A 124,315-nucleotide genomic window follows, 5' to 3' on the forward strand; every position below is an offset into this window, starting at 1 on the left:
CCTGTTACTTTATTTGGCACTTACTATAGTATTTTTTATTGAACTTCTTGAGATGGGAAAACGTGTTTTTTTATGAAGTTGAACATGCACTCTTTTTGACAGAATGTTAAAAAGTTTTTGTTGACCAAGACACGCATCTCAAAGAGCACCAAATTGGTGGAACAACCTGTTTATTATGAGACGCTGTGACCACTGGCTAAGACCACAAAGGTGAAACTATGACGACCATGCAATGTTTAGGGCTGGAATCAATCCGAATCGCAGAAGTATCGTGGAAGATCCGAGTTATAGCTCGACTGAAATTTAAAGGCAATGTTCCGCGTTCACGGAGACTGCATTCGCGGTAAACGGCATATGTCGGCTCAATTGGATATTACTTTTACATTTTAACGTAGATCTTCTGTGATACTTCAGCGATACAGATTGAATCCAGCCCCTTAAACAAGTATGGTGTACTGAAAAAAATTAAGGTTATCTTCAGTTCCTTAAGGTTCCTTGGAGAACTCTTGCCCGGTTAAAGAACCTTTGAGATAAGTGTGGGGTTCTTGACATGGCGTCTACGGTTCTCCAGAATTCTAAAAGTTTTTTGAAATGTATGAAGCCTGCAGATGTGTCCCTTTCATAGCACACAGCAAATTGGCCAGTGTTAAAGGTGCAATATGCAGAAATCGCTCCGCCATTTCCTGGTTGCTAAAATTCTAATAGTTTGCCTAATTTCAGTATATGTGACAAAACAAGCAATATATATAGAGAGAGAGAGAATCAGTGTCCCATCTAAACCATTGTGAGACATCTTTTCAATAAACCAAAATATTGTATTTTCTGCTTTTTGAAGATGGCCAGCATCCCGAAGTCGCCTCTTCACTGTTGATGTTGAGACTGGTGTTTTGCAGGTACTATTTAATGAAGCTGCCAGTTGAGGACTTGTGAGGCATCTGTTTCTCAAACAAGACACTCTAATGTACTTGTCCTCTTGCTCTGTTGTGCACCGGGGCCTCCCACTCCTCTTTCTATTTTGGTTAGAGACAGTTTGCACTGTTCTGTGAAGGGAGTAGTGCACTGTGTTGTACGAGATCTTCAGTTTCTTGGTAATTTCTCTCATGGAATAGCCTTCATTTTACAGAACAAGAATAGACTGACGAGTATAAGAAAAAAGTTATTTGTTTCTGGCCTTTTTGAGCCTGTAATCGAAACCACAAATGCTGATGCTCCAGATACTCAACTAGTCTAAAGAAGGCCAGTTTTATTGCTTCTTTAATCAGGACAACAGTTTTCAGCTGTGCTAACATAATTTCAAAAGGGTTTTCTAATGATGAATTAGCCTTTTAAAATGATAATCTTGGATTAGCTAACACAACGTGCCATTGGAACACAGGAGTGATGGTTGCTGATAATGGGCCTCTGTATGCCTATGTAGATATTCCATAAAAAAATCTGCCGTTTCCAGCTACAATAGTCATTTACAACATTAACAAGGTCTACACTGTATTTCTGATCAATTTGATGTTATTTTAATGGGCAAAATATGTGCTTTTCTTTCAAAACCAAGGACATTTCTAAGTGACCCCAAACTTTTGAACAGTAGTGTACATTGACTGATTAATTCATTTTATGTTACTCAAGTATAAATAACATACATTTTTCTAAACTATTCCAGTTTGTTACTTGGACTTATTGCACCCGTTGCTGAAATGGTTGTTCCACTTTAGATGCTTAAGATAGTCTCATATCTTAGTCTTCCCAACCATGACATTCATTCTGAATGCGGGTTGTGAGTGAATAAAAATTGTAAATGTTGGATATCATCACTCTGGCTGGATTCCAATAGGAATTACACATCACTTTTCAAGTCAGCATAATGTGACTTCCAAAGTGATGTGACCTGTAAACTACAGAATGAGTTTCTGGCCACTGTTTTAGGGTAAAACTAGGCCCTCAAAAGAAGGCATTATGAAATATGTATTGCATTGTCTTAAATAATTAGCAAGAACAGTCATGGGTGGTACTGGTAACTCAATTCACTTGAATGGCACCCTGGGAAATATGCAAATAAGGCTTAAAACCCTACAGCAGGGCTATTCAATTCTGGTCCTCGAGGGCCGAAAATGTTCTGGTTTTGGATTTTTGTATGGTTCTTCCAAGACCTATCCCATTTATGGTTCTTCAGACCCTAAAATTATTCCCCTATGGCATTGCTCTCAAGAACCTTATTTGGTTCCAACTTGCACCTTTATTTTTAAGAGTGTACATGTAAACAACGTAATCACCAGCTAACTAATCTAATTAATTAATTTAAGAAACAGGAATGGTAGGGTATTGTTTTGCAGACATGGAGAATACATTATTTACGTATGTTTTTGGCTGACCCACTAAATATAGGTGGCTAAATGTAAGTAGATATTGATTTAATTAGCAAGCTAATGCAAAGGAAGTTGTATGATTTGCTTTTGGTGGTTTTATGTGTTTTATCCATTTACAGAGCTGTGCCACTAGACCGAAAAGGACCTCTCCATTTACAGTGCTACACTGCTTACAAGTTCCATAAGGTTGACACAGAACTCACAAACAATTACTCACCCAGAACCAGGGCAGATGACTGGGGCATATCTTCATGGTTGTGTTGAGCTCAGTTTCCCCATTGCTCCCGCCTGGGTGCTGTGTTTACTGTGTGCACCTCACATGCACTGCCTTTCGAGCTGCTAGGTGTGTCCGATGCAGCAAGTTTCAAGTTTCAACGTTTTATTGTTACATGCACAGGATACAGTAGGTTTAAAACAGTACAGTGAACTGCTTACTTGCTAGCTAAGCTTGCTAATCTGATTAGCCACATATGTACTATTTTGTGTAGGAGTTTGTTTTATGGAGGGTTGTTTTTGAATTCATTTAAAAGGGAAAAACAACCCAAGGGCAGCACATCTTATACAGCCTGCGTGACACCGGTGATGAGGGAAACGGTCTGTTGTCTCATGGTCAAATGGACAGCAGTCAGGTGAGCTCCTTGTGACTGGTTTGGATAAGGCATTCGTGGCCATTCTTCAGACATCTGAAGACAGCAACCCTGTACACTTCCGAGAGATTTTTAACAAACAAATGTGGTCATAGTTGTTTTGGTTCACTTCAGGCTATGTAATAGCAGTGTAATCTATGTCGAACTGTTTAAAAATTAAAAATAAACATTTTACTTCACTTTTACTTTAAGGTTTGTCTCCCCTTCTTCCCAATGCCAGATAAATAATCTCGGGCCAGTGTATTCTTGAGAAACAACTGTGTTGTTTCTGACACAAGGGTGTGAGTGTGACAGGCATCAAGCTGTTCCTGTCATATTAAACATTCAGCTTTGTGGCTGAAAGGGCATTTGAGTCAGATTTAGTTATCAGCTCAATAAATCCTCCCACTGTTGAGCCAGGGGTGCTGAGTCTGAATCGCACTACGGGTTTAAGGGTATAAAACTATGGTAGACTCAGGAGTCTGCTCTGAGCTCCATGTTGCAACACCTTACACTGGGATAGGTTATGGAAGAGTAGGCAACAATAACTTCATTAATTGAAATGTTTGTAAGAGGGCTGGTGGTTTATTTCAGCAGCTTATTCCAACAATGTTGTTACTAGAGCAATTTCATTGTTTCTATAGAGGTATAAGAGCCATGTGTTACCAAAGACTCTGTTCAAGATCTGGGATCTTGCACTCAAATATGCTCTGATTCTGAATCTCTGTCTGAATCTATCTCACCAGAGTCCCAGCAGCAGCAACACTAGTTTCTTAGTTACTGTCACCAGCTAATCTTGCGTTGCCAGACTTCATAGGATTGTTGAGATTCGCCACTACGAGAGACTCCTCTTGATGGACAGGCTGGACACATAGCTGCTGGTGTGCAGGAAATGTAAATAGCACTGCTGCTAACCTCCGGCACATAATGCACCCCCAGCAGGTGGCCTAAGGTCACAGAAGAAGAGCGGAATGTAGGTAAAAGAGTCATGCCAGACAATGCAAAGCAGGTGACGATACACCATGAAATATTGATGTAAATCTTCAGGCCACGGTGAGGGTTTGGCAGTCGGCTCGATACAGGTAGATCCAAATCTTTATAAAGGTGGTATTTACCTCTGCTTCCCACAACTAGACTAACTGGTATCGCCAACCTAGCATAGCTGGAGGTCCATACAGAAATGGTTTGTTGAGATCGGTACGGAGGAACATGACTGGCCTGCACAGTCCTGATCTCAACCCCATCGAACGCCGCCTGCGAGCCAGGGCTAACCGCCCAACATCAGTGCCCGACCTCACCAATGCTCTTGAGGCTGAATGAAAGCAAGCCCCCTCAGCATCTAGTTAATTCTAAAATTGATTAAGTTGTTTTCCTCATCAATCTACACACAATACCCCATAATGACAAAACCAAAACAGATTTTTTTAAATGTTTGCTAATTTTGTTGAATGACCTTTGGGAGCAATTACAGCCTCGAGTGTTCTTGGGTATGACGCTACAAGCTTGTCACGCCAGTATTTGGGGAATTTCTCCCCTTCTTCTCTGCAGATCCTCTCAAGCTCTGTCAGGTTGGATGGAGAGTGTTGCTGCACAGCTATTTTCAGGTCTCTCCAGAGATGTTCAATCTGGTTCAAGTCCGGGCTCTGGCTGGGCCACTCAAGGACATTCAGAGACTTGTCCCGAAGCCACCCCTGTGTTGTCTTGGCTGTGTGCTTAGGGTCATTGTCCTGTTGGAAGGTGAACCTTCACCCCAGTCTGAGGTCCTGAGCGCTCTGGAGCAGGTTTACATCAAGAATCTCTCTGTACTTTGATCCGTTCATACTTGCCTCGATCCTGACTTGTTTCTCAGTCCCTACTGCTAAAAAACATCCCCACAGCATAATGATGCCACCACCATGCTTCACCGTAGGGATGGTGCCAGGTTTCCTCCAGACGTGACGCTTGGCATTCAGGCCAAATAGTTAAATCTTGGTTTCATCAGACCAGAGAATCTTGTTTCTCATGGTCTGAGGGTCTTTAGGTTTCTTTTGGCAAACTCCAAGCGGCCTGTCATGTGTATTTTATTGAGGAGTGGCTTCCGCCTGGCCACTCTACCATAAAGGCCTGATTGGTAGAGTTCTGCAGAGATGGTTGTCCTTCTGGAAGGTTCTCCCATCTCCACAGGGGAACTCTAGAGCTCTGTCAGAGTGACCATCAGGTTCTTGGTCACCTCCCTAACCAAGGCCCTTCTCCCCCGATTGCTCAGTTTGGCCGGGCAGCCAGCTCTAGGAAGAGTCTTGGTGGTTCCAAAATTCTTCCATTTAAGAATGATGAAGGCCACTGTGTTCTTGGGGACCTTCAATGCTGCAGAAACATTTTGGTACCCTTCCCCAGATTTGTGCCTCAACACAATCTTGTCTCGGAGCTCTACGGACAATTCCTTCGACCTCATGGCTTGGTTTTTGCTCTGACATGCACTGTCAACTGTGGGACCTTATATAGACAGGTATGTGCATTTCCAAGTCATGTCCAATCAATTAAATTAACCACAGGTGGACTCCAATCAAGTTGTAGAAACATCTCAAGGATGATCAATGGAAACAGGATGCACCTGAGCTCAATTTCAAGTCTAATTGCAAAGGGTCTGAATACTTATGTAAATAAGGTATTAATGTTTTTTATTTTGAATACATTTGCAAAAATGTCTAAAAAACTGTTTTCGCTTTGTCATTATAGGGTATAGGGATTGCTGAGGATTTCTTTTTATTAAATCAATTTTAGAATGCAATGTAACGAAATGTGGAAAAATCCAAGGGGTCTGAATACTTTCCGAATGCATTGCATGCCTTCTGGAGCAATCCTTAACACAAGAGGCTCCCAAACAACAGCATATTCTTTCTATTACAGTCCATCAGGGATCCAATTACTGTAGAATGAGAAAACAAATATTGTTCCAGTTTTTCTTTGAATAAAAAGGGAATCAGGCCATCTGCAGGAAAATAAAATTACCCCACCACAATTCCAGGCAACTGTAAATGTTGTACTGTATTTCACCAGGCAATACAACACATTTTACCGGGTATTCATCCAAAATGGGAGGGAGTCCACAGTAGACACGTTTTCTGGCCTAAAAAGTAGCATCACAAGACCCATCCTGTCTGCTTTTCTGATTCGAAAATGAGTGCATGTGCACATGCACGTTAAAACTCCCTAGAGTCCATTGACACAACGTGTGTCAATCTAAGTAACATAATATTATTCTTTTTTTGCATTGGATGTGTCTCAATCAGTAGAGGCTGGTGGGAGGAGGACGGGCTCATTGTAATGGCTGGAATGGAATAAATGCAACAGTATCAAACACATCAAACATATGGAAACCACGTTTGACTCCGTTCCATTTATTCCATCCCAGCCATTACAATGAGCCTGTCTTCCTATAGCTCCTCCCACCAGCCTCCACTGGTCTCAATCCACTGCATCCACTGATGTTGGACTTCCGCATCTGCGGTGAAAGGTGGCAGAGCTAGAGCAATGTTTGTCAGACCATGAGACATCCCGAAAATCTAAATTCTCACGAAAACATCTGTAGCATCAGAACGGTTTGACCTACAAACTATTAGCCAGCAGCATACCACCCTGCATCCCACTGCTGGCTTCTGAAGGTAAGCAGGGTTGGTCCTGGTTGGTCCCTGGATGGGAGACCAGATGCTGCTGTAGGTGGTGTTGGAGGGCCAGATTTAGATACTCTTTCCTCTGGTCAAAAAAAGAATATCCCAATTCCCCAGGGCAGTGATTGGGTACATTGCCCTGTGTAGGGTGCTCCCTTTTGGATGGGATGTTAAATGGGTGTTCTGACTCTCTGTGGTCACTAAAGATCCCATTGCACTTATTGTAAGGGTGTTAACCCTGGTGTCTTGGCTAAATTCCAAATCTGGCCTGAATACCATCATGGCCACGTAATCATCCCCAGTTTCCAATTGGGTCATTCATTCCCCCTCCTCTCCCCTGTAACTATTCCCCAGGTTATTGCTTTAAATGAGAATGTGTTGTCAGTCAACTTACCTGGTAAAATAAGTCTCTATGACCCCCACAAGTGTCAGGGGACTCATCTGAAGTCAGTATCGTCTGGGCTACAAACTAATGTGACACCACTGTGGAAAGGGGAACACTCTGTTTTGCTCTACAAGCCCCACAAGTGTCTCAGAACTCATCTGAAGGTAACTGGTACCTGTTTAAAAAAATTAATAAAAGTTTGAAGTTTTGTAGTTTTGTGCTGACCCCAAAAATAGGTAAACATTTGTAAAAAATAAAATAAATAAAAATATTTGAGCTTTCTTATATCTCTAGATATGGGACAAACACTTCAAAACCTTGTTTTTTATTATGTATTGTTTAACTGTCTTTTTGGCCATTTATGAATGTTTTGTTCAATGCGTTTTTCTGGGCTATAGTAGAAGGCCGAATTCAATATTATATATATATATTTTTTTTTATATATACCTAAAGGGGTCCTAAAATTCAAAATCAAATAGCTAAATGATCCATACTATGACCATCTTAAAATAACTTCATACGTCAGATTAGATAATAACTCCATACGTCAGACATATGAACTAACAGGTTATAGAGCAAACTGTAACCGAGACACTGGGAATCGGAAAGCAGGTGTTAAATTTAATAGTACAAGAAACATGGAACGAAACAAAACAAGAGTAGCTTCTGGACATGAAACACATAACCAATACTGCCTTGGGAACGGAACTAAGGGAGTGACAGATATTGGGGAGGTAATCAGTGACGCGATGGAGTCCAGGTGTGCCTCATATTGAGGCGCAGGTGCGCTAAACGATGTTGCCAGGGCCAGCGGTTAGTAAACCGGCGATGTCCAATGCCGAAGAGGGGGGAGCGGGAGTAGACGTGACACAAACGCAAGTATTTCATTTTTTGAGGATTGGTTTCCCTGGTGATTTTACCCACGCATCGCTACTGGACTGAGCTCCGTACTTCCACTCTCTGTCGCCCACCCTGGAATCCTTCTCTACACTAACACCTGAACAACCTGTGCTCGCCTAATGTCAGAGAAAAGGTATTATGCCCCCACACTTTCCTACCCACTGTGACACAGCTGAACAAAAACATATGTCAACCCCGCCAGACAAACCATGTCAAGAGACATTTCGCCACTGATCCCAAAGGGGGAAATTTAGTATTTTTGTTTCGCCAAAAAACTCCCTTTGAAATTAAGCCACTTTTGACCATTCTCTCTTTCTCATTTCTTATGTTGAGCTCCAATTGCTCCTTAGGGAAAATCATTTGTACCTTTAAAACAACATCAGATCTTAAACATTATATCCACAATCAGAAACAATGATGAAGCACAGTAATAACACATTAATCTGTTGTATAAATAAACAATATCTGACATTGTATTCCCATTTGAACGTTGCTGTGTTGAGTATACCGAACACCTTCCTAATATTGAGTTTCACCCTCCCGTCAGAACAGCCTCAATTTGTGGAGGCACGGACTCTACAAGGTGTCGAAAGCATTCCACAGGCCCGTGTTGACTCCAATGCTTCTCACAGTTGTCAAGTTGGCTGGATGTCCTTTGGGTGGAGGACCATTCTTGATACACACAGGAAACTGAGCGTGAAAAACCCAGAAGGTTTGCAGTTCTTGACACAAACCGATGTGCCTGGTACCTACTGCCATACCCTGTTCAAAGGCACTTAAATATTTAGTCTTGCCCATTCACCCCCTGAATGGCACACATACACAATCCATGTCTCTGTCTCAAGGCTTAAAAATCCTTATTTAACCTGCCTTCTCCCCTTCATTGACACTGATTTGAAGTGGATTTAACAAGTGACATCAATAAGGGATCATAGATTTCACCTGGTCAGTGAATGTCATGGAAAGATACTAGCAATCGGGCAGTTAATGTGAGCATGTGCTCCGACGCCATGGTTGTGGCTTAGTGCATGTGCCAGGAAACTAGGATACTGACTCGACATGATTCACTTTTACAAAAAAGGAAACACTACCCTCAAGGCTGCAAATCACTTTTTGTAAGAGCATGCATGAGCAGCACATTCGTTCTATTATGCACATTCCGAATAAAAAGAAAGTGAGTATTTATGTCTGGTATTAATTTCGCAAGATAAGGAGGGAACCCTTCAAGCTGAGCTGCTCCATACCTGCATATTTCTCCACCAAAATTCCTTAATCAGAGAAAGGGGAAGAATGAGGCTGATAAGTTGAAGTGCCATAAATCATGCTGTATAAATAGTAACTCTCAGATCCACACTGCATAGCCACTGCTCATACCAGCGGCTTGATTATTTGGGTCAGTGGAGTTCTTGACATTTTTTAAAAAGGGGAACGCCCTCCTTCTTAAGCAGATGTCTTGGTCCTGCTGTTGCTGCAAGGAAGGTTACAAATGTGAACAAGCAGCATTTAGGTTTGGGTCGAGGAGCAGATTCGCCAGAGCAGTTCAGATTTTTCACTGACTTCATCTTGTCATTTGCCAAAAGTGGCTATGATGATGAAGGGTGGGAGTTGACCTAAGGTGGAGTATTGACACAGGTGGACTGGAAATCATTGCTCGTTATCGCTAAGAATAAGTCAGCACTTGTTGCAAAAGGTTGGAATGGAGTAGAATTGCAACATAAAATGTAATTGTTTACTAAAGGTTTTCATACATAATAAACATGGAGATTCATACATGATGCAACAATTAGCTACTGTATACTGGATGTAACATTCTCTTCTTTGAAACTACAATATCCGTAACATCAATTGATGACACCTTGTCCCCAATGGTGCAACTAACTCCACTGTTTATTCAGTAGTGGGAGGGCCTATTCTGGCTGGACATTAAAAAGCGGAGTGTTCCCTATCTGCTTTAGAACAGTGTGATTTATTTTATTTTTTCTCTCCCTGTGGCCCCAGGGGGATGTATGCATTCTCCTGCCTCTCTCAAGCCATTGCTCCCTGTTAATGAGCCATCCACATGCCAATGACACACCTGTCAGCCCTAATCAACTGGTTTGCATGGAACCCTGTATCTGCCTTGTCTCCTCTGTCCTAGACCCTGAACCCACCTCCCTGGTGCACCACCCACCTCACTTCAATCAAACAGCTGTAGAACCCCATACTTTGTAACAGGCCACCTTGGTATATAGATGTATCCTGAATGTGTGTGTCCAGAATGATGCAGCCAGGCCATGTTTGGTCCTGGACCTGTTTGCGACCTCATGCATCCTTTTTAGTTTGTGTTGTGGGGAAATTACGAGTATCTTATTATAATAAACATATTTTAGTATGAATGATTTTGATTATTGCGAGGTCACAGCTTTCCAAAACAGTTGACCTCAGGTCTTTATGGTTACACAATTCCACCTACAGTTGGCCTAATAAATGACTGTGGTGTTATTAATAAAGTCAAAACCTCCTCAGACTAGATCCAGAAATGTGTCAATTCATTTCCAAGGTTCATCATCCACAAGGCCTCAATATTACAAATGGTTAAGGTTTCGTGCACTGAATGTGAGTACCATGTATGAGCACTTTATAAATTCAATAACATATTGTTACTATTGCCATTGCATGAAGGCCTTTTAATAAGGTGTTATTGTGGCACATACAAACATCTACCTATCAAGCTCTCTCTCTCTCATGCATCTTACTGTATATTTACAGTTAATTGTACTGTTCTTTTATAGTATTACATTCATCTAGACAGGTTCTGCTAACAAGTTGAATTGTTAATGTCAGACAAACATGTATTATTACTTTGTAACAGTGAAGATGCCTGATTTTCACTTAAGTGTGAATAACATTGGCATACACTACTAGAGCTTCTCTGCGCATGTCCGTTCTTAGCCAGGGTCTCTTCTTTACTAGTAGTTCAAAGTCTCACGTTTAGCGACTACTACCAACTGAGCCGTGTGGCTCAGTTGGTAGAGCATGGTGTTTGCAACGCCAGGGTTGTGGGTTCGTTTCCCACAGGGGACCAGTTCAGAAAAGAAAATGTATGAAATGTATGCATTCACTACTGTAAGTCGCTCTGGATAAGAGCGTCTGCTAAATGACTAAAATGTAAATGTAAAAAATGCATTTCACCGAATCAGATAATTATTTTTCCAGATATGTAGATCATTGGTGATTTTAGCATGTAAATCTTTGTGGGGCATAAAAAAACATTACATTCATTTCACTATAACAGTGGCAAACGGTGCCCACAAATTGTTAGGGCCTACATAAAACTGTCCCAACAGCAGAGCATTATTTTCAGCACCATGGAGTGAATCCTTACCACTGCTACACCTGGCAGTCAGCGGAGAATTGTCTGGCAGCGAAATGGTTCATTCAGCCAGCTCATTTACTGCCTTTTAAAAAATATAGCTGATATGGCTGACTTGCTTAAACAAATGTGGTTTCTACTGACAATTGAGATGTACAAACTATACCATAAGGGGATGACGAGTGGATAAGAGGCAATCCGTAATTTCGATTAAGACATTAATCGGACGAATGTAGTCAATATAACTATTTGTTGAGCACTTTTGAAATGTACAGCGACAGAATTCAGAACATTGGTCATTCTTACAATATTGTCCCTGTACACCAAGTCAGAACCGTTGTCACGCCCTGACCTGAGAGAGACGGTTTGTTTATCTGTGGTTAGGTCAGGGTGTGGGGTGGGCATTCTATGGTGTCTATTTCTGTGTGTTGAGCCGAGTATGGTTCCTAATCAGAGGCAGCTGTCTATCGTTGTCTCTGATTAGGAATAATGCTTAGGCAGCCTTTCCCCACCTGTAGTTGTTGGGATCTTATTTTTGTACTGCTTGTTATAGCCTGCAAGACATGACGGTCATTTGTTTATGATTTTGTTTAAGTGTTCTGATTTATAAGAAATAGTAAGATGAACACTTACCACGCTGCATCTTGGTCTACTCCTTTGGACGGTCGTTACAGAAGATCCCACCACCAAAGGACCAAGCAGCGTGGGCAGGATGACTGGACATATGAGGACATCCTGGATGGCAACGGATCCTGGACGTGGGAGGAGATCCAGGCCGGAAGGGATCGCCTCCCATGGGAACAGGAGGAAGCAGCGAGGGAGGTACAGCGACGAGATCGACAGGCAAGGCAACAACGGAGGCCCGACAGGCAGCACCCAAAACATTTTTTGGAGGGGAACACGGGTAGATTGGCTAAGGTGGTTTTAAGACCTGAGCCAACTCCCCGTGCTTATCGTGGGGAGCGAGTGACTGAACAAGCACCATGGTATGCGGTGATGCGCACTGTGTCGCCCATGCGCACTCACAGCCCGGTGCGCTCGGCACAAGCTCTTCACCGTTGCCGTGCTAGAGTTGGCCGTCAGCCAGGAAGAAGTGCGCCGGCTCAGCGTATCTGGTCTCCAGTGCGTCTCTTCGGCCCAGGCTATCCTGCGCCTGCTCTACGCATGGTACCCCCCGTTCACCAGCGCAGCACAGTTCATCCTGTACCAGCGCTCCGCCCTTGCTGGGCGAAAATAACCATCCAGCCAGGACGGGGTGTGCCAGCCCTAAGCTCCAGACCTCCAGTGCGCCTCCATAGCCCAGTACGTCCTGTGCCTGCTCCTCGCACTCTCCCTCCAGTGCGCCTCCAGAGCCCAGTACGTCCTGTGCCTGCTCCGCGCACTCTCCCTCCAGTGCGCCACCATAGCCCAGTGCGTCCTGTGCCTGCTTCTCGCACTCTTCCTCCAGTACGCCTCCATAGCCCGATACGGCCAGTGCCTGCTTTGAGCACTCAGTCCTCAGTGTGTCTCCCCAGTCCGGTGAGACCTGGTCCAGCTCCACGAATAAAGCCTCCAGTGATAATCTATGGTCCGAAGCCTGTAGAGATGATCCATGGCACGAAGCCTCTAGTGATGATCCATGGCCCGGAGCCTGTAGGGATAATCCAGACGGTTTGTTTCACTATGCGGTTAGGTCAGGGTGTGGGGTGGGCATTCTATGGTGTCTATTTCTGTGTTGAGCCGAGTATGGTTCCTAATTAGAGGCAGCTGTCTATCGTTGTCTCTGATTAGGAATCATACTTAGGCATCCTTTCCCCACCTGTAGTTGTGGGATCTTATTTTTGTACTGCTTGTTAAAGCCTGCAAGACGTGACGGTCATTTGTTTATCATTTTGTTTAAGTGTTCTGATTTATAATAAATAGTAAGATGAACACTTACCATACTGCACCTTGGTCTACTCCTTTGGACGGTCGTTACAACCGTAGGATAAATAAAGGGGGTATATAAGGACACAACGAAAGCGCTTACAATATTTGATGATTACATTTCTCTAAAACAGGTTAAAGGCTACATGTGCACCACCAAGTCAGAACAGTAGGCTAAGCTATGAGGGGAAAAGGGACCAAATTATTAGGGTGGCGCACATGGGCTACAACAGCTTACTACACGACATACACTTAGTATTACTTCCTTAGCTACAGTATACATATCTCCCTGGCATATTACAACATTTATGCAGCAGCATTCAATACATTTTTGGAGTCAACTTGTTGTGCTGTGCTCACTTGAACAAGGTGGTGCAGCGGTCTTTCTTGTGGGAAAATTTCATCGTCCAACTTTGAAATCAAAGTCTGGCATTCTCCGGATTTATGGTGCTTTCAAGACAACTGGGAACTCTGGGGAAAAAAGAACGTTGAATCATGACGTCCGGAGCTCTAGAAAGAGGCCCGAGTTCCCGACTTGGAATTCCAAGTTGGATGACCATTCAGAATGTATTTTCAGTCAGAGCTAGTCATGCTGGATTGACAGCATGGTCAATGTATTGAATATTTTCTGGCCCATGGTGTTGCATGTGAATGTTTATCCTTTTAAGCTTGAAAAAGAGACCCTTCAACAGACTTGGACCACACACCCACTCCACTGAATAGCAAGCTAGTGATTGCTTGCAGTTAGCCACTGATTCCTTCTAAACCACCCACTGCCTGTCACCAAGGGTGTACCCCAAGGCTCGATCCTAGGCCCCACGCTCTTATCAATTTACATCAACAACATAGCTCAGGTAGTAGGAAGCTCTTTCATCCATTTATATGCAGATGATAGTCTTATACTCAGCTGGCCCCTCCCCAGATTTTGTGTTAAACGCTCTGCAACAAAGCTTTCTTAGTGTAGAACAAGCTTTCTCTACTCTTAAGTCCCCGCAGCCAGAAAATGTTCATTCAGAATGCTCATTCAGCCAGCAGAAACTTTCAACCGGTTCTCCCCATTTAAGCAACGGGTCGGAGTCAGAGGCCGAGCTTTCTCTGGTCTCTCCTCCTCCCGTTATGGGGTCAGAGATGCCTAAGCCTCCCACCATTAGCTCTGACAAATTGAAAAGCCTTGTCATTAGCAACTCCATTACCCATAGTATTAGACTTAAAACAAATCATCCAGCGATCATACACTGTTTACCAGGGGGCAGGGCTACCGACATTAAGGCTAATCTGAAGATGGTGCTGGCTAAAGCTAAAACTGGCGAGTGTAGAGAGTATAGCTCCTCCTCTCTCTCCACTGGCTTCCAGTTGAAGCTCGCATCCGCTACAAGACCATGGTGATTGCCTACGGAGCTGTGAAGGGAACGGCACCTCCATACCTTCAGGCTCTGATCAGACCCTACACCCAAACAAGGGCACTGCGTTCATCCACCTCTGGCCTGCTGGCCCCCCTACCTCTGAGGAAGCACAGTTCCCGCTCAGCCCAGTCAAAACTGTTCGCTGCTCTGGCACCCCAATTGTGGAACAAGCTCCCTCACGACGCCAGGACAGCGGAGTCAATCACCACCTTCCGGAGACACCTGAAACCCCACCTCTTTAAGGAATACCTAGGATAGGATAAAGTAATCTTTCTAACCCCCCCCCCCCCTTAAAATATTTAGATGCACTATTTTAAAGTGGTTGTTCCACTGGATATCATAAGATGAATGCACCAATTTGTAAGTCGCTCTGGATAAGAGCGTCTGCTAAATTACTTAAATGTAAATGTATAGGGATATTGTTATCCACGTCGGCACTAACGATGTTAGGATGAAACAGTCAGAGGTCACCAAGCGCAATATAGCTTCAGCGTGTAAATCATCTAGAAAGATGTGTCGGCATCGAGTAATTGTCTCTGGCCCCCTCCCAGTTAGGGGGAGTGATGAGCTCTACAGCAGAGTCACAACTCAATCGCTGGTTGAAAACTGTTTTCTGCCCATCCCAAAAGATAGAATTTGTAGATAATTGGCCCTCTTTCTGGGACTCACCCACAAACAGGACCAAGCCTGGCCTGCTGAGGAGTGACGGACTCCATCCTAGCTGGAGGGGTGCTCTCATCTTATCCACGAACATAGACAAGGCTCAAACTCCTCTAGCTCCACAATGAGATGGGGTGCAGGCCAGGCAGCAGGCTGTTAGCCAGCCTGCCAGCTTAGTGGAATCTGCCACTAGCACAGTCAGTGTAGTCAGCTCAGCTATCCCCACTGAGACCGTGTCTGTGCCTCGATCTAGGTTGGGCAAAACTAAACATGGCGGTGTCCGCCTTAGCAATCTCACTGGAATAAAGACCTCCATTCCTGTCATTACTGAAAGAGATTGTGATATCTCACATCTCAAAATAGGGCTACTTAATGTTAGATCCCTCACTTCCAAGGCAGTTATAATCAATGAACTAATCACTGATCATAATCTTGATGTGATTGGCCTGACTGAAACATGGCTAAAGCCTGATGAATTTACTGTGTTAAATGTGGCCTCTCCTCCTGGTTACACTAGTGACCATATCCCCACGCATCCCGAAAAGGCGGAGGTGTTGCTAACATTCACGATAGCAAATTTCAATTTACAAAAAAAACCCGATGCGTTTTCGTCTTTTGAGCTTCTAGTCATGAAATCTATGCAGCCTACTCAATCACTTTTTATAGCTACTGTTTACAGGCCTCCTGGGCCATACACAGCGCTCCTCAGTGAGTTCCCTGATTTCCTATTGGAACTTGTGGTCATGGCAGATAATATAACATTTTTTGGTGACTTTAATATTCACATGGAAAAGTCCACAGACTCACTCCAAAAGGCTTTCGGAGCCATCATCGACTCAGTGGTTTTGTCCAACATGTCTCCGGACCTACTCACTGCCACAGTCATACTCTGGACCTAGTTTTGTTCCGTGGAATAAATGTTGTGGATCTTAATGTTTTTCCTCATAATCCTGGACTATCGGACCACTATTTTATTACGTTTGCAATTGCAAAAAATAATCTGCTTAGACCCCAACCAAGGATCATCAAAAGCTGTGCTATAAATTCTCGGATAACCCAAAGATTCCTAGATGCCCTTCCAGACTACCACCACCTACCTAAGGACGTTGGAGTACAGAAATCAGTTAACCACCTAACTGAGGAACTAAATTTAACCTTGAGTAATACTCTAGATGCAGTTGCACCCCTAAAAACAATCCCCCTAAGCTCATTTTGTCCTGAGTCTGCACAACACTGCCAGGACCTAGGATCAAGGGAGACACTGAAGTTTTTTAATATTATATCTCTTGACACATTGATGAAAATAACCATGGCCTCTAAACCTTCAAGCTGCATACTGGACCCTATTCCAACTAAACTACTGAAAGAACTGCTTCCTGTGCTTGGCCCTCTATGTTGAACATAAAAAATTGCTCTCTATCCACCGGATGTGTACCAAACTCACTAAAAGTGGCAGTAATAAAGCCTCTCTTGAAAAAGCCGAACCTTGACCCAGATAAATTTAAAGAACTATCGGCCTATATGGAATCTCCTCTTCCTCTCCAAAAAATTTGAAAAAGTTGTCACCACTTTCCTGAAGACAAACAATGTATACAAAACGCTTCAGTCTGGTTTTAGACCCCATCACAGCACTGAGACTGCACTTGTGAAGGTGGTAAATTACCTTTTAATGACGTCAGACCGAGGCTTTGCATCAGTCCTCGTGCTCCTAGACCATAGTGCTGCTTTTGATACCATCGATCACCACATTCTTTTGGAGAGGTTGGAAACCCAAATTGGTCTACACGGACAAGTTCTGGCCTGGTTTACATCTTATCTGTGGAAAGATATCAGTTTGTCTCTGTGGATGGTTTGTCCTCTGACAAATCAACTGTATATTTCGGTGTTCCTCAAGGCTCCATTTTAGGACCACTATTGTTTTCACTATATATTTTACTTCTTGGTGATGTCATTTGAAAACATAATGTTAACTTTCACTGCTATGCGGACGGCACACAGCTGTACACAGCTGTGTTTTAGACATAAGGAAATGGATGGTTGCAAATGTTCTACAATTAAACTCAGACAAAACAGAGATGCTTGTTCTAGGTCCCAAGAAACAAAGAGATCTTCTGTTGAATCTGACAATTAATCTTGATGGTTGTACAGTCGTCTCAAATAACACTGTGAGAACCTCGGCGTTACTCTGGACCCTGATCTCTCTTTTGACGAACATATCAAGACTGTGTCAAGGACAGCTTTTTCCCCATCTACGTTACATTGCAAAAATCAGAAACGTTCTGTCCAAACATGATGCAGAAAAATGTATCCATGCTTTTCTCTCTCTCTCTCTCTCCTCTCTCCTCTCTGGACCTCTCTCTGGACCTGAGCCCTAGGACCATGCCTCAGGACTACCTGGCCTGATGACTCCTTGCTGTTCCCAGTCCACCTGGTCGTGCTGCTGCTCCAGTTTCAACTGTTCTGCCTGCGGCTATGGAACCCTGACCTGTTCAACGGACGTGCTACCTGTCCCAGACCTGTTGTTTTCAACTCTCTAGAGACAGCAGGGGTGGTAGAGATACTCTGAATGATTGGCTATGAAAAGCCAACTGACATTTACTCCTGCGGTGCTGACCTGTTGCACCCTCGACATCCACTGTGATTATGATTATTTGACCTTGCTGGTCATCTATGAACATTTGAACATCTTGTCCATGTTCTGTTATAATCTCCACCTGGCACAGCCAGAAGAGGACTGGCCACCCCTCATAGCCTGGTTCCTCTCTAGGTTTCTTCCTAGGTTCTGGCCTTTCTAGGGAGTTTTTCCTAGCCACCGTACTTCTACACCTGCATTGCTTGCTGTTTGGGGTTTTAGGCTGGGTTTCTGTACAGCACTTTGAGATATCAGCTGATGTAAGAAGGGCTTTATAAATACATTTGATTTGATTTGATGAGGTTGTAATTAACAAGAACATTTCCCAGGACATAGACATATCTGATATTTGCAGAAAGCTTAAATTCTTGTTCATCTAACTGCACTGTCCAATTTACAGTAGCTATTACAGTGAAAGAATACCATGCTATTGTTTGAGGAGAGTGCACAGTTTTGGACTTGAAAAGTTATTAATAAACAAATTAGGCACACTTGGGCAGTCTTGATACAAAATTTTGAACGGAAATGCAATGGTTCATTGGATCAGTGTAAAACTTTGCACATACACTGCTGCCATCTAGTGGCCAAAATATAAATTGTACCTGTGCTGGAATACTACATTATGGCCTTTCTCTTGCATTTCAAAGATAATGGTAAAAATACAACATAAATATTGTTTTTTTCTTTGTATTATCTTTGACCATATCTGTGTTATATTCTCCAACAATAATTTCACATTTCCACAAACTTCAAAGTGTTTCCTTTCAAATGGTATCAAGAATTTGCATATCCTTGCTTCAGGTCCCGAGCTACAGGCAGTTAGATTTGGGTATGTCATTTTAGGCGAAAATTGAAAAAAAGGGGTGGATCCTTATATGAACTGTAACTCAGTAAAATCATTAATGTTGCATTGATATTTTTGTTCAGTATAGTTTGGCTTTAATTCCAGTTTGTCTACAAATTAATAATTGATGTGATGGATTCACGTCTCCATCTCAACCAAAAACTTAAGTTAAAGAATAGGAATAAAACAAATGAAACTTTATTTAAAGTGCATTTATTTTATATTTGATTTAGTCATATTCTTTAACTTAGATCTTTGGTTGAGACGGTGACGTGGCACATAATGGAACTATCCAAGCAGATGAGAAATCTCCTTCAAATGTTGACATTTTTGGTTGCTTTGACAACCAAACACAATTCAATATCACTTTTGAAATAACATACATTTAGCCAATGAACTTGTTGACAAGTTAACAAATGATATGTTGGATTCACATCTCCAACTCAACCCAAAATAAAAGTTAAAGAATGGGATCAAGCCAGTGGCTCAGATGGAACTATCCAAGCAGTAGATACATCTATTTTAAATGTTGATACTTGGTTGTGTTGTCAACCAAACAGAATTCAATATTACTTTTGTAATAGCCTAAAGTTATCTTACAAACTAATGTAACCATCAACCTTAAAATGAGTAACACATCCATAGCCACATTTTCTTATGTAATCATGTAAAGCATGCACGTTCAAGATGGCTTGCATAGGTCGTCGCAGGTCTGTGGAGATCTTCATAATTCCTGTAATAATCTGCGTAACATCTCGAACGGCATTGATCACCTGCATCATGTCTTTTTAATGTAATCTAAGCTGCAATCCAGGTAATTTGGTTAAGCTATTAGACAAAGCACAGTGATAACACATTCATCTGTTGTATAAATAAACGAAATATCTGACATTGAATTTGTATTGTATTCCCATTTTAACTTTTAGATGCTTAAAGGCATAGTGATAACACATTGGAAATTCAACTACCTTTTAGCTGTCTTTTTGAGTGTGTGAATATAGGTTGTAATGTCATTGATTAATGTCTCAACCAAATATTACCCAATTTTCCACGTTGAAATTACATGGTGTGCCCAGTAGTGGAACTTCAACTGTGGGTAATCACCTCACTATCCAGCCTACTGTGCGTATTGACATTGCAATATTAATGTTCAATACACATAGTAAGTTGACTGCTAAGCTAATGTGGCTCATTTCACAGTGGTTTCAGAGTCCTGAAATAATAGTTAGATGCTAATATTTGTCTAAACTCTACATAGTTGTTCTGTGGGTATCACTATATAGGCAGATACTCCATTTCATGGATCCACAATCCATAGATAAGGCCGTACAGTAAAATATGAATCTCAATACACACAATGGGCTGACTGGGGAGGTGATTTCCCATAGTCAATGTCCCTCAATAAGAGCTACAACGCGAATATTTGTGTAAACTCTTCACAGTTGTGTTCTGTGGGTGTCACTGAGTAGACTGATACCCCATTGCATGGATCCACAAACCATAGGTAAGGCTGTACAGTAAAATATAAGTATGCCCCCAATGCAATTCTGAAGTCTTATACATTCACAGTGTGATTTAAACAGATTTCTACTTTTTTAATCAAATGAACAAATTATTGCTTTTTGTTGAATTTATATAATATTCCAACCTTGTTTAGCATTATTTAGTCAAAATATGGCGTGATTCCACCATTTGTATCCGCTTGCACCACGTTCGATGAAGGACCTTTTATTTTGAAGGCGAACCGCAAGCGCCACTATTGTGACTAATCCTTATTGTGGCTTGCTTCACATAGGTCCCTTCGCCCCATGTACATTTTATACGGACTGTGTTGCGCCATTGAAATGATTCATGTTAGTCACAGTTTGCCGTGCTTTTGAAGTTTACACAATTGTGCCGAACTTAACTGTCTCTATATAACGTTGTTAGTTTGTGTTTAGAATAGCAAGCTTCACATACTGCAGCGTCACCTGGAGCGCGCCGTCTACCAAGTTTCTTTGCGTTGAAGTTGAGTGGCACGCGCTCCGTTTGGCTATAGCTAGCTAGGACTATTTTCGTACTCATTGGCTAGCAATGTGTTGTCATTCGTAAGTAACATCATATCTTAACTCAATCATGCCTTATAATAACTAGTCATTATTGACAAACGTTAACAAAGTCAACGCTTTGAAAGGTAGTAGCTAGCTACCATTGGTTATAGCTAGCGAAATTAGCTAACGTTGCATGGAAGAGTTTGGCGTAACTTGATAGAGGCAACGTTACAAGTAATCGAATACACTTTAAACGTGTTTTTCTATTTGCAAGTTAGCTTGTTTACTTGATACGTTATTTCTACATTGGCTTGAGCGGCCAGCCGACGTGTGCAGCCGTGTTTTTGACAGCTTTTTAGAGTATAACGGTAGTCCTGTCTGTCTTTAGAGGGGCGTTTACCGTGAAGTGTCAAACTAGCCGCCCTCGTTTTGCTAATGTGCAGCACCAGCTAATGTTTTAATCTGTAACTACTGTAACGTTAACGGTAGCTCGCCAGCTAGCTTGGATATTATGTAATGTCAATGATTATTCTACTGTACTGCATCATAGAATGCCGGTTATGTCAATTCTGCTGTCCATTTAGAATTTATAGCTAACGAATTCATGTTCGTTTTTGCTTACTGCCTGAGTTCAGTAGATAGCTATTTTTTGCTAGCAAACTCGACTGCATCCTGTTTTTTAACGTTTGACAGCCCCAGATATAAACTGTAGCTAACTACGTCACGTGAGCAAGGGAATAACAGCGCACGAGCTAGCTAGCTACATCAATACTTTTTCAACGGGGAATGCAGCAAGCCATTCAGCGTTGCACGAGGAATATTTCTTGTGAAGACGGACTAGAAGCCATAGAGCTCAGAATTCCAGCAAATTCGAACTGAATGGATATGATCTAGTTTGGAAAACTCCCATTTCTGATTAAGGTAACATGTCGTCGATTGTGTAATTTGATTGCATCTTGTTTGTTGTATTTGACAGCTGTCTTGCATGATCTAGCTAGTTACATCTGTTACAGCCATACATCCCGTAACGTTACCTCATAACGTTAGTAGATATTTTATTGTGTAATGATTCAGCAATAAGGTAGTGTGACCCCTGTGCTCTATTCTTTAGTTCGACGCCCTTCTTGCCAGTGTAAATATTTGGCGACTCAGTAGAGCATTATATCGCCATCTCGATCCCATTGGTGATTTTTATTAGCAACACTAAGCATACAAGCTTCATGTACATACTTTAGTTTATATGATGTGATAATCACTTTCTCCTGTTTTAACTTGATGCAATTCCCAGTCGCAGCCAACAGGTTGCACCACTGCGACCCTTCATATTTAGCTAGCGAGAACAGGGTTCTTCAACCTTTTCTTTGCCAGGGACAGCCCCCACCCACACACACACACACACACACACACACACACATAATTGTTCACATCTTGTCTTATCGTCAGGTGAATGATAATGGTAAGGAGAAGTAATCAACATTTTAAAATTAATAGATTTGGTAGATGGATTTCACGCATAATTGGAGCAAGTGTAAACGCTTACCTTTCTAGCTAATAGGCTGTTAACTCCAAACACATTTTTTTTGCTAAGAGCAGCTGTTTAGTTGGTTAGCCATGTGTTGGCGAAAATTAATATTCAAGTCAAGAAAGATTGTCTCAGTCAGTGGCACTTGCTGCACTGGTAGACTATTATCGTGTGCGTTTTCAAAGCCTATGTTAGGTACTCCAGTGAATGTAATTGGCTCAGTATTAGGAGTTGAGAAATAAAGTTGTCGTCATTAGCAGGGTTGGGTAGGTTACTTTCTAAATGTAATCAGTAACGTAACTTTTGGATTAGCCAAACTCAAACGTAATCTTGTAGATGACTTTCCCCTTAAGAGACATTCGAAGACAACAATGTATGTTGCAGGATAAATCAATGTTAAAGTTTACATAGCTGGCCATATGGATGTTATGTTTTACTTAATGGGTTGGTTATGTTGGCTTCTAACCCGTTGCGTTCTACTACATATAATAATATGATTCAATGAGACTTTGGTTTTTAATGTAAAGATGTATCAGAATTCCAGTCATTCCAATAAATGTTATACCCTTTGATCTTCAAGAATAGGACTTGGAAATATGGAAGTATAGATTAGCCAAATTGTTTTACCTGAGCATGACCCCAAAACTAAGGACTTATTAGCAAGTCATACTTTGTTGTTTATTTGTTGTCATGGAGGACTGATTGGGCTCATTGATTCGAGTTGAAAAATAAATGCTGCGCTCATGGAATGCGCTCATGGAATGGCATGCTTTGAGCACTACTGAAAAGTGCATTTCCTATACGCCTATTGTTTACCTTTTTGTTGGTGACACTGATATCTTGATAATATGCAGCTGCTTTAAAGGGTAAATCCACAGGTGAAATAATAACAAAATGGTCGCCTCCGCCTCTTGGTAAAAATCTGAGGGATGGGCCTGGAGAAATGTAACCACTCTCAGATTAATAGACAGAGCTATGGATGCAAGGACTGATCCTCCATGATATACAAATAGTTGTTTTAACCATGTTATGAGGCTATACAGTGTTTGTTTACATTTACAATGTTTACAAACATTGGTGTGAAACAAGCTGATAGCCTTCCCCGTAGCTCAGTTGGTAGAGCATGGTGTTTGCAACGCCAGGGTTGTGGGTTCGATTCCCACGGGGGGCCAAGTACGAAGAAGAAAAAAAATTTATGAAATGAAAATGAAATATATGCATTCACTACTGTAAGTCGCTCTGGATAAGAGCGTCTGCTAAATGACTAAAATGTAAAAAAATGTAAATGTAAATATTTTGGGTTCTCATGGAGTGTGACAGTTGAACTAAGCTCATGAGGCATTTATAAGTTATATTCTTCAAGAATCAATGGATATATATTTTCTCTCGCTCTCTCTTGAGATCCTTCAAAGTAGCCACCCTTTGCCTTAATGACAGCTTTGCACACTCTTGGCATTCTCTCAACCAGATTCATGAAGTAGTCACCTGTAATGCATTTCAATTAACAGGTGTGCCTTGTTAGTTTGTGGAATTTCTTTCTTAATTTGTTTGAGTCAATCAGTTGTGTTGTGACAAGATAGCCCTATTTGGTAAAAGACCAAGTCCATATTATGGCAAGAACAGCTCAAATAAGCATAGAGAAATGACAGTCCATCATTACTTTAAGACATGAAGGTCTGTCAATGCGGAAAATGTCAGTAACTTTTAAAATTTCTTCAAGTGCGGTCCCTAAAATCATCAAGTGCTATGATGAAACTGGCTCTCATGAGGACCGCCACAGGAATGGAAGACCCAGGGTTACCTCTTTTGCAGAGGATAAGTACATTAGAGTTACCAGCCTCAAATATCGCAGACTAAATAAATGCTTCAGAGTTAAAGTAACAGACACATCTCAACATCAACTGTTCATTGGAGACTGTGTGAATCAGGCCTTCATGGTCGAATTGCTGCAAAGAAACCACTATTAAAGGACACCAATAAGAAGAGACTTGCTTGGGCCAAGAAACATGAGCAATGGACATTAGACCTGTGGAAATTTTTCCTTTGGTCTTGTGACCAAATTTGAGATTTTAGGTTCCAACCGCTGTGTCTTTGTGAGACGTGGTGCTGGTGATCTCTGCATGTTTATTTCCCATCTTAGAGCACGGAGGAGAAGGTGTTATGGTGTGGGGGTGCTTTTTTGGTGACACTGTCAGTGATTTATTTAGAATTCAAGGTACACTTAACCAGCATGGCTACCACAGCATTCTGCAGCGATAAGTGGAAAGAACAGGACTACTTCGTAATTTCTCAAAAGAAAAACATCAACCAATTTCTAAAAACTGTTGACATCTAGTGGAAGCCATAGGAACTGCAACCATAATCCTATTAAAAAGGGCTTCCCATAGAAAACTAATGGTAAACAGATTGACCTCAAATACGTTCCCTGGATGGATTGTGCTCGGGTTTTCGCCTGCCAAATCAGTTCTGTTATACACAGACATTATTCAGTTTTAGAAACTTCAGTGTTTTCTATCCAAATATGCATATCCTAGCTTCTGGGCCTGAGTAGCAGGCAGTTTACTTTGGGCACGCTTTTCATCCGGACGTCAAAATACTGCCCCCTAGCCTTAAGAAGTTTTAATAACCTCACAAAATGAAAAGTAATATGACATTGGTCAGCAGGGACCTAAAGAATATTGTCAACATTCCTATATTAGCAGCATTGTAACAATATTAACGTTTTTGGATGGTAGATTTGGCAGCAGGTCTTCTGTAGACAAAATGACATTCCTTTACCAATACTGAAGAGTAAAGGGGAGATTCCCCTCCTGCCTATGTTATGACAGATTGTTAAGGTGTCAGAACATTATCAAAATGATTTTTTTGGGCAGAAATGCCTTCTTGAACATGTGAACTTTCATGTGCCTTAACATACTTCTATGCCATCTGTAAATACGAATAAAATTGTGCAATTACGAGCCTTGTTGGTTAAGCCACATAAAAAGACCGCAACCTTCCCACTAGCCATGATTGGCTGAGATAATGAGTGGGCTGGACATGCAGAGGGAGGAGTTCGGATTGGTCTGCCATATAGAAGGCTTTTGTCTATTTGAGTTGGTCAGTCTGTTGGTTATCCTGTCGAACGTGGCTTTAAAAAAAAATAAAAAAAATTAAAATGTAGCTGCATAAATGTTGCACTCCACTTTCTGGAGGATCGAGTTTTGAAATCAGTGGAATTAGAGTATGATAGCTAAAGAGCTGGGACAACACCTGCTTCAGGATTATGTCTTCAAACTAAGGGCATTTGTGTCATGGATCTGTGACAGGGAGACGTGTCCAATATGCATGATTATGTATACAGGTAAGATGGTCTAGCTAGCTACATTTTCAGATATTACACATTTCTAATTTGGACAGTGGTTTTATTTCAAGCTAAAGTGTACATTAGCTAGCGTTAGCTGGCTGGCTCGTTAGCTAACGTGATGTGTGTGTGTGTGTGATCTTACATGTTGTTTACCTAGCGATGTTCATTGTTTACCTAGGTAGCTAGCTACATGGCTTAAGCTAAAGTGTACAACACCAGTTGAATGTGTCAGTAAACGTTGGCTAAAAAGCATAATGTTGCCAGCAGAGCTGGTTAGGCTGTTTTCATGTTATCCAGAGGTAAATCAATCATCGACCATAGCGTCAAGTGTGTGTGTGTGTGTGTGTGCGCGTGCTCTGAAAGCAAGGAGATAGATGGGTGGGGCTAAAGCTTAAGAGGGTGTGAACGATGCTGAATGCGTGTCGACAACGAGATTTCTCACCGAACACTAAAATGCCATTTAGCAACTTTCAAAGCAGAATTACTTTCCCATTGTTCCTCAAATGCAGTGTATGTTATACCATTTTGTAGCTCTGAGTCTCTACTTTTTATCCAATTTTAAAAAATAAACTTTTTTTTTTGCTATGTAAGACCGAATCCAGGTGGTGAAATTCTTACAGCCTTATTCGAAAACGGATAAAATGATTATCTTATCAATCTACACGCAATACCCCATAGTGACAAAAAACACATCTTATTTACATAAGTATTCAGACTTTTTGCAATGAGACTAGAAATTGAGCTCGGGTGCATCCTGTTTCCGTTGATCATCCTGAATGTTTCTACAACTTGATTGGAGTCCACCTGTGGTAAATTAAATTGATTGGACAGGATTTTGCAACCATAGCATCTGTGACAGAGGGAGAAGCCTCCATCCATGTATACAAATAAGAAAATGAACACAATTTCCTTTAGGGAAAATCATTTGGGATCAGCAGTACGTTCTGCAAACAGACAAATCAGATCCATTTTAGTGGTCGAGCTAGCTACATTTTCAGATATTACACTTCTAATTTTGTCAGTCATTTTCATTTCAAGTTAGTGTACTGTTAGCTGGCTGGCTTGCTAGCTAACGTTACGTGTATGATCTGTGTGGTAATATTATTTGTATCTCGGAGCCATTTGCTTTGCTAGTTATTGCCTAGTGTGAGATAGCTAACATTGAACCTGGTTGGTTAGCTACCTGCAGATTCATGCAGGGTAGTAACGTCATCAGTTGTGATTATGGTTCATATCATATAAACAGCCTAACCAGCTCTGCTAGGGTGAGTAAAATGGTCGGAGTTAACGTCAAGAGGTTCAGCTAGCAAAAGTTAGCCGGTTAGTTTGGGTGTTTGACTGCTGGATCAACCCTTTTGAGATGGGTGGGGCTAAAGCTTAAGAGTGTGTGAATGATGCTGAATTGGTGTAGACAAAGAAGAACTCTCCAATAGGCGTACCAAAACATTAAAAGGAGATGGTTGTCCTTCTGGCAGGTTCTCCCATCTCCACAGAGGAACTCTGGAGCTCTGTCAAAGTGACCATCGGGTTCTTGGTTACCTCCCTGACCAAGGCCCTTCTCCACCAATTGCTCAGTTTTGCCGGGCGGCCAGCTCTAGGAAGAGTCTTGGTTGTTCCAAACTTCCTCCATTTAAGAATAATGGAGGCCACTGTGCTCTTGGGGACCTTCAATGCTGCAGAAATGTTTTGGTACCCTTCCCAAGATCTGTGCCTCAACACAATCCTATCTTGGAGCTTGACGGAGAATTCCTTCGAACTCATGACTTGGTTTTTGCTCTTACATGCGCTGTCAACTGTGGGACCTTATCTAGACAGGTGTGTGCCTTTCCAAATCATGTCCAATCAATTGAACTTGCCACAGGTGGACTCCAATCAGGTTGTAGAAACATCTCAAGGATGATCAAAGGAAACAGGATGCACCTGAGCTCAATTTCGAGTCTCATAGCAAAGGGTCTGAATACTTATGTAAATAAAATATTTTTTGGAAGAAAGAAAATTATGGCATAGATGGAGGGAACAAAACTAATTGTTAATTTTAGAATAAAGCTGGAATGTAATAACTTTCCAGAAGCACTGTATATGGATGGGGATAAATTGAAATGTTTCTTATAGAAGAAATATGAAATGCATAAGCATGGTAGCAATTGAAAGGGAACAGTTTGGAGATTATGGGAAATCGTTAGACCAAAGTTGTGGACCCAACAATTGACAAAACTAAATCCAAACATTACACTTGATTTTATGTACATTTTACATTTAATATACACTGCTCAAAAAAATAAAGGGAACACTTAAACAACACAATGTAACTCCAAGTCAATCACACTTCTGTGAAATCAAACTGTCCACTTAGGAAGCAACACTGATTGACAATAAATTTCACATGCTGTTGTGAAAATGGAATAGACAACAGGTGGAAATTATAGGCAATTAGCAAGACACCCCCAATAAAGGAGTGGTTCTGCAGGTGGGGACCACAGACCACTTCTCAGTTCCTATGCTTCCTGGCTGATGTTTTGGTCACTTTTGAATGCTGGCGGTGCTTTCACTCTAGTGGTAGCATGAGACGGAGTCTACAACCCACAGAAGTGGCTCAGGTAGTGCAGCTCATCCAGGCTGGCACATCAATGCGAGCTGTGGCAAGAAAGTTTGCTGTGTCTGTCAGCGTAGTGTCCAGAGCATGGAGGCGCTACCAGGAGACAGGCCAGTACATCAGGAGACGTGGAGGAGGCCGTAGGAGGGCAACAACCCAGCAGCAGGACCGCTACCTCCGCCTTTGTGCAAGGAGGAGCAGGAGGAGCACTGCCAGAGCCCTGCAAAATGACCTCCAGCAGGCCACAAACGTGCATGTGTCTGCTCAAACGGTCAGAAACAGACTCCATGAGGGTGGTATGAGGGCCCGACGTCCACAGGTGGGGGTTGTGCTTACAGCCCAACACCGTGCAGGACGTTTGGCATTTGCCAGAGAACACCAAGATTGGCAAATTCGCCACTGGCGCCCTGTGCTCTTCACAGATGAAAGCAGGTTCACACTGAGCACGTGACAGAGTCTGGAGACGCCGTGTAGAACGTTCTGCTGCCTGCAACATCCTCCAGCATGACCGGTTTGGCGGTGGGTCAGTCATGGTGTGGGGTGGCATTTCTTTGGGGGGCCGCACAGCCCTCCATGTGCTCGCCAGAGGTAGCCTGACTGCCATTAGGTACCGAGATGAGATCCTCAGACCCCTTGTGAGACCATATGCTGGTGCGGTTGGCCCTGGGTTCCTCCTAATGCAAGACAATGCTAGACCTCATGTGGCTGGAGTGTGTCAGCAGTTCCTGCAAGAGGAAGGCATTGATGCTATGGACTGGGCCACCCGTTCCCCAGACCTGAATCCAATTAAGCACATCTGGGACATCATGTCTCGCTCCATCCACCAACGCCACGTTGCACCACAGACTGTCCAGGAGTTGGCGGATGCTTTAGTCCAGGTCTGAGAGGAGATCCCTCAGGAGACCATCCACCACCTCATCAGGAGCATGCCCAGGCGTTGTAGGGAGGTCATACAGGCACGTGGAGGCCACACACACACTACTGAGCCTCATTTTGACTTGTTTTAAGGGCATTACATGAAAGTTGGATCAGCCTGTAGTGTGGTTTTCCACTTTAATTTTGAGTGTGACTCCAAATCCAGACCTCCATGGGTTGATAAATTGGATTTCCATTGATTATTTTTGTGTGATTTTGTCAGCACATTCAACTATGTAAAGAAAAAAGTATTTAATAAGATTATTTCTTTCATTCAGATCTAGGATGTGTTGTTTAAGTGTTCCCTTTATTTTTTTGAGCAGTATACTGTTGGCCACATTTGTTAACGAAATCTGAAAATAGGCTGGATACATTCAGTAAGCATATTCCTGGAAATGTGGGGTAGGACAAAAAAAAATGCAAGGGTTTGAGTGAGAGGACTAACTGGTGTCTTCAAGTGACCACACACCTCTCCAACGTGTGCACAGTTCCTAAGTAATTTCAATGCACATTTATGACTCAAATAATAGTCTTTTTTTTTTTTTAAGCTCTCCTAGCTGTGCCGTTGAGGAACTTGGAGCAAGCACATTTGTAGTTTTGTTTGTTACACAACCCTGCATCCCCGCTATCACACAACTACAGTTGTTCTTTACCATTCTGAAAACGGCCCATTTTTTTTTTTAATAAAAAACAATAATAATTTTAATCGCAATCTAATAAATAGACGATCCCATCAGCTTTCTATAGGTTACTATTTATTTCTCAGCTTTCCTAATATTAAGCACATTGCTTATCTTTACAACAGGAGTATAGCCTACCTGGCTGGTATGAAAATAAGCTTATCGCCTACTACCATGTGTGCATTGCTGTGCTTATAATGTGAAGAAATAGCGTAATAGTTTATCAACATTTTAAGCTAAATGTTATGGTCTTGCGTCAGCCACATTGCATAAAGGTTTTTTGATGCTAGTGGTTGTATTAATTTGGGATCTATCGCTCCCCACAACTGTCCTAGATGGCTTTGTTCAATTGAATTCTTCATAATCTAAAATAATGCCACGGAATTAAAGTAATGCCACGGAAACTTCTTGATGCTTGCAGTGTTCATGTTCAGAACGGCTGTCAGTCAAAACCCATACAGCGCTGTGAAGCGCAGAGCCTCCGCTTTGAAATCATCTATAGCAAGTTACTTACAGCCACTGTGTTCCAATGTATGCCCTTATCAGTGCCCAAATCTGCCATTTTCAATCCGTATACAGTTATGAGTGTAAAGGGTTAATTTCTTCTATATACGGTATTCTGGGGGTTATCAGCCGTCGGCAGGTTGATCTTCAAGGCATTTCTAGTCAATCACCAAACATTTTTGTAGAAAGCCAACAATAAATCCTTGCACGCCTATCTTATTTTATTCATCTTGCGCTGTATGTGGTAGGTGCACTTGATTCAGAAGTCCTGCGTGCCGGGTAGGCGAGTGTTCCCATTTTGAACCACAGCAAAGTTAGTGTGAGATTTCGTCATTTTTAAAACCGAGACCACAGACGCAGTCAAAGAACACAGCAAAGGGTTGCTGTTTTTGAGTGAGTTCGTTCCGTTTTTATTCAGCACTTTTACAAAACATAAAATGTGCCCCCTACTTCCACTCGCACTACAACCAGCACTGCAGCTGCAATGAATTAGTAGCGAAGTGTAATGTTCCCTCTAAGCTGCGAGCTTGCCTTGGGCTACTGTGCAGAATAAGTATCAGCCTGCGCAGAGAAGCACGGGATTAAACGTCACTCAACTTTCAAGACTTTTCCCCTTTAGTTACCACTATCAACGTTTCACTCTTCTGTGGGCTTTTTGTTCCTATGGGAATTATTTTTTTAATTTTTTTTTATTTCAGCTCATGAAATATGGGACCAACGCTTTGCATCTTTCATTTTATATTTTTGTTCAGTGTATACAGTGGTGTAAAGTACTGAAGTAAAAATACTTTAAAGTCGTCCTTAAGTTGTTTTTGGTTGGTATCTGTACTTTACTATTTATATTATTGTCAACTTTTACATCACAACATCCCAAAATAATGTACTTTTTACTTCATACATTTTCCCTGACACCCAAAAGTACTTGTTACTTTTTAAATGCTTAGCAGGACAGAAAATAATCAAATTCGCACACTTATCAAGAGAATATCCCTAAAGCCTCTGATCTGGTGGACTCACTCTGAGTGTTGGCGTGTGCCCCTTTGCAAGCTGCAAAAAAATAAGGAATTTTTCATGATTCGTACCTTTTTTTACTTTTGATACTTAAGTATATTAAAAACCAAATACTTTTACTAAAGTACTATTTTACTGGGTGACTTTTACTTGAGTAATTTTCTATTAAGGTATTATCTTTTACTTTGTCTCAAGTATGACAATTCGGTGCTTTTTCCACAACTGAGTGTATATCGTATGTTATGGAAGTGTACAGACAACTTTTTGCGATTTCGCTTGTTTTGTTTTTCCTATATTAATTTAGCATGCTAGCTGTAAACTCTTCCAGTCATTCTGCTAATGCTAGTTAGCAATGGCTCGCAAAAATACATTCAACTTCCTTCAAACTGCACGCAGAGACACAAATTGTATTCATGAGTTCATCTGACACTGGGATAGTAGAAAAGGGTCATAAATGTCGCACTATCCCTTTATGATCCGTGTCGAGTTAGTGTATATTTGTAGCAAACAGAGCGAGCAGTGGCACGAATGTGATCCACGAGCATACAGCCACCACTTGCTCCTTATCGCCCTCCCTACAGTGTAGTGGCGGCTATCAGTTATATTTCAGATGGTGTCAACGTAATTATATTTGCATGCATTTTAGAGTAGTATGTATTTTTTGGAAAGTCAGAGCCTTCCAGCAAAGAGCTCCCTAACCCCACCGTTTGCCACCACTGCTGAAAAAAATCCTAAAGGATACTCTGACTTGAGCTGTGTTCAAATACTCATACTAACTGCACCAACAGTACTATTTGTGACATAAATTGAGTATATAGTATGCTTATTAGTCATATTATGGATATAGTCAGTATGCCAAAAGTCCCCGGATGTCGTACTACATTCGCCAAAGTATACAAGCAGTGGACACTATTTCCATGCTTTTAGGGCCCATAATGCAATTCTAAAGAAAATGGGCTTGGCTTCACATCGTTTTCAGATTTGAAGAAAATGTCGGAAAATACGCAGCCGAAATTTAACGAGAGCGGATACAAATTAATTTTGTGTGAAACCCCACCAGCAAGACTCGTTGCTCATTATGCAGTATGGTGGTCATGGATGAACATGAACAAAGGGTCCAATCGCTCATATCCTTTTAGAAATGGCAAAGCTTTCGATATACTGATGCAGATCTTTAGATGTTGTACATATTAAATTGTGTAATTCCAAACTTTGTCCGCAATGTTATATTCCGTTTTGTGGGACTTAAGTGATATTTTTCCGTGCGCGAGCATGCGCGTGCTTTCTTTTTCCCCATTGTGGTGATACGAGAAACAAAAAAGCATGCTCATGCTTGCATACGTAAAAATATCGCTTGAGTCTATCAAAATGGACATAAATTATTTAAGGTTATGTAAATGTAAACACTGTCAAGTTTCTATTATAGGCTACACCTCTGATTTCTGGATTGAAGGTATTTTTTTCTAGTTTATTGGTGGTCATGACATATAGCTACAACATTGGAATATTATTTACGCTGCTGTCATATTGTCAGTCATGTAGAAGCCAGGAGAGATGTGATCATATGCTTTAAAGATCAAATATGTGTGTTGAAATGATTGCATTGTATAGAAACATTGTAAATAAGAGTACACATTTTTTAAATTCAGACAATTGTTTTTACCTATAACTCTGGTGTGCATTTTAATTATCAGTCTCTGTTGCTTTATTGAATTACAAGCACTTTCTAAATCATTGCTTTAATCCCTGTGTGTCAAGCAGGATCAAGAAATGGATAACCAGGACAAGAGCTTAGAGAGAGGTGAAGAGGGAAGCTTCTCGGTTAACGCAGGCAGTTCCAAGTCCACCACATTAACTTCCGTGATGCATTTGCCTGGCTCCACACCCCAGCCTCCAGCCAGCGACTCCTCTAACGGACTGAATGTCACTAAGATTCAGGGTGAGCTCTCCACAGCAGGGACAGCCTCCATTGGACTCCCTATAGAGGAGGCTGAAGTAAAGTTAATGGACAAGGCCCTGAGAATGCAGAACGCACAGAAACAGCAGCAGAATCATCAGCAGCTGTTTGAGAACTTTGCTCTGTTGGAGGAGAGCATTTCAGATTTGAATCGATCCAACACCCCAGGGAGCTCCGTACTTGCATGTTCTAATTACCTTTTCCCTCTGAAAACGGAAGACTTTTCACCAATGGATAAGGACAGGCTTGACATGGGGACAGTCAGCTTTGGACAGTCACTGAAGGACTTGGATGTCAACGAGAGGCTCCTTGGTGACAATACACTGGACATTCTGCGGGATTTGGACTTGCCTGGCTCTCTGTCTGACCTGAATGAGTTTTACCTGGCTGACGAGGCCGCTTTCCTTTCCTCCCTGTCAGTGGATGATGCCCTGCTCGGTGACGGCAACATGGAAACCAAGCCCATAGTCAGTAGCAGTGGGGGAAACTGTAAAAATGTGAATGGCGCAGATCAGCAGCAACTGGGCCCAGGGATCTCCATGCCTGTCATCAAGACAGAGAAGGATGCTGACACCTCCTTCATCCAGCTTTACACCCCAGGGGTAATCAAGCAGGAGAACGAGCGCCAGAGCTACTGTCAGATATCCAGCCTGGACATACCTGGTACCCACAGCTCGGTGGGCTCCATGAGTGGGCCGAGTTACCACTACGGCGCAAACACATCGACGGCAGTCAGCGTACAACAGGATCAGAAGCCTGTCTTTGGCCTGTATCCGCCGCTGCCCTCAGTCAGTGACAGCTGGAACAGAGGCCAGGAATTTGGGGATGGATCAGGGATGTCAACTCCATCCAGCTCATCTTTTCCTGTCAGCTTCAGCAGGTAAGTCACTTATTACACGTGGTTTAATGTACTGTGTGCACTTTTGAATGATTTAACATTGAATGATTTTAGGAATATAGTTTAGGAATATAGTTAGGTTTTTATTTGAACATTCCTGAATCTGAAACATCCTTGCTTTGTTGTTGCTTTGTGTATTTTAAAATGGAAGCACTGTGAATGTGTATGGGTGAACATGTTACATAAAAAAATTATCTGAATTGATCTGGTTCACGTCAACCTCTCAATTTGTTGCAGTTGCCCAAATGCACTCATTTGTCAATATGAGTCAGAGTAGACGGGGCGCGTTGTCAGCTGGGGGAGGCCATGTTTCCAGATCTGCTTCGGTGTGCTGCCTTGACTCATCAAACCTCCTTCATTTCAAACACATGGTCCCCTCTGAGTTCTCCTTGCTCCCAAAAGACGCATACAAATTCCTCAGGAGTTTGACGCTTTCTTCCTTCGCTATCCTTACTGTGGATCAGGAGCAATAATACTAGGGAGAGGAAGGATGTGACAGTACATCACTGCAAATTTGTGGGTTGATTGACTGTATGTGTAGGCTTACAGCAGCAGATGCTAGAATTAACGGAGTAATCTGTCATTAAGCCCTTGAGCAAACAAGTTTCTGTGTTTGCTCCAGCAGCTGCTCATTCAGAGATTAAAATGGACACACTACCATAGTTTTGATGTTTATCCCCATACATCTCTCTCTCTCATCCAAGGTCACATTGAGGGCTCATTGTACTTTCTCAGCAAAGTTCTTTGGCATCCACCACATCTGAGTGACATGCAGTTGAAGTTGGAAGTTTATGTACACTTTAGCCAAATACATTCAAACTCAGTTTTTCACAATTCCTGACATTTTAATCCTAGTAAAGATTCCCTGTGTTAGTTCAGTTAGGATCACCACTTTTTATTTAAAAATGTGAAATGTCAGGATAATAGTAGAGGATGATTTTTCCCCCCAGCTTTTATTTCTTTCATCACATTCCCAGTGGGTCAGAAGTTTACATACACTCAATTAGTATTTGGTAGCATTGCTTTTATATTGTTTACTTGGGTCAAATGTTTTGGGTAGTCTTCCACAAGCTTCCCACAATAAGCTGGGTGAATTCTGGCCCATTCCTCCTGACAGAGCTGGTGTAACCGAGTCAGGTTGGTAGGCCTCCTTGCTCACACATGCTTTTTCAGCCATCATGCAAAGGCCTACTGTTAATTTAAGATTGCATTTCAGCCTATAGTCAGTAAATCCATGTACAACTCAAAAGGCTCTATTGTTTGCAAAATGTAGTTGAAATACTGCATTGTTCGCCTGATCCCCACTTAAAATACAAAAGGCTTGAATAATGAAAGTCATGCCTGGATTCAAAAAATTTCCACTCAGATCACTGCAAAGTTGTAGTCCACCACCATAGTTTTGGAGTTGTCTCCTCTCAGTGCAGCATTTCAGATATTCTACACAGTACATTAAAAACTTACAGTTGAAGTCGGAAGTTTACATACACTTAGGTTGGAGTCATTAAAACTTGATTTTAACCACTCCACAGATTTCTTGTTAACAAACTATAGTTTTGGCAAGTCGGTTAGGGTTATTGTTCATTTGGAAGACCCATTTGTGACCAAGCTTTAACTTCCTGTCTGATGTCTTGATGTTGCTTCAATATATCCACATCGTTCTCCTTCCTTATGGTGACATCTATTTTGTGGGAAGCTTGTGGAAGGCTACCCAAAACTTTGACCCAATTTAAAGGCAATGCTACCAAATACTAATTGAGTGTATGTATACTTCTGACCCACTGGGAATGTGATGAAAGAATATATATATATAGTAGTTGGTGAAATTGTTAGGAATTGTTCGAGTACTTGTTAGATTTTACTGCACGGTTGGAACTAGAAGCACAAGCATTTCGCTACACTCGCATTAACATCTGCTAACTATGTGTTTGTGACCAATAAAATGTGATTTTGATTTGGCTAAGGTGTATGTACATTTCTGACTTCAACAAATATATATATATATTTTTCCTTCTTTCAACTATCTATGCGCTCTCCTTCTCTCACTTTTTTCCTTCTCTTGTGGACTTCAGTGCACAACACATCAGATGTCTGTGACCAGGCGAAAAACATTTCCAAGCCAAACCTTCATATCATGACCCTACATCATTGTCACGTCATAGTTCTCATAGCTCTTGCTGGACTAACGTGTTAGTAGACCCGCTACAATAATGCATTAGTCAGAAAGCAGTTTAGCAGTTACACCGGCGGTCCTGGTGGTAATAAATTAATAAAACTCTCTTGGAAGAGTTTCAGTGTTAGCTAGTCAAAGCCAGCTAGTTAACATAGCCTCCCACTCTGTTTGAGTAGGTTAGGCTAGCAAGCTGCATTTGCTAGCTGCATTTGCTAGCTAAGTTAAAAATAATTCAACCAAATATATCAACCTCTCTCTTGCTTCCCCTTAATTTTGGAAGAAATTAATTTGTTAAACTGTTCAACTATTCTCTTTCTCTCGGAGTCAACTACTTAAGGGGCAGCAAGTAGCCTAGTGGTTAGAGCGTTGGACCAGTAACCAGAAGGTTGCTGGTTCGAATCCTCGAGCTGACAAGGTCAAAATCTGTCGTTCTGCCCCTGAACAAGGCAGTTAACCCCTGTTCCTAGGCCGTCATTGTAAGTAAGAATTTGTTCTTAACTGACTTGCCTAGTTAAATCAAGTTTTTTATATATATATATATATATACCTGCTCAAAAAAAATAAAGGGAACACTTAAACAACACAATGTAACTCCAAGTCAATCACACTTCTGTGAAATCAAACTGTCCATTTAGGAAGCAACACTGATTGACAATAAATGTCACATGCTGTTGTGCTAATGTAATAGACAGCAGGTGGAAATTATAGGCAATTAGCAAGACACCCCCAATAAAGGAGTGGTTCTGCAGGTGGGGACCACAGACCACTTCTCAGTTCCTATGCTTCCTGGCTGATGTTTTGGTCACTTTTGAATGCTGGCGGTGCTTTTACTCTAGTGGTAGCATGAGACGGAGTCTACAACCCACACAAGTGGCTCAGGTAGTGCAGCTCATCCAGGATGGCACATCAATGCGAGCTGTGGCAAGAAGGTTTGCTGTGTCTGTCAGCGTAGTGTCCAGAGCATGGAGGCGCTACCAGGAGACAGGCCAGTACATCAGGAGATGTGGAGGAGGCCGTAGGAGGGCAACAACCCAGCAGCAGGACAGCTACCTCCGCCTTTGTGCAAGGAGGAGCAGGAGAAGCACTGCCAGAGCCCTGCAACATGACCTCCAGCAGGCCACAAATGTGCATGTGTCTGCTCAAACGGTCAGAAAAAGACTCCATGAGGGTGGTATGAGGGCCCGACGTCCACAGGTGGGGGTTGTGCTTACAGCCCAACACCGTGCAGGACGTTTTGCATTTGCCAGAGAACACCAAGATTGGCAAATTCACCACTGGCGCCCTGTGCTCTTCACAGATGAAAGCAGGTTCACAGTGAGCACGTGACAGACATGACAGAGTCTGGAGACGCCGTGGAGAATGTTCTGCTGCCTGCAACATCCTCCAGCATGACCGGTTTGGCGACGGGTCAGTCATGGTGTGGGGTGGCATTTCTTTGGGGGGCCGCACAGCCCTCCATGTGCTAGCCAGAGGTAGCATGACTGCCATTAGGTACCGAGATGAGATCTTCAGACCCCTTGTGAGACCATATGCTGGTGCGGTTGGCCCTGGGTTCCTCCTAATGCAAGACAATGCTAGACCACATGTGGCTGGAGTGTGTCAGCAGTTCCTGCAAGAGGAAGGCATTGATGCTATGGAGTGGGCCGCCCGTTCCCCAGACCTGAATCCAATTGAGCACATCTGGGACATCATGTCTCGCTCCATCCACCAACGCCATGTTGCACCACAGAATGTCCAGGAGTTGGCGGATGCTTTAGTCCAGGTCTGGGAGGAGATCCCTCAGGAGACCATCCGCCACCTCATCAGGAGCATGCCCAGGCGTTGTAGGGAGGTCATACAGTCACGTGGAGGCCACACACACTACTGAGCCTCATTTTGACTTGTTTTAAGGACATTACATCAAAGTTGGATCAGCCTGTAGTGTGGTTTTCCACTTTAATTTTGAGTGTGACTCCAAACCCAGACTTCCATGGGTTGATAAATTGGATTTCCATTGATTATTTTTGTGTGATTTTGTTGTCAGCACATTCAACTATGTAAAGAAAAATGTATTTAATAAGATTATTTCTTTCATTCAGATCTAGGATGTGTTGTTTAAGTGTTCCCTTTATTTTTTTGAGCAGTCTATATATATATATATATATATAAAACCACATTTTATGCAGTGCTAGCTAGCTGTAGCTTATGCTTTCAGTTCTAGATTCATTCTCTGATCCTTTGATTGGGTGGACATGCGGCAAGAGATTGGTTGTAGGATGTTCTTCGCAAGTTGTCATAATTACTGTGTAAGTGTATGGAAGGGGGTGAGAACCATGAGCGTCCTAGGTTTTGTATTGAAGTCAGTATACCAAGAGGAGGACCGACGCTAGCTGTTCTCCAGCTACACCATGGCGCTACCCTACAGAGTGCTGCTGAGGCTATTGTAGGCCATTGCAAAACAGTGTGTTTTACTCAATTATTTGGTGACTTTAGTGTGGTTTTATCAACAAAAAAAATGCACTTTTGATTTTTATGAAATTCACTGAGAATGAATTTTGACAGTAATACACTGCTGAATAGAGTACAAGGAATAACTTAACTATGCCATACTTTTTCTCAAGCATTGTGCGTTTGTATTTATATCGAGTCACTTATTTTGTCAGACTGCCTCTTTTGCTCTTGGTCTAGGGGTTAGAACAGCGGAGGGTAAGATCGTAGGCTACTTACCGACCATGCTGTTTCTTTTTTAGCCTGTGTCACAGGGATGGCTTGTTTACTGTAGTGTCTGCTGTCGGTTAACATATGTAATGGAACCACACGATTAGCCCACACTGAACATTGCTTTTGTATGTTTTGGAAAACGATGAATAAAAAAATATTGTTTTAAGTCAAAAGATGAAGTGTCAGTCAGGACTACACAAAAGCCATATGTTCCCTATGTTGTTCCAGACGTGGGAAAGTATGACACACCTGATCTGAATATAGGATTAGGTTGATTTGTTGGTTGAGCCCTTTTATAAGCGTTTCTTATCAGATGTGTTTTTGGAATACAAATCGACTGCTTTGTTTGGCCTGAACAAACATTTCTAACTGCTTTAACTAGTTCATTAAGTGTACATTTTGATGTAAGGTTATCTTGAAAGCGATAGAATAGGCTTAGTAAATGACAGAATTGCACGTGGAATAATGTAAAAATGCTATAGATCAGGGGTCTTCAACCTTTTCTTGCCCAGGGACCCCCTCCCAGGCAAACCGGAGACCTAGGGACCCCCATCATACATTAGGAAAAACAAATGTATCACGTCTTGGCATCAGGTGAATGATAATGGCAAGGAGACGTAATCTTTTTTTGTTGTTGAAATAAATAGATTTGTAAGTTTTTATATTGACCTCCCCAAATTATATTTGGAATAGGAAGTGTAAACTCTCAACAGTCTATTAGCTAGAAGGGTAACTCCAAACACATTTTTGCTAAGAGCAGCTGTTTAGCTTGTTAACCTCTTACATCTAGATGTTCCGCTAGCCGAACACCGCTCCAATATCCAATGATAGGGCGTGGCGCAAATTAAAAAGTCCTCAAAAATCCCAAAACTTCAATTTTTCAAACATATAACTATTTTACACCATTTTAAAGACAAGACTCTCCTTTATCTAACCACATTGTCCGATTTTCAAAAAGGCTTTACAACGAAAGCAAAACACTAGATTATGTCAGGAGAGTACCCAGCCAGAAATAATCACACACCCATTTTTCAAGCTAGCATATATGTCACAAAAAACAAAACCACAGCTAAATGCAGCACTAACCTTTGATCTTCATCAGATGACACTCCTAGGACATTATGTTATACAATACATGCATGTTTTGTTCAATCAAGTTCATATTTATATCAAAAAACTGCTTTTTACATTAGCATGTGATGTTCAGAACTAGCATACCCACCGAAAACTTCCGGTGAATTTACTAAATTACTCACGATAAACGTTCACAAAAAACATAATTATTTTAAGAATTATAGATACAGAACTCATTTATGCAATCGCTATATCCGATTTTAAAATAGCTTTTCGGTGAAAGCACATTTTGCAATATTCTGAATAGATAGCCCGGCCATCCTGGCTAGCTAATTTGACACCCACCAAGTTTGGTACTCACCAAACTCAGATTTACTATAACAAAAATTGGATTACCTTTGCTGTTCTTCGTCAGAATGCACTCCCAGGACTTCTAGTTTACACCCAATGTTGTTTTGGTTCCAAATAATCCATAGTTATATCCAAATAGCGGCGTTTTGTTCTTGTGTTCAAGACACTATCCGAAGGGTGACGCGCCGGCGCGTATCGTGACAAAAAATGTCAAAATATTCCATTACCGTACTTCGAAGCATGTCAAACGCTGTTTAAAATCAATTTTTATGCGTTTTTTTTCTCATAAAATAGCGATAATATTCCGACCGGGAGACGTCGTTTTCGTTCAAAGACTGAAAATGTAAAATGGACTCTTCACGTGCAGGTGCGCACCCGTTTCATTGTTCTCAGATCGACCACTATCCAAAGGCGCTACTGTTTTTCAGCCCGGGACTGCAGAGTCATCATTCCTCGTTCTGGCGCCTTCTGAGAGCCTATGGGAGTCTTAGAAAATGTCACATTACAGCAGAGATCCTCTGTATTCGATAAAGATGCTACAGAAGGCCAAGAAATGGTCAGAGAGGGCACTTCTTGTTTAGAATCTTCTCAGGTTTTGGCCTGCCATATGAGTTCTGTTATACTCACAGACACCATTCAAACAGTTTTAGAAACTTTAAGGTGTTTTCTATCCAAATCAAACTATTATATGCATATTCTAGTTTCTGGGCAGGAGTAGTAACCAGATTAAATCGGGTACGTTTTTTTATCCGTCCGTGAAAATACTGCCCCCCTATCCTAAACAGGTTAAACAAATTTTAGCCATGTGTTGGCAAAGATGTATGTCCATGTCAAGAAACATTGCCGCTGGCAAGCTATCAACAGAAAAATCGACACAGCCGTTCTTCAAAATTCTGTGCAAATTCTGCCGCTTATTTACTGTGAACACTGAGGCTGTACCCGCTTTAAGTTAGTTTTAACAATGGTCAAGTAGGCTGCTGTGGATAGTTGATCATAATGTGAGCCTACTAGAGTGTCCGACCCATCAAAACAATGGAGAAAATTACATGTTTTTTTACCCCTTTTTCGCCCCAATTTCGTGGTATCCAATTGTCCCATCGCTGCGACTCCCGTACGGACTCGGGAGAGGCGACGGTCGAGAGCCGTGCGTCCTCCGAAACACAACACAGCCAAGCCGCACTGCTTCTTGACACAATGCCCTGCTTAAGCCAACCGCACCAATGTGTCGGAGGAAACACCATACACCTGGCGACCGTGCCTTAGACCACTGCGCCATACGGGAGGACCATCCCGTAACATTTATGCTGTTCTATCGTTCAGCCTACAGTAGCAGACAATGTGTGGCGTTCAATGTAGGACTACATTCCATGAGACTTTAAAAAAAACAAAACATGCAAGGCTTGACATTAACCTGTTTATCCACTTGTCTGAAAAAGGTGACTGAAAATGTTTGATGCAGGAAACCACTTTACAAAATAAAATGCATCATTATTCCCATACCATTATCAGGCAAATGATGCTACCCTTTGCCCATTGGCGCCTTAGCTTATTCAAGCCTGTCTCAAAATACAACACTACCCATTTTAAGACAAAAAAAGCTCTTTACCTGACTCTTCAAATATGTCTAGAAATGCACACATTTTGTGCTCTTGTTGGAAGCAATCACTCCCCCATTGTTGACTACAAATGATCTACAACTGGGCTAATAATTCACTAGCGAGCAAAGGACATGAACAATTTTACACTAAACAAAAATATAAACACAACATGTAAAGTGTTGGTCCCATGTTTCATGAGCTGAAATAAAAGATCCCAGAAATGTTCCATATGCACAAAAAGTTTATTTCTCTCAAATATAGTGTACAAATTTGTTTACATCCCTGTTAGTGAGCATTTCTCCTTTGCCAAAATAAACTATCCACCTGACAGGTGTGGCATATCAATAAACGTATTAAACAGCACGATCATTGCACAGGTGCACCTTGTGCTGGGGACAAAAGGCCACTCTACAATGCCACAGATGTCTCAAGTTGAGGGAGTGTGCAATTGGTATGCTGACTGCAGGAATGTCCACCAGAGCTGTTACCTGAGAGTTGAATGTTCATTTATCTACCATAAGCCGCCTCCAACGTTGTTTTTGAGAATTTGGCAGCACGTCCAACCGGCCTCACAACTGCAGACCACATGTATGGCGTCGTGTGGGTAAGTGGTTTGCTGATTTCAACATTGTGAACAGAGTGGGCAGGCATAAGCTACGGACAACGAACACAATATGCATTTTGTCGATGGCAATTTGAATGCACAGAAATAATATGACAAGATCCTAAGGCCCATTGTGAGGCCTGTTTTTTTAAAATTTTTTTAAGGTATCTGACTAACAGATGCATATCTGTAATCCCAGTCATGTGAATTCATTTATTTCAATTGACTGATTTCCTCATATGAACTATAAGTCAGTAAAATCTTTGAAATTGTTGCCTTTTTATTTTTTTGTTCAGTATAGAAATGTGCACACGTCGTTACAAGTAGCTCTCTTTTTTGATCTTAAAACGAGCGCATCTACTCACCACCGCTCATGCTGTAAAAACAGACCAGTTCAAAGTGACGGGCACAGATCCATATATGGCAATTGTCTATTTGCATGTAGGCCTACTGCAGCTCTGATTGGTCATGGTGCTCCGGTCTGTGTAGATTACGGGCCTGAGTTGTGCCTGTCAGGGAAATAAAATACTACTTTGTGTTCTGCCTACAACAAAATCGTCACTTTCTGCACTGGTAGCCTATTTGTGGGCTTTTTAAAGGCTTTGTCAGATATTCCAGTGAGTGAAATTGGCTCCAATGAGTAATTTGCTCAATATCAGGAGTTGAGAAATTGTATTCTCTTTTTTACTGTAGGTATGTAATTCAAAATTGGTTTATTCTGTTGCTAACGATATTCATAAAAATATTGAAATACAGTACCTTAGGGTCTGCAGATCCCCGATTGAATACCCCTGTTGTAGATGGTTGTGGAAAGGCACAAAATTAAGATAAAGGGAAATGTAATGTCATCTTTTTAAAATGGCATCAGACAAATTTAGACACAATCTTAGTGTCTCTACTAGCTGAAAAGTATTGTGCAGCCATCAACATACTTATGTGGTAAAGAGTTTTTAATTTAACTATCTGCATATAAATTAGGCTACGTTGTCCTCGTTCTCTGCTAATTTTGGATGGCATCAAGCTCTGGCTTTGCCAGCTGGGCGTAGTTTGTGCCTTTTTGAAACCAGTATGCATTTTAATGTCATCATTAGACCGTAACATGCTGGGAAAAATAATTAACTTTGTGAACAGCCCGTTTTATCAGTACCAGGGCATAAAATACAGCTTTTGGTCCACCAGCCACTGTAGCAGTAGATCATTATTTATTATTTTATCTACCAGCCACAGATTTTTTTTTTACCAGCCAAAATATTTTGGGGCTGCTAAAATTACACCAACAAAAATAAACAGATGTGCATGCTTTGTAATGTTTCTAAAACAAGAAATGTATTACTAGTAAGAAGTAATGTGGTATATTGTTTATTTTAACCAAAATGTCACCTGTCCCCTTTTCTGCTGTTTACCTCTGTGCCACTTTACAGTCCCTGCATGGTTATATCAAACAAATTTTCTCTTATGGATCTTCAGCGGTCAGGTCAGTAGCATGTGAATGTAGTTGTCTTTTGGCCGATTCCATGAGCATCTGATCCAGTAATGTTCCAATATAAATAAGGGCTTCTTTACGTTGCACTACATTGATAACACAAACTAGGTCCAGGAGAAATACTTGTGTAGTTTAAAGAGACAGATCTAGATTCAAATCTCTCTTTATGCGATGTCTACACCCCACCTTAGTGGTACAATGTAAAGACAACAGCTGTCCCACACAACCTTAATACCAGTAGACAGCATTTTTTCACATAGTGTAATCAATGTGTAGTAACTATCACTCGTATTTCATACGTCACAATGATTCATCGATACGTATGCTATGATGCTGGTAAAGTTGTCTCGCGTACCTACAGTGCTGTTCATAAAATAAAAAAAACTAGCTAGCTAGCTCATGGATGCAAACAATGTTCTTCTCCAAAAACATAGCAAAACATCTTTCAGTAGCTATCGATAGCTAGGTGTAATCTAAAATAACCCTAATTTATAAGACAGTAGTTATTTAATTAATGGTGGTCGGACCCATCTATGTGAAGCTAGCCACAATAAGGATTAGCCACAATAGTGGACTTTGCGGTTAGCCTTCAAAATAAAAGTATGTCATTGACAATGATGCAAATGAATACAAATAGTATAATTATGCCATAATTGAATAGATCATGCTAAACGAGGTTGGAATGTTATATAAAATCAACAAAATACAATCATTTGTTAATTTGACAATCTGTAGAAGTCACACTAGATGTATTATACTTTAGAATTGCATTGTGGGCATACTTATTTCACTGTATAGCCTTTACCCCATTTCATTGATCCACAATCCATAGGTATCAGTCTACTCAGTGACACCCAGAGAACATTAGTGTCGTAGCTCTTATTGCGTGACTCTGAAACAACTGAATTGAACCACATTTATTGTCAACCTATGTGTATTGAACACTATTCCAGAGCGAAAAACAATACTATGTGGATGTTTTGGAGTCTGATAACTCTGAGGAGTACGTTTGGCAAAAATATCTTGGGTATTGAGTAGACTGATACCCCATTTCATTGATCCCCAATCCTTAAGTAAAGCTGTACAGTGCAATATGAATGTCAATACACACAATAGGCTGTGATTTCACAGTCACAGTCCCCGATTTTAATATTTGCATAAACTCTTCACAGTTGTGTTCTGTGGGTGTCACCGATTTAGACTGATACCTCATTTCATTGCTTCACATTCCAACCTTGTTAAACATTATCTAGTCTAAATATGGCATGACTCCACCAATTTGTAACCTTCTGCATCACTTTCAAAGAGGCACTTTTATTTGGAAGGCAAACTACAAATTTTACTATTGTGCCTAATCTTTATTGTGGCTAGCTTCACAACATATAACCCGGTCCGGTCGAGCGTCACTAGCCAGATGAAGCTAGCTGGCTTCTTATCACATTAGCTTTGGGCAACAGGGTTAAGTAGCTGGCTAGCTATTTATTTTCATGACCTGAGGTTCAATTTCAATAGGTGAACGAGTGGCTATCTAGCTAATACTTACTGACAAGGATTCCTAAATCATTGCTAAGAATAATGAAAATGACTGCAGTTTCAACTGGTCATTGTTTTCAGGCTGGTTGTATTTGTGCTAGCTAGGTACCAAGCTAAAGCTAGCTACCCCAGAAGTTTTGGTCTAACAAATGCCTTATTAACAGCGCGGTAGTGTAAACACACAGTTCGTGGCCGGTGTTTGCTTGTTTGTAGACTTTTTTTTGTACAGCTTTGAGAGTTCAACTGATAGTTGTGGTGGCGCTTGGCTTGCACGTGCAAATTCAGAATAAACAAGATTATATAATAGAACTGTTATTTGACGTGTCAAATTAAAAGCTTATTTAACGCATCAAATAGTGTTATTTGACCTATCTTTTTTGACATGCAATGACCCAAACGGCGTTCCATATTGAGACGCCTGCTCAACGTAACTGCCGACACAGGCTGTGAACAAGCGATTCGGTGGCATTCTCTTATGTCATCACCATGCATGATGCTATGTACCATGACTGCTACCTCGATGCAGACAAACAGGGTTTGCGTGAAATGTTACACACACAGCTGGACAAGATGGACACAGTGACGATGCGCACCAAGGAAGAGAGGCCACAGACAGACAGAGCTGAAACTTCACTTCTTGACATGTATGATGAAATCCTGGTTGAAATGAAATGACTGAACAAATGAACGACGAAACAGCACAGTAAGTAAGTGAAAGAAATACATTTCGATTTTTTTTACTGGTAATGGGTACATACGTAAATGCCAACAATAACTTTCTGGTGTGTGTGTAACCTTTATTTTATTGGGCATGTCAGTTAAGAACAAATTCTTATTTACACTCACGGCCAAATCCGGATGACGCTGGGCCAATTGTGCACCGCCCTATGGGACTCCGAATTACGTCCGGATGTGATACAGCCTGGATTCGAAAAGGGACTGTAGTGACGCCTTTTGCACTGAGATGCAGTGCCTTAGATCGCTGTGTGTGTGAACTATTTAACTGTACTAGAATGCTTAAAAGGCCACTAAAATTGTAAATATCGGTAACTTTTTTAAATGAATTGTTTTGGCAAGGAGCATATCGGATATCGGTATCGGCCAAAAATGTCACATTGGTGCATCAATAGTATTTACGGTATGCTAATAGCTGCGCTCACACATTAAGCAGAAATGTGGCTTTGGTCACACCACATTCAAGGCTAGTGTAAACAGAAAAGTTGAGGGCTCTCACTAAACATATTTTGCTAATATAAATCCACCCTAACACACTCTCTGCATGTCATTCTTTTACTTTCCCTCCTGTGAATTCTGAGTTTTGTTGAACCTTGATTCAGACTGGAAAGCAAGTTAGTGGAATTTCCTTCCAGTAGCACTCTATTATTGCGCTCAGAACAGAAGAGGGCAAAGTTGAAGGACTAGTGCAGGGGATGGCACATGTAAAAAAAGATGGTAAATCACCAAGAATTCAGTCAAATTATTATAATTCTGGAAATCTGTTTTTAGAGTATTCCTACAAATAGACGTTATTGTGTGTCAATGTAATCAGTGTATGAAATTACTTTTTGTGTCAATTTGCTGGGTACACGTTATTATAATTATGCTCCGGCCCCCCAACCATCCCCTCGGATGAAAATCGGCCCATGGCTGACTAGTGCATGTCTGTGTGACTGCCTGGCTGTCCTCCCCTTGACCCAGATTCCACCATCTGCAGTTTGTCTCACTGTGAATATTTGGTTGATCTAGAAGGAATGCTCTGCTCAACTCCTTGGCCCCATTTGATTGCATAGTGTGTTACTCCCGGGTGAAGAAGGGTCAAACTGCCAGGGTCGGGGATAGTTTTCCTTTATGGTTCTTGCAGAAATTGTAACAGAATTAGCATCTGCTGTATTTTTCTCACCCATTTACACACACTACCTCATAATGACAGTGAAAACATGTTTTTAGACATTTTTGCTACTTTATTGGAAATTAAAGATATTTAAGTTAAATAAGTATTCACACCCCTGAGTCAATACATGTTAGCATCACCTTTGGCAGTCTTTCTGGTAAGTCTTAAGAGCTTTCCACACCTGGATTGTGCATCATTTGCACATTATTCTTAAATGATTTAAGCTCTGTCAAGTTGGTTGTTGATAAAGTCAAACTGTAGCTAGTTCACTCAGGATTTTTTTTTCTTGGTAAGCAACTCGTGTATATTTGGCCTTGTTTTAGGTTATTGTCCAGCTGAAAGGTGAATTTGTCTCCCAGTGTCTGTTGGAAAGCAGACTGAACCAGGTTTTTCTCTAGCATTTTGCCTGTGCTTAACTCTATTCTGTTTATTTTTATCTTAAAAAAAACTCCATATTCCTTGCCGATAACTAACAGACCCATAACATGATGCAGCCACCATGCTTGAAAATATGAAGTGGTACTCCGTGACATGTTGTTGGATTTGCCCCAAAGATAACACTTTGTATTCAGGATATGAAGTTAACTTCTTTCCCAATTTTTTTTGCAGTTTTACTTTAGTGCCTTACAGGATACATGTTTGAAAAGAATCCTGTACAGAATATTTTAATTCTGTCATTTAGGTTAGTATTGTGGATTAACTGCGGTGTTGTTGCTCCATTCTCAGTTTTCTCCTATAACAGCTAGGGATGCACGATATATTGGTGAACATATGGGAATCGGACGATATTAGCTAAAAATGCCAACATCAGTATAGGCCCGACGTCTGTCTAGTTTAACGCCGATGTGCAAAACCGATGTCAAAGCTACTGTGCGTACCTATATAACATAGGTACATGACGCAATGTACAATTTTGCCCTACACGTGCAACACAGCATTCCTAACCTATCCCACAATGTCTGCTGTGTGAATCGAGCAGTCAACAAGTTGAGCAGTTATTTGAAAGAGTAAGAAAATTTCAGCTAGACAACTCAAAAGCGAAATCCATTAACCTCTTACATCTAGACGTTCCGCTAGCGGAACACCTGCTCCAATATCCAATGATAGGCGTGGCGCGAATTACAAATTCCTCAAAAAAACGAAAACTTCAATTTTTCAAACATATGACTATTTCACAGCATTTTAAAGACAAGACTCTCCTTTATCTAACCACACTGTCCGATTTCAAAAAGGCTTTACAGCGAAAGCAAAACATTAGATTATGTCAGCAGAGTACCAAGCCAGAAATAATCAGACACCCATTTTTCAAGCTAGCATATAATGTCACAAAAACCCAGAAGACAGCTAAATGCAGCACTAACCTTTTGATGATCTTCATCAGATGACACACCTAGGACATTATGTTATACAATACATGCATGTTTTGTTCAATCAAGTTCATATTTATATCAAAAAACAGCTTTTTACATTAGCATGTGACGTTCAGAACTAGCATACCCCCCGCAAACTTCCGGGGAATTTACTAACAATTTACTAAATTACTCACGATAAACGTTCACAAAAAGCATAACAATTATTTTAAGAATTATAGATACAGAACTCCTCTATGCACTAGATATGTCCGATTTTAAAATAGCTTTTTGGTGAAAGCACATTTTGCAATATTCTAAGTACATAGCCCAGCCATCACGGGCTAGCTATTTAGACACCCGGCAAGTTTAGCACTCACCAATATCAGATTTACTATTACAAAAGTTTGATTACCTTTTGTTGTCTTCGTCAGAATGCACTCCCAGGACTGCTACTTCAATAACAAATGTTGGTTTGGTCCAAAATAATCCATCGTTATATCCGAATAGCGGCGTTTTGTTCGTGCGTCCCAGACACTATCCGAAATGGTAAATCAGGGTCGCGCGCATGGCGCATTTCGTGACAAAAAAAATCTAAATATTCCATTACCGTACTTCGAAGCATGTCAACCGCTGTTTAAAATCCATTTTTATGCCATTTTTCTCGTAAAAAAGCGATAATATTCCGACCGGGAATGTCCATTTAGCTAAACAGAGGAAAGAAAACACAGCTTTCGGTCGACGCGGGCACGAGCCTGAGTCTCACAGTACTGTAACCAGCCACTACCCAAACGCGCTACTTTGTTTCAGCCAGAGCCTGCAAAGCCACGATTCAGTATTTTGCCGCCTTCTGAGAGCCTATGGCAGCCGTAGGAAGTGTCACGGGACAGCTAAGATCCTCACTCTTCAATAAACAGAGACAAGAAGAACGACACCTTGTCAGACAGGCCACTTCCTGCATGAAATCTTCTCAGGTTTTTGCCTGCCATATGAGTTCTGTTATACTCACAGACACCATTCAAACAGTTTTAGAAACTTTGGAGTGTTTTCTATCCAAAGCCAATAATTATATGCATATTCTAGTTACTGGGCAGGAGTAGTAACCAGATTAAATCGGGTACGTTTTTTATCCAGCCGTGAAAATACTGCCCCCTAGCCATAACAGGTTAAAGCCAAGATAATGGAATTCATTGCCCTTGACAATCAACCGTTCGCTGTCGTGGGTGATGTTGGCTTTCGCCGACTGGTCGAGCATCGGTACACACTACCAAGTGCGCTATTTTTCAGCTGTTGCCCTACCGGAGTTACACAGTAATGGCGTCACTGCTATTAGCTCCACGACATGCATACTATGGAACACCGTTTCGGTCTTTGCGTGTCAAAAAAGATACAGTAGCACGGTCAAAGCTGTACAAAAAACTCTGCGAACACCTGCCACGAACGATGTGTTTACAATACTGCGTTGGTAATAAAGCATTATTTGTTTGACTGCAACTTCTGGGGTAGCTACAGTGGTTCCTCCTTTAAAAGTTGCGAGCTTACACCGCGGGACTTAGAGGTACCCAGTGTCACGGCTTCATTGCTCCATACCACCACAAGGGGGAGTTAGAGCACTTATGCATTTGGGTACCAACGTTTTTATATGACCAATCATATCAAGTGGTTCCAATGACAAATTTGATGCGGGCCACCGGTCCCTGGTGACGTCAGCAAAGATGGCTGGCAAAACATTACGGGGAAGCAAATGTATGTAGTCATAAAAAGTCGAGCAAAACATGTACAGTTCAGAGGAAAATGTTTGTTAATGTAGAGACAAACAATTGTGAGAATTTTGTCAAAGTTAATTTATGAAAATCGCTGTTTAGCAAGATTTTTTTTTTTCAGCCATATCCAACACTAGGTGTATTAAACTCATTAATTGTAGCGAGCAGGTTTTGAACCCTCAACATTCTAGTCCAGCATGCTATCGACTGTGCCCAAATGTATTAATTGGGGTTGGGGTGGATTGTGGCTAAAAGCACTCTCAATTGTAATCTTTTAATGTGGAAAGGTGAAAAATAATTATTATTCATTTTTTTTCACAAGCATCGCAGGATGGGCTATTAGCTGAACAATACACTGTTCAACCTTTACTAAAGAATTGTCTTAGCTGAGCTGGGTGTGAACCCCTCCCCAACTTGAGCTAGGTGTGACCCCCCCCCAACTTGCAACAAATCATTTTCAGAACTATCTAGAAAAAGCAGTGGAGGTGTGCAATAGGTTTCTAAGAAGAGGATATTCTCCACAATGTGTGGATGAAGCTCTTAATTTGGCATTGAGGGAAAACACGAGATGAACTGCTACAAAAGAGACCCGCTAAAGAACACTAATGTTCACAACTACATATACTTTGAACTCACGAAAAGTGGGAGATGCGGTCAAACACTGGCATGTTTTATTTACGTGATAAATTGGTCCATGGCAACTGCCAGCCACAAAAGAAAATCAGCCAGAATGTTTTGGGATTTTCACCCTCCAGGCATTATTTCCTAAAGGTCTTAATGATGAAATGCCTGTGTTATGTTGTAAATTTGAACATTAATTATGCCCTTATTTCAGATTACTCTGACGTTTTTCTTACACTCTACCCAATGATTTATGAAAACTTTCTTGGTTGGTCGATGTCCTCATTGTGGTTTTACAGACGTGTTTACGTTTTATGAACACACTTTATTTGAATATTTATGAAATGCATATTGTTATATTTGCTAGCACTTATTTGTTTTTCCTTCGCTTCCAACCCCTTTTGATGCGTGGAACAAATGTGGGTGAGGCTAGGTCTACATAATGGTGCTAATTTAAAAATCTCACAAAAGCTCTGACGAAGGCCGTGAGGCCGATACGTAAGCATATTAACCTTTCTGGCGCAGGCGTTCCGCTAGCGACCCACCTCGACAACATCCGGTGAAATTGCAGAGCGCGAAATTCAAATTACAGAAATAGAAATATTTAACATTCATGAAAATACAGGTGTCATATATCAAAATAAAGCTTAACTTCTTGTTAATCCAGCCACTGTGTCAGATTTCAAAAAGGCTTTATGGCGAAAGCACACCATGCGATTATCTGAGGACAGCGCCCCGCATACAAAAGCATGAAAAACATTTTTCAACCAGGCAGGTACGCCACGAAAGTCAGAAATAGCGATATAATAAATGCCTTACCTTTGAAGATCATCTTCTGTTGGCACTCCAAAAGGTCCCAGCTACATCACAAATGGTCCTTTTGTTCGATAAATTCCTTCTTTATATCCCCCCAAAACTCAGTTTAGCTGGCGCGCTTCATTCAATAATCCACCGGTTTCCTTCCTTCAAAATGCATACAAAATGAATCCCAAACGTTACCAATAAACTTCTCCAAACAAGTCAACGTTTATAATCAAACCTCGGGTACCCTAATACGTAAATAAACAATACAATTTAAGACAGAGAATCGTTATTGTCTTTACCAGAGATAAACAACAAAGACGCGCTCTCATCCATGCGCATGAAAACACTACAGCCAAAATGGGAGCCACTTAGAAAAACTACAAATCCTAGCTCATTTTTCCAAAAACAAGCCTGAAACTCTAAAGACTGACATCTAGTTGAAGCCCTAGGAACTGCAATCTGGGAGGGTTTTGCTGAACATTCTTTTTTTGCTATGGTTTGTCTTCGGGGTTTCGCCTGCCATATCAGTTCTGTTATACTCACAGACATTATTTTAACAGTTTTAGAAACTTTAGTGTTCTATCCAAATCGACCAATTATATGCATATCCTAAATGGGCCTGAGTAACAGGCAGTTTACTTTGGAAACGCTTTATATCCGGACGTCAAAATACTGCCCCCTAGCCCAAAAAGGTTAAAGATCAGTGATACGATCAAGAGCAGTGTGCGGGTTCCTTCTTTTTCCTCATCTTATCCGGCTGTTGCCATGCACCTGCAAAAAAGATGGCTCAGATGTGCGAGTGCCTTTTTGAATTTGACTTTACAAACAATAAGAGGGCTTAATTGGAGTCTATTTCTAATGAACCCAAACCTATATAAAATAACTTGGCCTACCTCAGCCAGTTATGAGGCTTAACAGCCTAATAGATGTAGGTTTTTATTATTAGGCCTACTTACAATTGCAACTGGTCCAAAATGTAGCATCCTACATAAAACAATAATTTAAAGAAAAAAAAGTCTGCACGTTCAAACTAAAACAATATCTAAAAAGAAAGCGCACATTAGTAATTCCCAAACTCTAAAAGTAATTGGATAGGTAGATACTAATTATGTATGACATTGTGGTTATAATAAAGAATGTAGCCCGTCGTGCAAATTATTCCTATTAGCAGGACAATAGACTTTTTATAGCCTGGCTACTGTTGTGAAAATCCCTCAACTTGCAATGTATTCAATGCTTAAGTACTCTAAAGTTTTACTCTAAACTCAAAACAGCATTTCATCAACATCTTTATGCTTTCGTTAATCTTCTTGATCTTCCTTTTTTTCTGTAGAAGTTTTGAGCAAATTGGTCAAGGGTCAACGCTTGATTCGTCTGTGAAGATGACGTTATTGAATATCTCGCCAGCTTTGATCCATGCCTGGGCCTGCAGGACGCAAAGTTATTTGTTTGTCAGACGATTCATTGGGTCAAAACTACAGAACAGTACAAAACAAGCGCGAATACACATGGTTAATGTTCTGAGAATTAAAAAAAAAGAGTGTGTGTGTGTATATATATATATATATATATATATATATATATATATATATATATATATATATATATATATATATATATATTTACCGAGCCGTGATGCCCGCAGATTGCCTTTGCCGATCGCTCATCTTCATTCATCAGTGAGTCAATGGCTTGAATAGTCATTGACTCACTCACGCGTTGAAAAGGAATGAGATGGCGTCACAATCCATGCCAGGCACACCTGTGAGCTCTGGAATTCTACCTCCGACAGGGAGAGTCAACATACAGTATGTGGCGGGTTCGTCAGGTTTTCGGTTCACCCTGACATTTCCATTCCTCTTCTGACAACATAACTTGACCAACTGCTCACCAGGCACAGCAAGATCCGCCCGGACCGTTATGCTGTTCTGCTATTCCAAGGATGTGTAACCGAAGAGAGATACCAGGAGTGGGCACAGAATACATAGCCTTCCCGCTGTGACCATCTATTTCAGCACCGTTTCGCTCTTCTCTGAGACGAGCGTGGAGAAATGAAAATGTTCAAATATTCCATGATATTCTTAAGATATGGGTTGACTGAATATAAGCAAGTGATGTCTGCTAAATAATCGAGTTAGTTTCTCCAGAAATAAATAATTTGAAATAACTGGCTTTATTTACAAATTAGTGAGAATGTCTCACCCAATGTTCAAGAATTGCCATTTTCTCGCTCACTCAAGGTTAAATGAAAACGAAATCTCCAAAATGACATTACGTTTTAAACACAGCGATTATTATTAATTAATTTAGAATGATATAAAAGCCCCTTAGGATCTGTGAGAATATCTGAGAATATCTAACGGAAAATGCCCCTTAGATATTAATAGAGTCCTCTGAATGTAATTATTGGTGGAGAGTCACATCATTCTAAATAATATTTTCAGATATACTGTTAAAGATGGTGTAGGTCTTATTTAAAGAACATACTGAAGTTTGAAGCAAAAGCCTACAACTTTTTTAGCACTGTTTCGTGCTGCTCGGAGACAAGCACGACACAGGGATTCTTTAGCTAAATAGCCCAGTACTATTTAGCTAAAGAATCCCTGTGTCGTGCTTGTCTCAATGTACTGCCAGACATGATGTTGTACAGCGCCATATTTTCCGTTCCATCCTAACAGAAACCCGGAGGGTTTTTCATGGAATAGAAACACCATAATATTAATTAAGCAAGTACCAGTCAAAAGTTTGGACACACCTACTCATTCAAGGATTTTTCTATATTTTTACTACTTTCTACATTGTAGAATAATAGTGATGACATCACAACTGTAGCAGGTGTAGCCCATCATGCAAATGTTTCCTATTAGCAGGACGATAGACTTTTTATAACCAGGCTACTGTTGTGAAAATCCCCCAACCTGCAATGAATTCGATGCTTAAGTACTCTAAAGTGTTAATTTCTAATTCAAAACAGCAATACAGTATTTCTTCAACATCTTTATGCTTTCGTTAATAAAATAACAAGAAAAAAAGACATTCAAATGCGGATGTATAAGTTAAATATAATTAGAAAATTAGGGTGCATAAATGTTATGCTCCTAGTGTAACCTTTATTTAACTAGACAAGTCAGTTATGAACAAATTCTTATTTACAAGGACAGCCTACTCCTTCCTCGTAAATATCCCTGTACTGTACTGCCGACCGCCAGTCAAAAGTTTTGACACCTACTCATTCCAGGATTTTTCTATTTTTGTACTATTTTCTACATTGTAGAATAATAGTGAAGACATCAAAACTATGAAATTACATATGGAATCAGTTAAGAACAAATTCCTATTTACAAGGACAGCCTACTCCTTCCTCCTCAATGGGGATTTGAACCCCGGACTCCCGCGTGCCCCTGCATTCTGTGGTACAGACATGGCCTGCTCTCCCTTATGTAAGGAATTAGGCACTTTCCCATGTTTACTACAGTATGTATTATAAACTGCACAGTAGACTAATTAACGAAATGTGTTTATAAAATAATGATAAAATGCAGTTGTACAGCGCCATATTTTACATTCCATCCTAACGGAAACCCTTTCATTTTTTGTTTCTCTGAATAGAAACACCATAATATTAATCAAATTGATTAAGCCAAATTTCTTAATCAATCCCGTGTGTGTGTGTGTGTGTGTGTGTGTTATTACAAAGTAATTGGTTATGCCGATACGGAATACTATCAAATGCTTCTCAAAGATGCCATCTGGTGGTCAAACTAGCAATAACTTGCAGTAACATAAAAAATGGCAGAGAATTAAATGATGTGCCACAGAATGCTGCGACAGCAAGGTGTGCCGCAGTATGACGCAACTTTTAAAGGAGGAACCACTGTAGCTAGCTGTAGCTTGGTACCTAGCTAGCACCAATACAACCAGCCTGAAAACAATGACCAATAGAAACTGCAGTCATTTTCATTCGCCTTAGCAATGGTTTAGGAATCCTTGTAAGTATTGTTGTTTGCTTATTGAAATTGATCTTCAGTTCATGAAAATAAATGGCTAGCCAGTTACTTAACCCTGTTTCCCAAAGCTAACGTTAAAGCAGCCAGCTAGCTTTATCTGGCTAGTGAAGCTCGACCGGACAGGGTTATGTGTTGTGAAGCTAGCCACAATGAGGATTAGGCACAATAGTGGAATTTGCTGTTTTCCTTCAAAAGAATAGTGTCATTGACAGTGATGCAAATGAATACAAATAGTAGAATAATGCCATACTTTTATTTTGAAGGCTGACCGCAAAGTCCACTATTGTGGCTAATCCTTATTGTGCCTAGCTTCACATAGATGGGTCTGACCACCATTAATTAAATAACTGTCTTATACGTTAGGGTTATTTTAGATGACACCTAGCTATATAGTTAGTTTGCTAGCTAATGATACCTACTGAAACAGATGTCATTTTGCTATGTTTTTGGGGAAGAACATTTGTTTGCATCCATGAGCTAGCTTTTTTTAAATGACCAGCACTGTAGGTGCGTGAGAGAACTTTACCAGCATCATAGCATACGTATCGATGAATCATTGTGACATTTGAAATAGGAGTGATGGTGTAATCAATGAACACGTTAAATTATTATGACGTGCAGTCATATTCAGGTCCTGATTGGTCAACAAGCTTATTTGACATGCCAAATAGTGTTATTTCTTTTGACACTCAAAGCCCTAAACGGCGTTCCATAGAAATCCTGGTTGAGAATGAAACGACTGAACAAATTAACAATGAAACAGCAAGTAAGTAAAAAAAGAAAAAAAGTTTTGATTATGTTTTACTGGTAATGGGGACATGCATCAATGCCAACAAAATAACTTCTTTGTGTGTGTGTAACCTTTTATTTAACTAGGCAAGTCAGTTAACAACAACATTCTTATTTGCAATAACGGCCTACCCCGGCCAAACCCGGACGACAGTGGGCCAATTGTGCGCCGCCCTATGGGACTCCCAATCATGTCCGGATTTGATAGAGCCTGGATTCGAACCAGCGACTGTAGTGATGCCTCTTTCACTGAGATGCAGTGCCTTAGACCGCTGTGTGTGTGTGTGTGTGTGTGTGTGTGTGTGTGAACTATTTAGCTGTACTAGAATGCTTAAGGCTGCAAACATTTTAAATATCGGTTATCGGTATTGTTTTTTTGGCTAGGAACATATTGGATATTGGTATCGGCCAAAAGTGTCATATCGGTGCATCACTACATTTAAACCTTTTTTTGGGTAGGTAAAAAACTACCTTCATACTTTCATTAATTTACCGGTTACCTTCAGACGAATCCCAGTAGATTGTAGCCCAAACGATTTGGATGCTATGAAACAGAAGGTGCCACATTGACAGTATCGATTTGACGAGTCTACTGACACGTGGGGGCCATATACCAAAACGGGATTTCACATGGTCTGACCAACACCGCTCTAGTTTTGCCACCTTTTCAGTGCAGATGCGGAAGTGCGACACTGGCGGATGCGGTGTGTATATTTTTAATGTATGGATTTTGATGGGGATTTTATGTAACTAGGATTGACGCACCTGTGCATCAATCGACTCTAGGGGGTTAAAAAGATGGAGAACAAGCTGTAAGATTAAAAATGGTTGTATTTCGATGAAGGTACAGCTGACTAACGCAACCTACAGTAGCAATAAAAATAGATACAGTACCAGTAAAGTTTAGACAGCTACTCATTCAAGGGTTTTTCTTTATTTTTACTCTTTTCTACATTGTCGAATAGTAGTGAAGACATCAAAACTATGACACGATACAAATGGAATCATGTAGTAACCAAAAAAGTGTTCAACAAATCAAAATATATTATGTTCTTCAAAGTAGCCACAATTTGCCATGATGACAGCTTTTGCACAATCTTGGCATTCTCTCAACCAGGTTCACCTGGAATTCTTTTCCAACAGTCTTGAAGTAGTTCCCACATATGCTGAGCACTTGTTGGCTGCTTTTCCTTCACTCTGCGGTCCAACTCATCCCAAACCATCTCAATTTGGTTGAGGTTGGGTGATTGTGGATGTCAGGTCACTGACAGTGTCACCAGCAGAACACCATCACACCACCACCTCCATGATTCATGGTGGGAACCATGCATGTGGAGATCATCCGTTCACCTACTCTGTGTCTCTCAGACACGGCAGTTGAACCAAAAATCTGAAATTTGGACTCATCAGCTCAGAGGACAGATTTATACCGGTCTGTGTTTCTTGGCACAAGCAAGTCTCCTTCTTATTGGTGTCCTTTAGTAATGGTTTCTTTGCAGCAGTTCGACCATGAAGGCCTGATTCACACAGTCTCCTCTGAACAGTTGATGTTGAGATGTCTGTTACTTTAACTCTGTGAAGTATTTATTTGGGCTGCAATTTCTGAGGCTGGTAACGGTAATGATCGTATCCTCTGCAGCAGAGGTTACTCTGGGTCTTCCTTTCCAGTGGCGGTCCTCATGAGAGCCAGTTTCATCATATCGATTCATGGTTTTTGCGACTGCACTTGATTAACTGACCTTCATATCTTAAAATGATGGACTGTCATTTCTCTTTGCTTATTTGAGCTGTTCTTGCCATAATATGGACTTAGCCCTATTTGGTAAAAGACCATCTTCTGTATATCCCCCTACCTTGTCACATTTTAAAAAAAATGTTTAAATAAAAATGTTCATCACAACTGATTGGCTCAAACGCATTAACCTGTTATGGCTAGGGGGCAGTATTTTCACGGCCGGATAAAAAACGTACCCGATTTAATCTGATTATTACTCCTGCCCAGAAACTAGAATATGCATATAATTATTAGCTTTGGATAGAAAACACTCCAAAGTTTCTAAAACTGTTTGAATGGTGTCTGTGAGTATAACAGAACTCATTTGGCAGGCCAAAAGCTGAGAAGATTCTGTACAGGAAGTACCCGGTCTGACCATTTCTTGGCCTTCTTGATTATCTCTATACAATACAGGGGATCTCTGCTGTTACGTGACACTTCCTACGGCTCCCATGGGCTCTCAGAAGGCGGCAAAAAGCTGAATGATATCGAGGCAGCCCCTGGCTGAAAAACATTAACGCGTTTGGATAGTGGCCGGTCACAGTACTATGAGACTCAGGCTCGTGCACGAGGGGATCCCATGCTTTTATTTTCTCTCTCTTTGTACGTAAACACGCTTTCCCGGTCGGAATATTATCGCTTTTTTACGAGAAAAATGGCATAAAAATTGATTTTAAACAGCGGTTGACATGCTTCGAAGTACGGTAATGGAATATTTAGACATTTTTGGTCACGAAATGCGTCGTGCGCGTGACCCTTATTTACACTTCGGATAGTGTCTTGAACGCACGAACAAAACGCCGCTATTTGGATATAACTATGGATTATTTTGAACCAAACCAACATTTGTTATTGAAGTAGCAGTCCTGGGAGTGCATTCTGACGAAGAACACCAAAGGTAATCAAACTTTTGTAATAGTAAATCGGAGTTTGGTCAGGGCTAAACTTGGTGGGTGTCTAAATAGCTAGCCGTGATGGCTGGGCTATCTACTCAGAATATTGCAAAATGTGCTTTCACCGAAAAGCTATTTTAAAATCGGACACCTCGATTGCACAAAGGAGTTCTGTATCTATAATTCTTAAAATAATTTATGTTTTTTGTGAACGTTTATCGTGAGTAATTTAGTAAATTCACCGGAAGTGTTCGGTGGGAATGCTAGTTCTGAACGTCACATGCTAATGTAAAAAGCTGGTTTTTAATATAAATATGAACTTGATTGAACAAAACATGCATGTATTGTATAACATAATGTCCTAGGCGTGTCATCTGATGAAGATCATCAAAGGTTAGTGCTGCATTTAGCTGTGGTTTTGTTTTTTGTGACATTATATGCTAGCTTGAAAAATGGGTGTCTGATTATTTCTGGCTGGGTACTCTGCTGACATAATCTAATGTTTTGCTTTCGCTGTAAAGCCTTTTTCAAATCGGACAGTGTGGTTAGATTAACGAGAGTCTTGTCTTTAAAATGCTGTAAAATAGTCATATGTTTGAAAAATGGAAGTTTTTGTATTTTTAAGGAATTTGTAATTCGCGCCACGCCTATCATTTGATATTGGAGCAGGTGTTCCGCTAGCGGAACGTCTAGATGTAAGAGGTTTTAAGGAAAGAAATTCCACAAATGTAACTTTTAACAAATTACACCTGTTAATTGCAATGCATTCCAGGTGACTACCTCATGAAGCTGGTTGAGAGAATGCCAAGAGTGCAAAGCTGTCGAGGCAAAGGGTGGCTACTTTGAAGAATCTCAAATATGAGATATATTTTGATTTAACTTTTTTAGTGTTACTACATGACTCCATATGTGTTATTTCATAGTTTTGATGTCTTTACTATTATTATAGTAAAAATAAAGAAAAACCCTTGAATGAGTAGTTGTCCCAACTTTTGACTGGTTCTGTATGTATTGATGTATTGTCCAAAAATAATATTTGATTTGTAATTGAGCCCCCCAGGTCACCCAGTGCTCCCGTTCACCTTTTTGATCTGGCAATTCCCGATTTTACAAATTAAACACTGACCTCAACTTATTCTAAAGCTGTTGTAGTATACCCATATGATTTTAACTTAATGCTCTAAAGAGCTAACCTAACATATTTTTACTGTCTAAAGTTTGGCAATTTGTTGTGTATCTATACTTGGATACAATAACTGTTAGACCTACGCTTTATAAAACAGCATTGACAGTAATCTGATAAATAATACCAGTTATCATTTACATTACGACAAGGAATGTAACTGTTAGGCCTATTATGATGTGTTAACTGTATCTGAAACGGCTAAATGTGTTGTTGACTTGGGCCAGGTGGCGAAACACGAGGTTTGAGTTGTGACCTGGAGGTTTTGAGTGATCTGTTTGTGCCTCTGCATTTGTTTTGGGATTTGCTTTCTTGCTGCTGGGCATGGCATCAAGGCAGCAATACCTTATTCAAAGTGTTCCATTCTCACGCTACAGGGCTCAGGATGGCGGACTGGCTCCTTTATGTCTCTGTCAAGCGCCCCTATGTCGCTCTTGTAATCATTAATATTCAGCCTCCCACCAAAAATGGTGAACTATGGTTTTTATTCTGTATTGATTATACTGTATAATAATGGAGTAATTCTTGACAAACACTACAGCTACATTTCAGCAAGGTCTTCGTTCACACGTGATTGGCAGGGTTGATTTGTTGTCACACCCCCTCGCCGATTGTATTTTTATCAGCCGTTACTGAACCTGTCTGACACAATGATTAACAGAGCTCTTACTGTATTCTCTCTCTCTCGCTCCTTCTCTTTGACTGGTTTGAAGGTTTAAACGGTGTACTCTCTCGCGTTCAATCTTCACGCTCTGTCCTTTCTGTATGGGGTTAATACTTACAGACATTGGAAATTCCTACACTGACCTCCAAGATGTTTTGCAATTAAAGTTGCACTTGTTTTGTACACAAATATATTAGCTGCCAATTAGCAATTAGTGAACAGCATGTCTCTCTACAATTTGTAAGTCGCTCTGGATAAGAGCGTCTGCTATTTGACTTAAATGTAAATGTACACATAATTAAGCAGGTAAAGGGTTTAGGATTACGACCGAAATATGCTATTTCAAAGTAGGCCTAGTAGGTCGTTTTTCCATGAATGTTACATGCTATTTTATGTCCATCAGACGTTCCTCCAGCATAGATCTGTCTAATTAATATCACTGGAAATGTTTACCGCCCTCTAAAACGAAGCGATTGAACTGCTTCAATGTTTTACATTGGTTGATTCACATGAGTTTTTTTTACTATAAATTAGTTACTGTCTGATCATAATTGAAATGAACAGCAAATTGCTCCCTCAGATTAAAATAGAATTGGCATCAATTTGGAATAAGGCTGTATGATTTAAAAAAAAAAAAAATTATTCCTCTGACCTCTTGAACTTTCATGTATGGCAGAGTCCTACAGTATGTCTGTCAACTATCACCCAGTTGCATAGCTAGGATACCAGAACCACAATACTCAGTTAGCACAGTACCTTTGCCTAAGAGGTTTAAAGACCTAGGTCTACATAAAATCAATTTTAGGTAGACGCAGTAGTAATTCAAGCTACTCAAATTACCATAGACTTCTGATTTTATCAAATGTTCTGCTACCTTTTGTAAGAAAGACAATGGAAGTGTCTAGTTTATTAACGGCTGCATATCTCAAAAACATGCTTGGCAGGTTCTGTGGTTTCAGGTTGTAAATCTATCACGAGTTAGTTTTACCCTAAGGATGAACACATCCCTCTATTGCTGATTTAGGCCTGTACTGGCTACGTACTGTACCTCATTCTGTGTTTGTTGGACAGCCAAAAGCGCATAGATCTGTGTCAAGCTGCACTGACAAACAAATTCAGAAAGTCAGTCATGTTATACACCGTATTGGAAGCCATGCCTTTATCTCACACAGGTGTAGAAAGCACAAAGCATTGGCTTAAAAGGAGCCAATTACAATGTTGTGAATTTTTGGGGGCTTTCAGAAGGAAGTTTTGATTGTCCAATGATCGGCGCAATTCTCACACCTGCCGAATGTCATCACACTTAGACTCGAACAGTTTTCAGTTTTTTGTATTTTTTTAAGCACACGTCAACAGTTGGCCTACTCGTGGTTGTAATCTGTTGGAGTGCTGCCCAGTGCCTTTCTAAACCACTCTTGGTGGCGAGACTCAACAGAACAGGCCTCTAAGCCGTGTCAGACTGGTTACCTTGATCCCCTAAACAGGTCACCCCAGGGAACCTCACACCATTCTCACCTCCTGGCATTCAAGTAGCTTGTTGATTGAGTTGTTTCATCACTTTCTCTACCTTGGTGGATATTTAACCCCCTTTGCACCCCCCCATGTGGCAAATTTTTAAACCCTTCTGTGAAGGACTCAGGGAGGATACACTTGTACTTTCTTAGCCCAAAGGACGCTATCAAGCAGGGGAAGACTGTCTTCTTTTTGCCTACTAACGAATTGACACAGTCCTCGACCACTTATCGGTTTCCGTGTCACTGAGGATAGAGGACAGTCTTCTGCCCAAACAAGAGAACCCCCTTGTCTTCATAACAGGAAAATATATATGGTTGAGTTTGGTATCATTTAAAAGCTTACAAACAGGGTTGTCAAACAATTTTTATTTATTTATAAAAACGTATTACTTACGTTTATGCTGTAGTTTAGACCCTATTTTACATAATCTGAGGTGTTTGTTATACCTTCCATCGGTTGAGACACCGCATTCTCATGAATACAGGGTAAGTGGCATGTTTATGCTGATTTAATGTACTAAAATGGGAATAAAATGTAAATTTCATCTTTCAAATGCACAAAGATGGTTGGCGGTCCACACCAGAGAATGTTGACTTGAATGGGAGTATTGTTTTAAGTACTACTGTCAATCTTCCATAAGAAACCTATTGAAATCATATACTGAACAAAACAAAAATATAAGCATAACATGTAAAGTGTTGGTCCCATGTTTCATGAGCTGAAATAAAAGAACCACAAATGTTTCCATGGCACAAAAAATTTATCTCTCAAATGATGTGCACCCTTTTGTTTACATCCCTGTTTGTGAACATTTCTCCTTTGTCAAGATACTCCATCCACCTGACAGGTGTGGCATATCAAGAAACTGATTAAACAGCATGATCATTGTGCTGGGGACAGTAAAAGGCAACTAAAATGTGCAGTTGTCACCCAACACAATGCCGCAGACGTTTCGAGGGAGTGTGCAATTGGCATGTTGACTGCAGGAATGTTCAACAGAGCTGTTGCCAGAGAATTTAATGTTAATATTTCTACCATTTATGATTCTCTGGTCTGATGAAACCTAGATTGAACTCTTTGGCCTTAATGCCAAGCATCACGTCTGGAGGAAACCAGGCACCATCCCTACGGTGAAGCATGGTGGTGGCAGCAGCATCATGCTGTGGGGATGATTTTTGGCGGCAAGGAATGGGAGACTAGTCAGGATCGAGCGAAAGATGAACGGAGCAAAGTACAGAGCGATCCTTGATGAATACCTGCTCCAGAGCGCTCAAGACCTCAGACTAGGGCGATGGTTCACCTTCCAACAGGACAACGACCCTAAGCACACTGCCAAGACAACACAGGAGTGGCTTCGGCACAAGTCTCTGAATGTCCTTGAGTGGCCTAGCCAGAGCCCGGACTTTAAGCCGATCGAACATCTCGGCAGTGACGCTCCCCATTCAACCTGACAGAGCTTGAGAAGAATGGGAGAAACTCCCAAGCTTGTAATGTCATACTCAAGACTCCAGGCTTTAATCGCTGCCAAAGGTGCTTCTACTCAGTACTTTGTTAACGGTCTGAGTACATTTAATATTGAAGTTATATATTTTTTTTATACATTTGCAAAAATCTCAACCTGTTTTTGCTTTGTCATTGTGTGTAGATTGATGAGGGGGAAAAAATGACTTAATCCATATAAGAATAAGTCTGCAATGAAACAAAATGTGGAAAAAGTAAAGTGGTCAGAATACTTTCCGAATTCAATGTACCTACATTTATTTTTTTTATCATTTCAAAATGGTCTGAGAGGAATGACATTGGCAGGGCATTTCAAGAATAGCCCATATACAGTGATAATGTATTGGCCCTGTAGCCTACTTCACAAACCTCATTGCTACAAAACTGTTTTTATAATTCGTTAATGTTACGTTTTTTAAAGTTATGTTTAAAGAAAATGCGTTAGATCACGGCATGCATTATGAATTGACTCAGAAAAGATTGGTGCCCACTGCCACAATAGGTTATATACCCAGTGCATATTGGTCCTATACATTTCTCAAATGGCTGGTAAATAAAACTTTTTCCAGTCAAATTGTCCGGCTCCACATGTTCTTAACGGAAACTGTGTGTGTAAATTATTTGTATGTCTATGGTGTACACTGAGTGAGTGCACAAAACATTACCTGCTCTTTCCATGGCAGACTGACCAGCTGTGATCCCTTGTTAAATCCACCCCAATCGGTGTAGATAAAGGTGTTTTTAAGCTTTGCTGGTGATGATAGTGTGGGGTGTGTTTTCATTGCACATATTGGGCCCCTTGATAAAAGTGGAGCAATGGTTGAATGCCACAGGATATCTGAAAATGATTGCCAGTCAGGTGCATCCCTTCATGGCAACAGTGTATCCATCTGCGAATTGATTATTTTCCCCCCAGCAGAATATTGCCCCATGCCGCATACTAGGATTGTCCAGGAATTGTTCCACAAATCAAATGTATTTATATAGCCCTTCTTACATCAGCTGATATCTCAAAGTACTGTACAGAAACCCAGCCTAAAACCCCAAACAGCAGGCACTGCAGGTGTAGAAGCACGGTGGCTAGGAAAAACTCCCTGGAAAGGCCAAAACCTAGGAAGAAACCTAGACAAGAACCAGGCTATGAGGGGTGGCCAGTCCTCTTCTGGCTGTGCCGGGTGGAGATTATAACAGCACATGGCCTAGATGTTCAAATGTTCATAAATGACCAGCATTGTCAAATAATAATAATCCTAGTAGTTGTCGAGGGTGCAACAAGTCAGTAACACAAGAGTAAGTGTCAGTTGGCTTTTTCATAGCCGATCTTTGAGAGTATCTCTACCGCTCCTGCGGTCTCTAGAGAGTTGAAAACGGCAGGTCTGGGACAGGTAGCACGTCCGGTGAATAGGTCAGGGTTCGAGCAGGTCTGGGACAACAGGTCTGGGACAGGTAGCACGTCCGGTGAACAGGTCAGGGTTCCATAGCTGCAGGCAGAACAGTTGGAACTGGAGCAGCAGCACGGCCAGGTGAACTGGGGACAGCAAGGAGTCATCAAGCCAGGTAGTCCTGAGGCATGGTCCTAGGGCTCAGGTCCTCTGAGAGAGAAAGAAAGAAAGAGAGCCAATTAGAGAGCATATTTAAATTCACACAGGACACCGGAAAGGACAAGAGAAATACTCCAGATGTGACAGACTGACCCTAGCCCCCCGACACAAACTACTGCAGCATAAATACTGGAGGCTGAGACAGGAGGGGTCAGGAGACCCTGTGGCCCCATCCGATGAAACCCCCGGACAGGGCCAAACAGGTAGGATATAACCCCACCCACTTTGCCAAAGCACAGCCTCCACACCACTGGAGGGATATCTCCAACATACCATTCCGGGACAAGGCCGAGTATAGCCCACAAAGATCTCCGCCACGGCACAGCCCAAGGGGGGGCACCAACCCAGACAGGAAGACCACGTCAGTGACTCAACCCACTCAAGTGAAGCACCCCTCCCAGGGACAGCATGGAAGAACACCAGTAAGCCAGTGACTCAGCAACCGTAATGGGGTAGAGGCAGAGAATCCCAGTGGAAAGAGGGGAAACCGGCCAGGCAGAGACAGCAAGGGCGGTTCGTTGCTCCAGCCTTTCCGTTCACCTTCACACCCCTGGGCCAGACTACACTTAATCATAGGACCTACTGAAGAGATGTGTCTTCAGTAAAGACGTAAAGGTTGAGACTGAGTCTGCGTCTCTCACATGGGTAGGCAGACTATTCCATAAAAATGGAGCTCTATAGGAGAAAGCCCTGCCTCCAGCTGTTTGCTTAGAAATTCTAGGAACAATTAGGAGGCCCGCGTCTTGTGACCGTAGCGTACGTGTAGGTATGTACGGCAGGACCAAATCGGAAACATGGGTAGGAGCAAGCTCATGTAATGCTTTGTAGGTTAGCAGTAAAACCTTGAAATCAGCCCTTGCCTTAACAGGAAGCCAGTGTAGGGAGGCTAGCACTGGAGTAATATGATCACATTTTTTGGTTCTAGTCAGGATTCTAGCAGCCATATTTAGCACTAACTGAAGTTTATTTAGTGCCTTATCCGGGTAGCCGGAAAGTAGAGCATTGCAGTAGTCCAACCTAGAAGTAACAAAGGCATGGATTAATTTTTCTGCGTCATTTTTGGACAGAAAGTTTCTGATTTTTTGCAATGTTACGTAGATGGAAAAAAGCTGTCCTTGAAACAGTCTTGATATGTTCTTCAAAAGAGAGATCAGGGTCCAACAGAAGATCGCTTTGTTTCTTGGGACCTAGAACAAGTATCTCTGTTTTGTCCGAGTTTAAGAGTAGAAAGTTTGCAGCCATCCACTTCCTTATGTCTGAGACACAGGCTTCTAGTGAGGGCAGTTTTGGGGCTTCACCATGTTTCATTGAAATGTACAGCTGTGTGTCATCCGCATAGCAGTGAAATTTAACATGATGTTTTCGAATGACATCCCCAAGAGGTAAAATATATAGTGAAAACAATAGTGGTCCTAAAACGGAACCTTGAGGAACACCGAAATTTACAGTTGATTTGTCAGAGGACAAACCATTCACAGAGACAAACTGATATCTTTCCGACAGATAAGACCTAAACCAGACCAGAACTTGTCCATGTAGGCCAATTTGGGTTTCCAATCTCTCCAAAAGAATGTGGTGATCGATGGTATCAAAAGCAGCACTAAGATCTAGGAGCACGAGGACAGACGCAGAACCTCGGTCTGACGTCATTAAAAGGTAATTTACCACCTTCACAAGTGCAGTCTCAGTGCTATGATGGGGTCTAAAACCAGACTGAAGCGTTTTGTGTACATTGTTTGTCTTCAGGAAGGCAGTGAGTTGCTGCGCAACAGCCTTTTCTAAAATGTTTGAGAGGAATGGAAGATTCGATATAGGCCAATTAGTTTTTTTTATAATTTCTGGGTCAAGATTTGGCTTTTTCAAGAGAGGCTTTATTACTGCCACTTTTAGTGAGTTTGGTACACATCCGGTGGATAGAGAGCCGTTTATTATGTTCAACATAGGAGGGCCAAGCACAGAAAGCAGCTCTTTCAGTAGTTTAGTTGGAATAGGGTCCAGTATGCAGCTTGAAGGTTTGAAAAAAATGTATGCTCAGTTTCTGTCGCGTGCGGGTATTGCTAGCAGCATTTTAGCCAGACTGTTATACTAGCTGTCTAGTCTGTTTTTATAAATGTGCAATGAAATTCAGATTCAGTGTTTTAATAGTCACATGTACAGGGTTGCAGGTGTGATTGCAAGGTACAATGAAAATCTTAGGTGCCAAAGCTCCACCGTGTAGGACTAGGTGAAATAAAATAATGAAAATGGTAAAAAACACAATGTAAATGGAAATAGCACTATATACACAATTGCAACAGTGATGAATAAATAATGTTCATTGGGGTGGAGGCAGAGTGAAGACTATTTTGGGGGTATGGGGTAATGACCATAAGGGGAGCAGCATGACCATTTGAAGTGACCAAGTGAAATGGAAACAATAAAAATTCAAAATAAGCACAAAATAATATCCATAGTAACAACTGCAACAGTGATTTAACCTCTATGGGCTAGGTGGGACCCACCTACTCAACAGCCAGTGTAATTCCGTGGCGCGATATTCAAATACCTCAAAAATGCAAAAACGTCAATTTTTCAAACATATGACTATTTTACACCATTTTAAAGACAAGACTCTCGTTAATCTAACCACACTGTCCGATTTCAAAAAGGCTTTACAACGAAAGCAAAACATTAGATTATGTCAGCAGAGTACCCAGCCAGAAATAATCAGACACCCATTTTTCAAGCTAGCATATAATGTCACATAAACCCAAACCACAGCTAAATGCAGCACTAACCTTTGATGATCTTCATCAGATGACAACCCTAGGACATTATGTTATACAATACATGCATGTTTTGTTCAATCAAGTTCATATTTATATCAAAAACCAGCTTTTTACATTAGCATGTGACTAGCATTCCCACCGAACACTGCCGGTGAATTTACTAAATTACTCACGATAAACGTTCACAAAAAACAGAACAATTATTTTAAGAATTATAGATACAGAACTCTATGCACTCGATATGTCCGATTTTAAAATAGCTTTTCGGTGAAAGCACATTTTGCAATATTCTCAGTAGATAGCCCGGCATAACAGGGCTAGCTATTTAGACACCCAGCAAGTTTAGCACTCACCAAAGTCAGATTTACTATAAGAAAAATGTTATTACCTTTGCTGTTCTTCGTCAGAATGCACTCCCAGGACTTCTACTTCAATAACAAATGTTGGTTTGGTCCCAAATAATCCATTGTTATATCCAAACAGCGGCATTTTGTTCGTGCGTTCAAGACACTATCCGAAAGGGTAAATAAGGGTGACGAGCATGGCGCATTTCGTGACAAATGTCTAAATATTCCATTACCGTACTTCGAAGCATGTCAACCGCTGTTTAAAATCAATTTTTATGCCATTTTTCTCGTAAAAAAGCGATAATATTCCGACCGGGAATCTGCGTTTAGGTAAAAAGAGGAAAGAAAATAAAGCACGGGGTCGACTCGTGCACGCGCCTAAGCCCATTGTCCTCTGATCGGCCACTTGCCAAACGCGATAATGTGTTTCAGACAGAGGCTGCCTCGATAACATTCAGCTTTTTCCCGGGCTCTGAGAGCCTATGGGAGCCGTAGGAAGTGTCACGTTACAGCAAAGATCCTCAGTCTTCAATAAAAAGTGCCAAGATGAACAACAACTTGTCAGACAGGCCACTTCCTGTTCAGAATCTTCTCAGGTTTTTGCCTGCCATATGAGTTCTGTTATACTCACAGGCACCATTCAAACAGTTTTAGAAACTTTAGGGTGTTTTCTATCCAAAGCCAATAATTATATGCATATTCTAGTTACTGGGCAGGAGTAGTAACCAGATTAAATCGGGTACGTTTTTTTATCCGGCCGTGTCAATACTGCCCCCTAGCCCTAACAGGTTAATGTCATTTGGGGGAAGTAGTGGGGGTGAATGTCCATAGGGGGAGCAGGTATCTGACTAGTGGTGGCTATTCAGCAGCCTTCTGGTTTTGGGGTAGAAGCTATTGGCCAGTCTTCCACTTTTTGCCATGATGCTCCTGTACTGCCTGCATCTGAGTGATTTGAAGCCTGAAGAACAGGGCGTGACTTGGGTCCCTGAAGATCTTGCGACAATGGTGTTGTAAGTGTCTTGTTGGGCAGGCAGTGTGTGTGCATCCAATGGTGCATTGTAACAGTGTGAGGGCCCTCAGGGACAGGCAGATTATTTCAGCATTCTGAGGTTGAAGAGTCCCTGTCGTTACCGCCTTCTCCGCGATGTCCGTGTGGTTACACAATTAAAGCTTCTCTGAGATGTGTACGCCTGTCCAGCCTGGTTCCTCAAGACCACAATCGGCTGCTTTGATGGAGAGGTTGTTTACCTGGCACCACGCCGTCAGAGTGCCTACCTTCTCCCTGTACGCTGTCTCGTCGTTGTTGGTAATCCGGCTTACTACTGTTGTCATCAGCGAACAAGTTGGAACTGTGTGAGGCCATGCAGTCGTGGGTATACAGGGAATACAGGAGGGGACTGAGGACACACCCTTGTGGAGCCCTGTGTTGTGAATCAGTGTCTAGGTGGTAATGTTGCCTACCTTCACCACCTGGGGGCGGTACGTCAGGAAGTCGAGGACCCAGTTGCATCGGTAGGAGTTCAGACCCAGGGCCGTGAGCTTTGTAATGCTCTTATATGGCACTATGGTATTGAAGGCCGAACTGTAGTCGATGAACAACATCCTCAAATATGCATTCCTTTTGTCCAGTTGGCAAGGGGCAGTGTGCAGTGCAACTGTTTCGTCCGTGGATCTGTCAGGGCGGCAAGCGAATTGGAGAGGGTCAAGTGTGTCCGGGAGGTAGGAGGTGACATGGATCTTTGACTAGCCTCTCGAAGCACTACTGGTCGGTATTCGTTCAGTTACTTTCCACTTCTTGGGCACAGGAATGATATACTATTATATAAGGAATTGGCAACTCTCTCATTCTGAGAAATGCAATTTCAACATCTAGGCAAAGTGGACAGGCTAGCATGCATCTCCAAAAAGTTGGGGAAGGACTGTTCAACCTTGTTAGCTGGCAAATAGATCCAAGTTGGCTCGATTTTAAATATAAAGATTAACTGGATACTCACTAGCACGTGGGCTTGTGCTTGAGACATGGGCTTGGGCTGTTCCCAGAGAATTTAATGGTAATTTCTCTACGATAAGCCGCCTCCAACGTTGTTTTAGAGAATTTAGCAGTATGTCTAACCGGCCTCACAACCGCAGACCACGTGTAACCCTGCCAGCACAGGACCTCCACATCTGGCTTTTTCACTTGTGAGATCGAAACTGTGGGTTTGCACAACCAAAGAATTTCTGCACAGTCTTAGTATATCTCATCTGCGTGCTCATCGTCCTTACCAGGGTCTTGACCTGACTGCAGTTCAGCTTCGTAACCGACTTCAGTGGGCAAATACTCACATTTGTTGGCCACTGGCACGCTGGAGAAGTGTGTTCTTCTCGGATGAATCCTGGTTTCAACTGTACCCGGTCAGATGGCAGACAGCGTATATGGTGTTGTGTGGGCGAGCAGTTTGGCTGATATCATTGTGAACAGAGTGCCCCATGGTGGCGGTGGGGCTATGTATAGTCAGGCATAAGCTAGGGACAATGAACACCATTGCATTTTATCTATGGCAATTTAAATGCATTTGTAAATTAATTCGCTTTAGTTGACATGTTGTGGTTTATTCATTGTTTAATTATTTAATTATTTTTTCATTTTTATAATTGAAATGCTTAATTGTATTTAGACATGGATGACTTTTAGCTTATGCTGTGTGATGCCATGCACAAATGAAATAAATTATTGAGTTGATATACTGTATATTGAAGTAGGCCATTATGCCAATAAGTAATTTGTTAAGATGGCTACAGTAAACAGGACGCTTAGAGCTGTAGGCTTATGTCATTTCAATAATGCAACTCCCCAACGGGCTCGGGAGAGGCGAAGGTCGAGTCATGCGTCCTCCGAAAAATGACCCGCCAAATCTCGCTTCTTAACACCCGCCTGCTTAACATGGAAGCCAGCTGCACCAATGTGGCGGAGGAAACACCATTCAACTGATAACCAAAGTCAGCCTGCAGGTGCCTGGCCCACCACAAGGAGTCGCTAGAGCGCGCTGAGCCGAGTAAAGCTCCCCTGGCCAAACCCTCCCCTAACCCGAACAATTGTGCGCCGCCCTATGGGACTCCTGGTCACGGCCGGTTGTGACACACTTAATTTCAACTAAAACCATGAACCCACCTGTTCCTGACTTTTCCTAAATGTGTGTATTTTACACTCTAGCATTAGGCCTACATTGAAATAAATATAAAAGATGAAAGTTCGGTGTATTTCATCTTCAAAGCAACATGGTCTGCTGCACCATATGCATATTAACAGTAGAATAGCCTGGACTCAAGGAGTAGCCTACCAATAGCCGCTAGTCTAATAAATTGTAAAAAATAAACAAACAAATCCATTTGTATTTTGTTTAAGGAGGACAAGACAATTTATTTAAAAAGAACAGAATATCATGTTTTAAGATTTATCTGTGCTATAGTAGCTGAGGCTATGGTTGCGCCATGTCAATGAAAGGAATTTGTTAATTTAGCACACATCACATGCTTATATTCCCAGTCCTTTACAATATGAATATGATGGAATATAACAGAATACAATAGAAAGGATATTTTCCCCAACTGGGTGTTTGCTGCTTGTCATCAGTAGGCATGGAGCTGCAGTTATTCTAGGAAAACATTTATATTTTGAAAGACGGACCATCTCTAAAACATTTTCTGTTTGGCAAAACTAGGTTAATTAAAAACCTTGGAATATGCATGGACCTCTGTAGCATTATTTGGGAAAAGTAAGCAAGCTCCAACATGCTTCATAAAGACGCCCTCAAAGATGCCCTCTGGTGGTCGAACTAGCGTTAATGGCTAACAGTAAAATACTATGACGTCATGCACTCTAACGTGCCATACCATTCCGCAGCATCTTGCAAGCTGTGCTGCAGTATGACGCAACTTTTTAAATGAGGACCCACAGTAGCTCATCCTATACTAAACAAAAATATAAACGTTACATGCAACAATTTCAGTTCATTTAAGGAAATCGGTCAATTGAAATTAATTTGTTAGGCCCTAATCTATTGATTTCACGTGACTGAGCAGGGGCGCAGCCATGGCTCGGCCTGGGACGACATAGGCCCACCCATGGGGGAGCCAGGCCCAGCGAATCAGAATGAGTTTTTCCCCACAAAAGGGTTTTATTACAGACAGTAATACTCCTCAGCACACCCCTCAGACGATCCTGCAGGTGAAGAAGCCGGATGTGGAGGTCCTGGGCTGGCGTGGTTACACGTTATTGTGAAGCCAATTGGACATACTGACATTCTCTAAAATGACATTGGAGGTGGCTTATGGTAGAGAAATTGACATTCAATTCTCTGGCAACAGTTCTGGTGGACATTCCTGCAGTATGCATGCCAATTGCACGGCCCTCAACTTGTCCCCAGCACAAGGGGAACCTGTGTAATGATCATGCTGTTTAATCAGCTTCTTGATATGCCACACCTGGTAGCCTAGTGGTTAGAGCATTGGGCCAGTAACCGAAAAGTTGCTGGATCAAATCCCAGAGCTGACAAGGTAAAAATCTGTTGTTCTGCCCCTGAACAATGCAGTTAACCCAGTGTTCTCCGGTAAGCCGTCATTGTAAATAAGAATTTGTTCTTAACTGACTTGCCGAGTTGTTAAATAAAAAATATAAATCTTTTGATGAAGTTAAAATGCTCACTAACAGGGATTTAAACAAATTTGTGCACAACATTTGAGATTCAAGCTTTTTGTGTGTATTTCTGGGATCTTTTATTTCAGCTTATGGAACATGGGACCAACACTTTACATGTTACATTTATATATTTTTGTGTGTGTGTGTGTATATATACATAAGTATTCAGACCCTTTACTCGGTTCTTTGTTGAAGCACCTTTGGCAGTGATTACAGCCTCGAGTCTTCTTGGATATGACGATACAAGCTTGGCCCATTGTTCTCAGCATATCCTCTCAAGCTTTGCCAGGTTGGATGGGACATGTCGCTGCACAGCTATTTTCAGATCTCTCTAGAGATGTTCGATCGGGTTCAAGTCCGGGCTCTAGCTGGTCTCCACTCAAGGACATTCAGAGACTTGTCCCGATGCCACTCCTGTGTCTTGGCTGTGTGCTTAGGGTCGTTGTCCTGTTGGAAGGTGAACCTTCGCCCCAGTCTGAGGTCCTGAGCAGGTTTTCATCAAGGACCTCTCTGTACTTTGCTCCGTTCATCTTTCCCTTGACCCTGACTAATGTCCCAGTCACTGCCACTGGAAAACATCCCCACAGCATGATCCATTTGGCATTCAGGCCAAAGTGTTCAATATTTTTTGTTTCTTGTTTCTCATGGTCTGAGTCCTTTAGGTCTCTTTTGGCAAACTCCAAGTGGTCTGTCATGTGCCTTTTACTAAGTAGTGGCTTCCGTCTGGCCATTCTACCATAATGGCCTGATTGGTGGAATGCTGCAGAGATGGGAGATCATTCCAGAAGGACTACCATCTCCACAGAGGAACTCTAGAGCGCTGTCAGATTTACCATCGGGTTCTTGGTCACCTCCCTGACCAAGGCCCTTCTCCCCTGATTGCTCAGTTTGGCCGGGCGGCCAGCTCTAGGTAGAGTCTTGGTGGTTCCGAACTTCTTCCATTATAGAATGATAGAGGCCACTGTTTTTGGGGACTTTCAATGCTGCAGCTATTTTTTGGGACTCTTCCCCAGATCTGTGCCTGGACAAAATCCTGTCTCGGAGCTCTATGGACAATTCCTTCGACCTCATGGCATGGTTTTTGCTCTGACATGCGGTAGATTGGGGTATTTTGCGTAGATTGATGAGGAGAAAAAATGTGTGTAATCCATTTTAGAATAAGGCTGTAACGTAACAAAATGTGGAAAAAGGGAAGGGGTCTAAATATTTTCCCACTGTATATTGTCCGAAATGTCTATTAAGGCTGACCCAATTCAGTCGACTGGTCGATTGTTTGGTCGGTAGGCTGTTGGTCGACCCAAGAATTATTTTTGTCAGGCAGTTGCCCCAAAATGTATTGTCACATCTTGATTGACGCCAGTCTCATTAGATTAATCCATTGCGGGGGTCACTGGGGTGGCATACCAGTAGTACATTTACCGTTAATTCCCATAATTTCGAATCTATAATGTTTATTTGGTTATCGTAATTTCTGTTAATGCATTAAATATTATTATTATTATTATTACTACAGTCATTTACAGTTCTCATTGTTGGAGTGGGCACATTGTTTGCAGAGTGCACAACATAGGCTACGCTTGTGTTTTTGGCTTATACCATTCCATTTACGAGTTAATTTATTCATTGTGTTTTGTTTGGAGTGCTGCTGTGAATGTTGAGTAAGGACACCTCACAGGCTTATAAATGTGCTCATTTGGGGATCTGGTAGTATTTTTGATTGTCTTAACTCACCACCACTAATGAGGTTCTGAAAGTATTTTTTTCTTCACCTCAAACAGGAAGTAAACAAAGTCTGGTTTTACATCCACAGAGGTTGACAATAGGTTGACAATAGTTCCTCAATGTAGCCTAGCTCTTCCTCTTTCAATAACCACTTGGCGTGAAAGGGAGAAAAACAATGTCATGCTCTGATCTGGTGGAAACATCATAAAATATGCCTACCTGATTACTTCTTATCCCTTGCCCAAATAGCAGACAGCTATGTCAGTCCGGGGGTCACTGATGCAGGAAACTCTGAGGATCCAGGATACTTTATACAATGTTGCAAGTCTGTTAGTACAAGCTTTGTGCTAGAACAAGTTGATAGTTGATACAATATTTAGAGTTCCTTGCAGGCAGGCCACACGTAGCAATTGTGATTTACTTTTTTCAGGTTATTTTCTACCTGCAGGCTGAAATATTTTTATTTGTTGGCTTTGTAGGCTATTTTTTACATAGTTTGCAATGGCAATAGAAGTTACATTTAGATTTGTGTAATTTACTGCTAATCAGTGTATGCAACAAACTTTGCTTTGATCTGTATTGTGTTCGCCCTTATTTATTTTTTGTAATTTTAGCAGACACTCTACTCCAGAGCGATTTACACTAGTGAGTGCATACATTATCGTACTGCTTCCCTGTGGGAATTGAACCCACAACCCTAATGTTGCGCAATGCTCTACCAACTGAGCTACATGGGACAGCCTTTTCTGGCAGCTCTCATTCCTGGGTTTCAGCTCTAATTTTGTCCTGGGTTATTCCCCCCCCCCCCGGATCCCGCTTGATCAAAAGGATATTCTTCCTGGGCCGGTGGAAGATTGGAAGTTGCTTGTTGAAGTCGGAAGTTTACATACACCTTAGCCAAATACATTTAAACTCAGTTTTACACAATTCCTGCCATTTAATCCTGGTAAAAATTCCCTGTCTTAGGTCAGTTAGGATCACCAGTTTATTTTAAGAATGTGAAATGTCAGAAAAATAGCAGAGTGATTTATTTCAGCTTTTATTTCTTTCATCACATTCTCAGTGGGTCAGAAGTTTACATACACTCAATTAGTATTTGGTAGCATTGCCTTAAACTTGTTTAACTTGGGTCTAACATTTTGGGTAGCCTTCCACAAGCTTCCCACAATAAGTTGGGTAAATTTTGGCCCATTCTTCCTGACAGAGCTGGTGTAACAGAGTCAGGTTTATAAGCCTCCTTGCTCGCACACACTTTTTCAGTTCTGCCCACACATTTTCTATGGGGTTGAGGTCAAGGCGTTGGGATGGCCACTCCAATACCTTGACTTTGTTGCCCTTAAGCCATTTTGCCAGAACTTTGGAAGTATGCTTGGGGTCATTGTCCATTTGTAAGACCCATTTGCGACCAAGCTTCCTGACTGATGTCTTGAGATGTTGCTTCAATATATCCACATAATTTTCCTTCCTCATGATGTCATCTATTTTGTGAAGTGCACCAGTAGCTCCTGCAGCAAAGCACCCCCACAACATGATGCTGCCACCCCCGTGCTTCACGGTTGGGATGGTGTTCTTCGGCTTGCAAGCCTCTCCCTTTTTCCTCCAAACATAACGATGGTCATTATGGCCAAACAGTTCTATTTTTATTTCATCAGACCCGAGGACATTTCTCCAAAAAGTACGATCTTTGTCCCCATGTGCAGTTGCAAACCGTAATCTGACTTTTTTTATGGCGGTTTTGGAGCAGTGGCTTCTTCCTTGCTGTGCGGCAAGGTTATGTCGATATTGGACTCGTTTTACTGTGGATATAAATACTTTTGTACCTGTTTCCTCCAGCATCTTCATATGGTCCTGTGCTGTTGTTCTGGGATTGATTTGCACTTTTCGCACCAAAGTACGTTCATCTCTAGGAGACAGAATGAGTCTCCTTCCTGAGCGTTATGATGGCTGCGTGATCCCATGGTGTTTATACTTGCGTACTATTGCTTGTACAGATGAACGTGGTACCTTCAGGCGTTTGAAAATTGCTCCCAAGGATGAACTAGACTTGTGGAGGTCTACAATTTTTTTTTCGGAGGTCTTGGCTGATTTCTTTTGATTTTCACATGATGTCAAGCAAAGAGGCACTGAGTTTGAAGGTAGGCCTTGAAATGCATCAAGAAACATAACAAGAAATTTGTGAAGTGGTTGAAAAATAAGTTTTAATGACTCCAACCTAAGTGTATGTAAACTTCCGACTTCAACTGTATGTGGATTATCCTTTGACGACAATTTCCCAGGTCAAAGAGAACTGCAACATGAACACTGATGTCTAAACCAGTGATGTAGTCCAGTCATTAAACCTAGTCTGAGTCGAGTCCCTAGTGTCCGAGTCCTTTATTCACGAGTCGTGTCAAGAGTGCCTTGGAAAGAGAATCCCGCCCACTATGTGACATTAGATGTCTAAACCAATACCTAATTTTATACTGGCAAACAACAGTTTAGCTTAGGTCACCCTGTGCGGACACGGCTATTGGTGATGTCCTTATAGCGGTTTAATCAGCATAATTTAGGTCACACTTCCAGGGACTGGCACAGCTGTTTGCAGTTAATCGCTGTTGGTAACCTTATCGAGGTCCTTGGCCCTGTCTGCATTGTACAGTTTTATATTGAAGTCACTGAGTTCACCTGAGTGAAAGCTAACATCCATGAGACGCTCCTCTTCCCTCGGGCAGGGCCAAAGATCTTGATCAAAATCATGCTCCATTGCCCGTCCCATAGGAAATAAAAATGATAGGTTGTAATCTTTGTCTCTCCATATATTTCTGCACTCCAGTAAACGGGCATTCCCTCTGCGCCCTGGTACTAACTGTTACTTTGGTTTGAATCTTGGGTTTTCTCCATCGCCCCCCCTCCCCCCTAAATATTTATCTCTCTCCCTCATTCAATATTTAGCACTCAAGCCATGTATTGCTCTCGCCCTCTCTCTTAATATCTCGCTATCCGCCCCTTTCCATCGGTCTCTCTGTTGTGAAATCTCAGAAGAGACCCATGCAACATCCCTTACTCCACTGTGCTGCTCTTTTCAGTGGTAATGGTGGAAATGCCCCGACAGCACCTTTTCACAGTTAAGTGTATGTGTGGAATGATATGTTTTCGTTTATTAGGATCCCCATTAGCTACTGCACATGCAACTACTCTTCCTGGGGTCCACATAAAACATTCAAATAGTTAGTTATAGACAAGAACAACTTAAGATATTACATTCAATTCAAAGTAACGTTGTTATAGTCAAACCTCCATTATGGGTTATTATGTGTAGATGAGGGGAAAAAAACAATTTGATCAATTTTAGAATAAGGCTGTAACATAACAAAATGTGGAAAAAGTCAAGGGGTCTGAATACTTTCCCGATGGCATTGTATATATGTTTGAAGTGTTTGCAAGTGGTTACGCATTTTCAAACCAATGGTTCTTAGACTAGAAGTGAAGTATTACATTTCTCCTCAACCATGAAATACTATCATGCATGTTGATGTTTAGTTCTGTCTTTGCAGTTAAGGGCAAGGTGTGCTGCTTTGTTTTGAGATGGCTGTGCTTGGTCTTTAGCTGCACCTGACCATATTACCGGACAGAAATCAAGATGGGACAAGATCAGAGCCTGAACAACTAGTACAGTTTATCTTTGTATCAAAACACAGAACTTATTTTTAAAACAGACATACCTCTCCCCATCTTCACACCAACTTTGTCAATAACTTTGCCATGATTACTGACAATCCAATGTTACTCCTAGGAGTTCAGCTTTTTCAAGTTGTTCAATGGTCACACCCTTAATGCACAACTACACATTAGGTTTAGGTCTAAGAGAATGCTTTGAAGCAAATGCAATGCTTTTGGTTTTTAGATGTATGTAAGACCAGTTTATTGTTAATTATCCGTTCTGACACTGAATGTAACTCCTTGCTAAGAGTCTGTGAGCTCACTGGCTGTAGGTTCTGATGTGTGTAGTGTGCAGTAATCAGTCTACATAGTAATTTTAGCATCTTTAAAGACGAGGCAAACCATTTGTAAAATAAAAAGTTAACTGCCGAAGCCAACTGCCCTGAGGGATACCACACTGTACATATCTGATGTTAGAGAAGTTTCCGTTGAAGAACACTCTCTGGGTTCTATTGGATAAATAACTCTCCAACCATGTAGTAATTTTTGTTGTTGAAAAATAACATTGTATTTGTGTAAGATCCCATGAGGAAGTATTTTGTATAGGTTCATGATAGGCAGTGGCGAACGAGAGTAGACTTCACTAGGGCCTGTTACTGTTATTGAAATCAGGACGCATAATAAATTGCCTGGCTGGCCCTTGTCCTTATGGACTATGGGCTAAAGTTTGCTGCCCGCCCAACTAGGCTAGATAAATCAACCATTTGTAAAGAGTTTTTATTGACTTGCCCTGTGTTGTGTCATTATGTAGCAGAGAAACAGCTTGGTATTTTAAGGCTTCATTCTGATGGTTGAATAAGGTCAACTGCTTTTCATAGGCCTATATGCAGGGCTCCAAACTGCAACCATGTAATCGCATTTCGTGAACCTTTGACTTTGGCCGTGCAAGTAAAAAAATGTATTGGTTGCATTGGTTCTGCAAGTTAAAGATAAGTCGCCTTACACAAAACTGCCTATTTTTTCGGAGGTTAAAACCATGATTTGGTGAAACAGTAAAGTGCATTATCCTAATTGGAGATGAAACGGTATGAAAATGTCATATCACGATTATAGTGACAATTATCACAGTTATCAGTATTATTGCAGTATTGTTAAAATGTGCTGGAAATTTTCAGAAAATACTGATATACACACACTGAAATCATTTCACCAAGTTTTATATTGAAAACCAACAAACAACAAATACAATTAGCAGCACTATGCACTTTTTGTGTGCATAAACATTAAAATAATAGCATTAACATTAAAGATGGCACCATCTGGCCATGAGAGGTAAACGTTTCCCTAGTGCAGGTTTAAATGAACACAACCTTAAGTAAGCTAATCAAATAAACTAACAACACAAAATTAGCAGCACTCACTTTGTAGTGAGGCACGGCAACCTCCATCAGCCTCAGAAAGCCAGGCTTCTCAACAATATGAAATTGCATCATGTCTTTTGCAATGTAATATGAAAGGGCTGCAGTGAGGTCTTGAGCATTTTTTTGGTGAGGGTGCGTAAGCAGCCTGCCTTTTTTAAATGCTTACTGGAGTGTCTGTGTCACAACTGTAGATGAGGGACCAGTAGCATCACTGGGTTTGCCTGCAGCACGCCCACTCTGTAAACAAGGGAATAGCAAATGTTTTATTATTATTATTCACTTGCACACACGCAGTCTATCTTCTGTGTTGCATTTGAGTATATGCAATGACCCCATGCACAATTTACATAAATACAAATGAGTCTTAAGAAGACAGTGATAGTATTTGCAATGAGCCCAACAATTGACATAAATACAGGAGTCGAGTATAGGAGTCTATAGTGTTTCTCCTGTTGGAACACTTTTACAACCAAGTAGACGTCTGCAGGATTTTAAATGAACAAAATATGTTGGGTGGGTGACTAAACTACATAACGTGTTATCGTGTGCAATGGGGGAATAGAGTCTGCAGACACACGACGCACACATCAGCAGAACAACGAGTAGTGTTTTTACAAGAGTAGGCAACACTGAAAGCTTCAGTTTACATTATTGACAAGCTATTAGCAAGTTAGACAGACAAACCATGACGTTTTCCCCCTTTCCGAAGTCCTCACATCATGCATTGAGCTAAAAGTTAACTTACCTTTCATTTGCTATAAAGTAGTGGGTGGTGGTCACAAAAATGACTCTGAAGTGTTGCCCCCTTTTGCAGCGATTTATTTATAAATAAAAAAAATTGCATGTTCTGCAGACAGGGTGACCATCTTCGATTTAAGTTTCCCTCAGCACTCTTGTAAAACCCAAAATACGACCACACTTCAGATTTAGTCCTCTTAAAAGGCTGAAAAATCTCCTGAACGCTGTCACTGCCTCCCGCCGTGTTTTCACACAAAACAAAACCCAATTTTACTGTGGTTTATCGTGAAACCGGTAAATCCCTAATCCTAACGATTCCTTTAGTGGATGGGCTCCCAAGTGGCACAGCGGTCTAAAGCACTGCATCTCAGTGCAAGAGGCAGTACAGTACCTGGTTCGAATCCAGCCTGAAACACATCCGGCTGTGATTTTCAGTCCCATAGGGTTTGGCCGGGGTAGGCCGTCATTGTCAATAAGGATTTGTTCTTAACTGACTTGCCTAGTTAAATAAAGGTGTAAATAAAATACAAAATAAAACATGAAAGTGTGTGTACCTGTTTCGCTGTAGCCTGCTGCTGTGGTCAGTGAGTCACTCGCTACCTTTCTGGGTAGGGAAAAAAAAATGCTCCAGGAGAAGTTTTCTGATTTTGTAGAACAGTTCAAAACACAGCTATCATGTGTACCGCTATTGTCACAGTTGAATAGAGGTGGTTCTCTGTAGGTATACTTTTTATTTCTCAACTCTCATATTGAGCTCAATGGCAACTATTTTACCACCAGTATATTTGACATGGCTTTGAGATACAGAGCATGCGAAATGCGCAACAGCCTTTTGCGATTGCATAGGTCTAATTGGGTAGTAGGCTACAACTGCAAAGTTATTTAGGAGATTCACTTTTCTGTTATTAATACATGGCTACTAGCAGTGGGTATTATATTTAGCTAATGTATTTTGAGTTTCCACTTACTCAGGTGCTGTATTAACCCCAAATAAATTGATCTATAAATCAAATCAAATTGTATTTGTGTAGACTAACAGTGAAATGCTTACTTCCCAACAGTGCAGAGAAAAACATTAGTGTTAGTGGACATAAAGATGTAGGCAAATTCATCTCTATTGAACGAAATAATAATATTCTGGAGACCTATTTTAACAGTAAAATAATACTTTAACACAAACACTAATTTTGTGTTTTCCAGGTTAAGGCCTTGGCTTTGAAAAGCCTACCCTTCGCTGATAAATGTCAAATGAATGCATACTGTTCTGTCCATTACCTGGGGGTTACACACAGAGGATTGAGGTCCTTAATATGACAGCATGTGCACAGTGTTTGCGCTTTGTCATGGTTAAACATAGTCACACTGACCTACATAGCTGAGCGCTGCTTGCCTCCTCACATACTGTATTTGGAAAACATTTTCATGTCTCCTCTCCACTATTAGTCATAGAGACAGGCTTTGAGGAGAGAAAAACAAAAGGGAGTAAGACAATGGAGGTGCTGTATCTCATTCTCTCTCTCGCTGTATCTCCCCCTCTTTTCTTAATGGCACTTACATATTCGGCTTCATTAAGTGTATGCTGACGGCTTTCCTTCACCACAAGACCAGATTGACCATTTGTTGGTGTCAGAATCAAATGTCATAGGCTGTGTTTACACAGGCAGACCAATTCTGATCTTTGTTCACTTATTGGTCACATCAGATCTTTTTCAGAGCGAAAAACGATTAGAATATGGGCTGCCTGTGTAAACGCAGCCATATTGACCCATCCTCAGCCCCACGATATAGTGCCTTCAGAAAGTATTCACACCCCTTGACTTTTACCACATTTTCTTGTTATAGCTTGAATTTAAAATGGATAAAATTTAGATTTTTAGTTTTTAGAAATTGATGAATGAATGAGAAGCAAGAACGTCTTGACTGTAAGTATTCAACCCCTTTGTGATGGGAAGCCTTAAAATGAGTTCAGGAGTAAACATTTGCTTAACGAGTCACATAATAAGTTGCATGGACTCAATCTGTGTGCAATAATAGAGTTTAACATGATTTTTGAGTGACTACCTCATCTCTGTACCCCACACATACAATAATTGGTAAGGTCCCTCAGTTGAGCTGTGAATTTCAAACACAGATTCAACCACAAAAACCAGGGAGGTTTTCCAATGAAGAAAGGGTACCTATTAGTAGATGGGTAAAAAAACAAACATACATTGAATGTCCCTTTTGAGCACGGTGAAGTTATTAATTACACTTTGGATGGTGCATCAATACACCCAGTCGCTACAAAGATACAGGCGTCCTTCCTAACTTGCCAGAGAGGAAGGAAACCACTCAAGTTATTTCACCATGAGGCCAATGGTGACTTTAAAACAGTTAGTTTAGTGGCTGTGATAGGAGAAAACTGTGGATGGATCAACATTTTAGTTACTCCACAATCATAGCCTAAATGACAGAGTGAAAAGAAGGAAACCTGTACAGAAGATGAATATTCAGGCATCCTGTTTGCAATAAGGCACTGCAAAATATGTGGCAAAGGACACAAAGCTTTATGTTTGGGGCGAATACAACACCTCACTAAGTACAGTACCAATCTTCATATTTTCAAGCATGGTGGTGGCTGCGTCATGTAATGGGTATGCTTGTCATCAGGTAAGACTAGGGAGTTTTTTTTAGGATAAAAATAAACTGAGTAAAGCTAATCACAGGCAAAATCCTAAAGGAACCTGGTTCAGTGTGCTTTCCAGCAGACACTGGGAGACAAATTCACCTTTAGTAGGACAGTAACCTAAAACACAAGACCTAATATCCATTGGAGTTGCTTACCAAGACGACATTGAATGTTCCTAGTGGCCTAGTTACAGTTTTGATTTAAATCGGCTTGAAAATCGATGGCAAGATTTGAAAAAGGCTGTCTAGTAATGATCAACAACCAACTTGACAGAGCTTGAAGAATTAAAAAAATGTATAATGTAGAAATGTACAATCTAGGTAAGCAAAGCCCTTAGAGACTTACCCAGAAAGACTCACAACTGTAATCACTGCTGACGGTGATTCTAACATGTATTGACTCAGGATGTGTAAATACAGTACCAGTCAAAAGTTTGGACACCGACTCATTCCAGGGTTTTCTTTATTTGTACTATTTTCTACATTGTATAACAGTAGTGAAGACATCGAAACTATGAAATAATACATGGAATCATGTAGTAACCAAAAATGTTAAACAAATCAAAATATATTTTATATTGTTTAAAGTAGCCACCCTTTGTCTTGATGACAGCTTTGCACACTCTTGGCATTCTCTCAACCAGCTTCATGAGGTAGTCACCTGGAATGCATTTCAATTAACAGGTGTGCCTTGGTAAAAGTTAATTCGTGGAATTTCTTTCCTTAATGCGTTTGAGTCAATCAGTTGTGTTGTGACAAGGTAGCATTTGGTAGCAGACCACGTCCATATTATGGCAAGAACAGCTCAGATTAGCAAAGAGAACGATAGTCCATCATTACACGAAGGTAAGTCAGTCCGGAAAATTTCAAGAACTTTGAATGTTTCTTTAAGTGCAGTAGCAAAACCCATCAAGCGCTATGCTGAAACTGGCTCTCATGAAGACCGCCACAGGAAAGGAAGGTGCAGAGGATAAATTCATTAGAGTTAACTGCACCTCAGATTGCAGCCCAAATTTAATGCTTCAGAGTTCAAGTAGCAGACACATCTCAACATCAGCTGTTCAGAGGAGACTGCGTGAATCAGGCCTTCATGGTCGAATTGCTGCAAGGAAACCACTACTAAAGGACACCAATAAGAAGAAGAGACTTGCTTTGGCCAAGAAACACGAGCAATGGACATTAGACCATTGAGATTTTTGGTTCCAGATGATTTCCGCATGTGTAGTTCCCACCGTGAAGCATGGCGGAGGAGGTGTGAGGGGGTGCTTTGCTGGTGACACTCAGTGATTTATTTAGAATTCAAGGCACACTTAACCTGCCACAATCACCCGACCTCAACCAAATTGAGATGTTTGGGATGAGTTGGACCGCAGAGTGAAGGAAAAGCAGCCAACAAGTGCTCAGCATATGTGGGATCTCCTTCAAGACTTTTGGAAAAGCATTCTAGGTGAAGCTTGTTGAGAGAACGCCAGGAGTGTACAAAGCTGTCATCAAGGCAAAGGGTGGCTACTTTGAAGAATCTAAAATATATTTCGATTTGTTTAACACTTTTTTGGTTACTACGTGATTCTGTATGTGTCATTTCATAGTTTCGATGTCTTCTCTATTATTCTACAATGTAGAAAATGTTACAAATAAAGAAAAACCCTTGAATGAGTAGGTGTGTCCAAACTTTTGACTGGTACGAAATATGAGGTATTTCTGTTTTCATTTAGAATAATATTTCGAAAAATAATAAACATATGTTGACTTTGTCATTATGGGCTATTGTTTGTAGATGGATGAGGGGGAAAGATACATTTAATCTATTTTGAATTCCAGCTGTAGTACAACTGTGGAATAAATCAAGGATTATGAATACTTTCTGAAGGCACTGTAAGTACTGTAGCATAACCTTTTGAGTATCACATTTTGACTCTCTCTGTCTCCATCTCCCCCCTTTTTGCTATCTTCATCTCTCCCTCTCTGTTTTGGGTACGTTTTGTATTGCAAACTTTTGTGCTTATGCAATTTAGTTTTTCGTTTAAACTGAGGGATGTTTATATCATGAGATTTTTATGTTTATTTTTTATGTAAAAATGTATATTGCACTGTTTTCTTCTCTCCTGTATGTCTTAAAACGGGCTACTCCTCTCCCCTGCTTTAGGCAGCAAGTAGTACAGTCTTAACTACAATGTAATAACACAAATAATAGTTACACACACAATTGGCAACTATTTTTAATCGTCAACACAACTAGTGATACATCTTTTACAACTTGCTTTGAGTAAAACAGAGGCACAAAGTCTGGCCTGTGGTGTTTTCTGTCTCCAGTCACATACGATAAAGCAGAAGTTTCCATCGACCATGGCTAAAGCATTAATGTGCTAAATGGAAGGTAATCGCATAAGGGCAACAGGGAAATGGCGCTTTGTGCTCTGGAGCCCGCGTCATCCGTCTGCTTTAGCACATAAGAGGTGTCAGGAGCAAATTTAATCTGGGGGAGCAAAGCAAGGTCCCCAGCACTGAAGACATGAACATCTTTTATCACTGGACGCAGGCAATAAACAGCTCCATTACAGGATACCCTCTCTTAAGTTGCATCCCAAATGGCACCATATGTCCTATGTAGTGCACTACTTTTAACCAGCGCACATAGGACTCTGGTGAAAATAGTGCGCTATATAGGGAAGGGAATAGGGTTCCATTTGGGAAACAACCTAGGACTATTGTTACCTAACAGTCTCTGACTGAGGAAGGCCAGACATCCCTCAAATTAATACGTTCTGCAAAATATGAGTGTGCTTGAAAAGGAGACTGCTGTTGATCTAGTGCAGGGGCAGAAGTGACAGATTGAAAAGGACTGGTATGCTCCCGGACGGTGCCATTGGCATCCCTCCACAGGCTGCATGCTTTCCTGGAGATATTTGTCCTCATGTTGATTCTCTAAAATGGGAGCAGTAGCCATTTTGTGAGCAGATTCTCCTGTTTCTGGCTCTTGGCCTGCCCTTTCATGCCTCACCTCTCTCTCCCCAGTCCATCTGGCAATCTTCACTTGCATTTTGCCCCTCCTTGCTTTACTACTGTAAAATAGTTAGTCTCAAATAAGCCATTCGATTGGGCTGTAGCACTTGAATTGATTCCCTGCTTAGCATTCTGGTACAAATATATTTTAGGACCTTGAAATATGTTGTTTACCCCTTGTGAAAAGGCCAATTAATCTAAAAGATGGAGCCGTTCCAGAGCTATTTTAGTTTCTCAATGAAAGTTCCGTCTTTCATTGGCAGCGTCAGTGGAAATTGTGGGTAATGAGAAACATGGCAGGGGTGTAGGGCTGGGTATTGCCAGGGACCTAACGATACGTTAGTATCATGATACTTAGGTGTCGATTCGATATTGCGATTTGATGTTCCAAACATATTGCTCACTATACACTGAGTATATAAAACATTAAGAATACCTGCTCGTTCCCTGACAGACTGAGCAGGTGAAAGTTATGATTTCATATTAATGTCACTTGTTAAATCCACATCAATCAGTGTAGATGAAGGGGAGGAGATGTGTTAAATAATAATTTTTAATCCTTGAGACATGGATTGTGCATGTGTGCCATTCAGAGGGTAAATGGGCAAGACATAAAATGTAAGGGCCTTTGAACGGGGTATGGTGGTAGGTGCCAGGCGCAATGGTTTGTGTCAAGAACTGCATCACTGCTGGGTTTTTCAAGCTCAAAAGTTTCCCGTGTGTATCAAGAATGGTCCACCACCTAAAGCACATCCAGCCGACTTGACACAACTGTGGGAGGCATTGGAGTGTCAACATGGGCCAGCATCCCTGTGGAATGCTTTTCGAGTCCATGCCCCCTAAAATTGAGGGTGGGTGGGGGGTCTCCTCAGTGTGTCTTGGTATACTCAGTGCGTCTGCTGCAGAGAGACTAGAGAGAGCAACAGAACAAATTTATCAGTCAGGGAAATAAGGGCTAAAAACATGTGGGCTCTCTATTTAAAAAGATGGAGAAGAAGCTATAGGATGAAAGTTTGTGCGTAGGTACAGCCGACTAGTACTAGACAACGTTACCTACCATTAAAAATATATATATACATAGTTATCGTTTTCACAAATCGATACTTGGAGTTAAATATCAATATAATATTGTCCGCAAATAATATTGTGATTTATGTAACATCGCGATTTTTTTTTTTTCTTCTTCCCACTACATAGATGCTTTGATAGTAACCCTTTATTAGTTAACGAGCAAAGTCACACACACCACGTCCAACCCTGGAGGAAGTTGAAGTGCTTTCAATAGTCACTAGTCGCTGTTAGTCACTATTCTTTCCCAGGTTTCAAATTTAGCTTCAGGCAGAAAAACCTCTGAAATGGGTTGATATGGTGATTCTGTAGGCTAGATTTAGTTTTTAGTCCCCATCTTTACAATAGCCTGGTAGTCCAATGGCTGTTAATGTTGTGTTAAAAATCCTCACTCAGCCCAGTCTGGCTTCGTGAATGCATCACGAGTTGGCAAACAAGGGAAGCTTTATAATGCTCATAAGGTTCCTCTCCAGTGACCAAAGGCCCCTTTAATTGACAGGGCAGTGCAACACAGAGATATGTATGTGTCTGGCTGTCTTTGAGTAAATGAATCGGATTATCCCATGATTTGCCTGACCTCCTTTATACTCGCTGCTTGTAGTGGGACGGGATTGGCTGGGAAGAGCTCTGAAAAACCCTTGTTTTCAGCCTGTTGTATTATGTTTAGCAAATAGAGTACACCAACACAGACCGTCCTCTTTTTCCTGGTATTTTTTGGTTTGCATTCTTTAAGGATCTTTTTTCCAGACCCCTGGGTGCAGTGAAATACAGTGGGATCTGAAATGAAAACGTTAATAAAGATTTGAGGCATAACCGTGTTCATGGAGCTCTCAACTAGCCTTAAACCTCACAGATGGTAAGGATTCTGTATGGCGGAATGGTCTAAGATTCATTTTAGAAAAAGTCTCAGTGACATTATCCTCACAAGGTGAGGTATTGGAAGGTACTGAAAACCTTTTTTGAGAAAAATAAATGTTAAAATATCATTCTCTGAGCAATTTTGTTAGTATAATATAGTTTCCCAATATTTTGGAGCAAACAATGTAGCTCAGTATTTGAATTACTTGGGGAAAGGATGAGAGTACCCACCAGGTGCACTTTGACAGCCTTACTATCAATACCTGCTAAACTTTAGGGGGACTAGCAAAGTCTCATTTGACATGCTCAATACATTTGTGACACACAACCTGGATTCGGTCTGTGAATGAAATTGTATTTTTTATATTGGATAAAAGTAGTCTCAGCTACAAAATGGTATATCATACACTGCATTTTTGAGGAACAAACCGAAAGTATTTAGAGCCTTTTTACCTGTTTTTTTATTTATATATATATATATATATATTCACCCATTCCCAAATATACCCTTCAAGACATTGTGCTGTAGGATGTTGGTACCCAGCCAGGTGCTAATGCATCTCTCTCTCCTTACTAAGTTAATGACGAATGAATGGGCAATAATTGTGCATCGTTCTGCACAATTTCATTTTAATTAGGCCTAACTGAATGATCAGGAGGGTGAAGAGGTTGATTTTTTTTTTTTTATTTAGAAAGGCAATAGTGTAATGATTTTGTGTTATGCCTATTCATCAGCAGCAAACAATTTGACTGCGTGCCTTGGGCATTGATACAATTCTCTTTTACGTTTTATTCTGTAAAAATCAGCTGTTATGGGACTGTTTTTTATATAATATAACTCTACTAATTAAATGTATTCTAATGGAAAGGAAAACATGCTACATGTTGCAGTAGAATTTAAGAATAATGCAAAACATGTCCTTGACTCTATCCAGTTAACCAAACAATGGCAGCCCACTGAATGGAATGGCCGATAATTGTGCAAGTTACTTCACAATCAAATTTAAATTCGGCCTAACGGAATGATGAGGGTGAAGAGGTTGATTTTAATTTAGAACAACAGTAGTTTAATGATGAGTTTGTGTTATGCTTATTTATCAGCGTTGGTGCTCATGTTAATAATTGGATAGTGCACCTCACCTTGCTGGTTGATACCATTCTCTTAAATTTTACTTTCTAAAAATTAGTTGTTACAGAACTGTTTAATTTACTGTAACTATATTACTAATCAAATGTATTGTAAGGGAAAGAAAACATGCCACTGCGTTGCAGTAGGCTTTTAGAATAATGCAAAACGTATTCTTGACTCTATCAAAATGGATGAGTAGGAAACAAATAATGCCAGTCAGCCTGCACAGCTGGCCCATCGAAACTACACCTTAACTATACCAAAACTAATTTCACAAATAAGTTTGTCAATTTAATCTTGTTTATCAGTTGTCAAATTGTACATGAAGAGATGGGCGCGTCTTGTAATTGACAGATGCAGGGAAAGGAGCGTCACTTTATCTAATCCTCCTTCAGTCACATGCAGGTAAAACATTTAGATTTCTGTATAGTATCAGAAAAGGCATGTTCTGAAGTTTCTATGACACCTTTTGTCAAATAATTCTCAAAATTCAAGAGAAGCAGCTCTATTTCCAAATTGCACTTTTCCCAAAAATGTCTGTGCTGTCCATGCATTCAGCATATGACCACTCGCGTGGCAGCATTGCTCTGGCTACTAAGCAAAAACTAGTAACCTAACAAACGTAAAATTAAAATATGCTATTCTGTCATCAATGGATGAATGGGCTACACAAACAAGATATAAACTGATAATGGTCTATGTGACTTCAATGAACTGAATGATTTGAATTTAGAACAATAGTGTAATGATAATGAAGAATTGTGGGCATTGTGTGCAGTCTAATTTATTTTATTATGAAAGGCTGGAAATGGTATATACAGTTGAAGTCAGAAGTTTACATACACTTAGGTTGGAGTCATTAAAACTTGTTTTTCAACCACTCCACAAATTTCTTGTAAACAAACTAGAGTTTTGGCAAGTCGGTTAGGACATCTACTTTGTGCATGACACAAGTAATTTTTCCAACAATTGTTTACAGACGGATTATTTCACGTATAATTCACTGTATCACAATTCCATTGGGTCAGAAGTTTACATACACTAAGTTGACTGTGCCTTTTAAACAGCTTGGAAAATGTCAGAAAATGATGTCATGGCTTTAGAAGCTTCTGATAGGCTAATTGACATCATTTGAGTCTATTGGAGGTCTACCTGTGGATGTCTTTCAAGGCCTACCCTCAAACTCAGTCCCTCTTTGCTTGACATCATGGGAAAATCAAAAGAAATCAGCCAAGACCTCAGAAAACAATTGTAGACCTCCAAGTCTGGTTCATCCTTGGGAGCAATTTCCAAACGCCTGAAGTTACCACGTTCATCTGTACAAACAATAGTACACAAGTATAAACACCATGGGACCACGTGGCCATCATACCGCTCAGGAAGGAGACGCGTTCTGTCTCCTAGAGAGGAACAAACTTTGGTGCGAAAAGTGAAAATCAATCTCAGAACAACAATAAAGGACCTTGTGAAGATGCTGGCGGAAACAGGTACAAAAGTATGGGGACACATGGGGACAAAGCTTGTACTTTTTGGAGAAATATCCTCTCGTCTGATGAAACAAAAATAGAATTGTTCGGCCATAATGACCATTGTTATGTTTGGAGGAAAAAGGGGGAGGCTTGCAAGCCGAAGAACACCATCCCAACCATGAAGCACAGGGGTGGCAGCATCAGGTTGTTGGGGTGCTTTGCTGCAGGAGGGTCTGGTGCACTTAACAAAATAGATGGCATCATGAGGTAGGAAAATTGTGGATATATTGATGCAACATCTCAAGACATCAGTCAGGAAGTTAAAGCTTGGTCGCAAATGGGTCTTCCAAATGGACAATGACCCCAAGCATACTTCCAAAGTTGTGGCAAAATGGCTTAAGGACAACAAAGTCAAGGTATTGGAGTGGCCATCACAACGCCTTGACCTCAATCCCATGTAAAATGTGTGGGCAGGAGGAATATTCCAAAATGTATCCAACTTATTGTGGGAAGCTTGTGGAAGGCTACCCAAACCGTTTGACCCAAGTTAAACAATTTAAAGGCAATGCTACCAAATACTAATTGAGTGTATGTTCACTTCTGACCCCCTGGGAATGTGATGAAATAAATAAAATCTGAAATAAATAATTCTCTCTACTATTATTCTGACATTTCACAATCTTAAAATAAAGTGTTGATCCTAACTGACCTAAGACAGGGAATTTTTATTAGGATTAAATGTCAGGAATTGTGAAACTAAGTTTACATACACCTTAGCCAAATACATTTAAACTTCCAACTTCAACTGTATGTCACCATTAGTAAACATATGTAATGCGGAATTGCTAAAAAAAGAGTAGTTAAAGACATATAGAAAAGGTTGAGTAGAGAGATGAATGCAATTGAAAGAACCAGAATTTTTTATTTTTGACTTTTAATTTTTTTGTGAGCTTCATGTATTTTGACTTAGTTGACAAAGAAAGTTATAGCCTTACTGCTGTATTGGCCTACGAGTTCCTGAAAAGTTCCCAGACTCCCAGACTCCCAAGCCAAAGACTGTTCACTCTGCTACCGGAGCATCGTCCCTCGGACCTACAGGCTCCGAATGCACTGTATACACACAACCTACACTGTCACTCCCACACAAAACCATCACACATTCACATACGTGCGCGCAAGTGTACACACACACACACACACACACACACACACACACACACACACACACACACAAACACTTTTGCACTCATCATTTGCTGCTGCTACTCTGTTCTTTATTTTACTTGTATTATTATCTATCTGAATGCCTAGTCACTTTACCCTGCCTTCATGTACATATCTACCTCAAATACCTTGTACCTCTGTACATTGATCTGGTACTTCCTGTATATAGCTCCATTCTTGTGTATTTTATTGTATTCCTCTTGTCAGTTACAATTAAATTCTTTGTTATTTTTAAACTCTGCATTGTTGGGAAAGGTTCATAAGCAAGCATTTCACTGTAAAATCTACACTAGTTGTATTCGGCGCAAGTGATATTTTTGGGGGATTTGATTTGTTTTTGCACAAGACATTCAATAATCTCTCAGAAGTTACCTATATTAGAGTTCTGCACGGATCCGTTTTTTGGAGCTGCACCCGCCCCTCGCCGACCAAACTGATAATTAACTGAATTATCGTAAACAAATATCTGTTTGCATTTTTGCAGGCTGTGTATCCATCTACCAGGTTGTTGTCATCCTTGTCCACAATGACTCCAAACTGTTACGTTCGCCATTTTCGCATGAGGTTGGAGTCAGGGAAAACAAACTTGGCGACATATTGTCACGTGGCAGAGGAGAACAAAGCTCTTCCATCTGCAGCAACAAATTATGAATGTTCCAGCACCACACAAATAGGCTACTAATGGACAGTTCCCTGCTCCACTCTCTCGCTGCGTGGCTGGTAGCCTAGGGTAGGTCTGCCTCACCGCTCACATAGCCTAATAGAATTTGCAACACAATTCAACGTAAGAAGCTCCTGAGTAAAGAAAATAATGTTTTGAAACATTTCGACCTGCAATATAATTGTTCTGAGCAGCAATAATGTTTTCATTCCACCCGCCAGATGATTTTTTTGGGGGACGTTCAACTGTGGTGAACTGACCCGAGGCAAGACTCTAGCCTTAAGCTGTCTGGATCTGAGCGATATTCATCTGTGATAAAAGCAAAAATAAATGCTGTTGAAAAATGTATAAATACATTTTGAGTTGATGTGATATATTGACCTCTGTGTTGTGTTGCAGTCCAACGGCCAGACCCGAGGCCAGCAGCTCCACATCTTCAGCCCCTGCCAAGCACAGCGGTCCAACCCATAAGATCTGCCTGGTGTGTTCTGACGAGGCCTCTGGCTGCCACTATGGAGTCCTCACCTGCGGAAGCTGCAAGGTCTTCTTCAAGAGGGCCGTTGAAGGTTGGTGACATAATAAACACTCACGCACACAACTCCATTCATGCACAGTCCTACCCTTCGTTGACCGACTATAGTAGAACATACATAAAGGCAAATCTATTGTGGTGATATGTACATTGAGTTCTGCAGTAGTACACTTGTATATCCTTCTGTTGACACAACATGTGGACTTTTTAAGTGTTGTCCTTACCTATAGGATAGCCTAGATATTAGAACAAAAGCATACCACTTGGTTCTTTATTCAAAATTCATTTGAGTAGAATACTTTATTGAACAAATATTCTTAAATTTTTTTAAGATTAAGAGGAGAGACATTTTAGGTTCACACAATAATCAGAAAAGGTTGCCTTAGTATTACACCAGCTAGGGGTAGGCTAGTGTCTCATGGTGTTCCGTAAGGCTGTGGTGTCTGTGTTGCTATTTTTGTGTCCAACCCATAATGTTCATATACAGTGCATTCGGAAAGTATTCAGACCTGATTGAGGGATCCGGTTAAATGCGGATGACACATTTCAGTTGAATGCATTCATTTGTCCAACTGACTAGGTATCTCCCTTTCCTTTACCTTCCCTTGACCTTTTCCACATTTAGTTATGTTACAGCCTTATTCTAAAATGGATTAAATCGTTTTTTCCCTTATCAATCTACACACAATACCCCATAATGACAAAGCAAAAACAGTTTTGTAGAAATGTTTGCTAATTTATTAATAATGTACAACTGAAATACCTTATTTATTTAAGTATTCAGTCCCTTTGCTATGAGACTCAAAATTGAGCTCAGGTGCATCCTGTTTCCATTGATCATCCTTGAGATGTTTCTACAACTTGATTGGAGTCTACCTGTGGTAAATTAAATTGATTGGACATGATTTGAAAAGGCACACACTTGTCTATATAAGGTCCTACAGTTGACAGTGCATGTCACAGCAAAAAACCAAGCCATGAGGCTTCCGAGTGGCGCAGTGGACTAAGGCAATGCATCTCAGTGCCAGAGGCATCACTGCAGTCCCTGGTTCGAATCCAGGCTGCATCACATCCGGCCGTGATTGGGACTCCAATTGGGCGGCGCACAATTGTACCAGGTTTGGCTGGGGTAGGCCTTAATTGTAAATAAGAATTTGTTCTTAACTTACTTGCCTAGTTAAATAAAGGTTAAATAAAATGAGGTCAAAGGAATTGTCCGTAGAGCTCCGAGACATGATTGTGTCAAGGCATAGATCTGGGGAAGGGTACCAAAAAATGTCTGCAGAATTGAAGGTCCCCAAGAACACAGTGGCTTCCATCATTCTTAAATGGAAGAAGTTTGGAACCACCAAGCCTCTTCCTAGAGTTGGCCGCACGGCCAAGCTGAGGAATCGGGGAAGAAGGGCCTTGGTTAGGGAAGTGATCAAGAACCCGATGGTCACTTTGACAGAGTCGAGAGTTCCTCTGGAGATGGGAGAACCTTCCAGAAGGATAACCATCTCTGCAGCACTCCACCAGTCAGACATTTTATAGTCGAGTGGCCAGAGGGAAGTCACTCCTTAGGAAAAGGCAAATGACCAGCCTGCTTGGAGTTTGCCAAAAGGTACCTAAAAGACTCTCAGACCATGAGAAACAAGATTCTCTGGTCTGATGAAACCAAGATTGAACTATTTGGCCTGAATGCCAAGCGTCGCGTCTGGAGGAAACCTGGCACCATCCCTACAGTGAAGCATGGTGCTGGCATCATAATGCTGTGGTGATGTTTTTCAGTTGCAGGGACTGGGAGACTAGTCAGGATTGAGGGAAATATGAACAGAGCAAAGTAGTGAGATCCTTGATGAAAAGCTGCCCCTGAGCGCTCAGGACCTCAGTCTGGGGCAAAGTTCACCTTCCAACAGGACAACAACCCTAAGCACACATCCAAGACAACGCAGGATTGGCTTCGGGACAAGTCTCTGAATGTCCTTGAGTGGCCCAGCCAGAGCCCGGACTTGAACCCAATCTAACATCTCTGGAGAGACTTGAAAATAGCTGTGCAGCAACACTCCCCATCCAACCTGACAGAGCTTGAGAGGATCTGCAGAGGAGAATGGGAGAAACTCTCCAAATACAGGTGTTCCAAGCTTGTAGTGTCATACCCAAGAAGACTCAAGGCTGTAATTGCTGCCAAACGTGCTTCAACAAAGTACTGAGTGAAGGGTCTGAATGTCATAGTAAATGCGATATTTCTTCTTTTTTTATACATTTGCAAAAATGTATAAAAACCTGTTTTGACTTTGTCATTATGGGGTATTGTGTGTAGATTGATGAGAAAAAAATATATTTTTAGAATAAGGCAGTAACATAATAAAGTGGAAAAAGTCAAGGGGTCTGAATACTTTCCGAATGCACTGTATGCATCACTAGAATGGATTGTTTGCGTCCTATACCTCTGAACAGCCTGTCCAAACTACTGTTGGTGATTAGAATTACATTATCTGCTTACTTGTTCCATATGCGAGAGATGCTGTGGCGTTGTGTTTCTTGCGGTACATCTTCAAGGGGTTATCTTGACATGATCTTGAGTTTGTATTTGGCATACTACTTTTTTAGGGGAAAAAAAAGGTCTTTACATTAGTTTAATCTAATGAGGCAAAGGGGCTATAGGAATGAGTGAAGTGTGACTGTTGCGGCTCGCACATGGAGCTAGATGATAAGGACGTGTGCTTTGCAGGAGGTGAACACACAATGCTGCTCCCTTGCTGTTTTTTTGTTTATATAGCTTAGGCACTTCCTGCCAAACTAAGCATTTCCCCTCAAGGAAGTTGTCTTGTCATTCAGACCCGTGTCTGGAGTTAGTTGGACTCTTACATGCTGACCACACCGCTTGCGTCGCGTGCGCTCGCGTTACAAAATAAATGTACACATACATGTTATTCAATCATTGCACCAACGCTGCTCACGTGCGTCAACAAGCGTCTGCGTAGCCAAGCGCTAAAATAGAACTTGGTTCTATTTGTGACTCTTTGCGCGCTGCAAGTCCCACCTCTCCCATCTCCTCATTGCTTTTTAGGAGCATATACCCACGTGAATGATTGATTGGAAACTGAACTGAGGTCAACATTCCAGTCCAGTTGTTGGTGGTAATGCACCTTAAAGTTGGTTGCCAACTGCCATATAAAGTCCAAAGAAGAAGAAGAAGCCTGAAGGAGGAGAGATTACTACAAAACTAAGTTTTACCCTTTTATTTGTGGATTAATTGTCGGAATAGAGGACCTTGTGCATTTCAGGTAAAATAAAAACCCAATGTTTATATTCCAGGACTAATTAGCTAGCAACAGCAAGCTAGCTAGCTAAATTGCAATAAATGTTTAATGCTTTTCAACCTGTCCCAATTTAATATAGTTGGTTTAGAGTTCTGATATTTCAACCTTTGTGTCCTGATCGCGGCTGGTGTGGGTGTACAAAATCAAAATGCGCGCGAGCGGTCTGGTCAGCATGTTAGGCTATGGGATATGTCTAGTCAATCCTTGGTTTTATAGTAGTCTGAAAAAACACATTGGCTATTTTCTTAGCCATCGCTATCTACTAAAAAATTCTAACCACTGAACAATTTGATCAACGGTTAAGGGGTAATCGAGTGAAACTGTAAATATGTGTGTTTTGACTTGTATCCTACTGTATAACAGTTTATTTAAAAAAAAAAAAGTATTTTAAAGTTGCAATATGCATATATCGCTCTGCCATTTCGTGTCTGCTAAAATTCTAATAGTTTGCCTAATTTCAGTTTGTGACAAAACAAGCAAATATAGTGAATCATTGTACCATGTAAATCATTTTTTAATAACCCAAAATGTATTTGTTAACCATCGCTCTCTACTAAAAAAGAATCCAAAAGTAAAAGACACAAAAACGAAACTTAAGAACGGGAAGCATAGAAATGGCGCACGCAGAACCGATCTACCGCTGCTTAGTGACAGATCTATAACTAACATTTCTGTGAATTTGGTCAGGTCGATCAGAAAGTTACATATTGCAGCTACGTAGCCTACATTGTTATTCCAAGCTCACTACCACAGTCACTACCAATGTACCAGTCACTACAATCCCTTTTTGAGTCCATTGAATTGTTCTGAATATTTGAAAAGTGGGCAGCAATGCTATTGTTACTACTATTGTCATTGTTCATGGCCATCTGAATATATATATTTATGTTACTGTAGGTGTATTTACAGTATAGTTTAACACAACCATTTGATTCACATGAAAGTGCATACATGAGTGTGTTAATTGTATTCAAAATAAAAAAAATTACTATCCATTTGTCAAATTAAAACCTTGAGTTTAAATATAAATATCAGATAGTCAAATTCAATATTTGAGCATGATTTTTTTTATTTCAAGGATAATCTCAACATATTGTATACATTATTCAACTTAACGTTTACTAGTGTAAATTACCAAGTAAAAATGCATTTGTAATACTTAGGTGTACTTTAAGCAATAAGATGTTATATCTGTTATTTTTGTCTTTCTTCCCCCATTCTTTGGTTGATGTCGCTATGGTGAAGGATGGAGAGCACGACAAAACACAGATGGTAAATAAAACCCACCTTTTAATAATGCTTCTACTTTATTAATGTCCCTCAATCACTGTACTGGAAATTTGATTTGACCTGATATGCAATATTAAACACCAACAGTCTCTCCTGTGCCCTCCTTTGCATGAATTTGTGATTTGATAATTCATCATCTAATTTGGCTTTAAATGCTGTTTTAATTCCTGCTTGGAATGTGGGTCTATTATCACTTCGCTAGGAGAGTTAAGAAATGTATTTATGCACAAAATCCAACAGCGTTATAACTGCAATGATTCTAATGATTTGTGTGCACCTGATCAAGTTGTCATCCTAAATAAAAAAATGCACTTGACATTATTTGCTTTTACTGGATAATGTCTTTGTGAATGTGTTAGTAGCAACGGTCATCAAAATTGTTAAACGGTTTTAAAAACAATTAAACAATTAACGATTAATTTTTAGAATCCATCAGCTATTAACTAAATTATAGCACATAAAACATTTGCCTGGCTATCTACTTTGATTTCAGAGCACTCTCGTCTGAGTGTGCCAGATCGCAGAATAACTGACGGGTTTATGAACACTCAACAACCCGTTGAATATGGCCGGTGTCAGTAAACATCGGCAAAAAAAGCGTGATTAAATTGTTGCCAGTAACATAGTTGCAGTCACCAACGCTCTGGATAACATAAAAACAGCCTAACCAGCTCTGCTAGAGTGAGTGAGCTGTTCTCTCATATGTCTGGAAGTACTGTAGCTAGCAAGCTAGACAATTTTTGCCAGTTAGCTTGGGAGCTTGACTGCTGTTGTTAGGTCAGAAGGCTCGGATCAACCCTACTCCTCGGCCAGAGCGTCCAGTGTGTGTGCTATGAACGCTCCGAGAGCGAAACGCTCTGAATTTTATGAACGCCCAGGTTGCACTCTGGCACTCCAGATTGAATTTACAAACGCACCCATAGTATAAACCAGCCTTTAGACTTGAAGTCTTTGGTTGTTTAGTACATGGCCTCACGTGAATGCTTATAGAGATGGGTGGGGCTAAGGCTTAAGAGGGTGTGAACAATGCTAAATGGGTATAGACAAAGAGCTAGGTTTACCTAAACATTCATGGGCCATTTTCTCAAAAGTTAGGTTACAAGTTTATCAATTTTCAAAGCAGAAATACTTTCCCATTGTTCCTCAACTGTAGTGTATGATATACCATTTTCGAGCTGCTCTGAGTCAGTACTTTTATCCAACGTAAAAAAACACAATCTCAAATTTTGCCACAGGTCTGCATCCACAGAACAGGGGTGCATCCACCAAACACTTGCTCTGTCTAACCTACCTGCACTCACCTGCGCTGTCTAGACTGCCTCATTAATGACTGTTGTTGTTACGTTCTCTTGTATAATTCAACAAGTGTGTCAATAGCAGGATACCCTCTAATTAAAAATTAACACGCTTGGCTCTAGATTACACCTATCTAAACATACTTTACATTGTTTGCGAAACCAGACATACAGTGCATTCGGAATGTATTTGGACCCATTGACTTAATACACATTTTATTACGTTACAGCCTTATTCTAAAATGGATTAAATTGTTAATTTTCCTCATCAATCTACATACAATACCCCATAATGACAAAGCAAAAACAGATTTTTAGACATTTCTGCAAATGTATTAAAAACAAAAACTATCACATTTACATAATTATTCAGACCCTTTACTCAGTACTTTCATGAAGCACCTTTGGCAGCGATTAGACCCTCGAGTCTTCTTGGGTATGACACTGCAAGCTTGGCACACCTGCATTTGTGGAGTTTTTCCCATTCTTCTCTGCAGATCCTCTCAAGCTCTGTCAGGTTGGATTGGGAGCTATTTTCAGGTCTCTCCAGAGATGTTAGAAGGGGTTCAAGTCCGGGCTCTGGCTGGGCAACTCAAGGACATTCAGAGACTTGTCCCGAAGCCAATCCTGCGTTGTCTTGGCAGTGTGCTTAGGGTTGTTGTCCTGTTGGAAGGTGAACCTTTGCCCCTGTGTGAGGTCCTGAATGCTCTGGTAGGTTTTCATCAAGCATCTCTCTGTACTTTACTCCGTTCATCTTTCCCTCAATCCTGACTAGTCTACCAGTCCCTGCCGCTGAAAAACATCCCCACAGCATTATGCTGCCACAACCATGCTTCACTGTAGGGATGGTGCCAGGTTTCCTCCAGACGTGACGCTTGGCATTCAGGCCAAAGAGTTTATTCTTGGTTTCATCAGACCAGAGAATCTTGTTTCTCATGGTCTGAGAGTCCTTTAGCGGCCTTTTGGAAAACTCCAAGTGGGCTGTCATGTACCTTTTTCTGAGGAGTGTCTTCTGTCTGGCCACTACCATAAAGGCCTGATTTGGTGGAGTGCTGCAGAGATGGTTGTCCTTTTGGAAGGTTCTCCCATCTCCCCAGAGGAACTCTGGAGCCCTGTCAGAGTGACTATCGGGTTATTGGTTAACCTCCCTGACCAAGGCCCTTCTCCCCCGATTGCTCAGTTTGACCAGGCGGGCAGCTCTAGGAAGTGTCTTGGTCTTTCCAAACTTCTTCCATTTAAAAATTATGGAGGCCACTGTGTTCTTGGGGACCTTCAATGCTGTATAAATTTTTTTGGTGCCCTTCCCCAGATCTGTGCCTTGACACAATCTATTCTGTGCTCTACGGACAATTCCTTCGACCTAATGGCTTGGTTTTTGCTGTGACATGCACTGTCAACTTTATATAGACAGGTGTGTGTGTGTGCCTTTCCAAATCATGTCCAATCAATTGAATTTACCACAGGTGGACTCAAACCAAGTTGTAGAAACATCAAGGATGATCAATGGAAACAAGATGAACCTGAGCTCAATTTCGAGGCTCATAGCAAAGGGTCTGAGGTCTTATGTAAGTAAGGTATTTCTGTTTTTATTTTTATAAATTAGAAAACATTTCTTAAAACCTGTTTTTTGTGTAGGTTGATGAGGATTTTTATTTTTTATTTCATCCATTTTAGAATAAGGCTGTCAGGTAAGAAAATGTGGAAAAAGTTGAGGGGTCTGAATACTTTCCGAATGCACTGTATCACTATAATTCGAGTGCGCATCTAATTTGTAAACATTTGAACTGTATTAAATTATTACTTTTTTCAATTCCACCAAAAATTAACAACCATCAAAATAAGGTTGTTTTTCTTACTTTTCTTGTGATGTAAGTGTGCGTTTAATCCAAGGTGAAACTTTAGCGTTCTTATATATTCAATGGAAAGCCAATGTATTCCATTGTAGCCCATTTCAGCCATTACCGGGTTGTGTTTGACAGGTCATTACAAACATTTCCACTGTCGCAGTGTTAGTGTAATGGGGCTTTTTTTTGTTTTGCCATTTTTTTTTTTGTATAACTAACCACTCAGTTGGACTTAACATTAGCTATCCTCTTCATTGCCCTGTGATGGTTTGAAAACTGTAACGGAAATATTTCAAATAAGTGTGTTATTTTTTTTAAGGTCAATCATACCAACAAGTGCCTTCAGAAAGTATTCATACCCCTTGACTTATTTCACATTTTGTTGTTACAGCCTGAATTGAAAATGTATTAAATATAATTTTTTCACACCCATCTACACACAATACCCCATAATGACAAAGCAAAAACATGTTTTTAGAAATGTTAGCACATTTATTGAAATACAGAAGTACATTTACGTACGTATTCACACCCCTGAGTCAATACATGTTAGAATAACCTTTGGCAGTGATTACAGCTGTGACTCTCTAAGCTTTGCACACCTGGATTTTACAATATTTGCATTATTTTTTTTTTTATTCTTCAAGCTATGTCAAGTTGGTTGTTGATCGTTGCTAGACAGCCAAGCCTTGCCATAGATTTTCAAGCCTTGCCATAGATTTTCAGACAATGGTCAAAATGGTAACTAGGCCTCTCAGGAACATTCAGTGGCATCTTGGTAAACAACTACAGTGTATATTTGGCCTTGTGTTTTAGGTTATTGTCCTGCTGAAGATTAATTTATTTCCCAGTGTCTGTTGGAAAACAGACTGAACCAGGTTTTCCTCTAGGATTTAGCCTGTGCTTAGCTCTATTCTATACCATCTAAACCGCTGTGAAATATATTTTCCATAACCTTCTTAGACTTGCTTTGAATAAAAATGATAGCTCTATACCTCACTTTCTATGTGAATTTGGTCAGTTCTCCCAAAATATAACATATTGCAGCTTTAGTCACCATTGGCCTCATGGTGAAATCCCTGAGCGGTTTTCTTCCTCTCCGGCAAATTAGTTTGTAAGGACGCATGTATATTTGTAATGACTGCGTGTAAAGTGTAATTATGTAATGAACTTAATTAATAACACCATGCTCAAAGGGATATTCCATGTCTTTTTTTTTTCACCCATCTACCAATAGGTTCCCTTTGCTTGTCATTGAAAAACCTCCCTGGTCTTTGTGGTTTAATCTGTTTAAAATTCACTGCTCGACTGAGAATTGCATGTGTGGGGTATGGTGGCAAGATTGTTATAATACTTTTATTGCATCATGGTTGTTTTATTCAACAGAATAGAGTATTCTTAACTAGTGTGTGTGTGTGTGTGTGTGTGTGTTCTACTGAGGATGGGCCTCTGGGAGATAACACTGACAGGAGATTTACGATGTCTTTTGTGTGTTAAAACCGAAAGAGCATTCCAGAGCATGAGTTAATGTTTGTTCTATACTGTACCAGGTACTGTCTGCTATGTATTATAGGTATCTTTCATACAAATCTTAACCTTGTGACCCATTCTATATATCTGTTGTTCGTCATGTACGTTGAAAGGGGTGTATCTTGGCTATAAAAGACCTTTGTACTTTTGTCTCGCCGCTCTCAACGGATCATCAGAAACGGTGATTCGTCGACCAGCCATCGCTATTGCAAAGCTCTCACTATTGTGTGATAAGTTTGTCTCTCCTCATTTGATAGTAAAGAAATCAACCACCACAGGGGTACAGAGATGAGGTAGTCATAAAAAAAAATATTATGTTAAGCACTATTATTGCACACTAAGTCCATGAAATTTATGTGACTTCTTAAGAAATGTTTGACTCATGAACTTATTTAGGCTTGCCATAACAAAGGGGTTGAACACTTATTGACTCAAGACATTTCAGCCTTTCATTTTTTTATTAATTAGTAAAAAATTTGAAAAACATAATTCAACTTTGACGTTATGGGGGTTTAATCCTTTAAATTCAGGCTTTAACACAACAAAATGTGGAAAAGTCGAGGGGTGTGAATACTTTCTGAAGGCACTGTAAGACAGCATGATATTGTGTATAAAGGCACCCCTGGGATTCTCGCAGCAGCTCTCTAACTAACCGGACACCCAAGTCATGCTTCCAACAAGAGTTCCCATCCCTCTTCCATCTCCCACTATTTCCATTCATCCTGATCATGTTCTTAGGACTGGAGCTAGCCTGGCAAACAGGGCTAGCCTCGCACCGCCAGCCAAGTCCTCCTCACTAGCCTATAGTATGACGAAGGGATTAGAGAGCGGATGCTTCTGGGATTCAGCTGGCACTGTTTGTTTAGTTTATGGAACGATTGTTTGCACTGCTGTTTGCAATGGCTGCTGTTCCCATGGCTGCAGTTGTCACTAGTTACCACAGCCACAAATGGCTTAACCCCGCCTATTTCTCTTCTAAAAGGTAGACTCAGCAAAATGATGTTGCCACGGGCAGCACCGGAGATATTGAGATGAGCGAGATTCAACACTTTGCTCTCACAAAGTCACACACAGTATCTACGCATGTGCACAGGTTCGCTTCACGCTATTCACGGCATGGTAGTTAGGGCACCAAAATAGCTGAGAAGTTGAGCCTCACTCTTCAACGCTCTTACGCTATATATACAGAAGTTTATTTACCCCTTCAAATGTATTTATTTATTTATTTTTATTTATTGAATATCCGAAAAATACAATATACTTGCATTGAAGCCGCTCAACATCTACACCACACCAGTCATCCAACAGACTCCCATTCAGAGCGACACACAGAAGCAATGGTCAATGGACAGATCTACCACCAGGACAAAAAATATGAACCCGAACCCTCCAAGATCCCCCCACAGTGCCCCAATAGCTGTCCCTCAACCATTCGAGACCCCTCCCACAGTCGTCCCCCAAGAAGAAAAATAAAAAATACAATTAATTCCATTCACACCTCCGAGAACCCCCCAATGCACCAACAACCAAGATAATTAACGAAAAAGAAACAAGGAAAAGACAGAAGAAAACAGCAAATAACAATGCAAAAAGCAATAATAAAACAAAATAATACATTTTGAACAAAGGACATCAAGGACAACTAAAATCATAACAGTAATGCCAACTGTATATGGTTGTGTGCATGTCTGGCACTATTACATGTATGTGTGTGTTCTTGTATGTGTTTATTTGAATGAGAGTGTGTGTGTGTGTGTGTGTGTGTGTGCATGTGTACAAACACCTGCACGGCATCAGCCTCAGGCAAACCGGCATTAGTTGTAAAAACACTGCCCTTCAGTGTCATTCGAACTGACTTTTTTTATTGTGTTTTATTTAGACTTTAAATTATTATAATTTTTAAAAACTTTTATCTTAGAATGATGGTCAATCTCCCACACAGCAACTCCACTCCGACATGTCTCCAATTCCACATCCCAACCCTCAGCTTCCCTCATCCCATCTATCTCTGCTGGCCACCCACTTTGGGTTTCTACGCGACACATATCTTTCAACTATGCTGTGATGTTTAACGTACAATTTCAATCTTTCTAATCGGATAGAATCCACAGATTGCGAATTGAAGATAAATACTTTTACTAAGAGTATTAGTAATTGACTGACCCGGTCTCTCCAGATCTCCTAACAGTACTATTTCGAGCAGCCGCACACAAGCCTAAGTTTAACATGTATCGGCTGGAGTGGTGTAAAGCTCGCCGCCATTGGACTATGGAGCAGTGATAATGCGTTCTCTCGAGTGGTGAATCACACCTCACCATCTAGCAGTCCAATGGACTAATCTGGGTTTGGTGGATGCCAGGAGAACGCTACTTGCCCCAATGCATAGTGCCAACTGTAAATAATAATAGTCTGGGGCAGTTTTTCGTGGTTCGGGCTAGGACCCTTAGTGCCAGTGAAGGGAAATCTTAACGTTACGGCATACAATGTCATTCTAGACAATTCTATGCTTCCAACTTTGTGGCAACAGTTTGGGGAAGGCCCTTTCCTGTTTCAGCATGACAATGCCCCTGTGTACAAAGCAAGGTCCATAAAGAAACTGTTTGTCGAGTGTATAAGAACTTGATTGGCCTGCACAGAGCCCTGACCTCAACCCCATCGAACACCTTTGAGATGAATTGGAAAGCCGACTGCAAGCCAGGCCTAATTGCCCAACATCAGTGCCCAACCTCACTAATGCTCTTGTGGCTGAATGGAAGCAAGTCCCCACTGCAATGTTCCAACATCTAGTGGAAAGCCTTCCCAGAAGAGTGGCAGCAAAGTGGGGGACCAACTCCATATTAATGCCCGTGATTTTGGAATGAGATGTTTGACGAGCAGGTGTCCACATACTTTTGGTCATGTAGTGTTTGTGAAATTTCCGCATTTCTATGTTTTGTAGTAAAAAAGATAGAGGAAGATTTGTTTCCAATTTACATCATCATCATAATTGGTTAAAATCACATGATGCACATCCATGTCATTGGAAACACTGTTTTTTTCTACAAAACATAGACACGTGCCATTTTCACATATGTTGGTGTTAGGGTGGTGCTGGAGATGATAAGTTTAAAGTTGAAATATTTTGAAATTTCTCTTTAACCACGTGCCTAAACTTAAATTCATAACCAAAAAATGTTTTTGACAATATAGCCAATGTTTTTTGGTATTTGGTATTTTATTAGGATCCCCATTAGCTGTTGCAAAATCAGCAGCTACTCTTCCTGGGGTCCACACAAAACACGAAACATAATACAGAATGACATAATACAGAACATCATTAGACAAGAACAGCTCGAGGACAGAACTACATACATTTTTTTTTAAAGGCAAACAGCCTACATATCAATGCATACACACAAACTATAGGTCAAATAGGGGAGAGGTGTTGTGCCATGAGGTGTTGCTTTATCTGTTTTATGAAACCAGGTTTGCTGTTTTATTTGAGCAATATGAGATGGAAGGAAGTTCCATGCAATAAGGGCTCTATATAATACTGTACGCTTTCTTGAATTTGTTCTGGATTTGGGGACTGTGAACAGAATTTTGACTTAGAGGCTGAGTTAGCACTGCATTACAGTTAGCTGGATTTGATGTTGCAGGTTCCAGGTTGGCATTGTTCTGCAGAGCTTTATCTGTGTTCCTCTGTAAAAAAAAATTCAACTTCCTTTCACTAAATGTGACTACATTATTTAAAAAAAGTTTTTTTCAAAGATATCACATCAATAGGAATATTGTCCTGTAGCATTTGATTTCATTAATAAGTATTCTTTATTAGTTGGTTTTAAAAAATGTTATCAGTATATTAATAGATTAACTTGGGTCCTTTTTTAAAAACAGTGAAATGTTGTAAGGGACCACTGATGAGTTGGTTACGTGTTGCCTATATTAAAGCATGACCTCAAAGAATTTGTTAATCTGGCAAAAAATGATGTTCCGCTGACATTATTCAGGCTCTGTCAAACAATCAACCCCCACTCATTTAAAACTACTAATCTGACTTTAGACACATTGTCAACAGCTACATTACACCCAGAGCATAGGCAGAGTATAAAAAGAATACGTGAAAATCTCTTCATCCCCGTTTAAAAAAAAAACATAGGCTACTATTTTGGCTGGCCGTGGAGGGGTGTCAACCACAGAAAGTGAACGAGCTGTCACCTTAAGTGTTGGCTGCTGACTGTTATGTGAGGCCGACAGGTTTAGTCAAACAGGTGTTTGGTGTGGCGGCAACCTGTAGTGCTTGGGCTAATCATCTTCAACCCTTTTGCTAGTAATTACTTTATTCCTCCATCGCCAGGACAACACAACTATCTGTGTGCCGGGAGGAATGACTGCATCATAGACAGGATCCGCAGGAAGAACTGTCCGGCGTGCCGCTTCCGCAAGTGTCTCCAAGCAGGGATGAACCTGGAAGGTCAGTGGCACCAACACATTCACATTCATATTGTTCTCATATAAGTGGAAGTGTAGTGTATACACACAGTCTTATGGCAAGCATTCAGCAAAGTTTAATCAGAGGACATTTTCAGCATGTGTTCTCTCTGAAAGGCAGGGCTTTATATGTTTTGTCCCTTACAGAGGTTGTGATTAGGGGTAGGATTTAGTATTGGATTCACATAAACCAGTAGAGCGCCTTGATTCCCAGAGTCTTTGTTGACATGAGCTAATCTATGTATCATCTTTGGCCCAGTGTTTCAAACAAGGGTCAGAGCCAGTGACTAACAACAATAATTTGCTCATACCCAGTTCCTCCCATGTCCCTGAGCCATAGAAAGATGGAAGACTCACATTAGCTCTACTCTGCCACTGTGGACTTCAACAAAACATGGAAATGGACAATAATTCATGTTGATGCACTTCTTGTTATTTATATATGTTCATTAATTCAGTGCTGCAGGGTATGAAATTGTTAATGATTTAGATGTACGAATCAGAGTGGGCGGAAAAAATACATTGACCGATGCGGGTGCATCAGCAGACAACCAAAACCGGGGACGTATCAGAAAGGCTCTTAGTTGCCATAGAAACATTTATGGAGGAAATGAAAAAAGGAGGGAAAAAAATACATTGTTTTTGACGGTAACCCTCTCAACTGGAGGCATTCAGCACATATTGTAACAGAAAAGATAAATCGATCAAAGTTTTTCAACCAATCCAAAATACATTGGGTTTTTTTGTGTTGTGCTGCTCTTTTTAAAGACCCATAGAAATACACAAGAAAGTAAGTGTCTTCGTTTCAATGAATAAAACCTTGAACTCTGTACCCTTTTGACGCGTAACACAATGTGGATGACCTACCTTTATGAGCAAACTGTAGCTGAGGTAATCTGATAAAGCATCTTATAGGCTGCATATTTTTGTTATGAATAGGGTATGTGTGGTCTATACACTATCACCACTTGGGTTAGGTGGGATACAATAGCTAGCCATAACCCTCTAAGGTCGATGTCCACGCCCCCCGCAGACATCTAATTAGCAAAATAAAACAATCCCCCCCCTGAAAATAAGGGGTTAAATATATTTTAAATAACAAATGTTTCCTAATCTTTCTTGTATCGCTTAGATATAGGACAGACACTTCAGAACAAACTTCCTTTTGAATTTTTTGGGATGGATTATCTGTTCCATGTAGTGAATCTGTTATTCAATGCATTTGTATGGGCAAATAGCAGTAGAGGGGAAAAAGAAATGTTAATCAAATAATTTTTTGCTATATTTTTTTGATACTTCAAGGAGTCTTAAAATTCTAAATCAAATCGCTAAATGATCCTTGGTATGACCTTTTTAAAACAATTTCATATAGCTTAGTTGAACCCCCCCCTGCCCTCCTCTGGCTTAGACAGGGCTTAGACTCTTATGGGTTAACAGGGAAAATGACTGATTAGCTCTTTCTTCTCTCTATTTTCTCTCTCTCTCTTCTCGGTCTTTGCAGCAAGGAAAAACAAGAAGCTGATCCGATTTAAAGGTCAGCAGGCCACGACAGAGCCGAACAGTCCCGCACCTGACGAAAGGGCCTGCACCTTGATCCCAAAGTCCATGCCCCAGCTGGTGCCCACCATGCTGTCCCTGCTTAAAGCCATCGAGCCAGAGGCCATTTACTCTGGCTACGACAGCACCATCCCCGACACCTCCACCCGCCTTATGACCACCCTCAACAGGTTGGGCGGACAGCAGGTTGTTTCAGCCGTCAAGTGGGCCAAGTCCCTACCAGGTAAGATCACCTGGTACACCTCCATTAACACTGTGACCATAGACCGCAGGGACCATTTTTTAGCACTTTTTGACTAACCATTATGCGCTAGGCTTGGTCCATTCCGTTTCAACTCAAGTTAATTCAGGAAATGAACTAGGTCTAAATCAAGTCAATCCAGTGACTTACAAATTAATTATAATGTTTTCAGTTCATCTCATGATTTTCTATTTTATCGATCATGGAATGGGATTGAGTTGACCCCCAGCCCCTAATCATGAGAAAGAAGGCACATGGTTTGGTAATCGCCCCAAGTATTTACTCTCTGCCTTGGTCTCGCCCAGCAGCCAACTAGCATGGAAGGGAAGGACTTGTGGAGAAATCTTACATAACCACTGAGTGGTTAAGCAAATATGATCTGAAAAGACTTTCAACACTTCCACTTTTGTAGTGTCAACAATGAGAGACAATTGAACTGCAATTAAAGGCCACTTTCAGGGCTGTATACAGACTGCAACCATTTAGTCACATTTGGCGACCCTTTGACTTGGCTGTCCGAGTAAAAGTTTAACTTGGTCGCATCAGTGTGTGCTGCACATTCTACATGGTCACTACATGGCTGCAATACAGTGTATTAGAATTACAATGCCCGATCTTAGTCTCTATGGGGCTCCCGAGTGGCGCAGCGGTCTAAGGCACTGCATCTCAGTGCTCGAGGCGTCACTACAGACACCCTGGTTTGAATCCAGGCTGTATCACAACCGGCCGTGATTGGGAGTCCCATAGGGCAGCGCACATTTTGCCCAGCATCGTCCGGGTTTGGCCAGTGTAGGCCGTCAGTGTAAATAAGATTTTTTTCTTAACTGACTGACTTGCCTAGCTAAATAAAGGTTAAATACATTTTTTTAAATGTAGTCTTGTCTGTCTTATTCTATCAATGTTTTGATCAAATAGACATATAATTTTATCATTATAAACTCAGCAAAAAAATAAATGTCCTCTCTCTGTCAACTGCGTTTATTTTCAGCAAACTTAACATGTGTAAGTATTTGTATGAACATAACAAGATTCAACAACTGAGACATAAACTGGACAAGTTCCACAGACATGTGACTAACATAAATGGAATCATGTGTCCCTGAACAAAGAGGGGGTCAAAATCTGCATTAAGTTCTGCAGTGCATCTCCTCCTCATGGACTGCACCAGATTTGCCAGTTCTTGCTGTGAGATGTTACCCCACTCTTTCACCAAGGCACCTACAAGTTCCCAGACATTTCTGGGAGAAATGGCCCTAGCCCTCACCCTCCGATCCAACAGGTCTCAGACGTGCTCAATGGGATTGAGATCCGGGCTCTTCGCTGGCCATTCCTTTCTTGCAGGAAATCACGCACAGAATGGGCAGTATGGCTAGTGGCATTGTCATGCTGGCGGGTCATGTCAGGATGAGCCTGCAGGAAGGTTACCACATGAGGGAGGAGGATGTCTTCCCTGTAACGCACAGCATTGAGATTGCCTGCAATGACAACAAGCTCAGTCCGATGATGCTGTGCCACACTGCCCCAGACCATGACAGACCCTCCACCTCCAAATCGATCCCGTTCCAGAGTACAGGCCTCGGTGTAATGCTTATTCCTTCGACGATAAACGCGAATCCGACATTCACCCCTGGTGAGACAAAACCACGACTTGTCAGTGAAGAGCACTTTTTGCCACTCCTGTCTGGTCCAGCGATGGTGGGTTTGTGCCCATAGGCGACATTGTTGCCGGTGATCTCTGGTGAGGACCTGCCTTACAACAGCCTACAAGCCCTCAGTCCAACCTCTTGTGGACAGTCTGAGCACTGATGGAGGGATTGTGCATTCCTGGTGTAACTTGGGCAGTTGTTGTTGCCATCCTGTACCTGTCCCGCAGGTGTGATGTTCGGATATACCGATCCTGTGCAGGTGTTACACATGGTCTACCGCTGCGAGGACGATCAGCTGTCTGTCCTGTAGCGCTGTCTTAGGCGTCTCACAGTACGGACATTGCAATTTATTTCCCTGGCCACATCTGCAGTCCTCATGCCTCCTTTCAGCATGCCTAAGGCACGTTCACGCAGGGACCCTGGGCATCTTTCTTTTGGTGTTTTTCAGTCAGTAAAAAGGCCTCTTTAGTGTCCTAAGTTTTCATAACTATGAATTGCCTACTGTCTGTAAGCTGTTAGTGTCTTAATGACCGTTCTACAGGTGCATGTTCATTAATTGTTTATGGTTCATTGAACAAGCATGGGAAACAGTGTTTAAACCCTTTACAATAAAGATCTGTGAAGTTATTTGGATTTTTATGAATTATCTTTGAAAGACAGCGCCCTGAAAAAGGGACGTAGATTTTTTTGCTGAGTTTATATTACTCAAAAAACCAACACTAACAACACCGCAATCCTGACCAATGCTCTGTGTGTTGTCTGTTCGTGCAGGGTTCCGGAACCTTCACCTGGATGATCAGATGACTCTGCTGCAGTGCTCCTGGCTGTTCCTCATGTCATTCGGCCTGGGCTGGCGCTCCTACCAGCAGTGTAACGGGGGCATGCTGTGCTTCGCCCCTGACCTGGTTATTAATGAGTAAGTCCAGAGCAACAGAGAGACACCTGGGAGGGCTGAAGCTGGCTGGGGGCTCTGGAGATGAGAAAGGTAGCCTGGATGGTGGGTGGATTTCTATAGATAGCTAGTTCAAGCAGAGCCTTTCTGGAGGGAGGGAAGGAAAACTATATTGCTGGAATGAAAAATGTTTGTCTACTGAAAGTCTACACCCCCTTTAACTTTTTTCACCTTTTGTTGCATTACAATGTGAGATTGAAATATATATATATTTTTAAATGGCCATTGATCTACACAATACTCCATGTCAAAGTGAAAAGATAATTCTGTATATAAATGAATAAAAATGCAATAACTAAAATATAGTCGTTGCATAAGTATTCACCCCCTTTGATTAGGCCAGCCTAAATTAGTTAAGAAGTAAAAATTTGTGTTAACAAATCCCATAAATTATATGGACACTTTTCATTTTTGAATGACTACCCCTTCCTCTTTCCCCCATACATATAACATCTGTAAGTCCCTCAGTCAGAATCAGTCAGATTCAACTACAAAGACCAGGGAGCTTTTCGAAAGCCTCATAAAGAAGGGCAGTAATTGGTAGATTGGTAATAATAACAAATCAGACATTTAATGTCTTTAGTCATGGTTAAGTTAATAATTCTGCTGTGGATGATGTATTAAACCATCCAGACACATCAGATGCAGTCGTCCTCCTGAAATGAGCTGCAGGACAGGAAGGAAACTGCTTGGGGATGTTACCATGAGGCCATTGGTGATTTAAACCAGCTACAGAGTTCAGTGGAAGTGATGGGAGAAAACTGAGGATGGATCAATGACGTAAATGACAGAGTGGAAAGAATACAAATAAATAGAATACAAATATTCCAAAACAACAAGGCACTACAGTAATACTGAAAAAAAAAAAAAACACGTCAAAGGAATGTGTATTCCTTTGACATGTTTTTTGTTGTTGTTGCAGATGACTCTTGTTGTTGTTGCAGTATTACTGGCCTAAATGCAAAGCCTTATGTTTAGGGCAAACACAATACATAACTGAGTAACTGCCTCCTTATTTTCAAATATGGTGGAGGCTGCATCATGGTATGGGTATGCTTGACATCGGCAAAGACTGGGGAGTTTTTCAGGATGAAAAGAAACCAGATGGAGCTAAGCGCAGGCAAAATTGTGAAGGAAAACCTGCTTCAGTTTGCTTTACACCAGACACTGGGAAAGGAATTCATCTTTCAGCAGAATAATAACATAAAACACAAAAGCCAGATCTAGAGTGAAGTTGCATACCGAGAGGACAGTGAATGTTCCTGAGTGGACAAGTTACAGTTTTGAGTTAATTTGCTTGAAAATCTATGGTAAGAATAGAAAATTGCTGTCTAGCCATGAATCCCAACAACTTGACAGCTTGAAGAAGTTTGAAAAGAATAATGGGAAAATATTGCACCATACAGGTGTGCAAAGCTCTTATGAGATTTACCCAAGAAGAGACTGCCAAAGGTGTTTCTAACATTGACTCAGGGGGTGAACACTTACCTAATCAAGTTCTATTAGTGTTTTATTCTTCATTAATCTTTAAAAAAGTACAAATGGTCTTCCACTTTGACATTAGAGTATTTTGTGTAGATCATTGACAAAAAATGACAAATCCATTTTAATTCCACTTTGTAACACAATAAAATGGGAAGAAATCCAAGGGGTGTAGACTTGGGTGGGAAAATCCTGTCCATCCTATTAGGGCTGATTTCTTAGCCCAGATCCTCAACACTCTGTATCTCCAGCAGTATTATAGGCATAACTGTCACGGTCATTATACACTATGTGAATTGCAGAGAGGGAAACGGGGTGTTGGTCTGATTATAACTGTCACTTTGTGTGTGTGTGTGTGTGTGTGTGTGTGTGTGTGTGTGTGTGTGTGTGTGTGTGTGTGTGTGTGTGTGTGTGTCTCAGCGAGAGGATGAAGCTGCCCTATATGACTGACCAGTGTGAGCAGATGCTGAAGATCTCCACTGAGTTTGTGAGGTTGCAGGTGTCCTACGACGAGTACCTGTGTATGAAAGTCCTGCTGCTGCTCAGCACAGGTATAACATATTTACATTTCAAATCTTAAATAACATAAATGAATCCATAGATTAAAACAGTTATTCATTATGGCCGTCTGATGCAGTTTGCTGGGGAAAAGCAGAACACATTTTTTTGACTTCTCAGATTTGTTCAAAAATAAGTGGAGAAAAGAGAAAGAGGAGGTAAACCAGACAAATTGAAGATGCAGCTTTTGAATGAGCTTTGTACAAATGAGGCCTCGGGGGGAAGGGGGGGGACTCCCAGCGTGACAAGCCATTACAAAACCATATTTAAGCAGAAGATACTGTTTATTGCAACATTGTTGACTTGGATTGACTGGGGGGAAAAAAACGATTTTATGCCTTCCAAATTACTCAAAATGAGTGGTTTTGGAAAGCGCACACACTTAGTGTGTTTTGATTGCTTCCTAAGGAAATGAAAATGACATTTACATGCAGAGCTGTGCTTTTTTTAAACCAGTGAGCAATCTTCCTTGATTTTATTTCCAACCAGGACAGAATGTACACGTTTTCAAGTGTTTTATTTTGATTGGCTCATTGATAATGTTATCTACAGAATTCAAACTAGAAATGTAAAAGAAATACGCCAGGCGACCACTTTTTATCGATGTAGACCTATCGCCTGCTATTATAGACCTACAGACCTCTCTCCTGTTAGTATTGTAAATAGTAGTGGTGTAACGGACCGTAGTTGATCCACGTGTGTAGGCATTGTGCCACAACAAAGCCGTATGATCATGGAAATACATCGGGCATGGCCACACATTTAAAGCGTCATCACCCTGGTGTGTCAGTGATGGGAGCCAACTCAGCCAAGAGACAATAACTTCTCACTGTGGCATTTAAGCAGCCCTTTGCTGCAGAATCAGACGGGGCTAAAGCCATCACCAAATCTATTGGGATGTTTATCGCTGCAGACATGAGGCCATACTCTGTTGTGGAAAACAAAGGGTTTAAAAATATACTTCAGTATGAAGATCGTGCCAGATCTTTATGAACAGGAAAAGATCTTAATTGTTGATGAATTATCCAAGGCATCCTCTGTTGCCCTCACCACAAACAGGTGGACCTCCAGGGCAACGGAAAGCTACGTGACTGTGACTGCTCACTACACCACAGAGGAGAGGGAGATGCGAAGTCCGGTGCTACAGACACGCCCCCTCCCTATGAGAGTCACACAGGCACAAATCTGGAGCAGGTACTGCTAGGAGCAGAGTGGAAGCTAGAGAGGCCCAATAGCAATATACCAACCACCACAGATAATACCAAGTAAGTGCAGTGATAGAAGCTGGCTTGGTGCCACAGGTAGCTTGCTTTGCACATGTGATCAATTTAGCATCCCAAAGGGGAATCTCAGTGAACCAGATGGACCGCCTCTTTGGGAGGATCAGGAAGGTGGTTTCTTCTTCCACCGAAGCACAACAGCTGCTCATGTGCTTAAGACCAAGCAAGAAATCCTACAGCTACCGACCCACAAGCTCATACACCATGTCGCAACAAGATGGAACTCCACTTATGACATGTTGGAGCGCTATCTTGAGCAGCAGGCAGCTGTATACTCTGCCCTGACAGACAAGACCCTGAAAAAAAAGGAAGATATCGTCACCTTGTCTGATGATGACGTGAAAGTGGCAGAGGAGGTCCTCCAAGTGCTCAAACCCCTCAAAACGGTTACAACCCTACTGAGCACTGAAACTGCACCGTCTGTCCATGATCCTACCTCTGAAAACAAGGATTCTACAATCCATGGCCCCAAGTGAGGAAGACGGCACCATCACTAGAGATGTCAAGGCTGCCGTTTGAGAGGACCTGAACCCCAGATACCCCCCTTAATGTACAGGACTACCTTCATAGATGTACTGCACTGGATCCAAGGTTCAAGTCTCTGTCTCACCTAGACCCTGCCCTACGCCGGAGGACATACAGTGATCTCAACAATGAGATTGTGGCCACTGAAGAGGTACAAAAACAAATGAGTGAATTACTTAAATATACTGCAGTCTAATCTTAGTCTATGCCATTGCTATTAGAATCATCCATTTTTGATTTGGAATAATAATGGCTTTCATTAAATGTTATTGCCACAATTATAGTTCTATGAAAATAAATAATTAGTTAATTTAATAGACCATGTCATTTTTTTCTACAGGGTCAAGCCACAGAGCCGGGTCAAGCCACAGAGCCGGGTCAAGCCACAGAGCAGGGTCAAGCCACAGAGCAGACTCAGAGGAATCTCCTTCAAAATAATTTGGCCATGAAGGAGCTTTTCGGGGAGACCTTTGCGAGCAAGGACACAGGCAAGACATTTGCCAACACCATCAAAGAGGTGGCATCCTACAAGGCAGCAAGCAATGAGTGTAAATACCCTCACATTGCCATGATGGCAAGATGCTACCTGGCTGTGCCTGGCACTTCAGTTCCCAGTGAGAGGGTGTTTTCCACGGCAGGGGACATAGTGACTGTAAAGAGGTCTACCCTCTCCCCAGACAATGTAGACATCCTTATCTTTTTGAAAAAGAATTTGAAGTTATAAGCTCAGGTTTTTTTATGATGTGGACACAGGCTATTTTTTCATTCACTATTGTTCAAAGGAAGAAGGTATCATGCCTCATATTGCACTTTAATTTAACAATTGCGTATTGAATATTTTATTCTAATATTTTATTTAAACATTGAAAAGTTCCTTGCTTTAAGTGTTATTTTAGTAATAAATGGAAAGCAAAGTTATATTTGTTTCACTTTTTTTGGGAGGGCTGATCCGAAAAATGATCCGATCCGTGACTCAAAACTGTGATCCGAACCGTGAGTTTTGTGATCCGTTCTACCACTCGTAAATAGTCATTTGTCAGTTATTCTAGACTGTAGGCATAAAATCCTTCTCTTTCATGTTTGAAAAAGGACATCACTAGCTACATCCAAACCAGAAAAGTATACAGGGGAAAGCCAGTTTGTATCTCTCATCTGATAACACAATTGGAGAGTATTTTACCTTTAACCTCCTGTGTTGTTTTGCATAATCTCTTGTCCATTGAGTGCAGTTTTGCCTGGGCCCAAGTCCAAGATCCCAGAACCCTTCAGTCAAGGGTAGATCCTTCATCTGGCTCTCATCAGGGAAGAATGGGGCCTCATAAAACCCATTGTTACCTGTGGTTTTGCATATTTTCCATATACCTAAGTGTGGTTGGGATGGGATGGAGGTCAGTTTGTATGAGACGGTAGTGGCGAGACGTTAGTGGCAGGATAACGGGCAGTGTTCAGACTGGGAGACTCTCTGGGTAAAAACTGAAAGACTCCTTCCTGGCCTAACCTAACTGAATGTCATATTTTCTATTGTGTGAATATTGGTTGACTGAGTGAGGTTGCGTCCTTGACATCCGAAACTCTTTATTATGCCTTTTTGTAACGACAGAGACGTGAGGACTATATTGACATACATTGCCTACTAAAACAAATCATGCACGATGAGTAAGATGGTATGTCTGCTTGAACCCCTCCCTTGCTTCTTCCCCACAGTACCAAAGGATGGATTGAAGAGCCAGGCTGTGTTTGATGAGATCCGCATGACCTACATCAAGGAGCTGGGTAAGGCCATCGTCAAGCGGGAAGAGAACTCCAGCCAGAACTGGCAGAGGTTCTACCAACTCACTAAGCTACTGGACTCCATGCAGGAGGTGAGTTTGAGCCCACCTGCTCCCACAGCCACACAACAGCATTCAGCAACACTCAGTAACACTTGCTGACGTTTTCCAGGTAGTTATGGAACCCAGGACTATCCTGTCTTAATAAACACAAAGAAAATGAAATGAATGAGTGTACATGCATACTCATCACCTCTTCTACTCGTCAGCATACCAATAAATCAACCTGTTTCCTCTTGGTTGGAGTACCTTATATCAGGGAGTCAAGTCTGGAAGAGTGTGACTTGAATACCTGTTACAGAGATCCAATATGTATTAAGAGCAAGCAAGACTGTTTTTTTTTGTGTGTGTATTTGTGAACCTCTTGAGTTAGAGATGAGACCATTAGAATGTATTACAAGCTTAATTGTCCAGCTATGCTATCAATATCAAAGTTGTTCATCATGGCATCAATGAGTGGTTTGACATAGTGTGTGCTGTACCAAACTGTAGCTATACACCCTGGCATGTTGTTCTGTTGTTGCCATTGTGCTCTTAGTGAAAGACCTCTAAAGAAATACCTGGTTGTTTCCACAGATGGTGGGGGGCCTCCTGCAGATCTGCTTCTACACTTTTGTGAATAAATCCCTTAGTGTGGAGTTCCCTGAGATGCTGGCCGAGATCATCACCAACCAGATACCAAAATTCAAAGATGGGAGTGTCAAGCCGCTTCTGTTTCATCATGCCTTAAACCATGACAATGCCTTAAAACCCCAGCCTCCCCTCTCGCCAGCCAGACCCACCTGTTTTCCCTGCAGACGTCCCACCAGGTCACCTACCAGTACGGATTAATGTAGTGAGAGTGTGTACTCAAATCGGTTCTCAGAGGACTTGGGTGGATAGAGAATGTGAAAAAGAGAGAGAACAGGAGTGTAAGATTGACACTGACCATGAGCGACATGGCAACAAACTAACTGACCCTTCTGGATGAAACAAGGATTCAACTGTTCTGGAATCGCGTTTAGACCGTGAATCACTTCAAAACACTTGATTATTGTGAGATTGGAGGAATCAAATTTTAACAACAAAAAGAGAGGAATATTTTCTATTGATTTAATGCATGCACAGACCGCTGAAACATTTACGCAAGAATATCAGAAAAGGGAAAACGTGCCTTTTTTTTAGCTTTACAAGCTTTCCATAGCCATTTTTCTCAAACTGTCAAAAGCAAGTATTTTGCATAGGAATTTAATATAAACACCTTTGTATGTATTTGTCTGTTCTCTTTCTAAGCAGCCATGTTTATTTTCTAAAATGTGTAGTTAAATGATCCCCAGAAGTGAAGTGTACAGTAAATAATAAAACCAACAATATGTTCAATTCCATTCTCCGCAACCTTTCAGCAGTTGTTATGCTCAAACATTAGGTTGAATAGAAGGTTCCTGCCCATATCTGAGCGTATGTCACAGACAGTATATCAGGGTTCCCCAAAGTCAGTAATGGGCCCCCCTGGGTCCAAGTTTAGTTTTTTTCCCTAGGAATACACAGCTGATTCAAATAACCAACTCATCATGAAGCTTTGACTATTCCAATCAGCTGTGTAGTGCTAGAGCAAAAAACGAAATGTGCACCCAGGGGGGACCCCAGGACCGAGTTTGGGAAACCCTGTAGTATATCATAATTCAACAGTTAGAAAATCAGATCAACTTTTATGTGTGTAATAGGTTGTCTTCATGATAAAAGCAAGACTCATACAGCTATAAAACCATCCATGATTTGCGAGTTAAATGAAAATGGCAGCATTGGGCTAGGGAGATGGGATGGGAGTTTGCAGAATTGACTAATGATCATATGATTGGTGATACACACCAAGTGAGTGAGAGAGAGCGCAAAAAGGAAACGGCCTGAACGCGTTTGTTTGTTTGTTCATATGATATTAAAACTTATGTATCTATTTTTTATATGATCCGTCAAGCTGAATTTTAGAGCGCATACGCACGCACAGTCACTATTCTCTGGGAGTTGCAAACAAATTGTTCAATTACCCAAGCTTAAAAGAAAAATCCACTCAAGTGATATATTTTGGTATTTTTTTCATTGGTTTACTGTTGAAACAGTCCCAAAATGATTTGCATGTAGGATGTAGGATTTTCAAGAAGCAACATGTCACTTGCCACATCATCATCATGATGGCATTGCATTTTGCATCATTGTGATGGTTTAAAAGTCACCTGTATGTATTATTCTAGTGCCAAACTGCAGATTTTGTCAATTTTTATTCAAAATGGAAAAACAGAACTGTGTAATTGTTACACATAATTTATTTAGCCGTCCTCTCACATTAGTTGACATAACATTGTTACAGTGGCTTGCGAAAGTATTCACCCCCCTTGGCATTTTTCCTATTTTGTTGCCTTACAACCGGGAATTAAAATAGATTTTTGGGGGGTTTGTATCATTTGATTTAAACAACAAGACTACCACTTTGAAGATGCAAAATATTTTTTATTGTGAAAAAAAACTGAAAACTTGAGTGTGCATAACTATTCAACCCCCCCAAAGTCAATACTTTGTAGAGCCACATTTTGCAGCAATTACAGTCCCCAGTCATACCCCAGTCTCTTGGGGTATGTCTCTATAAGCTTGGCACATCTAGCTACAGGGATTTGCCCATTCTTCAAGGCAAAACTGCTCCAGCTCCTTCAAGTTGGATGGCTTCTGCTGGTTTACAGCAATCTTTAACTCATACCACAGATTCTCATTTGGATTGAGGCTTTGACTAGGGCATTCCAAGAAATGTAAATGTTTCCCGTTAAACCACTTGTGTTGCTTTAGCAGTATGCTTAGGGTCATTGTCCTGCTGGAAGGTGAACCTCCGTCCCAGTCTCAAATCTCTGGAAGACTGAAACCGGTTTCCTTCAAGAATTTCCCTGTATTTAGCGCCGTCCATCATTCCTTCAATTCTGACCAATTTCCCAGTCCCTGCTGATGAAAAACATCCCCACAGATTGATGCTGCCACCACCATGCTTCACTGTGGGGATGGTATTCTTGGGGTGATGTGAGGTGTTGGGTTTGCACCAGACATAGCGTTTTCCTTGATGGCCAAAAAGCTAAATTTTAGTCTCATCTGACCAGAGTACCTTCTTCCATATGTTTGGGGAGTCTCCCATATGCCTTTTGGCGAACACCAAACGTGTTTGCTTATTGTTTTCTTTAAGCAATGGCTTTTTTCTGGCCACTCTTCCGTAAAGCCCTGCTCTGTGGAGTGTATGGCTTAAAGTGGTCCTATGGACAGATACTCCAATCTCCGCTGTGGAACTTTGCAGCTCCTTCAGGGTTATCTTTGCTCTTTGTTGCCTCTCTGATTAATGCCCTCCTTGCCTGGTCCATGAGTTTTGGTGGGCGGCCCTCTCTTGGCAGGTTTGTTGTGGTGCCATACTCTTTCCATTTTTTTATAATGGATTTATAATGGTGCTCTGTGAGATGTTGAAAGTTAATGATATTTTTTTATAACCCAACCCTGATCTGTACTTCTCCACAACTTTGTCCCTGGCCTGTTTGGAGAGATCCTTGGTCTTCATGGTGCTTGGTGGTACCCCTTGCTTAGTGGTATTGCAGAGTCTGGGGCCTTTCAGAACTGGTGTATATCTACTCAGATCATGTGACAGATCATGTAACACTTAGATTGCACACAGGTGGACTTTATTTAACTAATTATGTGACTTCTGAAGGTAATTGGTTGCACCAGATCTTATTTAGGGGCTTCCTAGCAAAGGGGTGAATACATATGCACACACCACTTTCCATTTCACTTCACCAATTTTTACTATTTTGTGTATGTCCATTAGATGAAATCCAAATAAAAATCTATTTAAGTTACAGGTTGTAATGCAACAAAATAGGAAAAATGCCAAGGGGGATGAATACTTTTGCAAGGCACTGTATTAATCTATACTTCAGAGTGCTAATTTATGAAAGGAATATTGCAAAAAAAAATGAACTACACCAGCTAACGGGGAATAGAAGTAATGATTGTTATTCACAAGATCTTGTGCTGATGTTGCTTCCAGAGGCAGTTAGGAACTGTAGTGAGAGTGTTGAAACCCAGGACAGACGCTTACACGCTACGCGCTTCAGCACTCGGCAGTCCTGTTCTGTGAGCTTGTGTGGCCTACCACTTTGTGGCTAAACTGTTGTTGCTCCTAGATGTTTCCACTTCACAATAACAGCACTTACAGTTAACTGGGGCAGCTCTAGCAGGGCAGAAATTTGACGAACTGACCTGTTGGAAAGGTGCCATCCTATGATGGTGCAAGTCACTGAGCTCTTCACTAAGGCCATTCTACTGCCAATGTCTGTCTGTGGAGATTGCATGGCTGTGTGCTCGATTTTATACACCTACCAGCAACGGGTGTGGCTGAAATAGCCACTAATTTGAAGGGGTATCCACATACTTTTGTATATATAGTGTAGAAGTAATTATCTCATTTGATGTACTCACCACACACACCAGCTTATGCCATGTGAAAACCAAGGACAGACAAGTAAAATGCTTGTGGAGTGCAAGTGCAGAAACATTGCTAAAAGGCATTAGTATTGTGTTTCATTCAAGGTTCGTTCATAATCATTAGGCCAGGTTAGTTAACAAACACAAAATGGTAGCCATGTAGGCTAACTAGCTCAACCATTCTTCTCAGTCAGAGTGATGGAATGACCATGTGAGATGGATCCCCCTGGTGCTCCTCTCTGTATGCGTTCCCTGTATGTGTCTATCGTGTATTTTTGGGGGGAGGTTGACATATTTTGGATTACTTTCTCATACAAGTTTTATAGAGGACTTTGTCTCAGTTCTGGTTTTCAATTGGACAAACCAGCTTGATCACATCCTAATAATCACTGCATTGCCGTAGATGTACATACAGTAGCATAACATATCTCGTGAAAGTGAAGCAGTTTGTTGATTATATCATGTCTCATGACAACTTTTGACAGAATAATTTTACATACCTGTATATTCCTATCTGGGGAAAAAAGTTAGACTTAAAGCCTTGCGAAAGGGAGACCAAGAGCCATAAAAATTGGGTTTAAATTCAGGACAACTTAACTATCGATTCTTTAGAAAATGGGTTTCTTTTAAAAAATACAATATTTTCAATATCAGTTTGATCCTCTTTGATATGAATAATTTTACTCAATCATTTTGTACATTGGATGAGTAAGACGGTCATTATTTTGTTTTTCTGTTTGTTGGTTTGTGTTTGACAAAGATGGATGTATTGCATATGTACTTAGACAGTGTTAAAACATGTCTGACTTGTAAGTAACTATAAATTATATAAATCAATGGGAAAGACTATGAAAGCACTGTGTTTTAGAAAATTAGAAAATCAGGGTATTGGGAGGGGAAGAGGGACTGGAGTATATTTTGTATAGTACAACAGAGTGACCAAAGCAGAGAGAACATAAGTATTCAAGCAGTTACATTTACAGTAGCACTTATTATCCAATTATAGTGCTTATTATTTTATTTTAAAATATTTTGTAATGGTCTAGGCTTTGGTATTTTGTATATTGCTGTGAGAATTAACCAGTCGCTTCGAATGATTTTTTTTTTCTTATTTTTTTTTTTTTTTAGGTAAAAACTGTGTTTGAACGTAATCTACCGGAGAGAATTTGCACTACCACGTCTCATAATGAATAGGAAATGAGGAAGGTTGTCACTCAGTCTTTGACTTTCCTCATTTCCTGGTCTACGCACCACAAACTGCCTAAAATAATCTATAATGTTCATTCACTACCTCGTTTCAACTTCATACTAGTTGAGAAAGTCTATTTTCTGTATAAAATACATACAAATATTATCTTTAAAGATTAAGGGCAGATCATATTTCACTGGTATATGGCTTTCATTAACGTCTGTTGTTCGTATTTCAGTTCTGTAAATGTAATCCAATGTAAAGAATATATGTTGTGTATTTGTTTAAAAAAATATATGTATTACCTCTCTATTACACCTCTTCAGTAGTCAATGTCGATATTTTCTCCTGACTACAATATCTGTGTAGTTCTTTGGTTGGGTGCTCTAGCTTCGCTTCATGACCTCAGATGGTTATCAGTTGTTTCTCCATATAAATCTAAAATAAAGGGTTTCTCATTCACAAGTAATTTCTAAGGTCTCCAAATATGTCTTGATGGATGACTATTTTTTCTTAACTGCGCTGGATGACATCAAATGCGTCAGATGTACATAAAAGTCAAAAAGAGCTGAAAAAAGTACAATTTCCATATCACTGAATATTATGAAAATGTTTTGGCTGCCTGTCAAAAATCTTCTGGGGCTGGGAACCTGTTCACCACTTGAGAAATGACCGTAAGCCTATCCTATGTGTTTAAGGAATTACTGGCGCTTTCAAGACAACTGGGTACTTAGGAAAACCGAGCTCCAATGGTTTTGAATGGTCATCCAACTCTAATTACAAGTCGGGAACTCTGGCATCATCCTAGAGCTCCAACTTATCCGACCTGAAAATCACTGACAATTTTTCCCAGTCAGAGTTAGTTTTTTTTCC

At 41.0% G+C, this 124,315-nt stretch overlaps 1 protein-coding gene across 5 annotated transcripts; it reads left to right on the forward strand.

Moving 5' to 3' along the window:
• The first annotated feature begins 20,515 nt into the window (after positions 1-20,515).
• LOC106567492 (glucocorticoid receptor) lies at positions 20,516-119,129 on the forward strand. 5 transcript variants are annotated; one of them, XR_001320085.2, is made up of 10 exons: positions 20,516-21,665; positions 33,077-34,152; positions 93,829-93,995; positions 98,512-98,538; positions 107,562-107,678; positions 109,197-109,475; positions 111,911-112,055; positions 113,994-114,124; positions 115,191-116,087; positions 116,277-116,856. XR_001320085.2 is itself a non-coding variant. In XM_014136782.2 (10 exons), exons 2-10 carry the CDS (start codon positions 33,086-33,088, stop codon positions 118,594-118,596), a joined length of 2,346 nt encoding a protein of 781 aa, XP_013992257.1. In that variant the 5' UTR covers positions 20,516-21,665; positions 33,077-33,085; the 3' UTR covers positions 118,597-119,129. The 5 variants fall into 5 exon arrangements, 4 of the variants coding, with proteins under 4 accessions (XP_013992257.1, XP_013992258.1, XP_045549350.1 ...); XM_014136782.2 differs by lacking the exons at positions 115,191-116,087; positions 116,277-116,856 and adding exons at positions 117,641-117,798; positions 118,342-119,129; XM_014136783.2 differs by lacking the exons at positions 98,512-98,538; positions 115,191-116,087; positions 116,277-116,856 and adding exons at positions 117,641-117,798; positions 118,342-119,129.
• The last annotated feature ends 5,186 nt before the right edge of the window (positions 119,130-124,315 follow it).

The sequence above is a fragment of the Salmo salar genome, chromosome ssa13 (assembly GCF_905237065.1).
Source record: "Salmo salar chromosome ssa13, Ssal_v3.1, whole genome shotgun sequence".
Taxonomy (NCBI): domain Eukaryota; kingdom Metazoa; phylum Chordata; class Actinopteri; order Salmoniformes; family Salmonidae; genus Salmo; species Salmo salar.

Excerpts from the sequence above, each read along its gene's own strand:
- LOC106567492 (XM_014136782.2), top strand. The coding sequence starts at position 33,086 with ATGGATAACCAGGACAAGAGCTTAGAGAGAGGTGAAGAGGGAAGCTTC. Across the intron at positions 109,476-111,910 it reads GTGGGCCAAGTCCCTACCAG|GGTTCCGGAACCTTCACCTG; the intron begins GTAAGATCACCT and ends CTGTTCGTGCAG. Across the intron at positions 114,125-117,640 it reads CCTGCTGCTGCTCAGCACAG|TACCAAAGGATGGATTGAAG; the intron begins GTATAACATATT and ends TCTTCCCCACAG.